At 41.0% G+C, this 144,179-nt stretch overlaps 3 protein-coding genes across 5 annotated transcripts; 2 read left to right on the plus strand and 1 right to left on the minus strand.

Moving 5' to 3' along the window:
- Positions 1-2,586: 2,586 nt before the first annotated feature.
- LOC311193398 (glutamate carboxypeptidase 2-like) lies at positions 2,587-29,842 on the plus strand (the record flags this gene model as incomplete). Of its 2 annotated transcripts, XM_084266214.1 has the most annotated exons (19): positions 2,587-2,704; positions 4,031-4,139; positions 6,933-7,119; positions 7,879-7,980; positions 10,674-10,799; positions 12,695-12,881; positions 14,207-14,300; positions 16,028-16,126; positions 18,224-18,309; positions 18,990-19,109; positions 20,471-20,553; positions 20,824-20,887; positions 22,380-22,447; positions 24,330-24,421; positions 25,191-25,281; positions 26,061-26,325; positions 27,020-27,101; positions 28,811-28,903; positions 29,563-29,842. In XM_084266214.1, the coding sequence occupies 19 exons, from the start codon at positions 2,587-2,589 to the stop codon at positions 29,750-29,752; spliced, it is 2,256 nt and encodes a 751-aa protein (XP_084122340.1). In that variant the 3' UTR covers positions 29,753-29,842. The 2 variants fall into 2 exon arrangements, with proteins under 2 accessions (XP_084122340.1, XP_084122341.1); XM_084266215.1 differs by lacking the exons at positions 2,587-2,704; positions 28,811-28,903 and having other exon boundaries at positions 4,084-4,139.
- Positions 29,843-37,433: 7,591 nt separating this feature from the next.
- LOC311192138 (N-acetylated-alpha-linked acidic dipeptidase 2-like) lies at positions 37,434-72,364 on the plus strand (the record flags this gene model as incomplete). Its single annotated transcript, XM_084264562.1, has 19 exons — positions 37,434-37,515; positions 39,039-39,150; positions 42,642-42,828; positions 44,137-44,238; positions 45,047-45,172; positions 45,822-46,008; positions 47,113-47,206; positions 47,485-47,583; positions 49,689-49,774; positions 50,371-50,490; positions 50,919-51,001; positions 53,787-53,850; positions 56,831-56,898; positions 61,897-61,988; positions 63,430-63,520; positions 64,180-64,444; positions 68,769-68,850; positions 69,827-69,919; positions 71,676-72,364. 19 exons carry the CDS (start codon positions 37,434-37,436, stop codon positions 71,863-71,865), a joined length of 2,223 nt encoding a protein of 740 aa, XP_084120688.1. The 3' UTR covers positions 71,866-72,364.
- Positions 72,365-83,069: 10,705 nt separating this feature from the next.
- CHORDC1 (cysteine and histidine rich domain containing 1) lies at positions 83,070-97,466 on the minus strand (the record flags this gene model as incomplete). Of its 2 annotated transcripts, XM_084278911.1 has the most annotated exons (11): positions 83,070-83,641; positions 84,156-84,218; positions 84,857-84,976; positions 86,402-86,507; positions 86,729-86,799; positions 88,436-88,494; positions 89,387-89,487; positions 90,035-90,195; positions 90,652-90,708; positions 92,483-92,532; positions 97,403-97,466. In XM_084278911.1, the coding sequence occupies 11 exons, from the start codon at positions 97,464-97,466 to the stop codon at positions 83,498-83,500; spliced, it is 996 nt and encodes a 331-aa protein (XP_084135037.1). In that variant the 3' UTR covers positions 83,070-83,497. The 2 variants fall into 2 exon arrangements, with proteins under 2 accessions (XP_084135037.1, XP_084135038.1); XM_084278912.1 differs by lacking the exon at positions 90,652-90,708.
- Positions 97,467-144,179: the final 46,713 nt, after the last annotated feature.

Below are 144,179 nucleotides of genomic sequence, written 5' to 3' on the forward strand. Positions count from 1 at the left end.
CCATTAGAATCACAGAAAAAATATTAGAAGGGGCCCAAGGAAGTCAGTGTAGACCAAATTCTGCTCAAAACAGAGATAATGTCCAAGTCAAATCATGTTCTACAGGGCTTTAGTTAGATGTTTTGAAAAGCTCCAAGAACTTAACATGCCACATCTTTGGGCAGACTGTTGTAGTCCTTAGCCATTCTATGCTGAAGGACTTGCAGTCATGAGAATTCTTCTAGTTGTTCAAAGAAGGCTTAATCTATTTTCTCCCCTTGAGAGAGCAGTCAGTATGATTATAATAATTTATATATTTTATATATACATATTTACATATATATAAAAAACCAGATATATACAAATGCAATTGCTCACCACATGCAGAAAGAAAAAAACCCTTGATGTTCAGTGTTTCTGAGCAGTGATCCACCTCCCAACGAGCCTCTAAGCACAGTGTTCTGTGGTGGGGAATATCCCTCTGGCCAGCCTGGATCAGTTGTCCTGGCTGTGCTCTCCCAGCTTCTGGTACACCTGACAGGTTGTGAGAGACTGAAAAGTTCTTGATTTAATGTAGAAGTGACAACTACCTAGCACAACTAAATCATGTTATCAATATCATTCTCATATTAAAGCCAAACACTATACCCACTACTAGAAAGAAAATTAACTCTATCTCAGTCAAAACCAGGACACCATTAAAAAAGCTGTCCTTAGACAGTAGTGTTATCTCCACAATGAACTGGCTGTTCCTCCAGTGGGTTTTAAGTGACATAACTGGTTTTACCTTCTTGACTTCATGCTCTAAGCAAAAATGTTTGGAAACTCCAAACTATCAAACTAGCTTTGAATGGAAGGCTACTGCAAAAACTATTACACAGATAACTTTTCTCCACCTTTCCCCAAACCCAAAATCAGGAATCCTCATAACAAAAATTTGTAAGCCTTATTTGCAGTAAATATATAGGGCATGTTGAAGGGTTTCACATGCTGAAGGGCTAGGAAGGAATAAAGTAGTAATCCTGCAGGTATGTCAAAAGAAAGTAGCAGGGAAATTGATCTTCCAGTACCTGTGTTCAAACAGCACGTCTTACTGCACCCATGTTTGAACAGCACCTTAAAGTACAACTAGGTTCTTCAGCACCTTAGTCACATGAAATTGGTTTCAATTTGGCCTAAGGAAAGCCATGTCATGATATGTAAAAGACTAATCCTAACAAAAGCATTTGCACCCCAAAAAACAATGTGTTCTTCAGCTGGATGAATTGAAATAATTTTTTTTTCATAAATTCCTGACAGCTCAGAGATAAGAAAACTAACTTACAGTACTTCAGTTAGTAGAACATTTTCCACTGAAGCATACAGAAAGGAGAACATTTATTTTTTTCTACTTTTGGTTTATTGAACTTTTTTTGGTTTTGTGAAATGGCGTTGCCTGCAAAGTGACCTATACAATCCTGTATAGGAACAAGCATAACATTTTATGCATTTACAATAACTGTAATTTGTTCCTGAATAATACTTTCCTATGCCCTTTGGCTGGTTCTATTGTGTATTTAAGGGTCATAATGTCCTGTCCAAGCTGCAGGCACAGTGGAAGACTATTTATAAAATGTCTCAAAGCAGTAATTCAGAGATTCTGAAGTGCTGTGGGCAGGTCAATTAGTTTCAGAGTACTGAAAAGCACCAAACTTTTGACAATATTCCCATCTCTGTTTCCTCACTTTTTCCTTCCAATTTACTTAAGTGTGGCTATAAACCACTGGGATTAATCAAATCCCTCTGGAATATTAATCAAGAGATAAAATACTCTTTCACTCAGCATCTAGTCCCATGTTGCTTCATTAACTTAATTTCCAAGTGCTTCAAACAGAAATTGGCTGATCCAGGAGCCTTTCCAAGTGCCCAAAGGTGCCCCTGACCATGCTAATCTTTTTAGGAATACCAAAAGACACATCAATTCTGCACCCCTATGAAGTCTTTACAGCCTGTCAGAGAGTGTTGGGTATTGGGGTGCAGTATTTCTTAAAAGAATCTCTTAATATAACGCCTTTTACTCATTTTTTTCCCCGTCACATTGGCCCTGCTGGCACTGCCAGCTCTGGCCTGTGCCCTATGGAAGAGGGCATGGCACAGCCCCTTGTGAAAACCAGGTGTGGAAATCAGCTCGTTACCCCCTCACGGCACTTCTTAGCAAGTTAAAACAAACACGAGGTGGCAGGGAATCTTGGACAAGCTGGGGGAAGGCAGGAGGGAGCTGGACTGACAGCCCTTAGGAAGAGTCTAGCATGCACCCGGGCAGCGGCTTCAGCCGGCCCCGACATCTCCAGCCTCACCCGAGGGCGGGCGGGCCTTATCCCTGGGCAGCGCGGGGACAGCGAAGCCCTCACGGGCAGCGCCGGGGGCGCTGTGAAGCGGCTTCTCCGAGGCGGCAGTGGCTGAAGCGGCCGCGACCGACAGCCGGCGCCCGCCCGCCCCCTGCCGCCTGCGGGGCGGGCCGGGCCGGGCCGGGCCGCGGCGGGACTTCGGCCGGCGGGGCGGAAGCTGCCGAGGGCGGCGTAGGAAGGTTGGGAGCGGGGCATCGAGGCTGGGAGAGGGCTGGTAGCCATGTGGACGTCGCTCGGCGCTGCCACGGAGCCGGTCGGTCCCAGGGCAGTCAGCGGCCGCTTCTGGGTTGTCGTCCTGGGAGCAGCGGCGGGACTCTTCCTCCTCGGGTTCCTCATCGGTACGGTGCAGACAAACACCCTTTGGTGGGGGGGGGATTGTCCCGGCCACCTCCGGCCCTTCCAGCCGGGGAAGGTGGGTCGGAACCAGCCCGAGGGAAGGCCGGGCGCGGGGAAGGCTTTAAGTGCCCAGAGCTTAGTGTCAGGGGAGCCCGAGGTAAGTCCGTGCTTGGCCCGGCCGACCCATCTCCCGCCCCTGAGGCCGGGCCAGTGCAGTCGCCGACCCTCCTGGGATTTCTGGCTCCTCCACGGGAGAAGGGATCTTTTGTCGGGAGTGTCCTTTTGACTTGTTTTCTGTTTCCTTTTAAATAAAGTAACTGCGCTGTGGGCAAGAGAAGAGGTGTGGGGTTTTGGCACCAGCTCAACCCAGAAAGGCAGGAACATAAATCAGGGGCTCGATGAGCCCTGCTGGGGTGGGGGGCGGGTGAACTGTCTTTAATTTCAGGACCCAGCTCCCCATCAGTTCAAGCAGGCAGGCCTGTGGGTTGTTGCCACAATGAATTTCGCCCTCCCTACCCCGTTTTTTGGTTCACAGATGAGTCAGGATCAGCTTGGAGGAGGAAGGAAAACATTTTGCAATGCCTTTTGGTATGTGCTTGGGGTTTGTGCCATTGGGAAGCCCTGACTATATTAGTCTGTCGTGGAAAAGCCCTTTGCTGTGCCACAACCAGTGCCCTGCTGTGACAGCTTGGTCTCTGCTTCCCACCAGTTCTCTGGTTTGCACTAACCATGTAACTGCTGCTGCATTTGCATTGAACATGTCCAGTCTCTGACTTAAAAATAAAAACAGATGTCAGAAACACTTTCTTTCTAGCCAGGTGTTCCTCTCATCACTTCCTCTGGTAATGCCTGCACAGTAAGGGAAGGATTCCAGAACAAGAGCCAGACAGACCAGAGAGTGAGAAAAGAGTTACATCTGTTCCTTACAAAGGGTGTCTGTGTTTCTGTGCTTTTTTGTAAAGCTGCTGGCTTGTTACTGAAGTGTCATTACGACTGACATGACTGACAGCACGATGCTCTGGTGCTAAAGGAAGACAGATAATTCTCCTTAGCATGTGCAGTAAAATAAATGTGATGAATAAATATAATATAGTATTTTATTGCTCTCTATATCTACCTGGGTAATTAAGTTCTCTTAATATGGGGGGGGGGGCTGCCATTGCCATCACCATGCAGCTGGCATGAGGTTGTGGCTGCTTGTTTGTGCTGGGATTAAAACAGTTGTAAAATACATAGTTAAAAAAGTGTGGTGATAACCAGAGAAATGGTGTGTGTCCTAGGAATATCGCTCTGGTGTTTTTAAAGTTGTGTTTTGGTATGTTCTACAGGCTGGTTTTCAAAACCTACAGAAAACAAGACATCTGTGAGTCCTCATGAGGAGATGAAGGCAGCGTTTATGGCTGAAATGAAAGCTGAAAACATCAAGCAGTTTCTTTAGTAAGCAATGTGTAGATTAATCAGTCCAAAAAAGAGAAAAATCCACGCAGGACCAAGCCCAGCGATGCCACTAGAACATGGTGTGCAGGTTCTCAGCCACGGGTTTTATCTAATGTGTCCTGGTGAACTGTCATTGACCAACCAGTTCATTTCGGCCCCTCTCATTCATGTTTGTGTTGGAATCAGTTCAGGAGTTTTCAAGAACCTCAGTACTTGAAGTTAAAAGTTGGCCAAGCCTATGGTGAATGCTTGTACAATGATGTAGAGGTTCAGCCTTTCTCTTAGGTGTCCTATTTCATCTACAGAGTTTATTTTACACTCTTTTATTTAATGGAAAAAATAATTCACTTCAAATTAGACTGTATGAATGAATTTAAATTAGGAGAGATCAAATGGAAAATAGACTGAATCAGTGTAAAACAAAAGAAAATCATACCAGTGGTCAAAACTTAAGTTCATCCTATATCTTAGGTTTTTATACCTTACTGCTGCTCTCCCATCACACTGTGTCATGCTTTGACCAAAGTTGTCTGTCACCATTCTGACCTGGTACTCAGTTTCATGAAGACAGACATGTTCCCAAGTGCTCTCCCTCTGGAATAGCTGGAACAAGCAGTAGATACCAGGTAGTCAGCTGACGGTACATTACACTGCTTATAATTAGTAGCCTTAAAGCTTTAGAGTCATTGTTAAGACCATGGTTTTTTCTAATATTTTCCTCTCATCTACACTCTAGTTGTAGTTCTTTCAATCACTTTCACTTAGTTGATTTTAAATGTACTCTTTTTTCTTCTATTAAATCCTAAAAGTAAAGCTGCTAACATTTGTTCCTGAAAAGCCAAACAATGGAAGATGAAAATACAGATTTTTAAAATCTATTGAAGTTTAATTACTGGAATTGATTTCTTAATTTCTGTAATTAGAAGCCTTCAGAGAAGCTTTCACAGAATTTAACTACAAGGAAGTTGATGCCCTATTATTTGTTTATTTTAGGGGTCTTGTAAGCAGATTATTTTTCTCTTAGAGGATAGTGTATTATTCATTAAAAGCTGTATTTATTCCAGTCAGTAATAGACCAGAAGTCTTGGTTTACTGATAGAAATTTACTTTCTGTCCAAAGAAAGTGTTAAATTATCAGTGATTTTATGAATAATCAAGAAATTCAGGTTTGCCTTAAATTCCAAGCGTGATTGAATAGCATGAAGTTGTATCTTGCTACAAAACTAAATTACTAAAAAAAACCATTGTTGCTTTATAAGACTGTGGCAATCCCACTCATTTAAGTGCACTTGCCACAGACTATTGCAAGTAAATTAGCTGGAAAGTAAGTTCCCTTTACTACACAACAGCAATGTCCTGCACTATGTAAACACTGAAAACTGAAGATTTAGGATTTTTTACTGTCTTAACCTGTTTTGGCTCCTACAAAGTCAACTGTTGTTAAACAGCTCTGTAAAGAGACTGCTTTCTGCCATCTAAACTCCCTGTCTCTATGCCAACAGGAAACATTGTACCTCATTTACTGTCATGCAGCCAGTTCTGTGGTGAAATATGGCAGCTATTTAGTCACTACTCAGAACTACCAGTGCAGGCAGTCAACAGATTGGAAGAGGAAATGAAGAAAAACACAATATTTAGTTAAATGGGAATATAAACCAGGAGAATATCATTGCATAAGTCAAATTTTAATGCAAACATGAAACTTGAACATTCCCAACTCTTATAGAAAACAGCCATTGGCTCTAAATGCTAACACATAGGTGTGCTCTTGGTTCAGTGGTAGTGTCACTGTAACAAGGACTTCTAGTACAGTGTTGGTACTAGATGTTAACCTCATCAGGAAGATGGTTTTATCTATCAGCATTTGGTACAAAAGCAGAAGTCTGTAGTTCTTTCAAAATGCATTGTTTGATAGCTTTTTTGTCGCTGGAGCTAAAGGACTATTTTTTCCCCAATCTTACACCCTCCCTTATCAAAAATCCAATTTCTTTCATTAACACCCACCAGCTGCTGTGACACATGCTTTTGTGGCATGTTGATGGCATGGTCATGTGACAGGATGAGGACATCGTGATGACAGCCTCATTCAGCTGGGAGTTTACTTCAGCTCCCTTCACCACTTTGCTTTCTTGATGGTCTGTGCATTTTTTAATTTATTTTTTCCAGAGAATGATTTGCTGACTATTGATGGTATCTTCACTGTTTGTTTTTCACACTGCATGACTTTTAAGCCACAAGCTGTTGAATTTTTCTGTTGTAAGCTGCTGTGAATTCACTTGCTCTTACTTGCCAGCTAGAAAGGTTCAAAATGAACTTTTGGATAAATTAGTGTTTGTGCCAAAATTATTTAAAATAGTGTGATCCAAGGAGAATATCCAGTTAATTAAATACAGGAATCTGAGTAATTATGCACATTTCTAAATTAAATACGTAGAATTAGCCTCAACTCTTTTATCACTTCCCAAGGAAGGTCAGTCTCATTATGCATAGGAGTGATTGGCTTAAGGTCACCCATAAGACAAAGACCCCCACATCTGATATCATCATTCCATTCTTGCTAAAACAGACTTTGAGGAAGATAAAAAAAATCTGTGATAATTCAGGGCAGATTAGAAGTATTTACCTCAATTTATGTATGATAGGCAAAAGCATAGACACAAAGGAGTCTGGGTCCATATTTAGCCTGGGTACATCTGGTCATCTCTAGGTGGTTTTTTTCCAGCTGGGGTAAGAGGAGTTTGGATTGTGAGATGCAGTACCTGATGATGACTCTTTGTTTTTTTTTTTCTTTAGCAATTTTACACAGCTTCCTCACCTAGCAGGAACAAAGGAGAATCTGCATCTGGCACAACAAGTCCAAGCTGAGTGGAAGGAGTTTGGTTTGGATTCTGTTCAGTTGGTTCATTATGATGTCTTGCTCTCTTACCCTGATGACACTAAGCCCAACTACATCTCAATAATTGATGAGCATGGAAATGAGGTACAGAAAACACCAGTTTTTGCAACTAGGGAACAGAGTCACCACTGTACATCTGAGAAGCCTGGGAAGGAAAGCTATCCTTTGTTAATGTTGTTGGGCCTGACCACAGAAATGAGGGAGTCCCATTTGCTTTTATTTTTTGTATCTTTGTTTCTTAACATATGTGCTAGGAGTACTAATAATTACCCTGATTCATATAGCATACATGGATTAAAGGGGAATTATGTGGGAGAATTACTTCATGTAATTTATTTTTTTAAAACTTATTCTGTTATTTAGATAGAGGAAAGCAATCATGATCAGCATCATTATTTGCATTGATTCATTATACAGTATTGGTTATGGTGCTAAATTCAGTTTCTTGAGGAGTAGAGTTTAGGCCTTGAGACACACTATCACCAGTAATATCAGTTCATGACAGCAGCTCTAGTGCTCACAGAAGCTCCTGGGATGAGCAGAATGCAGGTGGATTTTACCATTGTGATCTAACCTGCTCTTATCTGCTGTACTGAGACCACCATAAGGTGCCCTGTGTTCATTCAAGTAGGATTCTGTGTGAAGAGCGGAGATGATATTTGCAAGATCACACACTGAACCTACATACTGAAAAGGATGCCCAGTGCTTGCTAAAGTTTTGGCCACTTCTCACTAAGAGTCCTAAAACTAGAGTAGTTAAACTGCAAATGCATGTGAAATGTGCCTGAACAGAGAGTACTTCTTTTCCATATTCCACGATTTACTTTTCTTCTTTCCCACTAGATTTTCAACACATCATTGTCTGAGCCTCCTCCTCCAGGATATGAGACTGTTAGAGGTGTGGTGCCACCCTACAGTGCATTTTCAGCCCAAGGAATGCCTGAGGTAATATAGTAGAATAGTAAAAGAAATAGAAGTAGAAACAGAAACTGAAATAGCAGTAGAAACAGAAGTATGAATAGACATAGAGACAGAAATAGAAATAATAGAAATGATGGACAATGGTAGTGTAATATAGGATAGCATAGCACGGAATAACTTACAGTGATACAGAACAATGTGAAATTCCTGCAGCTTGGCCTTTAGTTCAATACCTAATTTATCACCAGATGGGGACATGTTCTAGCTCTGATGTTCTTGAGGGTTTTGTGACAGAGCAGTGTTGAAATTAAGCAGCCATACAAATATGTATTTATCTTTTTGAGTCAGAACTCGATTTTATTTTTACCTTTTCCTTAAAAATACGATGATAAATCTTTAACGTTGTCAGCTGCTATAATTTTCACCAAGTATTTCTGTGACTGTTGTTTCCCATCTTTCCCATCTTGGTGAATAGGTAAGACTGTTGAATTTGTGTAGAGAAATGTACAGTCCAATTTTCAAAATGTTGCTTGCCCAAGGCTCACACTGACAGGTATAACTGCACAGTGTACATTATGCTTGAAAATGGCTTTTGCTAGCATTTCTAGCTGGCGGTAAGAGTGTTGCTGTGATCTGAGCTTAACTCTAATCCTATCTTGTACAGATGGTACCAGCTGACAGGCTTTCTTTTATAAAGCTGGCCTGTGCAACAGGAGTTTTCTACCCTGTGATCATTAGTGGTTTCAATTAATATGCTGTAAGGCTAGGAATTTTTTGTTGTTGTTCTTAGTATCTTTCCTGCTTATACATAGAATGACATAGGTGAAGATCATCTGGTCCAGTATGTGCTTTAAAGTTGGATCTCACTTTGAAACCTGCTAACAGTGCATTTGCTCACACAGCCCAGTATTAGAGTCGTGTACGTTCTGGAATGTTTTAAAAAGCTGTCCAAGTCCAGAAAACAAAATGTATCCTGTATTCTTTTGCTTCACATATTCAAAGTAAGCTGGAGAACCAGGCACATAGTCTGTACCCTAGGATGTGAGAGCTTTTAGTGTTTCAAGAATTGCAGTGGGAATTTTGGAACATAATGTAAGGTAAAATTCATGGGTCCTGACTTTGTATGGTAACATAATATCCCCAAAGAAAGACAGAATAACCTCACTACTATATTTGGTTTGCAAAGAACTACGGTAAGTGATAGGATATAGGGAATAATAAAAATGAGTTTAAGAAGCTGCAGCTTCCTTCTTTAGAAAATTGTTTTATTTTAATTAAATATAAGAACTTGTATCTGAAAAAAACAATACCTAAAAGACAGATTGTCTTTTCAAAATATGATGCTTATGTTTACATAGTACTTTGACAAAAGCTCCAGGTACTTATTTAGCGCTATTAGCAATAGCATTCTCCACTGAGCAGTTCTCTGCACCTGTACTGCAAACAGCACAGGAGGGAGCATGTGTAGAGCTCAGCAGTGGGAATACTCAGTGAGTTCAGGGCTCTTCTGAGTTCTTCCAAGCCTGTTTATGTATTTTATGTTAAAAAACATTCTATTAAAACCCATAACTAAGCTGTTGAGAGAGATACTTGGAACTTGCCAAGCACAGTCATCAGTCGGAGGTTCTCTTTCTGCTCATGAATTTTGCCAATGATTCCTGCATAAAGCTCCAAGTTCAATGCAGGGAGAAGTCTGCAAAGTGCCTGCTTCCCAGGCTAACTATAGACTCACAGTTAGGCCCCCTTCATGAGAAATGGGAGAAACAGCCAAAGTTTTCATACCAAGAAAGGCCAAGAACACAGCTCACACATTTTCAGGGTGAGTGCTGTGATCAGGGAGTTGTTGAAATACAGTTTGGCACTGCTTGCACCATTACTTTTACCTGCAGCTGCTGATTTTCCTGCCTAATATTAGTTGTCTGGAATTGTAGGTATCTTCCCTAAACCAGCCTTCAAAGCTTTTTATAGGCTTTCATTTTGTAACAATCTTCAAAGTATAATCAATAAGAGGTATATCCAAAGAGCAATGTATTCCATCCTAAAGTAGGTGTTTAAAACAGATTTGGAGTGAATTCTCCTGGAAAGGGTAAATTCTCAGAGAAGTTCCCAGCTCTTTGCTGTCGATGGAGTGCATTACAGGTCCTTCTTAGACAATGCACACAACTTACAGGCAGCTGACCTTAAGGAAGGTGAATCATACACCAGTTATTGAATTACATGGTTAAAACAAAATCATGAAGAATGCTTTATTCGTGTGCAAGCTGTATTTATTTTGACAACCACCCACCTGTAGCTTCTGCCATACTGAATAAGAATTGAGTCCTGAGTATTTCATAGGATATTGGCATCATTCAGTCTACTGCGTAAAACCAAATTGATCCTTACTGTGGTGCTTGCATCCAAAATACCTCCAGCTGTCCCAGACTAAGTACAGCTTCAACAGACTACACAGAGAAGTAAATGCCATACTTTTAAGTTTCTTAATCAGTAGTTGTATCTCAACATTTTCCACTGTGGACAAAGTCTGGCAGCTTTGGGTGGTAGGAGTCTAAATTCATTGGAAGTCACTTGCCTACCTAATGGTTTCATGATCAAAGAATTCATGCCAGAGCCAGGCCTGGGGCTCATTGTTCCCAGCTTATTCTCTTACTAGATATCACCCTCCTTTTGACATTCTCATTGACATTCTTGTTTCAAATTCTACCTCTTTCTATCAGGGTGAGTTAGTGTATGTGAATTATGGCCGCACCGAGGACTTCTTTAAGCTAGAACGTGAAATGGGAATTAACTGTACAGGAAAGATTGCTATTGCCAGATATGGGAAGATCTTCAGAGGAAATAAGGTAATGTCTCTATATAAAAATGTCACTTATGCTGGCCTTCAGTTGGTTTCAAGAGACTGAAACACATACCTAAACCATTCTGGAGTTTCTAGAGTAACTGAGTTTTTGATGGAGCTGTGTTCAAAAGTGATTCTTTAGTAAAAGATACACAATATATATTTGATAGGTATGTAATACATCTATAGGATAAAAGTAAATAAGTTGAAAAATGTTAGATATTTTTATATACATTTGCATACTATAAATTGTTCCAAAATAATACATTCCTGGGCAATACACTCTAATTTTGAACTAGGTTGTTCTCTATTGGTTCAACTGTGCTTAGAGATGTCTATATTGTGTTTCTTTATTACGGTTTCTGTACACCAGACAAAGACTATAACTACATAGAGATTATTTTAAGTACTGTATTTGTTTATTCGGTGTTCCTACCATATAAATATTTTTAAACTTCAGATTTCTGCAGATTTCCATGGCCTGGCAGGAAAGGGCACGATTGTGCATGCTCCAGGCACACACTCAAGTTACTTCCTCAACAGGGATATAAGAAGACAGTCTATTTTAAGCATATTTGGCTCTTGTACAAACATTAGTTTGACCCTACTTTGGGCAGGACTTTCTTTGTATTTCTCAGTTACCTAAGGGTGTCAAACACTGGATCTCCTTGCTGCGATGCCAGCTCTTATTATATGTGATTGACTAATCTTTTGAGAACTTTCAAGGGCTAACTCTCTACCATTTTCACCAGTGACAAATGACATGTAACTCACATTCTGGGTCAGATAATATTTTGACTGAATTGTTTACCACTCTTAAAGATGCTATCTGAATGGAAGAGATTTAAAAATTGAAGAAGTTACTGCTGGCTACGAATATTTTCTTCAAATGAAATACAATCACCTCAGAGTTACTGATATCTAGCGGGGCAGTTGTCCTGCGGTTTGGAAATTACATGGCCTCTATGACACAAAGGGATGATATATTTAGTCTCATGGTAGTGTATCTAATGACTCTCTCTATACTGAAGAATTCAGTAGCCTATATAAAATCTGTAGAACTGTACTGTCATTTTCTGACTTCCTAATAGTGTGCAAGGATAGGATAGAGGATGAAGGCAAGTAACGTATTTCCCCAAAAAATTAATAAAAAACGTATGGTATTTCTGAATTGAAAAACCCAAATTTAAAACTGTTGAGGATTAGTTGTCACTCAGTCACTATACATAGTAGCAAAATGGATTGGGATGTCAGAAAGATAAAAGTTTTCTTCTCTCACTCTCTACCAACTGGTATTATACAATAATAAAGTTGCATGAGCACACTTCTATTATTCAAAACAACGTGCAGGTCAACCTTTCTGCCGTAATAAGTCTGAGATACCCACACTTCGGAGTTGGTCTTTGTCACAGCCAACAACAGTTTTAGGCTCTCCAATAATAATCTTCCTGTGTGGTCTACACCCTGAGATACATTCAGAAGCTCACTTAGGTAAATGAGGTAAATGCATGTCTAACTGAAAGGTAAGGTTGTATCAGCATGATGCAGTTTTTTCCATCCATGATGCGTACGTTTCAATAGTCAGTTGATTGTATTGATCTGTATGATAGAATACAAACTCAGCTTCTGTAGTAATACTGTGAAGGATGTTTTCCATGTCACTGCAGTTAACTCCTACCTAAAAATTCAGTGCAACAACAAATGTCTACATTCATATGAAACCTGGTATCTGCTGATATATTTTCAGGAAATTTTATTATATGAGACAGTTATGGGGCCTTTACTTAGCCTAAGCACTGTAAAGGGCCCTGAGTGTGATTCACAATAGTTTCCTTTGCACCTTGAACTCTGGTGTCAAGCTATAAAGGACTGGATAGGGACTGGAGCTATGCTTTGCAGGTAAAGAATGCTGAATTGGCAGGTGCTAAGGGAGTTATTCTGTACTCTGACCCTGCTGACTACTGCGCCTCAGGAGTAGATGCTTATCCAGATGGCTGGAACCTTCCAGGTGGAGGAGCCCAGCGTGGGAACGTGTTAAACCTGAATGGGGCAGGGGATCCCCTGACACCAGGTTATCCTGCAAAAGGTGAGTGAAACTAGAGAAGTCATGCTCTGTGAGTCTTGTTTCAGGAAAGGAGGGAGAAGACAATGGGTATGTTCTTTCCTTTGGAAGAAACCACATTTTTTCTTGGTCTTTCTGTTGCTCAAAAGAAGCAGCTTTGGGTTCCACGGTAGTAGGCCACTTCTATAAATGGTACATGAGAGAAAGTGAGGAGTTGCTAAGGGAGCCACAGCGTCCACTGCTGGACAGCTTGACATGCCCAAGTTAGCCCAGAGAACATGACACAACTATTAAACAGTTGAAGTTGTAGTTTTCTCTTGCTGCTTCTCATCAGTAAGTCAGCAAGGAGCCAGCTCACAGGTTTCTTTGCTTTTGCAGTTCTCCTTTCTGGAGGATTTGGGCTGCCTTCCCTCTAGCAGAGTCCTGACTGGCAGTGCTGAGATCTTTTCATTCTAGGACACATCCCCTGGCTGCAGCTGAGGCCTCTGAGAAGATGACCATTTCCTACTGGTTCATCACTTTCACCTCATGTTTCCTCAGCTACTTGTTTGAACTCTGCCTAAGTTGTGTTATTTAGCACCTAACCCAGATCATTTGGACTGAAATGCATTAAGAACCATTCATGCCAGCACTTGAGCCAGCATATCGGAGGGAGGCAGTCACCTCACGAAGAGTAGTCCCTAAGTGATGGGGAAAGCTGTCTCTAGTCAGCACCACTTGAGCTTGAAGAGCATAGACGTTCACAGCAACAGCATAGTAGAAGCAGACAATGAGGAAGTTTTCTGGCACCTGATGCTAGAACCAGTGATCTCCTAGATGAATCCCCATCTGCTTCCCTCAGTGAAGATCCCTGTGAATGTTGCATTAAGGAGGAAATTATTCTGTACCTGCTGGCTTGAAAACATCAAATTTTGGCCACTACATGACCTTTAAAGGTCCCTTCCAACTTTACACATTCAATGATTCTATGATTATATTTGCATCTTTCCTAGTTCCAAACTTCTGACTGCAGGCTCCCTCTTTGTTCTTTTTCATTATCTGTGGCTTAGTCTGAAGTTCTTTCCCATGGAGAGAAAGATTTTGATCTAGAAGCATATCAATACAATAAAATTAACAAATACTTTTAAAATTTCCAGCCAGCTCAAAATGCATGACTACAGACACTATGGGATAACCTTTGTTAGTGTCTCTCTGAAAACGTGAAGAATGAGATCACTGAAGAAGTCTCATTACGACTTTGAGGAAAATTAAATCATTATCCCTGACTCCAGTGTTAGGACTGTGCTGTGAACTGTGCAGATTCCTTCTGAGAGTTGTTAAGTATAAAAATATCTGTCTTTTGCTTTCAGAATACACCTACCGATTAGACAAAGCCAGTGGTGTAGGTCTTCCAAAAATTCCAGTTCATCCCATTGGCTATCACGATGCTGAGGTGTTACTGCGGTAAGTGTGTGAGGGATTTGAGGCAGGCTATTCTTTGAAAGTTATGAGAGTGTTTGAAAAGAAAGAGAAAAGGCTTTTGCACTGTGCTTCCGCTGTTGCCATGTTTGTTTGTCATTAGGAGGTGAACATGTATTATCTGTTCCTACGTAGGAGATAAGAGCAGGGTGATCCTGAAAGGATCACTGGTAATATGTCACGATCAGTCAGGCATACCGAAGTTATAATGTATCTCTCAGTTTGAAGAAAGGTGAAAATTACTGAAGATAATGTGATACCTGTCTCGTGAAAAAGACCACAGATGAAGTCAGTCATTTGTCCACGGAAGTACACACCGTAGCCAAGTGTGTTTGATGGGACAGTAGATGTACTACCCTCTGTTAAATGAAGGCCTGTTCTTTCTCTCACCATGTTGCACAAGAATAAAATTGCTCTAGCAAACTAACAGACATCCATGTGTAAGTAAGTGTGCTTGCTAAAAATGCAGGTGACATGAACACAGGCTACCAGGTTGCCAGAGAACAGCATTAAAATTCATCATTATCTTAACCAAGTAAGCTCTCTAAAAAATTAATATGTGATTGAGTTGGCAAGTGTATCATTCTCCTAAAACATGGTAGTAATTGTCTGTATCAGCTGTAGAGACACCAGGCAGGAAGTGCTGGGGTCTTTTCTTTAAAACTGTACAGTCACCACTGTTATGAGGATAACTGCTCATTAATGATAAAGGTGTAGGTTAAACCCTCTCTTTTTTCCACTGTCATTTAATAGTGGCAGAGGAGATTGATATCTGTAAATATGATGTAGCAAGATACTTCAATGTTGTAAATAATTCTATAACTTGTGTTTAATAATTATGAATGAAATCTAAATCTTCTAACAATACTGGGTCCTTGTTTTCACTTTTGGCTGGAGAAGTTGTAATTTCTAGTTATTCCTGCTGTTATACTTCTACATTACCAATATATCAAGGACTTGGAGACATGCTGAAGTGTTCTGTGGACTAAAGATTGACTGAAGTATGCATGCATAGTAAAGATGTTTTGATTTACAATAATATGTTTCACCTAATAAGAACTAGCACATCCACTATACTTTTTAATATTTTTTATGTTTCTTATAAGTTCATGTCAAAAATCTAAATCCTTTAGAATAGGTGAATAATTATGTAGTCCTCTGAATTACTGCATTTCCGGTTGTGTTTAACCTAGAAAAAACATCTCATCTTTGATAATGGAACAAGAAAAGGTGACTTGAACTAATCATGTTTCTCCTGTTTTAGACATCTTCAAAACACATCAACTCTATCTATGCTAACAGATTAAACAGTGTCCAAGGACAGGACATGCCCTGTTAGACTGGTCCAAGTTCCTCTGCTAATTCAAATGTCAATGTAGTTCAAGGTGGTAGAAAGTTCCAGAGACCATTTACAAGAGACAGTTTGTGTGCAAAACCTGTGGAGGCCAACACTGTTTTCCGGGATCGCTGTAGGCCATTCCAAGTTGATCTCAATGCCCAGAACTATGTCTCTATGTTAATTTACTAGTATTAATGTAGCTAAAAAGAGAGATTATTCCCATGTTGCAGTATGAATTTTCTGAGACCAAGACCATCAGTGTTTGTCTGTGTGTGCAAGGGACTTCACAAAGTGTGGTTCCTGGTTCCTCGTTTGCGTTTGATGCTGTTGTAAGATGTCTGTAACTAATAATGATTTTCTTTTTCCATAATAGAAACATGGGAGGATATGCACCACCACATAGTAGCTGGAAAGGAAATTTGAATGTATCTTACAATGTTGGTCCTGGTTTCACAGCAAATTATTCTACAAGGTCAGTTCTGTTTCTTAAGGAAAGGACGATTGGAATCGGAGAAAAACAGGTAGAATGATAGAATTTGACAAAAGGTAGAGTAGTTGGAGTTATTCACATCATTCCTTTATTGTGAACGTTTCCTAGGCTGACACATGCTCAGTGCAAAGCTTCAGTACTTTTACATCTTGACTGGATGTATGTCACAGAATTGCCGTAGTTTCCAGCTAGTCTTGAACCAGTTTCATTTGAAAAGCATCGAACCTTTCACAAACTATTTGATGAGACTGATTATTTTTTTTTTTTTGAGAACTGAATTTGTTTGTTGTCTTTCTTAAATTCAAGTGGTTCTTGCTTCTGGTCTTACCTATAGCCCTGTATAAAACAGTATTAACGTGCAAGTCAAGTTGTCCATCAAAAAAGATTTAATTACAATGTCATTGTTTCAGGTTGTTTTAAAACTGACTTAGTAATTAAAGTTTAGGGCTAAAGTCAAGGTGTTTCAATATTGGCTGAGCTATTGTACTGACTTCATATGAACTGTTTCACTTTATCTCTTTGTCATACCACTTGGAATCATAGAATCATAGAATGTGTAAGGTTGGAAGTAACCTTTAAAGATCATGCAGTCCAACTCCCCTGCAGTAAGCAGGGGCATCTTCACTAGATCAGGTTGCTCAGAGCCCCATCAGGCCTGACCTTGAATATTGCCAGGGATGCGGCCACCACCACCTGTCTGGGCAACCTGTTCCAGTGATCCACACCCTCATAGTGAAGAACTTTTTCCTAATACCTAACCTAAATCTCCCCTTTTCGAGTTTAAAACCATTACCCTTAGTAGTCTTGCTATAAATAGTTCTTCCCCAGATTTCTTACAGGTACCTTTCAGGTACTGCTGCTATAAGGTCCCCCCAGAGCCTTCTCTTCTCCAAGCTGAACAAGCCCAACTCTCTCAGTCTGTCTTCATAGGAGAGGTGATCCAGCCCTTTGATCGTTTTTGTGGCCCTCCTTTGGACATGATCCAACAGGTCCATGTCCTTCTTGTGTTGAGGGCTGCAAAGCTGGACACAGTATTCCAGGTGAGGTCTCACCAGAGCTCTTGATCGGCTGGCCTCACTTCTTTTGATGCAGCCCAGGCCTTCTGTGCAGATGCACAGTGGTGGCTCATATCCAGCTTCTCATCCACGAGTATTCCCTAGTCCTTTTCCCCAAGGCTGCTTTCAAGCACATCATCTCCTAACCTGTATGGATAACAGGGATTGTTCCGACTCAGGTGCAGGACCCTGCACTTGGCTTTGTTGAACCTCATGGGTTCACCTGGCCCCACTTCTCCAGCCTGTCCAGGTCCCTCTGGATGGCATCTCATTTCTCTGGCACATTAACCTCACCACCTCCCTGTTCTTCATGTGCCTCAGTGTAGCTTCAAGGAGTATCTTCCCAGGTACAGAGGTGAGGCTGACAGGGCAGTAGTTCCCAAGGTCCTCCTTCCTACCCTTTTTTAAAATGGCTGTGATGTTTCCTCTCTTCCAGTCACTAGGGACCACACCTAACCACCATGACTTTTTATGTATCCTGGAGAGTGGCTTGGCAATTACATCAGCCACTTCCCTGAGGATGAGTTGTTGCACCTCCATCCTTGTTGCAGATAAAAAAAACAAAGTCTTTTGATGCAGCTCAGGTTGTCTGATTCTATGCTGCCTGAGGTGTCACATCAATATTAACTGTGCTGGAGTTCTGATTTGCACCAACTTCTAAATAATCAGAACCATTTACGTTATTAACACTGGATGCTTTTCATCTTTCTTTCACTCTTCCAAATTTAAAAAGCAGCTGCTCGCAATAAAACATTCAATTTGGAGTTCTGAGCCTGTTATAAGTCTTACTGGTATCAATAAGAGTAAATAGTTTTCAAGGGCTAATTGCTGTTCTCAGTTGCACAAGTATAAATCCAGAAAAAATACATAGAAATCTTTTCAGATTTAGTTTGGCTTAATGAAGGGTAAATTTGGCCAAAGTGCTTTCCTTACAATTTATCTTGTAGACTTCTGAAAGGTGTCAAGATGTTTTATTATCTAATCTATTGGATTTTCTTTTTGGATTTTCTTCCCAACACACTAGAAAGGTGAAAATGCACATTCATAGCCAGAACGAAATAACAAGGATTTACAATGTGATCGGCACCATCAGGGGCACAGTGGAACCAGGTACAGTCATTTTTCTTCAGTGCCCTGTGAGTGTGCAGTGACCTCTGTGTGCACTTCATGGTTAGAAGGGGGAAACGAGGACTGTAGTGTTCTCTGAAATACTGCACTACATGATCGTTGGTGTTGAAATATTAACTGCACCAGCTTTCATATGGTTCAGGCCATGTTAATGCTTGGATTGTAAATGCTGATTTTCAAGGGGGAGTCATAACCAAGGCAGAAATATTTGTCTTTAGGCAAGCAGCTTGGCAATTGAAAGAATATTAAGTGGATATTCTTCCCTACTAAGGCAGGAATGGATTTTGCATTCCATCTGAAGTCGTCATATCCACCACTTGGGTTTTTGGCTGTCTTACGGTCTCTTGTAACCAGTGTCATTTTACACTCTAAAAAACCAAATACATAAACAACCCCATAACTCTAACTTGTAACCACAGCACTTCCCTGTTGCCCGAAACACAACTGTTAACCATCTTATAGTAGCCAAGAGATGTAGTCTGCAGAAAACATGTCTTTGGAGATTTAAAATATTGCTTGCTTTTTGCCTGTGTTTTGTATATTATAAACTATTAAGCTTTGTTTTCTGGTGCCTACATGGAAAATTAGAAGGGACTTTCAATTAACAAGTCCATGTCAGGAAAAAGATTTTCATAGTAAATTTCCATAATTAATTTATCTAGACAGATATGTCATCCTGGGAGGCCACCGCGATTCATGGGTGTTTGGTGGCATTGATCCTCAGAGTGGGGCGGCTGTGGTTCACGAGATTGTGAGAAGTTTTGGAAACCTGAAAAGGAAAGGTAATGCAATGAAAGAATAAAGCACACCAAAATCACAGCTCTCAGCGGGGACCATTGATTTCTCTGGGTTTTTAGAGTATGCTTAAAATTAAACACAAGTATCTCACTTATCTCTCGAATAAGCACACTGCGCTGCAGCTGTTAACTAGTTCCAGTTACGACCTTGGTATATGTGAGGCACTTCTACTCAAGAGAAAGTACACCTAAAGGAAAAGAAAACACTAAATGGGGGATACTGAAGTAAATATGACATTTAGTGATTACATTTCAGACTCATCAGACTAAATGTTTCAGTGGCTTTATAAAATTGGTAGATACTGGACTGATCAAGGCTTCATCAGGGCAACATGGAGAGCCTTCTCAGTACGTGACTGTGGTTTGGAGATGGACTGAAGAATAAAGAAAGCATGTCTATGTAATGCAGAGAATGAGCTGTGCAAACATCGTAGGAGGTAATGGTTAAAAATACCTCATGCCTAGTTACATTAGAATAGGAACAAATGTTAGCTGTACCAAGTTTCTGCTGCTGTCAGAGCAAATGCTAACTCCCTATCTGACATCCCATGGAAAGAAGCTCTGACATAAATAGCTGTGCTAGAGGAGCTTTCTTTGCCTACCCGTTACACTTAAAACCTATTGACATTTAGTAATTTAATTTTCGTTCCATTCCCTCCCAGTTATTGGATATCAGGGGAAATTTTGGAATACAAGCTGGGGGGGGGGGAGGAAAAAAGAAAAGGAACAAAAGATAAAAAGGTTCAAATAGCTTCAAAGAAAGCTGTGGGCACAGGTACATAGGCAGGGAAATACAGCCTGTTCCATTTGACTGGAGTTTAAGTTGAATGCAGGACTTCAAGTGAAAGGTCTTTGTTTTGAAGGTGATCTGCCAAAACTATAGAGAATGCCTTAGGTTTTGAAATCTGGCATTTGAGAGGCAGGTCAAAGAAATTCAATAATAGACACAAAACCACAGCAAACACTTTTCTGTCAAAATACACACTGGTATACAATGTGTACTAAATTGAACAGAGCAAAAAGAGTCAAAAAGCTTTAAAGAATTTGTGCACAAGCACATTCTTTTATTCTTGTTCAGATTTTTGAATTCAGATAATTTTCTTGCTGTTCAAGCTGAGAGAAAAAAAATAACATTATTTGGCACAATATTGAAGTAGAAGTGAGATTTGCTAATTTTGTAGCAAACCATTATTAGATTAGATTCATTGAAGGAGTTGGTTAAACACCTTTCCCCACAGATTGGGATGAAAGGCAAAGCCCCAAAAGTGACGTTTGTTTTCATGTTATTATCATGTAATAAGCAGTCTTTATTTCTGTAACACAACTTTCATGGTCTTTTATTGCAGGGTGGAGGCCAAGGAGAACAGTGATATTTGCAAGCTGGGATGCAGAGGAATTTGGCTTGTTGGGATCAACAGAGTGGGCTGAGGTAAACCAGTAGTGTTCAAACAGAAATGTGCACAGTGGCAGGTCTTTGAGAAATCTATACTAGAAAGTAACACTTCTTCCCTGCCTCCATCCTTCCCTCTCTCCTCCTTACGCACACACACTCTTAAATTGCCTTTTGACCAACCAAGAATATGTGGCTCCTTGTAGTGTATGATGTCTTTCCCTAAAACAGCTGTTAATCTATGTATGGGAAAAAGTTCTGATGAAAAAGATGTTCAGCAGCATTTTCTTCCTCTTTTCCTTCTCACAGGAAAATGCCAAAGTATTGCAGGCACGGGGAGTGGCTTATATCAATGCAGATTCCTCCATCGAAGGTACATAATTATGACTTGTATTTTACAGGAATAGCGATGATGTACATAGATGTCTGGGAGGCATTTTGGTTTGGGGATCAATGAAGGCTTCAGTGTAGTAATTTTGTTGCATTAATTCAAGAGTAGATATGGGAAGAAACTGTGACACAGAATCATAAAGTATGCTTCCTGTTGCCTCAAGGGAAGAAGTCCGTTGCAGTAGCTACTATTTGGGAAGTCACAAGGAGGAATAAGAAATCAGCAGTTCTATGGCAACTCTTTAGAGTCAACTTCTCTTACAACTTCCGTAATAAACACAGGACATAAGAAAAGCTGTAAAAAGGTTACTTCAAAAGCTGGGCTGTAATTCACAGAATCATAGAACAGAATCACCTGGGTTGGAACAGACCCTTTAGATCATCAAGTCCACCCATAGCCTAACCCTGACTAGTCCACTTCTAAATCATGCCTTTAAGCACTTCATCTATGCAACTTTTAAATAACTCCAGGGATGGTGACTCCACCACCTCCCTGGGCAGCCTGTTCCAATGTTTGACAACCCTTTCAATAAAGAAATTCTTTCTGATATCTGACCTAAATTTCCCCTGGTGCAATTTTAAGCCATTTCTTCTCATCCTCTCACTTGTCACTAGAGAGAAGGGACCATCCCTGACTTCTCTTCAACTGCCTTGCAGGTAGTTGTAGAGAGTGATAAGGTCTCCCCTCAGCCTCCTTTTCTCAAGACTAAAAAGCCCCAGTTCCATCAGCTGTTGCTCACAGGACTTGTGCTCCATCCCCTTCACCAGCTTCATCTCCCTCCTCTGGACACTCCAGCATTTCAACATCCTTCCTGTAGTGAGGGGCCCAAAACTGGACACAGTACTCAAGGTGCAGCCTCACTAGAGCTGGGTACAACAGAACTATCACTTCCCTACTCCTGCTGGTCACACTATTCCTGATACAAGCCAGGATGCTGTTGGCCTTGTTGGCCACCTGGGCACAGTGCTGGCTCATGTTCAGCCACTGTCAACCAACACCCACAGGTCCTTTTCCTCCAGGGAGCTCTCCAGCTGCTCTGCCCCAAGCCTGTAACGCTGCCTGGGGTTATTGTGACCGAAATGCAGGACCCGGACTTGTTGAACTCCATAAAGTTGGCTTCTGCCCATGGATCCAGCCTGTCCAGGTCTCTCTGCAGAGCCTTCCTGCCTTCCAGCAGATCGACATTCCCCCACAATTTGGTGTTATCTGCACACTTACTGAGGGTGCATTCAATCCCCTCATCCAGATCATTAATGAAGATGTTGAACAAGACTGGACTGACCCCAGCACCAAGCCCTGGGGAACACCAATACAAATATACTGACAAGGTCATGTGAGAACTATTCTACAGGCAGAATCAGCTTGTTCCTTGTAGAGAGTGTAGCTTTCTAGTCCCTTTCTTACTAACAATGGCACAGGTTTCAGCTGAGTAGAACTTGCTGCTTCAGATAAATCGTGTTTCCTCTCTTTGCAGGAAACTACACGCTACGAGTGGATTGCACACCACTGATGTACAGGCTGGTGTACAGTCTGACTAAAGAGGTAATGCTGCATGAAATTTTTAGACAGCATGTTCAGTGCTCACTTACTGCATGGGGCTCTTGTGTATGAAATGCAATGTCAGGGGTTTCTTTTCCAGCTGTAGTACCCCTTTGAAATCAATAGTTAAGTAACTGGATTTTTTTTCTAGGAGTGGCAAAGGGATTTAAAATTTAGACCTTTAAATTATTAGCTATTCAGGATTAGGGGATTTTTCCTCCTGTGACAGTATTCCTTCTAAGACCAAACACACACACACACACGAAAATGCCATAAACTAGAGGACAGAAACAAACACAAACCTGGCTGCCCAGATCAACTGCTAGGGCACCCACGGTAGTGGGAGACTGATCCCCTCTAGTCAGGGGAAGAAATTAGGCTTCATGCAGTATTGTTTTTAGCATGATGTGACAGGTCTGGTCAATGTGCTCAGCTTCAGTGCATTCTGTTAGATATCCATTGACTCTGACTGTGATTATCTTGTACAAATTTATGTGGGATGCAAAATTAAAAAGTAGGGACGTTACCTGAGGAAACAGCCTTACCATCTGAGGTGTAAGACACTCCTTGCTTTGAGAGTGGATCTTAGAGGCTGGCACCAAGGGTGCTTTGTTTCCTGATCATCTTTATTAAAGCAGGAACTTTTAATTAGTCTTTTTTGTGCGGCTTTTATACACATATATATACTGTATGTATATATACTGTATATATATACTGTATGTATTCTCCAAATCTACTATATATGTCTTCATCTGCTGTGTATGTTCAGTCAATAATTTGTTGTCTCCTGGAAGCTGGCATTGGACTGGTGCAAAAGTAAAGCAAGTGTAGAAATTCAGTATAATAATTTGCTGGCAATTGTAAGACACCAATTAGGTGCCCAGATAAAGATATTTCTGTGCTGAACTACAGAAGAGCTGATCACCTGCAGTTCCCATGGTAACCTGCACCAAGTGTTAAGTGTTCAGAACAGTCAGAAAATCAGGTCAGAAATGTCTCAGTTTGGTCACCAAGGGTCATTGTTAAAATGTTGACCTAAATACCAGTCAACATGGTTGTGTAACTCTTCCTCAAACAGCAACAAAGGCTGATGGATGCCGGTAACTGCAGCTTGTTGGTAGCTGATGTCTGAAGAGAATGCTGATCAGGAAGCAGGTCCCATCCAAAGTTAATCTGTGGCAAAAAGTATTAATGCCATTCTATCAGCAATTAGCTTCATGACCAAAAAAACAAATACATTACTTTTATGTTGATTAAAATTGTGGACTAATTCTTAGATAAAGGTATTAATAATACACTAGATCTTGATAATCTTTAATACATTAAAGATAATAAAATCTCAGCAGTCCTCTCAATAAAAACAAAAGATGTTTAACATTCTCAGTAATCCAGAAAGTAGTCAGAGTGATAGGAATGAACTTTAGGATGACCATGATTTCTATACCTCTGTAGTGGCTATGATGACAGAATCACCAATTATTGTACACATTGCACTTCTAAGGTTACTGCAGCATCCATCCATGAACTAAAACAAGGTAGAAACAGTTTTGATTTAAACTAAAACTTAACTGAAATTTCCTGCCAAAGTGAAACAGAAAGTTTTGGTTTTTAGAGGGATTTTTATGTGAATATTTGAATTAAATGGATAAATATCAAGAAATATAAAATTGTAAATATTATCTTGAAATGTTTTGCTTTCCATGTGTTTTCTTCCATCCAAAATTACTTATTTTTAGCAAATAAACTATTACTCTGGAAAATACTATGCATTTGAATATTCACAGCCCTAAACCACAGACTTTATGTGATGACAGCTTATGGATTTGTTGCTTGGTAACTTTTAAAATTTTACCCTTTGTCTTTTTTTATGATATCCTTTTTCTAGATACCAAGTCCTGACGAGGGCTTTGAAGGAAAATCTCTTTATGAGAGCTGGTATAAAAAAGATCCATCAAGAGAATATAAAGAAGTCCCCAGGTCAGTGACAAAAGAAAAGAAACGATGTACCAAAATTTATCATAACTTGCAGAGTGTGAGTTTTAAAGAAATACCCACTTGAAAAACAGTGCTTTAAAGAAATGGTGTGATTCTCAGCTGTATAAATTTCAGAGTTTTATTGATTGCATCTGGTACACTAGTGTACATATTTTGTGAACTTGCCTTTGTAGCCTGAACAGGAGGCTTTATATCTGAAAAGTGAAGTGTTTGTGGATTTTATATTTAGACAAATGAAGGTTGTATGCCCATGGTGCAAACCCAGTAGCTTTCCCATGCACTTGCTACCAGTCTCCTAGAAGGCCTCTGAGTTCGGGGGACTGGGGAGGACACCAGGCAGGATTTTACAACACTGTCCATCAAATTCATCAGGATTTCACTGCAGAATCTCAAAGACTGATTCTGTTTCATTGAGTCATGCTGGTACTGTTGGGATTTCTCTGAGTTGAGAGCTTGGGATAGTGGAAGTTTGGCAGGAGGAAGGTCATTGGGTCTTCTCAATGATTAAGGACAGTGAGTTGAATTATCTTCCTGAGAGTTTAATTTCTCTGACCCTGAGAATGATGACTCTGCTCCTCTGAGAATGAAACTGTGTAGGGGTCACAGGCAATTCATGGTATATTGACAGAAGGAGCACACTGGGGAAGACCAGTGACTGCAACTGCAGAATAAATAATTGCCACAGTACATGGAAGAAAGCTAAAATGATAAGTATTGTCACTCAAGGCATTTTCATCTTTCTTGTTAAAAGAATAAATAAACTGGGTTCTGGCAATGACTTTGAAGTCTTTTTTCAACGTCTTGGCATCTCTTCAGGCAGAGCACGTTACAGTAAAAATTGGGTAAGTTTATGTCTTTGTAATTTCATGTCCCCTGTAACTGCCTGAATAGTATCACCTGCAGTTGAGCCATTCAGACTGCCAGCTTTGTGGAGTAGCTCAGTTTAGTGTGACAAAGTGGAGTCCCAGTTCATTACTAGCACTCTGTGCTCTACTACAACACAAACATTTAACAAATAGAAATGGTGCACATGTGGCAGACAATAGGCCCTTTGCTCAGGGTAAATGGATGTGCTCAAAATTACCTATGGATTAAGGCTTATGAGTGGTTTATGATGATATTTGAATGATCTGTAGTAACTTGAGAAGCTTTGAATTCGAAGTGGTTCATGTTACATGGTAAATACGGGCTTGACTCTGGAGCATCCTGTGAGATGAGACTAATTCAGAAATGTTCAAGGAGCAATTTATTCAGTGTCATCTTTTTCTCTGAAAAGACACATCCAAAGTCCCAAACAGAAGTGACTGTTGAGATTCAAGCAAAGAGAAGAAGGGCATTCTAACCCTAATTTAGCCAACTAAAAGTTTAATTTCTGTTCTTGGCTACCTTCTTTAGGCTCTGTGTGTAGTTAGTGGAGAGACATCTCCAAATGACCATTCATTTCATCATAGGCTGATGTTTGAAGGTACCACTGAGCAGCTCTTCTCATTTGACTGTCAGTAGTGGCTACATAGGATTAGTGTGATCTGAAAACTTCACAATGCTTTGAATCTCACAGCAAAAGTTTCCAAGCAATGCTGAAATATCCACAGCTGAATGTTCTTGGGTTTGTTTTTTTCAGAACGTAGAAAAATATAGCAGCTATCCAGTTTACCACAGTGTGTATGAAACCTATGAAATTGTGGAGAGGTTTTATGATCCCACTTTCAAGAATCATCTGACGGTAGCTCAGGTACGGGGAGGGCTGGTGTTTGAATTGGCCAACTCCGTTGTGCTTCCTTTCGACTGTAGAGATTATGCATCAGCTGTGAGAAACTATGCTCACATCATCTATAATTTGTCAAGGAATCATGAAGAGGAACTGGCAACATACAATGTATCCTTTGGTAGGTACTGTCATGCATCACACTCTTCCTCTGTTAATGGTAGCAGTGCCTTATCTGAATGTATGTCTTAGTCATGCCCTGGTATTTACCTTGTGCGGTACGAACAGCAAATAAAACAAGAGCCACCCCTTCCATTAGTTTGAAATTTGAATATGTTGGCACTAATATGACTGTGCAGAGACTATGCCATTGCCAAGTAGAGCTGAAATTTACAATCTCACAAGTTCTTTGACCTGATTCTCTTTGGCATGGTTCACTGATGTTGGCAACAAGATATCTTTGTCTTGGTCCCTCAAAAAAAAATTAAAATATCACACTTCTTTGCAGTTTATGGTGTTGGGATAATTCTCTGCTCGACAGTGATCATAAGATACTTCAGGTTAGAACATTAGGAGGTCTCTAGGTCAACCTGCCAGGTTCTGGCAATCCGTGGCCTAGTTGTTGGTATTTCTGTATATTCTAATAATAAACAATATTCTCAAAAATGCTGATATCTATTGTCTCTAAGGCAAGGTTTCACACAGAATTACATAGTTTTAAATGTGGGAATATGGGGTCATCTGATTTTCATTCACTGAGGATTGACAGATCCATGATTACAGAGTGGAAGATAAAGCTTTAGTTTGAAGAATTTGATTTGTTAAATGATTCCTTCAGAATCTGAAGTTAAATACTTCCTTCCTGTTCTCCCCAGATGCTCTCTTTTCAGCTGTGAAGAATTTTACAGAAGTTGCTGCTAGCTTTCATGAAAGACTGCAACAAACAGATATCAATAAGTAAGTTTAACTCTCTTTTTTTTTTCTTTCTTTCTTTTTTTTTCTTGCTGTCAAATACTCTGTGTAGTTGTCTGGCCTCAGAGGGCATGGTTTTCATTTGCATTTAGTCCCCTGAATAACCTCGGTGACTAATGACTGTCAGTCATTTCTTTCATTTTAAGTCCCTATGGAGTCTTGTCTTTAAGGATCTGTTTACTCTAGGAAACAAAGAATAGAAATGTTGAATTAGTGGACATCAGAGACACTGCAGAGCCTGGGAATCTGGCCATGTTAGCTTTGAAAAGTGTCCAAGCTAGTTAGTGTCAATTCTTGACAGGTTTTAGTTGAGGAGCAGTGCCAGGTGATACATGGATATGACTAGAATGCTGCTTAATATGAGCAGAGCCAGCTCAGGTGTGAAGCTCCCTCTAAGTATGGCCACATCCTAAGATTTTATTACTGGATTATCTTTAAAGTGCAAATGTTGACACATGGTCTTGATTTGCCAGTGCTCTAGTCTTCAAGATCCTGCTACCACTTAATGAAAAAAGGAAAAAAAAGAAAAAACAAAAAAATTGTACCATGATTGTAGCTGTGGAAAGCCTTCTGACAAGCTATGCTCCACCTATGCCAAAATGCCTACTTTGCATTTGACTTAATTTATTCTTTTGTAGGCCATACTCAGAATGATAAACCAAACTTCCTTTTATATGTACATATGTGTATGTTATATTTCTTGGGAAGAATCTAATTTAGCCATATGCTTACCCTTATGGAAGACTAAAAATAAAAGCAATCTTTTTAGTGGCAGCAATTTTCAGTATAAATGAGTTAACGATAGTTTCTTATGTAACATACATTTATGACATATGTATATGACATATTCAAAATGGTTTCATTTATGGATGGCCTAAATTTAAGCATTAATTCAAACAACCAGTTTTGATTTCCATTTATACCCATCTAAACTTGAAAGAGTTTCATTGATGGTAGTAGAGTTACTCCAGGGTTACTGAGATATAAATTTTACCTTTTTTTTTTTTATTGGTGAATGACTTAGAAGCTCAACAATAAGTTACTTTGGATGTAAACTATCAAACCCACATATATTCAGTATAATCTTCTTCACAGTTCTTTTATTTGTTAAGCATCAGTAGTATGCTCAGAGCTATTCAGAGCACACAGACACAGATGGTCTCTGCTCTAGGGAATCTACAATCTGCCGTCAGAAAAACAGAATTCTTGGATGACTCAAAAGATGATTTTAACATCACAAGGTTACTGTTTCTCAGATGTTGTGCTTTTGTATAAAAATAAATGCGATTTTATTGAAGTAATTTGCAGCTGGCTGGCTTTTTGGAAAACAGGGTCTTTAGAAAACTGTCATACAAAAGAAAAGAATGGTCTGCCTAAGAATCCTAATGAAAAGGAGATAAAGGAATAAGATGCAACATGAGAGAAAATACCCAGAAATCTCTGTCTCCTTTGACACTATGCCTTGCCTTTACAAACACCTTTAAGAGACTTCCAAGTTATGAACCAAACTGTCTCACAGTACAGATCAACGTAATTTGGTTGTGCAGGTTAACTAACGTGGACTATCTTGTCAGCTAAACTTTTAAGTTCAACATCTTGGATTTTCTGTCTTTCCTAAATCCGGCATTGTGTACACTGGGACTTGAGAGAGGGAAAAACACTCTGTAGCTAACATATTCTTGTTTTCTTTTTAGCATACTTGCTGTCAGGTCACTAAATGACCAGCTCATGTTTCTAGAAAGGGCTTTCATTGATCCTCTTGGATTACCTGGCAGGCCATTCTATAGGTAAGAAGGTTATTTTTCAATTTCTTCCTGGAAAACCCTAAGAGAACTCCTGTAAAACTTAAAGGTCTCTGAATGGATTTGTAATTATTTTCTTCAACGTGGTAAAAGTAGATTTAACAGGACAAGTAAGAATGAAAAGGGAAAACAACATTAGGAAAACTTCAGTGAGATACACTGTAGAGAATAAGGAAAAGTCATTCAGATCACTAAACACATTTCTATTAATTTCTGTGGGCTTCTAAACAGATCTAAAAGTTGGGCCCTGGACTCAGTTCAAGTCATTTCAGTCTTAAAGGATCTTTAGGAAATTATTATGATTAGAAAGTGAAATAGAGTGTAATTGAAGTATCTGCAATTTGATTGCTTATTGTAGAACAGTCATGTAGAGTGTAGAGAGCAGTACTTCAGTGGGGAACGTAATGTAGTCAACTTTATCTCAGCTTTTCCTAGCCGCAAAGCTCTGGAATTCATATGTAGCTTATTTGATTTCCTTGTTTTGTAGTTTATAGGTGCTGTTGATGCAAAAATCTTATCTATTTACATCTTAAGTGTCAAGAATTTAACCTGATATAGTAAGAGATTAGTTTTATTCAGAAAATAATATGGTTTATTTTCCTAATGCAGAATATTGTTATTTTTTCCCCTTAACTTCCTTACAGACATGTTATCTTTGCTCCAAGCAGCCATAACAAGTATGCAGGAGAATCATTCCCAGGGATCTATGATGCCATGTTTGACATTAAAAACAAAGCTGATCAACGTGAAGCCTGGGAAGAAGTGAAGAGGCAGATTTCCATTGCAGCCTTCACCGTGCAGGCTGCAGCAGGGACACTGAAAGAAGTGGCATAAGTATCAACGACGTAATTAGCAACAAAGATTACGTTTGGCAGTTTCCAGAAGCCTCAAATCCTGAACATTTAAAAACACTAAGAGGATTATTACAAAGAACACAAAATAAAAAAAAAAATGTTGTTCTTTGCAAGTAATATACCCAAGTGGAATGCATTTAATGGTGTTAACAAGGTAATGTACTCCTATCAGAGAGCTCAGTCTTTAGGTATCTTCTGAAGTGAGAGTGAAAAAGTTTCATGCTCTCTCTCAGCTTCATATTTTAAGAATTGGTAACCACTGGGTTTCTCTTCAGAGCTTTGGATTTTTGTTACCTTGATGATTATAGCAGTCCTCAAGTGCATTGGGAAACCAGAATGCATTTTATGTTTCTGTAAGTTTCTAACTTTGTTGTTGGCTTATTATTTACCTTGGAGTTGCATAATTATACTCTAGGATAGTCCTTTCAGCTCTCCTTTTGCACAGATTCATGTATGAAGATGGGAAAACTGTCACATACCATGCAAGGGATGGATAATGATCATAACAAGTTTTGGGCAGTCTGCCCAGAATACTCATCCATGACGTTCTCTTCACATGCTGAGACTTGCAGCTGTTTGCAAATAAAATTAAGCAAGAAGCTGCCTAGTCACTGGAGTAAAAACAAGGCAATACATCTTGTCAGATGTATAATCATCTCACCAAACATGTCTTTCAAGATGAAGACCTACTTTTATTCTTTTATCCGAAGTCTGTCCCTGTTACGCCTTGTCCATGTCAAGGCATTTTCCATATGAAGACAATTAGAAGCAAAGAACATTCATTATGCCCCGAGTTTGAAAGGATACCAAATTATTACCATCTTTGTAGAGTCTCTATTTCTGATTTTGGTGTGCAGCTTACTCCTATGACAGTCTGCTCAAAGGACTGCAGTGGATGACTGAGATCAGACAGAGAAGACTCAGAAAATCAAATCCCTTTGCTTGCCACTCTGCTGTTAGAGGATTACTGACATTTTGCACAGCAACATTTTGCATAATGAGATCTGCCATTTCATCTGGGGCCTCCACCATGTCCTAGAAGAGTGTCCCATGATCTGAAGGATTTCAGTATCATGATAGTTTTCATGATATTTTTTTTCCTTTTCCATAAGCTCTCATTTATTCATAAATATTTCTTCTCTTCACATGAAAACCCTTTAGGCAAGTTACTATAATTAAATCATTATTTCACCTAACTGTTGGCCTTTCTCATAAAATATTCCAGTTTACCAGATAATGGGAAATGGCCTACAGACACAGCTATTGCTCAATTATTTTATTTTTATGAAAGTGGAGTAAAACCATGGAGACATGTCTTTTCCCAAATCTAGTTGTGCTAATGGGTAACATGGCTGTCTCTGACTGGCTGCTCCACTGCTCCTTTTGCCAGTGGAGAATTCATTAGGATGGTCTGTAATCCACCTCTGGCAAAATTAGCTCTGTTGGTTTAGATCATTGGTTAGGTTAACCTAGAGAATTTTGTCTGCAGCAGTCCAAGGAACAATAACACAAATAGACCATACAGAGCGGGGACAGCAATGAGTAGCTTCTGTTGATGAAATGGATTCTAAAAGAGTGGGTTTTTATTACTAAGGAGGATGAGCTGAAACATCAAACTCCGAAATTGCAGAGATCTCTCCCTAAATGACCTGTAAACTTCCTTAGTGACTTCTTCTCTCAGCACAGAAGACATAATTTTTTAATCTCTAGCCTAACCATTGCATTGTTTCATTTAAGTTTAATTAAGGCAGCAGTTATACACAAGAGCAAGTCCCAGGACCTCAGAAAATACAGACACAGTTACACTACTACACCACATCACCATCCCTTTAAAAAGTACTGTGGACTGTCCCCTAACCAGGGAATAGAATAAAGACACTGAAGTCCTCTCACTCCTTTCAACTGTGTTCCCCTGCACACAAGTAATTGAAGGTCCAGAGAGAGGAAGCACTTTTAAGGCTGTTTGTAACACAGTTGTTTATGTGATGTTGTGGTAAGGTCAAGACTCTAACTGTCTAGTGCTTTCTTCCAGATTCAGGTGTGTTTTTTGACCCACCTTTCTTTGGTGCAAACCACAACCTGTAGCAGGCTGAGTTTTAAAAGCAAGTGGAGCTTTGCTTAATGTTTTGAGAGAAGATCCTTAGATGGACTCAGTCCAGCTCTTTCCCCAAGCCATATCCCAGACATTTTCCAAAGGGATTTGTGGTCTAAGACACTAGGCTCCATGCTGTGTTTCCCTACTCACTTGTCTGCTTTTCTGATCTCCACTCATAGAAGCCTAATACTTGATGCTGACTTCTCTTGAGACAGCCACTTAATGAAACTACGTGATCTGTAGTCAGCTGTCCAAGCCATATGGCAAATTGCTTGCATGGATGCTTGTACAGCTGTCCATTTCCTGTATGTGTCACTAGGATTTTGAGTTCTAAAAAAAAAAAGCAAAAAAATGAGAAAGAAGTTGTGTATGCACTGAGAAATACCATGTCACAAGACTTTTTTGCTAGGATGATACAAATAAGCAAGGGTCTGATTGGATATTTATGAATAAAATCAGCCCAACTGACATATATCAGTGATGGTTCATATGGACATACGTCCAATTCCTACCAGACAAGTGGGGAGCAATGGTTAATGTGCATTAAGACCACTGACTGTTAGTACATTCTTGCAAACTTTGTAATTGCATTGAGAATTTCACTGCATTGAGTCTTAGAGCTCAGAATGAGACACATGTATGTGAGATGCATGGTATGAAGCAGTCTACTAAGGAAAGGCAGACAATGACAAGCCAGATACAGCAATAATGACTTTTTAAGCATCTGTGGGTTTTGTTAGATCTGTCAGGGTATCTCAGGGGCATAGCTATTAGCCCCAAGTGTGAAATCCTTTCTTATACAAGTCAAGACAAGGTTTACGTGCTAATTCTCCTTCAGCAAAGTAGAAGTTCAAGCAACATTAAAAAGTTTTTTTAGTCTAGATTTCTGCAGTGAGTTAAAATTCAGTCTTAACACTGCCAAGTGCTGTTGACCAGATCAGTGCTTTTAGCTCTGAAGTTTTGATACTATTCCATAGTAACTGGACAACAAAGACTGTTGAATTAAGTAAAAACCATAATTCAGTTGTTAACAGGAATAAAACCCAAAATCTACTAAGTATCCTGAACTCATAGTTTATTGATCTTCTAACACACTCCAGTTTTTCATGAAACTACAGATATTTTCAGCTAGATATGGTGATTAGCAGAGTTGTTTACTATAATAAACATCCTGTTCTTTTATTTTATAAACATGCTGTAATTAATACTTGGAAGAACTGACATCCTAATTTCAGACAGCTCCTTGCAAACATTCATTTAGCTTTTACAGTTACTGCAGGCAAACTCACCGTGTCACTGATCTATATACAGCAGTAGATGACTTAATTACAAGAGAAGAGCTTTAGAAGTATTTAGTAAGCAGAGAGAGGAACCTAGCTGGCACAGTGGCATTGCTGAGAGCATCCTTTCCAATTTGATTAATTACATTAAAGAATCTGGAGGTGAAGTGAAAAAGCCATGGTATTTTTTTAAGTGCTTCATATCATAAGGTCATGAATTGGATGTTGACAAAATTTTCCAGAGAACTGTAACACCTGTCCTATGTTCTATGACTCTAAATCAAATTAAATTCAAGGATACCCATATGTAGAAAAGGTAGAAATTATACTTGTATCCTCAGTTAATCCTTGCTGTCATGAAACCAGCAATGTCAGTGTCTCTTTTGCTGGAAAGCCCATTAACCTGGCAGCATCATTTCTAGAGACAGATGCTGTCGGCACAGACCTTACTTTAAGTGTTGGTTGAGCTGAGGCAGAGTAGTCACTGGTAGTGAAGATCTTTGAGATGGGATCTGGAAGATATTTGAGATGAGAACTGTAAGATATTTGAGATGGGACCTGTGCTCATCTCTGCTTGCATGAGCAGTTTGAAATGTGTTGCTGGACTACAGAGAGTGCCATGGTGGAGCACAGCAGCAACTCTCACAGCTGGAGTCAGAGTAAATTGTATTCTTTCACTCGATCAGCAAAAGCTCCACAGGGTAGGGGGTTGTAATGAATGAAGAATATACCACAATCATAGGTAAGAGAACTCAGCAGGTGTCTAGTCCAAAATCCTGCTCAAAGCAGAGGGAGCCTCCAGGTCAGACCAGGTTGCAGAGAGTTTTATCCAGTTCGTTCTTGAAAATCTTTATGGGTGGAATCGAAATAACCTCTTTGTGCAACATATTCCAGTGCTTTGCTGCCCTAATGATGAAAAAAGGTTTTCCTTATATCCAGACGGAACCCCTTGGTTTTGTTTTTGACTTGTTTCTCCTCCTCCTGTCATGCACCACTCAAGAGGCTGACTGTCTTCTTGAGAAGCTTCTTGTACATACTGGAAGATAGCATTTGGTTTATGTTCGGTGCACAGTCTTTTTACTCTCTCTGCCTCACTGGGTGCATTCCTCTTGTGGGAGAAAGGGTCAAAGTTTGTAAACTGAATTTGTTATCTGCCAGCAGTGTAAACTTGATTTTAGCTGGAGTCAGATAAGGGAGTTCTGAAGTTCGAGATAACAGAGACACCTACTCAAAACGTCAGAATCTACGACTCTGAATCTGGCAGTCAGGTAGACTGCAGAGGCTGCAGGGGATCTGTGGGGGGCTGTGCAACTGCTGGAGTCAGAAGGAAGCTGCAGATTTGAAGTTGCCTTTTCTCCTGCAAGAGCTGCTGTTCCCAGCACCAGGGCCCTCTGCTCTCTCAAGCCACAAGTTCAACCTTTAGTCAAACAAGAGGTCAAACAGTGCAACACAGTGCCTTTCTTACTGCAGGTGCCGGGCATCTACCACCTTGCTGGGCAACCTGTTCCAGTGCCTTACCACCCTCATCATTAAAAAAAATTATTTCTTACCTCTTGTCTGAATCTACTGTCTTTCAGTTTAAGCCATTATCTTGTCTGAATCTACTGTCTTTTAGTCTAAGCCATTACCACTTGTCCTATCACTCCCTGCCCTTGTAAATAGTCCCATCCCAGCTTTCCTGTAGCCCCTTCAGGTACTAGAAGGCTGCTCTAAGGTCTCCCCAGAGTCTTCTCCAGGCTGATAAGCCCAACTCTCCCAGACTGTCTTCACAGGAGAGGTGCTCCAGACCTCTGATCAGCTTTGTGGTTACAGAGAGTGGGTGTCATGGAGCTCCCCTTGTCCAGGGCTGTGGGGACATACCAGCTGCCCATGGGACCATGCATAGTGCAGGCTGGGGCTGTGTCTGCTTCCCTGTCCTCAGGACAAAGGCTTTGTGGAAAGCTACACACCTTTTTGATTCCAGTGGTGGTGCCTGGAACCCCACTGCTCCATCTGAGGACGGTCAACTCCTACCCGCTGCACAGAGCAGGATTCATTTGGCTGAGCATGGGCTCTGCAGTGTCCCTTCAGCAGTGCTGAGAACTGTCACCTGGCCGCAGCCCCTGTGCCAGAGCAGGGCAGGCCTGGTGTGAGGGCTACCTGGTGTGATTTGCTCTGCCCAGAGGTCTCAGACACTTCATGAGATCCCAAATGGCACTGGGTGGTTTTCTGCTGGGAACTGACTTCCCTGTACAGAATAATCCATGTGTTTGCAGGGAGGTGCCTGGCACACTCAGATGTCCCGGGGTATCTGCTTGGTCCCAAGAGACCTCCTCTGGCACAGAGGAGTCCGGAGTCAAGAAGTGAAACTGGAGAAATGGGGTGCAGTGTGGGAGAAGGAGTTGTTTTAATTTTTGCCTTTGTTTCTCCCCACCCAAGTCTACCTCAATTTACAATAAATTAAATTGTCTTTCCCTAAATCGAGTCTGTTTTGCCTATAGTGGTGATTGGCAAGTTATGTCCCTGTCTTTGTCTCAACCCATGAGCTTTACCATCTTATTTCCTGCCCCTGTCCTGTTGTGGAGGGGAGGGATTCAAGGCACAGATTTGTACTGTCTGTTATATTTGCATTTAAATTGAACATACTATACTCCATGGGTCACCAGTCCATGAAAACGAAGAACATGCCACAACTAATAACTAGCAGTACTAGGACTGTATTTTAAGTGGTAGAAATCACTCGGTTGCTGTTATTGCTCAACTTCAGCATTGCTGCTGCCCTTATCACTTTAAAAAGATGTAGGCATAGAAATAAATACATTTCATACTATCTCACTGTTGCTATTCTTACCTTCTTCCTCCACTGATGTTATCATCATGTGAGCTCTAATTTAGATATTAATCTCCAAAAGCCCTTGTCACTTTACTGTCTATTATGTGCTAGTCCCACACCTGTGGTGCTATATAAATGCTAATAATACATCAATATGCTCATTCTTTATAAGTTCTGTAGGTGGAATTCCATCTGGTTTGTATATGTCAAGTGAGATGTTGGTGTGAAAAGTCCTTGTGTTCAGAATTTGTGATGGCTTGTGAGCAGTTGGGAAATGACAGGAAAAAAAGATCACAAAACTGGACATGCTTATCATCCAAAGCCATCCAGACGTATGCTTAAAACAGTGGTGGTGACTGGTGCAGAATGCCCAATGCTTTAATTCTACTGCAATTTCTCCCTGAAAAGCCTTAGTGAAGTGATTAGGATATTAACCAGTCTTTTCAGCTCAACCCGCTCTATTTAAAAAAGTTTTGATACTTGGAGCACTGCCATTTATTTCATAAGATATATCTACTTTGGACTCTTTTGGGAGTGAGTGATAAGAACTCTGAACATGCCCAGTCTCTCCAATAAGCTTTGTTGTCTCCAGCCAGATAACTGGTCTTAGATGAGCAGGTCCTCTGTTCCAGAAAGATTAGTCTCGACCTCCATGTAGCTGTGCAGGAACTTGCCAGCTGGGAGTGATATGCAGGGCCAGGCCAAATTGACACAAAATAGGATGATTTTATAAAAATATCTTGACTACTTCCTTGGCTGAAGTTGTGTCGTTTCCCATGAGATACTGATGAATTTGGCTGAATTAGACTAAGAAAACTTGATCCCTGGAACCTGGTAACCCCAAATGTAAAAAGCTAGAGAATATAGGAAATAATTTTGCAACTTTTCCCACTTGCAGATTGCATGATGTCTGGATGTGTCCCCATTGGCTAATCTAAATTGTATTCTGAGCTGCTCTAAGTATTCATTGCTTGCCAAGGATTAATGTAACAAAGGGGAGCAATTCAGTGCTTCCTTGGTAAAGAGAAAACAAGTTTTCCCTTCCTCCATTTCACCTCTGGACCACTTCCACTGGTCAAATACTGATTGTGATTAAGCCTAAAGCAGGAATTTTCAAAAACAGAAAGTACTGATAATCAATATCAATTAGCTTTCAAAATAGTACTTAGGCATTTCTTGGTGCAGAGTCTGGATGACTGTTCGTCATACCATAAAGCTACACACAAACTGTCATGTGGGGGAAGACTTAAGAAATTGAAGTGTTCTACTGCAGCCAGAAAATCGTATCATCATCCAGGGATTAAGGCTCGTTAGGCAGGACGAGAGCTGAGGCTCACAGAAGCTGGGGGAACCCTGGGCTGAGGGTGGGAGGAGGAGGAGGAAGAGGAAGAGGAGGAGAAGGGGAGGGAGGAGGGAGGCAGCTGCTTGCCTGCCCTCCTTGCAGCCTGCAAAGCTGCCAGCCACCGGTGTCTGCATGGCCAGGAGCAAGGCCACCTCCTGTCCATGGCTCGGCTGCCTTGGGCTGCTGGGCTGTTTCTTGCTGGGCTTTCTTGCAGGTGAGTACAGACACACAGGGGCACAGCCTTTGCCCGCCACACTTACGTGCCACCCCCATTGTCATTAATTCCCCACCCGGGACTTTTTACTGCTTTTTGGGGACGTTATAAGACACTCGTCCTGCTGTTGTTTTAAGAGGCTGTTCTCTCTAGTGACTTCAGATTATAGGGAGCGAGAGGAAGATAGCAGCTGTGTGCTTCAGCCCAAGAGGAGCCCTGGTGAACTGACAGCTTCCCGTAACGGGCAGGCAGGCGTTCCAGGAGGAGACACAAACAGATGAGTTTGAGCCTTTCATGGTTACAAACCCTCCCAGGTTATTCTTTATTCGTGTTTCCTGATTTTTACTGAAGATCTATTAAATGCTCCTATTCGGTTGCTGTTTTAGGAGTTAAGGGCAGAATGTAGAGGAGGAGGAGGAGTTTTGACTGACGGCCAAGAGCGGGGTTGCTGAGTTTTCCATCATGCACAAAGAACTTCACTAGAACACTAGATTCTTTCCCACAGTCACTTGCAGCATTTGATGTTAAATCTAAACTTGCATGTTTGCATCTGTCCCTTCATTGTTCTAGCACACACTTAAGACTAAAGCAGGGAAAAAAATAATCCATGAGGGCTATTAAATATTAAAATCATCAGTTTGATTTAGGAGATCCCTCAGCAGCAAATTTCTGGTGCTTGTGCTGTTCTTACACATTTCCCTGAACATCATTTCTTGGCTGTGGCCCAAAACAGGATACTGGGCAAGTTGGACCTTTGGTCTGATCCAGTGTCACTGTTGTTGTCTTCAGAGTGTTACTACAATTGCATTTAAGTCTAACAGGTCACATATATTACTCATGTAACAGCACATATACTTGGCTTTATTATGACAATTTTCCCAGTTTGTGATTTTTTAGCTACAATAGTAAAAGAGCTTGGGTTTTCTTAAAAGACAAATACATAGAGTTGATATACGGTTTCCTTTCAGATCTGAAAAATCTTTAACTTTTAAAAACTGACTAGGGTCACAGTTAACTTTATTCCTTTAATTATTAAATAGACTAACCCCACCCTTCCCCAAATCTATAACTATTACAGTGCTGGCAGAGTGGCTTTTGAGTCCTAGACCTTCACTAGATACATGCTTATGCACATACTTGTAAATTTATGTATAAATAAAAATAGGGATTTTTATCATATGCATCAGGAGATCACTCCTCCCACTGCAGTTAATTGAGAATTTAAGCTATAGTTTAAAGTTAATGGGAGATGAATCTACCTTAAAAAGGGGACTGCATTTACCAGAGATTTAGGGTGTGCTCTCTCTATTATGTCACTTTTTTGGTAATTCAGTCAATGAAGTATATTTTACTTTTCTATTTCACTTCTATGTTTGAGCTTGCAAACGCTGACAGAGGGTGCTCTAAGCCTTGCTCATCCTCTTAGTTTTAATGAGACTTCAGTATTTCAGGTTGCACATGGGCTCAAAGATGTGAGCACTGAGGTTGCTGCTAAGTGGGAAGTTTTTTCAAATGTGTTTCAGGATGGTTTACAAAACCCACCGAAAAAAATGCTAGCCCTTCAGATGTCTATCAAAACGTGAGACAGAAACTTGTGGCTGAAATGAAAGCAGAAAACATCAAGCAATTCCTTCGGTAAGCCCTGTGCATCTTGGTTTTTGAATAATTTTATCAGTGACAAAAGCCAGAAAGTGATTAACATCAGCTCCAAGGAACAGCCTCTGAAAGCAGAGCTGTTAAGATGCTTTGGAAGTATTTGGTTTGTGCAGAATGTCTGGGGGAAGGGGGAGACTCACAACCCTTCTGTTCCCCTCTCCCCATTGCTGAAGTTACCTTTCTGGAGCACTTGTACTCTTAAGTGTAATTCCCTCAAGCTGAATTACTGCCAGTACCTATCATGCCTTTTTATTATGGCTTTCCATAGTTTTGATTTAACTCAGTACAAGTGTCTCTTTTTTCCTTGATAGTGTCTGAAGCTCTAACTGCGTTACAGTCTCAGACTGACATGATTTCACTGTATTTCGGATACACTTATTGCTATTAGTTATATTTAATTGATAATTGTCCTGTCTCCTTGAACTTTCCATTTGAACAGCTAATCTATATAAAAAATTAATAAATTAAAAGTGTGCTAAGAAGTTTGCATGGCACTGAGTTGCATGTATATAGTTACAACTGATCATTCCTTTAGTGTGGATGTGTTGGGTAATATGCTGTTAATCAGGTGCTCAAGATCCCATCATATAGAATAATAGAATCATAGAATGGCATGGGTTGGAAGGGACCCCAAGGATCATAGAGCTCCAACCCCCCTGCCACAGGCAGGGCCACCAACCTCAGGCCTGGATCTACACAAGGTTGCCCAGGGCTCCATCCAACCTGGCCTTGAATACTTCCAGGGATGGGGCATCCACCACCTATCTGGGCTGCCTTCTGCTTCAGAAGATGAAGGGCCCTGTCTGTGTGCAATATGTGTGTATGGTTGGCTAAGTCTTGCATGATGTAATTGTTATTAAATATACTTTTTTGCATCCTAGTGCATCCATGTGGTTCTTCCTAAAGCTCTAAAATGCTGCGGATATAGAAATACCCTCTTGGTTTGCTGTGTGTTCCACTAGAAATGAAAAAAAAATGCCCAAAATATTGTGCATATTTATATCTTCTGCAGAGGAACAAATATATTCACATAAAGAGTGAACAAATATAACCTCTGGTTAGTAAAATGTTGATCTTCAGCAAGGAAGTCAGCAGCTGCATCATAAACATCAAAGGGTTGCTGACAAATGTGATTTCTGTACATTTATTCTAAACCCAGAAGGCTTCATTTCTAGCATCAATTAGCTTCTTAAGTCTATAGGCCTTATATTTGTATTTCTTGGTCTCTGTAGGTCGGAATGTTCCTGAAGGTTATGTCTGAGTGAGAGTCTAGGCAACACTGAGATTGATGACAGCATTAAGTAGCTCTGCATTTATGCTGAAGTTTCTTGGCCATAGGGTATTAATAGTGTCTGGTTTGTCTGTTTGCTTTGATAATGGGCCAAATGTTTCATACTGGTTTTATTTTCCTAAATTCAAATAAAAAGCAGGAACTACAGAAAAAAATATTAATACACTCTCCAAAAAGTTTGTTGAAAGTACAGAAAATGGGAACTTGAGAATTTTTATCCATATTCTTATTTGTAAAATTACTAAATTTTCTTTTATCATGTGAGGAAAACAAACTGTGAGTCTCAGAAGATGCAGACACTTTGATCTCAGCAGTGAGTCATAGCTATGGAAAGGGTGAAACTGGAAGTGTAAAACTGAAGAAAGGCATCACATGCTATTCAGTCTATTTTGCCTAATGGCTCATATAGTATTTAAGCTAGAATACTTAAGGAATCAGAAGGTACTTAAAATACTTAGAGAATAAAAGTGCAAAAAGAAAAGTTTTGGCAAAGGTTGCTCTTGGACCTCGATGCATACCTGCACAGTTTAAAGAGAGGGAAAGACAACATCAGAGCAGAAGGTTGCTGTCTACACAGAGAATCTAGATGCATTCAAACCCAGGGGGCCAGGTGGGATTCATATGAAAGACCTGGATGTTCCGATTGCAAGGGTGCTGCCATTGAGAAGTTCTGGTGCTTGAAGGAGGTCTCTGGTGGCTGAATGTTGTAGTTTTGCATGGCTGAGTTCTGGTGCAGGAGAGGGCTGCAGGGGTGGCTTCTGCAAGAGACAGCCAGAAGCTCTCTGCAGGCCCGGCAGAGCAAACACCAGCCGGGTCAAAGATGGAGTCGCTGCTGACCAAGGCCGAGCCCATCAGCGATGGTCACAGCACCTCCGGGAATCACATTTAAGGGAAAAAATCCCCGCAAGTGGCTGCTTTTTGCCACCAGAGAAGGGAGTGAGAAGATGTAAGAAACTCTGCAGACACCAGGGTCAGTGAAGAAGGGCGTAGGGAGGAGGAGTTCCAGGCGCCACACTGAAGAAGGCGGAGGTTGTGCCCCAGGGAAAGACAATCTGGGGAGACAGCTTCACTACAGTCCATCCCTGGAAGGGTGACCTCATATCCTTCTGGAATACAGGAAGGACACAAAGATAAATTAGGAACAGTCAGCATTTTTTAATCTCATGTAACTAAATAAAAATAAAATAAAGATCAGTATTGATTAGGGTGATTGTCTTCTGAAAGAAAATGACTGGCTATGTCTATCAGTGAAGATGTCACAGTGGATGTAACATCCTTGACTAATGAGGCTTTGGACATCACCTCCAGCAGCAGCATTCTCATTTGGAAGCTGGGGGAGCACATACTAAAAGAACAAACTCTTACATGGCTTGAAAATGGACTGAACTGACAGGTCATGGTATTTGGCACCAGTAATTAATGGCAATTAATGTTATCTGACATCTTTGGGCAGCTATTAACAAATAGCCTGTTGGGATACAAAGCTGGTGCTTAGTACTCAGCTGACTCCACCCCCCGCCACCCCCTCTCCCTGCCCCCGTTCACCTTAATTCATTTGTTCAGCACAACAAACTCTAAACAGGTTTGTGTGGGGTAGCCCAGAGGGGCTGGATATTGTTTCTAATTACCACCATTATGTGTTATATCTGATCTGGATGGAAATATTATTAAGAAGGCTTTTATTATTCAGGGGGTTTTATTAAGAAAAAAAAAAGACAAATCTGCACAGATAATTTGACATAATGATTTTCAACTTAAACTTCTTAGTACATGTTATGCAACCAACATACAAACCTATCATCAGATACAAGAATTATCTGGGGGGCACATTTCTGAATGTGTAACTTTTCCATATCTATTTCTGCTCCTTGCATACTGTTCACATTCTTTTGCTGATATGACACTGATTTTCATCGCTTGTGTGTAGTTGTGGCTATTTGTGTTATGCAAAGAGAAAGCTTCAGCTGACTTATCTTAAAGCCTGAGGAAAGATCCTCTGCTCAGACTACATTTTGTGTTTATCCTGATGCAGACTCCGATAAACAAACATGTTAAACAGCTCAGACTTTAAGACCTCACTTTCCCCACATAAGGCTTGAAGGTAAATTTCTGCACGCTGATCTGACTTCTGTTGTGCCTCTCTGCATTTGCTTACTGGCGATTTTCTGTTTTGTTCTAGCTCATTTACCAAGTTGCCTCACCTCGCAGGAACTGAACAGAATCTTCTTCTTGCCAAACAAATTCAAGGCCAGTGGAAGGAATTTGGACTGGATTCAGCAGAACTCGTTCATTATGATGTGCTGCTTTCTTACCCCAATGAGGAGCAGCCAAACTACATCTCAGTAATTGATGATCAAGGGAATGAGGTGATTTTTTTAATGATTAAACTATATTTATGTAAGACTTCTTTAAAGGAACAGTGTCTTCCTCTGTTTTCCCACCAACTCATCTCAGCATGTGCTTTATTGTATGAGTGCAAAGGGAACTCATGTTTAGAAATGGCTTTCCAGCCTCTGCAGAACAGCAGTCGCTGAAATTTCAGTGCCTCAGGACAATGTGTGGAGAGGTGCAATTAACACCAGTAGACCATAAGGTTTAGGAGTGGCCATACTTCTTCAGGTTAAGAATACATCTAGGCCAATATCCTGTTTCCATAGCCACCCTTAAATGGATGCACAGGGATGTTAAAGAACAAAGAATTATATTTAAGGCATGCAATTCTTCCAGTGTCTCCCTGTTTTCAGTTCAGGGTTTCTCTGAGCATGGTGCAATTAGTCTCTTAATTCTCATTAGACCTCTTTTCCAAGTATCTGTCCAGTTTGTGGCCCTTGTTAGATCTCTCTTCCAAGTACCTATCCAATCTCTGCTTGAACTTCCATACAAATTTTCCTTTGACAACGTGCTGAGGTAAGGAATGATTTGCTCTGAACTTGATCCTTCCTGCTTCCTGTGGTGTCTCCTGAGTTCGTGTTGGAAGTAATAATGAACAGTCAGTCACCTTCTCCATTTTATGCACACACGGGAATAAAAAAGTAGATGTAAAATCTGAGCCTGAATGGGGAGAGGAGAAGGGTCTGCTAGAGAAGCGTCATAGCACACAGGTAGGGATGAAAAGCCCTGGTAGAAACTAATGCATGTGTGCTTGGGGATTACATGAGCTGAGGAGTGGAAGAATGGAGAAATGCTTCCAGAAACCCTGTAACAGTCTCTCAGCTGTAATCTCATGAAGTGACAAAGAGTGGATGTGAACCTTGAGCCAACGTGAGTGTTGCAACAGATAGTGATAAAAGACAGATCATCTAACTGGAGTGTTATTAGCAGAGGTGAAGAGTAACAATACAAGTGGGTGTAGTCACAACAAAGCCACCTGTGATGGGTGGATGTACTAGTCTTTTTATTGTCACCACCATTTGTCAGCTTTCAGATGCTTCTTTGCTTAGTTGAGGTAGTGACTGATGAGCATCTCCTAGCAAGTGATCTATCTGTTATAAAAATTCATCTATGTGTGCTGTATCACTGGATTTTTGTTTGAACTTGAGCGTACTAGTTAGAATTGTACTTTTTGCTAACAATCTATGGACACTAGTGTATCTTTTGCCATAACCAAGCTTAGTGTACAAGCTTGCCCCTGGAGATAGAGTGTTTGACCAAAGACTTCTGTTATTTATTGATAGATTTTCAATACTTCATTATTTGAACCACCTCCACCAGGGTATGAGAACGTTACTGATGTGCTGCCACCATATAATGCTTTTTCGGCACAAGGAGTGCCAGAGGTAAGAAACAAATTGTTTAAGAGTATTACAAACTGAAGTAATATTTTCTGAAACTCTTACTGAGATAGATTGTTCCAAGTGCTCAAAAATATTTCTTGTAGTAGTTTTAATTAACCATTAGTATAAGAGAACACAGGAACAGATTGGCCATGTGTTGTGTGAAGGTTAGAAGTTTCCTATAACAGAAAAAAGTTTACCAAAAAGTGCTGGACATCTGAATCACATAATAAGTGAAAAGCTTTTATCTTTACAAAAATGTTGGATACATGTCAGGTTATTCCACACTGCTCAATGATATAGAGAGGACTTGCTTAAGTCTTATGTAGAAATAGTAATATATAAATCAATTTGGAAAACATTTTGAATTAAATTAATGTCTCCAAAGGCTACAAAAGTCCCTCACTTAATCTGGTAATTCATTATGGAGGAACAAGTCAGGGACAACATTGCACTGCGTAGATGAATGAAAGTGTCTAGTAGCAAGTGTTTGTGTGTGCAAGGAATGCCACTGGTTTTCCATGGCCACAGAACTTTGTCCCTTTAGCAAAGTACATTGGGACAGTTTCCAGCCTCAGTTTAAAGGGCTGCTGTTAAGTGCAGGTTAATACAGAAAGGTCAGCTGTTTGAACCAAGACCTCCTATAGAATATTATGGAAATCTTTGGTTTTATGGGTACAGGTTCTGATTTGTAGAAATGCAAAAAAATAACCATATCATACCTAGTGAATAAAACTCTGTATTTCTGAAAACAGGTGTTTTGTTTGTTGAATGACCTGTTGTTATGCAACTGCTTTTCTTTCCTGTGCAGGCAGAGCTGGTGTATGTGAATTATGGCCGCACTGAAGATTTTTTCAAGCTGGAACGTGAAATGGGAATTAACTGTACAGGAAAGATTGTCATTGCCAGATATGGGAAGATCTTCAGAGGAAACAAAGTAAGGGTTGTGTTTTATTCTTTCCTCTGTGAGTTGAGTGCTGCTCATGGTAGAGCTGGTGGGAGATGTGAGGGCTGAAAGTTGGAACGTAGGAGCAGAAGGAAGCCTGCGATGTATCCATTGTGACTGTGCTCTAAGAATAATTCCCTGAACAATAAAAACAGATGAATGTATTAATCTCCTGAGACTGAGATGACTGCAAATTCCTTAGGCAGTTCTTGCAAGAGATAAGTTTAGGGAACTGAGTAGTTTGTTGAGCCAAGGCTTTTAATACTTTTCATCCACAGAATTGCAACAATTTGAAGATGTAAATATTTGATAAGGAGTCTGATTCATGGGGATTGAATAGCTAACTCTTCTGCCTTTAAATTCTGACAAAGGTGGTGATAGTGTGACAGTGGGGATAGTGATGAGTTTCCATGCCCCAGTTTTATGTCCTGTGCTTTATTTCATAGCCTTGAGCTATGACTAGAAGTATGACATAATGACGTACTGTATTTGGCTGTGGTTTGTTCTGCTGAGCCTGTGGTCATTTTCACTCTTCCACATGTACAACTTCTAAAGCTATGTCCCTATGGAAGTGAATTCAGATGTATTACTGCATTTTTTTTTTTAAAAAGGCATTTCTTAAAAGCAATTAATTTCACAGGTCAAAAATGCTATATTATCAGGAGCCCAAGGGATCATACTTTATTCAGACCCTGCTGACTACTGCGCCCCAGGAGTAGATGCTTATCCAGATGGCTGGAACCTTCCAGGTGGAGGAGCCCAGCGTGGGAATGTATTAAACCTGAATGGGGCAGGGGATCCCCTGACACCAGGTTATCCTGCAAAAGGTGGGTGAAAGATCTGTACCCTGGGCCATCAGGTACTTTATAAGCTGGTGCTGGAACTTATCATGGCACTCAAAATTCATCTATTCTCAGTACAGATGTAAAAAAAGAAAAATTGAGCTGCTTAAAATTACTTTCAGCAATAGTTAATTCCCCTATTGCAGAATAAATTCTACCTGCATCATTTCAACTGGTTGTTATTGAGTTAGGCAGGGAAAGTAAGTCTTCAGGAACATTTCTTTGTATGATCCCAGCTTTTTAACTCTTAGAAAAGCAGGATGTGTAGGTTTACAGACAGCAAAGCAGTAGAAAATGGCTGAGGATTTATAGCCATTTTTAAATATCTGTGTTTCTCAAGAGGACCAGTTTAAACTAGATTATAGTCTCCCATCAAAGAGGAGTAATAGCTTTGCTTGGAGGTATGTTTCCTTGCCGATCCTAAATTCCAAGGAGAAAAACAGTTTGAAGTCCTCTTTACAGGGAGTAAAATTTCTTATGTAAAATAACAGTAGCCTGGAGTCTTTCGAAACTTGGCACCATGTGCTTGTCTTGTCCTTGTAGGCATCCTGAACTCAGTCTGAACGAAGGTGCTTACTAGCCCACTCTGCTGATGGGATGGGAAAACAGGGGTGCTTCTGGAAGGCTCACTGGCTTGTGTGACCCATGTTGGGGGCATAAGACAACACCATATGGTATAGATTGTGTGTGCTGGGAACACCAGGTTCAGAGAGACATTGAGTGCCTGCAGCATAGGTGAATGCATCTGTGGATGTCTTCTGCAGCTTGTCAATAGGCTGCACAGGAGCCAGCTTCACCTCACACACCAGCTTGGTCATCCCACCATCAGTTTTGGATGGAGAGCAAATCTATCCATCCATCAAATGTGGGGACTTCTCTTGCACAGTTGTGCAGGTGCACTATGGGGTTTGTGGTTATGTCATTTTTATTTTGGTTTCCTGGAATCAGTGTCAAAGAAATGATTTAAGAATTTAAAAAAAATGATGCATACTTGTGGCTACTGTGTGGCTACACTGTTCAAAAGTATTTCCAGTTTGGTGAAAGTTGTTAAGAACACTATAAACTTGACATTTTGTTCTGGTTTCTCAGAGTACACTTTCAGGTATGAAGTTAATGAAGGTGTAGGGATACCCAAAATCCCAGTTCATCCCATTGGATATCATGATGCAGAAGTATTATTACGGTGAGTATACATCAGTCCACACCAGAAGTCAGTATTAACAATTGTACAGCAAATTTTATTATTCTAGGATGATAAAATCTGTGCTGTTACTTGTACTCATAGCTCTTTTATAGTAGTGTGTGCTTTGGGAAATATGAGAAGTTTAAAGCAATCGCTTTCTGGCATCAGGATTTTAAGAATTTTGTAAACCCATCTCGGTTTAGATGCAGAAATCAGTAAGGGAATGTAAGGTTTTAGCCTACTGGTCAACTACATTTGTCTTGGTTTTCACCTAACAGTGCAATGGGAGGACCTGCACCTCCAGACAGCAGCTGGAAGGGAAGTCTCAACGTGTCTTACAACATAGGGCCAGGATTTGCAGACAACCTTTCTACAAGGTCTGTTTTAACACTTTCCCATTTATAAAATATTTTTTGGGAAAAAAAAATCTCAACAACAGAAAGACTATGAAACACTACATCTAGAGATATTCTGGAGGAAGTTACTTCTTTTTGTTTGGGTAACACTTGGTAATAATGATGAGAATTTGAAAATCAATTTTCAAAACTACAGTTTTTCTCTGTCCCCCCAGTGTCAGTGGATAGACTCATTCAGAGGGTATAGGTCCAGCCCCATCATTTCAACATTGGTCCTTTAATGTTCAGACATTGTTTCACTGGTCCTTTTAACAATGGTTATATAGTTGTAAGTAACCTCTTTTTTTTAATACCCTTGAATTAACCCTAAACTTCCTCCTTACTTCAAGCTTTGGTCTTTCCTGTTTCTGGTGACACAGAGGACAATAGGACAGGCAGCATACAGTGGTCCAACGAGGAAGCACTGACCATTCAGTAGTTCTCATTTGTGCATTTTCCCCTTCTCCACTGTAATCCTCCCCAGGTTTCTGTAAACTTAAATCTGTGAGGTGTGGAAATTGTTTGGGAATCCAACAACTGTGCCACAAAGCTGGCAGACCCTGTGGTTGAAAGCCCTGAAGAATAACAGGACAGAAGGGTCCAAAGCACATATACCTTACTTGCTTGGGAGGAATTGGTCTTTGACCAGTTGTATTAGCAATAACATGTTTGTGATTTACATATTTTCAGCTCTGAGAGAGAAATACAACAGTCCAGGTCTCTGGCACTAATACTCTCTAACAGATTGAACAATTGCATTTGGTGGTCAGGGATTTGACTGTCAGGGACTGTCATAGCATTCCTTCTTGTTTATAACTGAAAAACTGCGATGGACAAAGATAAAGGTCACGTTATAGTTCCAGTTTACATGAGTTTTTATGCTGTGAGGACTGGTAGCAGACAATGTGTGAAAATGATGTATCATTATCTCTGTTCCACCTCCTGCAAAACAAGAGTGTGTCTGAATACATAATTTTGTAATGGCTGCTCTGCTTTAACACTAGCTGAAAATGAACAAAGGAGGAAAATGAAGGAGGCATATTTGACATAATTTAGGTGCTGTTTGGAATGTCTTGAAGAGCAACAGTAAGAAAAGAATATGATTCATCCACAAAACATACATGCCAAATATTTTGAATGCACTTTTTTTATATATCCCTTCTTGATAGCAACAGAGGCTTCTTAAAGATGGGCTAATGCTATGTACACTTCTCTCTCAGTCTAGCTCCAGACCAAAAGGAACCTCTTGGGTCTAGGTAGAAAGTCACTTGCGCACGGCAAGTATGCGAGTATATGTATGCTCAAGGCACTGGTGTCAGTTATTTTCTGGGCAAAGGTCCAGTAGCTATCCTGAAGTAGGTTTTGATTTTGACATCTGTGCAGATTTGCTGCTGAAAGATAACTTCAAATGTGAAACTCTTGGGGTTCTGCCAGGCACAAAACAAAACATTGTTTGATGCTTTGTTTCTTCGGCAGGTTAAGAGGGGGTGAATACTGCATTATTTTTAGCTCTCCCAACTCCTGAATTCCTTCCTTTTTATAAAGTTTCATGAATGGATTTTACTGAGAGGTGAGGGATGGAGGATTGACAAATCTTGATGGTCATTTGGATCTGCTGTCATAAACAGATAATTCAGTTTATTCCTGGCTGAATATTTCTGATGACCTTCTCTCCAAGTTCTATCTTACTACACAGAATTGTGCTAGAAAACCAAAGTGTAGTCTTTATAAAAATATGTAATACCCATAATTATAATTTTGTCCCAAATGTAAAATTATTTTTAATTACTGTAAGGGCTTTTCAGTTTACTCCTTTAACACGTCTATCCAATTGGCTCCCATAAATAACAATTTCATAAACTCTGTAAGTGTTTGAGTTTATTTATTGTTCCACTTCATAGAGTTGTTTCTAAGGAATCTTTGTTTAAGCAGACTCACTTGAAATACAAAATGGGACACTGATAGAGCATGGTGAGTTAGATCAATGCTGAACACAAAGCACAAACTTTCTAGCTTCCAAACTATTACACTGACTTTTTATTTCCTTCTTGGTCAGAAATGGTTACTCCATACTGTTTCTGTTTCAGGAAAGTCAGAATGCATGTTCATACAAACAATAAAATAACACGAATTTACAATGTCATTGGCATCCTCAGAGGAGCTGTGGAACCAGGTGAGCACTGGGTGCTTGAGGATTTTCATTCCTTCTTTATTTTGTGTTTTTTGAAAATGTTCTGTTGTTGCAAGAAACTTCATGGGTTCTAGATAGCCAGATAATATGGAATCTGAGAAACTCTTAATAGTTGTCCAGTCCCTCCCATCACACTGCTTTTTATTGGCATTCTGAGTATATACTTGAATGGCAATGCTAGGATAATAGATGTCAGAGAATTGTATTTAAATGCCTGCCATTTTACATTAGGGTTCCTCTTACATCAAGACATCATTCATGCTTTCTGCCTTTGCAAAAATTAACACAATGCAAAGTACAGAAATCTAGTCATGATTTGGGACCTCTGCATACTATTGTTACTTAACACAGTAGCAAGCCATATACATGAAATAATTTTAAATGGGAAAAAAGAGTATAAATATTTCTTGGCTTCATTTATCTACTTCAGTAGAATAAGTTAATGATGGCAGATTACCTTGAAAAATGTGTGGCACTGGTATTAAACTTCATATTTGATGCAAGTAGGGATGCAAAGGAAATACACGTAACCTAAATGCATTTTTAATTAAGTATTGATATTGTGTGTTTGTTTCCAGACAGATATATTATTTTAGGAGGTCACAGAGACTCTTGGGTATTTGGTGGTATCGATCCAACTACAGGTGCAGCTGTTCTGCAGGAGGTTGTACGGAGTTTTGGTAAAATGAAGATGGAAGGTAACTTATTTCTTAAAGACATAAAATGAAGATATGGAAAACAGCAACTTTGAGGACATGTGTTGAATGTTCTTATAAGTAGTTGTGTTGATTTAACTTTTCACCTTCACAGAAAGCTGTGTCTCTCATTATGAAAGATGCAAAATTCATTGAGATGCATATGTAGCACTGCATCTTAGTTGGCAGAATTTATTCCTTCGTGTGCCTTATCAGTGTAATATTACCCTCTTAGTAGTGTGGAATGAAAATATTGCATAAAGATGAAATGCCTCTGCAATATTATGTTCCTCTAGGGAATTTAAAGATGATTTTTTAACTGCTCTATCAATTAAGGATTATTTTTTAAAGATTTCAATTGACTCCAGTAATCTTTTACTAGGTTTTGTGACTTTTAAGTTGAATTTTCAGGTTTAACTATGTGATTGCAGGTTGGAGACCTAAGCGAACTATTATTTTTGCTAGCTGGGACGCGGAAGAATTTGGATTGTTGGGTTCCACAGAATGGGCTGAGGTAAATAAAAAAAATGTGGATAGAAAGCAAAACTTGAAAGTCTGTTTCTAGCAGCTGCAGTACCCAGTGGTATCTATTCCTAGACTGCAATCAATAACTTCAAGGTAAAATTGGAGCACAACAGACTCCTTCTGTGAGGCTGTGAAGCTCTCATATATTTATACAACTTACTTACTGAACTCTTTAGGACATTAGTGCACTAACTCTTCTAAGATTCAAAAATATGTTTTGATTTAAAGGTAATGTCCCTCAGTGGTCTCTATGTGGGACTCTGTCCCTTCATTTAGCAGAATTACAGCATTTTATATAGCCAAATTGGTTTATTTTCTAACTTCCTGTTGGAGAAAGTCCTTTATTTCTATAAATCAAAGTCTAGGTCATGGACCTGTGATCCATAAACACAGAAAACCCTTTGTGAGGAAAACAATCCTCCTGGGCAAATGGAAGGGCTGGTAATCTATGAATTAGTAGTTCTAAATTCCTGTGAAAATTCCAATGTTGTAGAGTCTCAGGGGCAAGACAATTGATTAATTCTGTAGTAGGACCCCTGACTCAATTCCTGACTGATAGAAAGACATTGGGAAATTCAGAAGTGATTTTCTGAAAGTTTTTATCTCCTTTTCCTTGTTGTGTATGTTCAGTTTTTAACCCTGTAAATGGATTTGATCAATCCTGATTAGAAATACAGGTCTTTCCAGAGTTTTCATTTCTTTGTAAAATCCAAATTAGAAATAGAGAAAGCAGAAAATTATCTGATGAAACATATTTCTGCTGAACTATGTTAATATCAATACTGAAACGGTTAACAGAAATGTGTTCCTTGTTCTTCTGTTAGCTTTTTATATATAAGTTTATGGTTAGATCTGTGGATAAAACTAAAATATTTTAATTTTTTCCCTTCATTTTAGTTTATTGTTATGTATTTCAGTAAAGCACAAACTGACATGTTACTGAGGAGGGAACAAAAGCAGAAACATGCTCCCAAACACCAACAGGATTCAATAATAGTTTTGCTAACAAAGCTGAGATTTCTGTTCCTTTGGATCTACACTACTTGTTTCTCCCATGAAGTGTTTTGGTTTCCAGACATAATAGATTCTCTGCATCTTATTGTTGGTTTTTGGGAGAATAGATGAAGGGAGTATAATTTCAATTGTAATTTAGTGAGAGATTTTAAAGAGTTGGCATTAAGCTTTCATCCCACCTGAAATCCATGGTATTTAAAACTTTGGGAATTTTTGTCTACATACCTGTGCATATATCTAGCTGCTGTCAAGAAAAAACACACAATTGCTTTAACTGAGAAATATGAAACAATTACACTTATAAGATCATAGAAACAGAATGATTTGAGTGGGAAGGGACCCCAAAGCCCATCTAGTCCCAACCACCTGCCATGGGCAAGGACACCCTCCACTAGCCCAGGGTGCCCAAAGCCCCATCCAACCTGGCCTTGAACTCTGCCAGGGATCTAGGGGCAGCCACAGCTTCTCTGGGTAAACTGTGCCAGGGCCTCACCAATCAATTTATCTTGAGCAAGTCATGAATAAATTTGGAGTTCTTTTTATGTTTGTTCACATATTGCTGCTGCTGTTCTGTAATGTTTTTTGTTTAATAATATCTGGTGATCTATCATCTATTATTTCACTAAGTGACCACTGTACCAGGTTAGAAATCCATGAGCACAATTCATATCAGAACATCAATGCTTTTATATTATTGTTTTCTTGCTTTATCTTGGTGGTGTGTGCTCCTCTTTGACACCAGTTTCAGTTCAGTTTCTCTAGACACATTCCTCATAGCTTACATTCGTGTTTTCTGCAGCTGCCAGATCTGCCTTCTACTAAATCTTGAGGAAAATTAACCCATTATTTTCACGGTCTGTGTGTAACAAAAAGCTACTGCAACTGGGGCAGCATCCTTTTGTTACATAGACAATCTCTATTGCTCATAAATGGTGTTCTTTATGTTGCAAATATGCTTTTGCACATATGCAAGGCCTCATGCCTGCATATACAGGCTTGCTTCCTCCCATCATATTCTTTTGCAGAATGTCCTCTGCTGCTTGTTTTAAAGATATCAATTTGGTTTTGGATTTATAAATTAGCAATCCAATTTTTATTACAAATGATTAGTTGGGTTATAAATTGAATGAATCAAATAACAATTACTAACCTAATTAGAATATCTCTCACAAAGCCAAGACTTTGCAAAATGCCACTTACTGATTAGAATGTCAATTTCAAACATAATTACAAGTTTGCAAAAATTTAAACGTGTGTGTATATATTTAGCATGAAAGCAATTCTTGGTTGACTCAAAACAGTCAGTCAAATTCATTTTAATAGGAAATGTCAGTGCTTTGACTCATCCCATTTTTGAAATGGAAGAGTGTGGAAATCACAGCAATACCCAGTTTATCAGTGTTGCATTCAGTGCATGTTCTAAAAGCACTTCGAGTGCAAAGTTAAAACACGTCTATAATTTTAATTTACACTGTTATGATGCTGTTCACTAACTTTCCTGTTCCATCTTACTCTTCTGTGACGCAGTGGACAGCACCTAGACTTTGTGGCTGTTTCCCAAATTAAGTCTCAGAAATCAGGATTGAATTTCAGATGCCCAGATCATTGACCCATGCTCAAAGTTTAAGATAATTAGTAAGGTACATAGTGATACTTATCCTGGTCGGGTTCTTAAAGGTAACGCTTTAAACAATGCACTTAACATGCTCTTGTCTAAATGTGACTAATTTAAAGTAATAATTACACTTTTACAACCCCAGGAAAATGCCAGAGTCCTCCAGGAGCGGGCAGTTGCTTACATCAACACAGATTCTTCTATAGAAGGTGTGTCTTTTATTTTTAAACTCACCTTGCTTCACAGATGTCAATTTCAGAAGTTCACTGCATATTACTTATTGCATCCAGAGCTGGGAAACATAAGACAGATAAGGTGATGTTCAGAATATGTGTAGCAAATATAGAATCAAGTGGAGAGAGAGCAATTTAAATGCACGTGTTGCTTTCTCGTTGCAAATAACACCAGCCAAGAGCTGCAGCCCACGTGTCTGGAGTCCAGAATGTCTCCTCTAGAGGAGTTTAGTATTCTGTGCTAGTGAACTGAGTGCTCTGGACGATAAACTCTGTTTTAACTGCATTAGCTTTAATTTACAATTGCAGTCTTAATTTATGTGAGAGTGCTCCTTCTTCTGCTTGCAGCTCCAGTTTCTCCTCCTGTGGAATTATAATATTTTGGGGCACTCTAATTTATTACAATCTCAAGGCAATTTGTGCCAAGATCTTAGCCTTACATTTCGAGGGGATGGGAATTGGTTTTGGTGCTTTAGGCCTGTGTGGTTACCTTTGTTTATTGCTATGAACGCAGACAATATGCAGGCAGTAGCTTGCAGGGCTCTCCTAGCAAAATAAGCACAAAAAACTGATCCAACATTCACAGAATCACAAAATTGTAGGGGTTGGAAGGGACCTGAAGAGATCATCTGGTCCAACCTCCCTGCCAAAGCAGGTTCCCTAGGACAGGTCACACAGGTAGGTGTCCAGATAGGTCTTGAGTATCTCCAGAGAAGGAGACTCCACAACCACCCTGGGGAGCCTGTCCCAGGGCTCTGTCACCCTCACTGTGAAAAAGTTCTTCCCCAGATTGGTGTGGAACTTCGTGTGCTCTGACTTGAAGTCACTGCCCCTTGTACTGTCCCCACAGACCACTGAGAAGAGGCTGGCCATTTCCCCCTGTGTCCCACAGTTGAGATATTTATAAACATTGATCAGATCCCCTCTTAGCCTTCTTTTCTCAAGGCTGAACAGCCCCAGTTCTTTCAGCCCATCAAACATTGTCTGATTTACTATGCCCTTCAGATTCTGAGAAGAATCTGCCATACAGGAATGCCACTTAAAACTGGACTTGAAATTCCGGGCCCAAGACTGTGACCTAAATCACAAAATTCTTCTGAAATTATACTGAGCTTCCTCTGCTGCTGTCTGTGCTGATATAATAGCCAGTGAAGCCCTGTGAAGCTGCCCTGCGTCGTAACCTCAGTGATCTGGGGCATTGCTCTTCCCATGTTATATCCAACTTGGGCTTGCTGTGAGTGAATGAAACAGTTATCGACAAGCATATTTAGGAACTCACTTTATTCCTCGCGGCTGAAAATTTTGTCTGTCACAAAAGGATTGGAAGAAGAGGCAAACCCAGTTTCTAAATGCTCAGTTGGAATTGGGGTATAGGATGGGTTAGAGCTGTTCCTTCAATTATGCAGCCTACATGCTGTGTAAAAAGTAGAGCAGAATTTCACGCCTAGGAGATCTCACAAATGAAAGAATAGCTTTACAGCTGCTTCATATTCTCAGCATGGATTGTAACACATATTTTTTAGTTGTTTTGCAGCCAACATGCTGCTGCCTTAAGAATTTTCTTCTAAATCTCGATTAATTGAACATGTCTCATGCTTTATGCATTAATGAAAATGTGAAAGTAAAACCACTGGAAAAGAAAGATGTAATAATAAAAAAAATCATATTCAGTGTGCTGTTTTAACTATATTGGACATCTTTCACCTGACCAAGCATTAAAGTTCCCTGTAGAACCATAGCATCCATGTTCTTTGCCAGTTACTTTGGTTCCCATCATACGTTCTCCTCAACACTTCTTATGCCACTGTTTGGACAGCAAATTATTTCTATTCATTGTCTCAGAATAGTGGGTCAGTCTTTTGATGGCCTTTTGAGCATTTGTGTGACTTTAATTTCCACTTCTCAAACACAGGCTCTCCTTGGAAATATTGTTAACTTTATCTAGTATTTTTTTCCATCATCATGGGGTTTTCTGTAGTTGTCAGTCTAGTCCTCTTATAAGTACACACTGTGTGAAGGATGACCCAAAGGTCTAAAGCCATATTAAAACCTGGTAACAGTGTTATCTCAGAGCTTATGTTTCATTATACCCAAGCCTTCTCACTCATCCTCTCTTTGTTGTTGTCTGTATTTGAGGGCAGAGGTGTTTGCCCAGCTGCTGTCCAGTGGCTGTAGTCTATAGAGAAGCCTGCTTTACACCCTCACTCAAAAGTGGGGATAGTTTCTTTTCGGTGGGGGTCTTGCTGCTGTAGCTGACAGCTTCAGTATGAGATACTTAGCCAGCTCAACATAGCCCACCAGCAGCACAGAAGCCTCATGTGTGTAAAGTGTAGAAGCCACAGAGAGGTAGTAATAGGGGAGGTTTAGGAAACAGTAGATGGAAATATTACTCTGCATCTTTGTTGCCTCCTATTTGGGTGAGACTTAGTTCTGAAATACAAAATGCCAAATGTCTGAGTCTCGTACTCAGGTGACGGCCTGTCTTTCCAAAACAGTCTGCAAAAACATTGGAAAAGTCCCGTTTATGATAAAAGTAGGTGCATTGAAGGATTTTTTACATCTTCCAGGGAGTATTTCTTTCTTTCTGCACAGTTCCTGAATGCAGTAACTTTATTTTAACATCTTATGCTTTGTTACCATTGCCTTCTTTTTAACACAAGTGTAGGAGTGACAACGGCTTGTAGCTAGTGAGGGGTAGCTGGGAATATTTTGGAACTATGGGAAGGCCTAGTTACCTTACCGTGTATGTATTATAACCAATGCATCATTGTCATGCAGTAGGAGTCACTTACACAATGTGACCACACAGTCTATTTCTGTGTATAGGCAACATCTAAATTCTTGTCTTTGAGTCAAGAAGTTTGCCTAAGAAAGGACTGCAGGGCTTAATTCACTAAGAAGAAAATGCCACCCGTATGTGAAGGGGAAAATTTCCATGTCTTTGTTTCATTTTCAGGTAACTACACATTAAGAGTTGACTGCACCCCTCTTCTCTACAAACTGGTGTATAACCTGACAAAAGAGGTACAGAGTAAGAGTGACTGTCTTAGAATGTAAACCTGCAGATTTACTTGATAAAGTCAGTTAGTTGAATAATACTGAATTTATCTTATTCTTGTACTGGAAAAATCTTGCTCCCACCAGAATCCATAGCAAAACATCCCTTCGCTGGTACATAGTCCAGACTCATAGTTCCTCAGTGTCCTTAAAAGGTTGAAATGTGCCACTGGCAGAAGTGGAATATTATATGTAACATATAGTAAAAATAATAATAATAAAAATAAGATAATAATACACTTGAAATAAGTTCTCCAAAGTGATAACCATTCAAAGAAATAAATTGCATTTTAAATTTGCATTTCATGCACCAAAGAGAATCTGTTCATTTTCACATTGGCTAGCTACCACTTTCTCTCTCTCTGTTCTCCTGAATCTCCTTGAGAGCCTCTGAAATACTGAAGGACTGAGTGGGTTTTGTAACAGGCCAGATGTATGGATTTGCATGATTACAAGTGGTCTAATCATGTCTGCTTTGCTTTCAGCTCTCAGGATGAATTATCATAAGGCTGAAAGATTCTGATCCATTAAGGCGTGAAAGATCATTGCCCATATGAGGAGTTAACCAGATTAGGCTCCTAGTGTGAGCCAATGTCACTATCCTCAGATCTGTATTCATCTCAGTTAACAGAAGACACCTCTATCTGGCCTAAGCAATATAGGGTCCCTTTAAAGGCAACGTGTCTTCCCTTGTACATACTAAGAGAACGCAAGTGACTCGATCCAGTGTAAAGTACTGTGACACCACTTGGCAGGATGACTCCAGCCATCAGTCTCCCATCCCATTAGATGCATATATCCTGAGTTATTTTCAAATGCAATACACTTTCTTTTAACACTGGAAAAATCATAGAATCATAGGATACCTGGCCTGGAAGACACACTTTACATCGAGTCCAACCATAGCCTAACCCTGCCTAGTCCACCTCTAAATCATGTCCTTAAGCACTTCATCTACACAACTTTTAAATACCTCCAGGGATGGTGACTCCACCACCTCCCTGGGCAGCCTGTTCCAATGTTTGACAACCCTTTCAATAAAGAAATTCTTCCTGATATCTGACCTAAATCTCCCCTGGTACAATTTGAAATAATTTCCTCTCATCCTCTCGCTTGTCACTAGAGAGAAGGGACCAGTCCCGACATCTCTTCAACCGCCTTGCAGGCAGTTGTAGAGAGTGATACGGTCTCCCCTCAGCCTCCTTTTCTCAAGACTAAAAACCCCCAGCTCCCTCAGCTGTTCCTCATAGGACTTGTGCTCCAGTCGTGGTTTGAATTTGGGGAAGTTATCTAAGCTATCCCCATGTTTTTCTTTTCTAGGGTTTCTTTTATTTTTCTTGTCAAGTCTTCCTATATTAGTCTGTCTTCCGTGCAGGGAAAGCAGCTGTGCTTGTTCCAACAGTGGCTGTGACACTTCGCACACTGAAAGGCATTCCGTTTCGCCTATAAAAATCTCCATGTCCCGAGCGCTGCAGGGCCCTGGATAAAATAATTTACTTTCTGTCTGCAGCAAGTCACTTACCCAGGGATACTCTTTTTTAAACAAAGTAAAAAAATGCTCTGGGCTAAAAATAGTGCCTCACTCGTGATCTTAAGTCAAGTGTTCAACCAATGCTGGGTTTGAATAGAAAAATTCCATTGAAGTACCACACAAAGTACTTGAGATTGGCTTTTTTTAAATTTTTCTTATTCGGTAGTTATTTAATATAAACAATAGAAAGCCTTACAGCTATTCCAGAATTCCATGCTGTTTCCTTCCTTAAAAGCTCATAAAATTACATTGTGTGCATCTATATTCTTTGTAGCTTCATTCGTAAGGTAGATTATTTTACAGTAGAGAGTTTTTCAGTGAAAAGTCAGACTATTCCCTGAGCTCCTTAAAGTCACTGCTGGTACAACAAAGATAATTTATTTTCTTGTTAGTTTGTTATAGACAAAATCCACAAATATTTTTTCTTTTCTATTGTTCTACAGAGCAGGATTCTTCAACATTCTGATTCTCTGCTGTTCTCTTCTTTCTGTACAAAGTCATGTTGTGCTTTCCCCCAGATTTCTTTTATCCTATTATCTCTGTCCAACGAATATCATCTACAATCCTTTATTTAACTTTTTGCTCTATTTCCCCCCACACACACTGTTTTGCTAAATAAATTTGCAACACTCCTTTCCACATTTCTCTAGAGTATTGGTTTCCTCTTTTTTACTGCTAAACCTGGGACCACCTCTCGTCTTCTTGAAAAAGAAAAACTTGGTCTTTTTGCAGGAATTCTACATTGTAGTTTTCATTTCCAAACAGTCTTTAATTGGTGTGCCAGCAGTGACCTCCATAAATCACAGGCTGTGAAACCTTATTCTAGAACATTTACACTCTTTTGAACTTTCCTGTAAGAACATTCACAGAGATTGTTGGAATTTTCCCAAGGAAAAAGATGTTTTGATGGACTCTTGGAGAGAAGTCAGGGATACCAAAGGCCATTTACTGAAGGACCACTTCTAGCTAGGACACCATTTTTGTTGGCATTGAAACATATCTACAGGTGACTGATAGACCCTGTACAAATGTGGCATATCTTTTATTTGGCTCATTGCTCCTAACATCGCAGAATAAAATTCATGTAAGGATTAAAACATGTTTATTCTCCAGGTCCCTACAAATTTCAGTGGATTGCATTAGCAAAAGAGGGAGAGAAATTAAAGCAACAGCCAGAACTGGGAAAATCTGTTTTGCAGAGGGATATGATTAATTTTCTATATTTTTTTCTTCACTTGCGTTTCAGTAGCCTCTCACAAAGATAACCAAAGACTACAATCTGTACCTTTGCTAATCAGTTGTGTCTTAACTTTAACTTCTGTAAAGACTAAAAAGACAAAGGCAGAGTGATTATATTCTTAGTTTTGCTATTTTAATTGCAATGCTTTTGGTTTTGGATGACATTGGGAAGCCATATGCTATATGTACACATCAAAGCCACAACCCGTTAAATCTTTTCATATCCTGATTGTTACTTTCTTGAATAGGAATAATGAAAGTCCTGTGCACCTCAGGAGTCCAAGTTAATTATTGGAAACAGCATAAATGGGGCTGAAAGATTCCCTATGTTTTGCATTAGGCTTTTGCATGGGATTGAATTTCATTCAGAAAGCCCAGTAAGTGAAAGAACATTAGTGCAGATGTGAGTGATTATGTATGTCCAAAAGAAAGTTATTTTTATATCTAATAAAGAGTCAAACATACAAGTATCCAACATCCCAAGATCTCTTTGCTCTTCTTGGCTTTTAATGATCCACTTCTCATCAAAATAATGTAGTGTACCCATAATGTGGTTTCTTTCAAAGTGTTCTGTATGGAAGTGTGATTCTCAGGATACAGTTGGGACATTTCACTGTTGAAAGCCTTTTTTAGCCATGCTTTACTGCTAGGCTTTAAAAATTTGTAGCCACCAGCCAGTGTCTGCAATATTTCAGCTCCCCTGCTCTGATCATCATTTTTTTATTTGTATTTGTAAAAAAGCCTCTGCATTTTCACTTGAGGAAGCAGTAAGCTTATGTTGATTCTAGATTTGGATCTAAGTCAAGGCAAATACTGTGTTTTGTTAGTCTCAGCATTGTTTGAAAAAAACTGGGCACTGTTTTTTACATGACCAGATCTGTCAGAAATAACATCTCTGCCAGAGCATGGGGTACTTTTACTCCCATATGTTAGAGTTCAGCTTACTCTTATTAATGTGCCATTTTCAGTTTAGCCCTAGAATTTAACCAAAGTGCCCTGAAAATGACAGCAGCTGAGCAGTTACTTCACAAGGTTGTTATTTTTCTGATGGCTGCTGACATAATCTCAGAGGTCAGAACTCTTTTGACTTTCAATTTGAAGTCTGGATATTTCTCAATGCAGAATTGAAGTCTCAACAATACCGTGGGACTATGTATGTAGCCATGAACATGTGTTGTATTTTGGAGAAAAAAAAATACAACCCAAACCCTCACATCATAACTAATCTTACATTTAAAGGACTATGTCTAGTAAAGATTGTTTAAGTCGAGATGCAGAGCAGGGCTGGAGTTTTTATTTATTTTTACCTCTACCACAGATTTTCTAAGAGTTTTGGTTGACTAAATTTATACTCTTTCATAGTCTTCCTGGTGGTATGATGGCTGTACTAACCTTTTCCATCCTGGTTATACAGGTTTTTGATTTTGCTGAAAAATCCTTCACTTAAATGTAGACACTTCTTAGCAATGGCTAAACAACAACGTGTTATCAACATTAGTCTCATCAGAAACCCAAAACACATCTGCTAGGAAGGAAATTTACTCTGTCCCAGCGAAAACCTGGACAGTGGGACTTAAATTTGTACAAACAGTGTCCTGCACAATGGTGCTTCAGTCTTGGTTGAGTCCCCTTAGCACTGCTGCAATATAGTCAATGCTTTTGACCTTTCCTCCTAGCATAACTATTTCATAGTTTTCCTGTGGAAAAAGCAATCAAATTTCAAGCTCAGCCTGTTGAGAGCATATTGCTGCTGTGCTGGGCAAACCTCCACGGGGTTAAGGCTGTTACATCCCCTTGTCTGCTCACAGCAGCTGGGGCATCCTGTCTGCTGGAGGTGCTCCATGGAGCTATATATGCTGTTGAGTGTGTACATACACAGTGCTATAATAAGGTGGTAAGAAGTCCTAGAAATCCCCAAGATCCACTTCCCCCAGTATTGAGTGAGCTCCAGCTGATGTCCTTGAGCTTTTAACCTGCTCTTTCCCACTATCTGTGGTTGATTCCAAGTGCCTGTGAGATGCTTTTCATGGCTGGGATCCATAAATGCATGTAACAAATGTAAACTGTGTATGTGTACTTCCCCACAGGAGGCAATGCTGTTAACTAAGAATGATGCAGATAGCTGTAAAGGTCTCATTTGACAATGAAATGAGTTAGAGGTACTTTCAATGATATTATATTATTTTCCTCTCCAGATTTTAAGCCCTGACGAGGGTTATGAAAATAAGTCTCTTTATGAGAGTTGGCTTGAGAAAGATCCTGCAACTGAAAATAGTAGCTACCCCAGGTAAGTTCTTAATCTGTATTTTCATTCTCAGTATTTTCACCGTCGTGGTATGGCTACTCTCCAGCATTTTTCAAGATGTGCTATTGATAACAGCAATACAAAACCTTTTAGTGCAAGGTGACTCACTAGCAATATCTTTTAAAGTAAAATAAAGTAAAATTTTATGACTTCTTTTTTAATGAAGGTGACATCTATGCCTGTTGTAAAATGAAACACATTTTAAAGGCCTTTTATTAGTAGAAAAGCAATTTGGAAAGCAGTCAAAAAAGAGCAGGGCAGGGAAAGAGTTCAAACTACAATTTAGTCACCCTACTAGACAAGATAGTATCAAAATTGTTAGGATAAGCAAATGCTCAGGGGAAAGAAACATCCTACAGTGGTAATTAAAAAGCTCTCATGATGCTTCTTCTTTGTTTATACAATAGATGTAAGCACAGTGCATTACAAATCTATATCTGAAGGTATTAAAACTTCATAGTTGAAGTTACTGAAACTCCTAAACTGTCTTGGAACCTGTGACTCATGGGGCTAAATCTTATTCACAGGGTGATGTGTAAGGCATGTTAATTTTACACCTTACTCATGTAAGGTAAATAAAACTTCCCCTTTTTGTGATTTTACCAAAAAGTTCTGCTTATATTACCTAGTCTTTCAGCCCTGGTTAGAGGACTGTCTAGATTTGTTAGGCTCACTGAGGTTTCTTCCTTTTGAAAAGGGTACCAGATCTGCCCTTTTCCAGTTAAAACAAATAGCTCCTTGCAGAAATTTATACTAATCCAAGAACTTTAGCTGGGTTATTTTTCTTTTTTTTAGCCAAGAAACACCAATTATCCATCAGACTAGATATATAAACCTAACACTCAATATAAAACTTAAATATTTGAAAATCTCTAGAATATTACGTCTTTAGAATTTTCTTTTCCTCTGCCTTGCCACACCTACCCAGCAGATGGCAATATCTACTTGTAAGTAACAAATGCTAATTGCATCTTCTGCAGTGGAAGTTATTTATCGCTCTGATTCTACTGCGGACTATTGTAAATATAGAAACTCATCTTTCTTTACATGTATTGCTGCTGTATTCATGTTAGTTTGGAAAGAAATGGTTAATGTTTTAGGATCGCAGAGATGCATCTGATATAATCTTACAGCTCTTGTGTATAATGTGTTGGGTTTTTTTTTTAAATGTGGACAGTGTCATAAGGAGAATTGACCTTTAAAAGATCTTCCAAGTAATATAAGATGCTGAAGTAGGTAACTGATTCAATTAGAGTAATTAATCTTGCCATTCATATTGTCCCTGATCTTAGTCACATCCCTGATGTGACCTCCAGAAGAAGTTACCTTAATTTATTTGAAAAAAAATCTGTATTTTGCATTAATTACTACCATTCTATGATGTAAGTGCTCTCACTAAGATGTTGTCTTTTTCTATATGTAGAATAAACAAACTGGGATCAGGCAGTGATTTTGAAGCATACTTTCAGCGACTGGGAATTGCATCAGGCAGAGTCCGTTATACCAAGAATAGGGTAAGTCTTCCAGATTGCTTGAAGAAGTTTGATAGCACTGAGCACTCATCTTTTAAAAGCATTCATTCTTAATTAATAAAAGCACATTCAAGGAATCTTTGATTGGTTTGTATCTCAGTGCCATTTCTTAATTTAGAAAGAAACCTAAATGTTTGGAGAATAAAGCCTGTTTCAGTGATGTGTATATTCTGTAGGCTGTCAAGTTCACAGAGGGTTTTTATAGAGTGTGATTGGAGGTGTATATGTCATTCCACCATACTGTTATTATGCCCCTTCACATACAAATCTTCCTTGATTGCAGTCACAAATAACTACACAAGATGGAAAGGAGATATGATTGAGGGCTTTGGCCATCCAGAGCCCGAAATTATTTTCACTTTTGGTGAAGGCAATCTCTGTACAATAGAGCTGAAGGGAGGTCCATGCAGGTAGAGAGAAGGAAGCCTGCTTGCTTAATTTGTGCAACAGTCCATGGATTCAGGTTGGTTTAATTTCTTAAAATGAACAGAAAAAATGTGAGGTTAGTAAATAGTGTTTTGTAGCAAATGGCATTTTTGATTTGGGAACAGCGCACAACATCATAGGTGCTAAGTGATCAATACATCCCTTAACTGCAGCTGGAATGCAGGGCACTGACATATCTGCTTGCTCTTTTTCAGAAAGCAGACAAATTCAGCAATTATCCTGTTTATCACACTGTGTATGAGACGTTTGAGTTAGTGGAAAAATTTTATGACCCCACTTTCAAGAAACAGCTAACAATTGCCCAGTTACGAGGCAAGCTGGTTTATGAACTTGCAGATTCCCAGGTCATTCCATTCGACTGTAGAGATTATGGAGAAGCCTTAAAAGGATACAGTAATAGAATTTATAAATTGGCCAAGAAGCATGAAGAACAGCTGAAAACTTACGGAGTATCATTTGGTGAGTAATAACTGCAACAGCATTTGTTAAGTGAGTTAGAATTATCCAAGGACAATATATATATGTTATAGCTCTGAAATTGAATTTCTTATTTTTGTGTTTCAACTCTGTCATCATAATAATGAGCTCTTTTTTTTCCTAGCCATAATACAAGTTTAATACATTATAGATGTGAGGGTTATAGATGAGAGTGTTATAATAATTTCCCTGCATATTACTAATTTGGGGCATTATTGCAGTGCTCACAAGCAGTCAGGGACCACAATAAAATGCAGAGCAAAGAGGTGGGATCAGCCTGCTTCTCACTTTCATGCTTAAAAAAGAAGACAAGTTAAATATCAGTTTATGGCAACTGACTGAACTTGGGAGACACAGGTGCCCATTTGTCCTCAGACTTTATCTGACCCCAGGACACTTTCTTACCGTCTGTCTCAGTGCCTGGATACCACTTTTAGGCAACAGAATAATTTCTCTAACTCTTCTGCTTAAATACATCCATTTGCTGAGCACTTAACCACATTGCAATGAAGAACATAAACCAGGTAGAAAGCAGGAGAGTGCTCTGCATCCCAAGGTAGGCTATCTTCCATGGTAATCTTCTTTCAGTCTGTCTGTCTTTCATGTTGTCTCCTTCACCTTTTGTGCTCCTGTAACAATTTTTTAATCAGTCCAGATTAACTTGGCACCTGATGGTTTAGAGGCATAAAGGAGCTTTTTGGAGCTGCAATGCTCTTCTGTGTTGCATGAAACCTTAGAAGAAACTCAAACCCTTATTTAGGGGAAATTAAAAATTACATTTGAAACTTCACTTAATGGCTTAGATAAAAAAGATTCTCACCTATTTCTGAAAGACACACTTTTTTGTAAAAGAGCCACTCAAGTCAGAGGACACCGTGTGTGATGGATCATCTAGTCTGAGATTTTGCATAACACAAGTATTTAATTCAATATGTTCTTGTGTTTAATGCAGCGTATCTTGTAAAGAAACATCAAATCCAGAATTTCTCTTTGTTCTAGTAGCACATCTACCAAAATTTAAGTCAGTAATTTCTTTTCATTGTTTAAGTTTCTTTCTCATTTCAGATTAGAAGTTGCCCAAGATACCTTCTCACCAATGTATCCATTTTTGTTTCTATATTCTAGAAGCAATCTTCCATTTTTTTTTGTTTTGTTTTTAGCTTTTTCCCTCTGAATGTCACTTAACACTCTCCCCTTAATAATTTTATAGACATGTCACTTTGACCATTTCTTGCAAGGCACGTTTTCCAGTCTTTTCATTATTTTCACACCTATTCTCAGATCTCTGATCAGTTTTAAATTATTTATTAAATAAATCTATAATTTTTAATTTTTAATTATTCTATTGTAGCAGAGCACACTAAAATATATAGACAGTTCTTACAGTACTGTGAAAATGAAAATTCATTTCACCTGGCTTTTTCATAGCATTTCCTATTGACAGCACAGAATGTCAGAAAATTGTTAATTAAGCCTGAATAAATCACATAATTGTCCTTCAAAATAACACATTACAGGTTTTATTTGCCATTGGATTCACATTTCAGCTGTTCCTCTACAACAACGAAGGCTGGAAGCCTTCTTTCATGAGCTATATACTTGTAGTCATATGCTATCAGAAACTAAGGATTGCCAGGGAAAACATAAAACAAAGAAATTGAATATTTTCTGAAATAACCAACACTGACAGCACTGAATAGCTAGGAAACATGGGCACAAATTCTCTTACATATTTGCAGATGACCTTTCTTTTTTTTCTCTTAAATCCCCTCCTACTGCCTCTGAAATATAATCTGCTGCTACGATATAGCCATGATGTCATCAGGGCAGACCTCCGTCCTCTGGCAAACATGTAAGTTTTGCCAGGGGTGTGGAAAAGTGTCAGTTCTCACCCTCACAAGGTGACATGGGTCTGCCTGTGCTGCAGTAGATAAACAAGTTGCACACATAAAACCTGTGCCTCTAATTATGTAAACTAAACAAAAATATTAATACAAAACCAGGCAAGCGTAGGCTGGTGATAAATAAGTTTGCTAGAAATAGAAGAGCAAACGAGACTGCAGAACAGCTTTCAGTGAGTCATGGGAACAGAAAGCCTGTCACACTGAATAGTGCGATAAATCTCTCTGCAGAAAGCCTATCACACGAAAATAGCCTGATAAAGATATAAACAGTGGAGGGACATAGTTGCCAACAAAGGACCTGATTTAGGAGATGACTTAATCTCATGCCCTGTATTCCTGTACAATAAAGAGGGGATGCTCTGGTTTATCTAAAGTTTTCTGAAACTTGTGGGCAAAATGCACAAGCTAAATCTTCTGTCTTTGTTAACTGGATTGATTTTTTGTAAGGTCAGACGTTCTCCTCCTCGTAACATCCACTGTTTACTTGTTCTAGAAAAATTGCTTGTATAAATTGATACTTTTACCAGGGCTGTATTAAATAGACCCTGTCACATGTAAATTACAACAGCTGATATTGTCATTAAAAGAGAGGCCTGGTGCTTCTTTCCTAAGTTATTCCACAGGGTTTGGACATTCTGCCAGGGACAGAGCAGGAGAAAGCAACTCATCCACCAGTCCACCCACACGTAATCAGTCATAACAGGCAAAATCCTGGGGCTTGAGTGGCATTGCTGTGGGGTGGGGTGGTGGGTTGAACCAGGCTGAGGCCAGGTGCCCCCCAAAGCTGCTCTATCCTTGCCCTCCTCAACTGGATAGGGGAGAGGAGATATAATGAAAGGCTGATGGGTTGAAATAAGGACAGGGAGAGATCACTCACCAGTTACTGTCATGGGCCAGACCCAACAACAACAACAAAATCATCTAATTACATAATCAAAACAGTAGGATAATGAGAAATGAAACCAAGTCTTAAAACACCTCCCCCGCCACCCCTTCCTTCTTCCCAAGCTCAATGCCACTCCCCATTTCGGTCCCTCCTCCCCCCAGCAGCACAGGGGGAAGGGGAATGGGGGTTGGGGTCAGTTCATCACACCTTGTCTCTGCTGCTTCTTCCTCCGCAGTGGGAGGACTCCTCACACTCTGCCCCTGCTCCAGCCTGGGGTCCCTCCCACAGGAGACAGTCCTTCATGAACTTCTCCAAAGTGAGTCCTTCCCACAGGCTGCAGTTCTTCATGAACTGCTCCAGAGTGGGTGCCTCACAGGGGACACAAGTTCTGGAAGAAACTTCCAGAGTCTAGTGTGGGCTCCTCTCTCCGTGAGGCCACAGGTCCTGGCAGGAGCCTGCTCCTGTACAGGCTTCCCATGGGGTAACATGGGGGTGAATCCACCTGATCCAGCATAGGGTCCTCCTTGGGCTGCAAGTGGATGACTGTGCCACCATCATCCTCCATGGGTTTCAGGGCAATCTCTGCTCCAGTGCCTGGAGCATCCCCTTCCCGTCCTGTACTGACCTTGGTGTCTGCAGAGTTGTTCCTTTCCCATCTTCTCACGCCTCTTTCTGGCTGCAGTTTCTCCTGTTATTTTTTTTCCTCTTCTTAACTGTTATCCCAGAGGCACTACCACCATCGCTGATGGGCTCAGCCTTGGCCAGCAGTGGGTCCATTTCGGGGCCAGCTGGTGTTGGCTCTGTCTGACTTAGGTGAAGCTTCTAGCAGTTTCTCACAGAAGCCACCCCTGCAGCCCTCCACCACCAAAACTCTGCCACACACACAAACCCAATGCAGATGGCATGCAGGGTCATGCTGGGGACACCTCCTATGCTGTAACTGTAGCGCACATGTGGAGCAAGCACAGGACTGCGCTGCTTCAACCTTCCTTCTCTATCACTGTGCTTTATGTGAGCTCTGTCTTTTCTGCTTCACCTAACACTATTCAACATACCTATCACACTTCTGCTGTGATATGAATAGGACATAATGTTCCAAGAGGGAAATCCTGCTGTCCTTCCACAGCCTGCTGGAACAGCTGGTATTTTTGATGTAAGTCAGGCTTTTGATACCTGAACGCTGCAGTGCACCCCTTGGTTAAAAAGGAAGCTGCAGAGATCTCCATTTGTGATGCCAGCCAGCCTCTTCCTTGCCAGGCAGAGGGAAAACAAAACCTTGTGAAACCTTTATCGAGGCTTCTGCTCTGTGGTTGGCCTCATTGCACAAGGTCTTTGTTACTCCTAGTAGTGCAGGTCTTACAAGTCCACACAAGGGAAACTAATGAATTATGGAAGGATAAAATTAATGCAACTATTTCAGTAAAACTAATGTAGTTTTTTTCCCACTGGGCAACTGAAAGGTATATTGGGATCAGCAGATATGCTGAAGTTTTTTGTAAGGTCCTTCCTTTTCTAGATCCTCTTTTTTCTGCTGTGGTGAACTTCTCAAAGGCTGCTGCTGAATTTCATGGGAGACTTGAACAAGTTGACAAGAAAGAGTAAGTCTGAAAAAAACTAATTATATGTATATATGTGTGTATATCTGTCTTACTACCAGGGTGGCAGTTCTTTGTTTTCAGTGACTACACAAGGAGTCTTCCTGATCAGTGTAGAATAGTCTACCTTGAACCCAGTCAGGCAGTATCTGCTAAAATGAATTCTGCTTCCTGTGATGAATAGTGTCAGCTGTAGAGCTTATTGCTAGTATCAAGTTGTCATAGGGTTGGACCCGATGATCTCTTGAGGTCCCTTCCCACCCCTATGATTCTGTGATTAAAATTATGGTAATATGTGGAAAGGCTGGTAGCAATGAAAGTTAAAGTTGGCCTGAGCTCTGTGTTTAGACACCTACATTTGAGGGCTGTAGGTGATGCCAGAATTTGTACTTCCAGCACACCTGGAGGGGACAGAATGACGCTTCAGAGTATCTAAGGTATCCACATGATGCTTGCAAACCGAAGGGACCTACAGGATTCCTATGCCCACTGAGTGAACTGGCTAGAGACTGGGTGCTCCCAAGCACCCAGTACAGTACCAGTTGTGTTTAAGCAACTGAATCCCATTCTTACTGTGTTACTGTATAGATTAGACCAGGAGCTTGGACACTTTGCTTATGGGTGGACACCAAAATCTAGGTCTCTTCATCTTGATCTAAATCTCAGCCTTCCTCTCCCCTCTGTCAAGTGCAATCCTTCTAGTGCCCTTTAATACTAAGCAAGTATCTGACACTGTCAAAAAGACTGCCATTTATTTTGCATAATGTGAAATCTTGTAGTTGAATTTTCTGACACAGATATCCTAATGCATTAATATACCAAGTATGTAGTATCTCCATTGGCAAAATCGCATCTTTTTGCAAAATTTAGACAATCCTTGTCATTTTTTTCTGTATGAAGAAGAGGTGAAGTGTTAAAATCAAACTGGGAAGTCGTGTTTCCTCACTATGTGAATTGTCTCTGTCTCTGTTCTCTGCAGTCCAGTCGCAGTGCGAATCATGAATGATCAGCTGATGTTTATGGAAAGGGCTTTCATTGATCCTCTTGGCTTACCAGGAAGGAAGTTTTACAGGTGAGGCAAAAAGTTTCTTGGCCAACTATGTAAGGTACTGCTTTTTTCCAGGTGAACCCCACCCTAACACATCAGTTATCTGCTGTGTAGGTCTCATATAGGAATGATAGCTCAACAGCTTCTGTTTTAGGTACAATCCAGTGACGAGCAGCCTTTGTTTACAACCTTCAAAGAGAATTCTTTGGCTGCACCAGTCTTGTGCTGCTTAATTCTTCTTCTTGGATCTGGCACTCTGTTTTTATTATCTGTCATACTCTGACGTTTATTTGGAGATGTGTAGTAACTACTTCTGTTCCCACTTGCACTTTTAAATCTGTACAAAGTGAGGACTGAGTGGAGAATTAACTGTATAGAAAGAAAGGAGAAACAAGGAAAGAGTAAAAGGGAGAAGAGAAAGAGAACAGATATGAAGTGAGGGTCGGGTGAAGAGAGAAGTCCAGAAGAGAGTTTGTGGAAAGGGTAGATAAAGGTCCAGAAGAGAGCTTGGAGAGAGTGAAATTTGAGCAAAGGGTAGATAAAGGCCCATGAGCTGCAGAGAACCACCTGTCCCTGCACTGTCTGCTTCTATAGATGCCCCATCTAGCTTAAATCATTAACTAGCTATTCTTGAAGTTTTCTCTCTAAAGCACGTGGGCCTGGGGAAGGACAATGTTTGGTGCATCGCAATACCCTTTAGAGAAACCCAGTGTGTTTATTAGAAACTCTTGACAAGAGGGTGGCTTCCAGCATCAGGTGTGTGATACTTCACTCCCAGTGTCCCCCTTTTCCTATGACTGGACACATGTGGCTCACTGAGTGATGGCTGTCACACCAAGCCAGACGCTCCTCAGGCAGGTACAATGGGAATCACACTTCCAGCCTCCTAAGGTGAACTCCTGTTCAGGCTTTTGAAAAAAATGAAGTGGTTGTTTTCTGCAATCCTTCTTGCTGGGTGTCAGGTATCATTTAGAGCTGTGTGGAGGTTTGGTTTGGGTTTGGTTTTGTTTTTTTTTTAACTTGCTGGCATTTATTTATGTAGTTTTAGTCTTTACTTTGGGAAGCCTCTTTCATGTGTGCTTTGATACTTCACATACTGTTGGACTTGGCAGTGCTAGGTTTACAGTTGGACTCGATCTTAAAGGTCTTTTCCAATCTAAATGATTGAATTGATTTTATGATTCATGTGAACAAAATCAATTTAAAAGCAATTCTGCAACTATTATTTAAGGAAAAAAAAGACAAATAAAATTTTGCCCAGTTCTGTTCCAATATAATCACTTTTCTGAAGGATTCCTGCTGTTCTCAAGAATTCTTCCATAGATTCCCCCCCTCTTTTCACATTCCTTTCCCAGATCTTCTGATCATCATTCAATTGCTCAGTTATTTTTTGAGGTTTATATTCCACATCTTCTCATTGTACATCCTTAACTAGTTTTATTCCCTGTTCCAGACTGCCACATTAGTTCAACAGGTTTGTTGAGCTCCCATTTTTAAAAATTTCAACATAGGTTCAGTCCTAGTTAAGTAAAGGCATCACCTTTTCCCAAGGAGAAGGCTACCTTTCCTATATCTGTGCCCTTTCCCATGGATTTTGCCCTTGGGGCTGCTTCCCCCTCTCCATATAAAGATAGGTATTTAGTAACATTTGATCTGCATGGAATTCATAGCTGGTTTTTGGAGCACACATACAGTTCCCTATGAGGAACACGCACACGGTTAATGGTTATTTTATTTATTTAGTATAGTTACATTATTTTCTTTTCTTCTTTCCCCACAGACATGTCATCTTTGCTCCCAGCAGTCACAACAAGTATGCTGGAGAGTCCTTCCCAGGGATCTATGATGCCATGTTTGATATTGAAAGCAAAGCTGATCAACGTGAAGCCTGGGAAGAAGTGAAGAGGCAGATTTCCATTGCAGCCTTCACTGTGCAGGCTGCAGCAGGGACACTGAAAGACGTAGCATAGGATGATGGTTTTGAAGAGCTTAGTAAACAGCACAGCCTGAAATGTTCTGTAATCCAGCTACCAGAGTGACCAAGTCTCCCCTGACTGCCTGCTGTAGCTGGATTTCTAGCCTCCTGAATGCATGCAAGTGTACTGGTAGGGTGAGTAGGAGCTCTGTGCATCAAAGAGCTCCTGAGCTAGAAATCACTGCTTCTCCCATACTGACAAAACTGTAGCTATAAGAACAGACCTAGATGGAAGCAAATTTTGGGGTGGGGAGAAGGAAGAGTCAGTTCCCAATTAGAGTTTTCTGAAAGATCTGTCAGTTTTGAAGACAAGATATTTTGGATGTACAAGTTGTAAATCTTGTCCGTAGCGGTGATCAATGGCACACATTTCAAGAGATCTAATATAACACTCCACAGGATGTGCATTTTTCTTGTTCTGATAATGACTTTTATTAGACACCAAAAGCAGCTCTGTATTTTAGCATTTATTCTGCAGGACTGGTTAGCACTCATTATACTGATTTGTTTTCTTGTCCTGAAGAAATAAAGTACTGGCTGCCGTCCTGGTTGCCAAAGTGGTACTACCCATGCTTGATAGCCAGAGAAAAGAGCATCTTATATGCAGAAATCAATCAAAAAGTATTTCCTGGGGGAGTGAGTGTCCACCCATCCCTCTGAAAGACATTCAGCACCTCCCTCCTTTATTTACACTTTGGGATTTACATTATGTATGTTCCAAAATTCCATCAATATTCCATACTGTAAATCACCATGACCTCCCTGCTCCTTTTGGTGCTTTGCTTAGTCCCAATCTCATTTTGTTTGGCAGCTTTTGTTCCTTTTTTTTACCCTGGGTGTTATCTTTCATGTAGGTGTCTTCTTCCAGTTGAGGGAGCTGGAGGACATTGCCACTATTGGCATGGGGCTTGAGGTTATTCTATATTCAAATTAAGACCTGAAGGAAGCTTTCCATCAGGAGCTGCTTCAGAGAGAAACTGAAATGCATGAGAAGGGCAATTGTACAACACTTTAATTTGTAAAAAAATTGATTCTTGCTTCATTTGATCTTTAAATGTACTTCTCATCTACATGCTTTACAACTAATACAATTGCTAGAGTTTTATTAAATCACATTGCAGATAGTGGGTGCTGATAATAACCTATTTCTTGGGTTATGTAAAATATAGTGCAGGTTTTCTCACAACCATAAATTGCAGCAGGTTGTGGGAATGAAATCTTCTTTTTTTCCTTTTTTCTTTTTTCCAATGGGAACTAGAACAGATGTGATACTAAAAAAAGAGAAACAGGACAACTACGAGGCTAGAGAAGGAGTTGTTCTCACCTAACGTGCCTTGAATTCAGACAAGGGAACCAGAAATTACTATAGTTCAGTCATTTGGGAAGGTGCTTTGAGGTATATGTCACCAAGAAGAGAGGCTTTCATTGACATAACTTCCCATAAGCCTCTCTGAAAGTCAAAGGACTGTGCACCTCTGGATGTTGTGCTCATAATTTACTGTTAAATTTCTTTTCACAAACCAACCCTTAGGCACATGAGGGGGAAATTACACGTCCACAGTCCACACTTTACCTCTCCCGTTGTAAAAGTGGTGCCTAACTGGGCTTGTCAGCACACTGCTACAGGAGGTGAGCAGTCAGCTGTGACCACATTCTGTTGTTCCCTTCACTTCTGCCTAACTGGGACCACTCACACTTAAGCTATTCATCTCCCTATCTGTAGTTTAAGGATGTGATAAGGTGCCTGGTATGTGACTGCACTGGTTTCTCTTCCCTTTTCCTGCATCAACCGCCCTTCCCGCTCCATCAGAGCTTGATGTCAGCTGGAGCACACAGGGACTGAATGCGCCCCCAGGGAAGGGTCAGGGCAGCTGGATGGAGGAAAAAAGCCACTAGTGCTTCTTCCTTGTGAAGAGCAGCCAGCTGTGGAGCAATCAATGGTCACTGCCATCGGATCCTCAGAGGATAAGGCAAAGAAGGAATTTCCACATAAAAAGAAGATACCTGAGGACGTATGCTTGCTCCTTCATTTACAGGTACCTCCTCAGTAGTGCACAAGAGTTTCACCAGCAAACCTACCTTGTCGGTGCCTGTTAGCCTTTGAAGTTCTGTGCCGGTACCTTGCTGCTGAAAAAGAACATCCTCTTCATTCCTCTTTGTGCAGTTTGAAGCTGTAAGAAGACATTACACTCACACCAGACTGAGTGCATGGCTGGAGTGTAATCATGTTGTTCTTCTCAAGTTAACTGGTAACTCGCTATCAATGTGTGATGCATCAGAGCCTGAGAAGTATACAAACCAGCTTAAACCTACTTCCAGTCCTCTCTGTGAAGTCCTACTGACTTTAAATTCCTCTACTATCATTCCTGGGGTTTTGGCACACAGCTAGGAGTGCCATCAGGAGAGCTGAATGGTGGTGAATGTCATGGATGTCCCCGTGGCAAGGCAGAGAAGACAACAGTAATTAAATGAAACACAGAAATCTTGCTTCTGCCACATATCCTCTTCCGAGCTGAACCAAAGTGCTGCATTCCCCTCTGAGCAGCACCTGCCCCACAGAAACTGTCCCTAGAGAAACAAGCAAGAGCTGAACTTGGTGAACCACTTTTTTTAAGGCCAAACTGAGACTAAAAGTAGCTCTGGCAAAGTGAAGGTGGCTACTGGTTAACCCTGTAGATTAAACTGAGCAGTTACTTCTAGTAGTCAGCGTCAGCAGGAGGAACTTCAGAAGCCTAAATGGCTTAGAAGCTGTCTGTCCTGGGGATTGCTTCTGTCCTTGCTTGAGCCAGTTACAATCTGTGAAGTGAAGGCAGCAACTGTCTGTCAACATGGTGTCTGTCCTGATGGATCCTACACCTTTAAACATCATCTTCCTCAGCCAGGAAAACCTACGAGCTGTTCTTCATCCCCACCTGTAAGGTGCATCCAGTTTTTGGATGAGTTTGGGGGGGAGGAGGAGGGCTGGTTTGTTGGGCAATGCATGCAGGAGGGGCTGGACCCAGTTCAAGTGAACTGCAAACAAGTTACAACCTTCCATAAAGGGACAGGAGAGGCGATAGAGGGGGAAGCGCTTCACGGGAGGTATCAGATAAGAATAGACGTGCTATATTTACACAGCACCTTCCCCAGATGTGCTTTGCTCGCTTGCTGACAGTAAGCTGCTGATGCATTCCTGATGCTCCCATCTACATTACCTCCAAACTTGGTTGTATTTTTAGATGGAAACTGTAGCCATGGTTGCTGGCCACAGTGACTGTTGTGACAACAGGGTCTTATGTAACCCTTACGCAGCAGGACGTCAGGCTGGGGAAACATGGTCAGGGCTGAACACTGGAAAATTCAGCTCCCTCTCAGATCACTCGCCCCTTCAGATATTCCTGGAACCAACACCCCCTTCCTGAAGCACAGTGTTTTCTTCCTCAGCTTTTCCCATCTCCCAAGCCATGTTCCCATACTCTTTCCCTCTGGCTTGTTCTAACCCACTAGCTCAGACAGGATGACCCGGACACCCAGCCTTGCACACCTCTGGCACTTCTGTAGCACTGCCCTTTGCTCAGCAGATGAGTTAACCACAAGAATCCCACCTTACTACAGGCAGAAACAAACACACTTCGAAGGTAAAGACAAGCTCATTGTGTCTACACTGGAAGTCTCCACTGTGTGATCAAGGAATACTTAATGTCTATTTCAGAAAAAACCCTAAAGAATACTATTACAGCCAAACTTTTTAATAAGAAAGTAGCTGCAATGGTTTGACACCCAGTTCCTTGTATCTACCCCTCACGCCTGCCCCCTGAGTTGGCTTCAGCCCAGAGAGGGACAGCAGCAGCCAGCAATCAGCAACGCAGGTGCAATCTGGAAAGATTCGTAGCTTTGGACATCTGCAGTGGGAGCTGTTGCATCATATTACTCCTCAGACTGAGTATAAAACATAGAATCATAGAATGGCTGCAGTTGGAAAAGACCTTCAAGATCATCAAGTCCAACCATCTGTCCAGCCCTACTAGGTCCAACACTAGACCATGTCACCAAGAATAACATCTATTCTTCTTTTAAACACTTTCAAGGATGGTGACTCAATCACCTCCCTGGGCAGCCTGTGCCAATATCTGACAACCCTTTCAGTAAAGACATTTTTCCTAATATCTGATCTAAACTTCCCCTGACGCAACTTCAGACCGTTTCCTCTTATCCTGTCACTAGCTACCAGGGAGAAGAGGCCGAGCTCCACCTCACTACAACCACCTTTTAGGTAGTTGTACAGAGTGATGAGGTCTCTCCTCAGTCTCCTCCAGACTAAATAGTCCCAACTCCTTCAGCCACTCCACATAAGATTTGTCTTCCAAACCCTTCACCAGCCTTGGAGCTCTTCTCTGAACATGCTCGAGCATCTTGATGTCCTTCTTGTAGTGAGGATGTCATGGATGGAGAGATGAGGGATGCACTTCACTCTTCAGAGAGGCAACAATATGTTTATTGATATAAAACAAAAGGTGCAATAAAGATGACAGTGATTAAGGTTTGATAGAAAGGTTATCTTGATTATTTAGTGCACAGAAAACAGGCTCAGGCAAAGCTGCCAGGGAGACCCTCCCGTTGAGTCATGAGGTTCAGAAAGGAACCCCTTGCTTTCTAAACTCAGAGAGGAGCCGAGGGGCGGCTGGATCCAGTCTTAGCCCCAGACTTGGTCAACAGTTTATGTCCAAAGGATTCTATGTGCACAATCAATCCTTTATATTTCTTAGCTAAGATCACAAGGGTAAGTGCACTTATTCCCAATTCACTTCCTGAGGATCTGTTGCAGCAAGGATGCTCTCAACCTCAAGGCGTCACCTTGAGAGGTGTCCCTTTCGAGGGGACATCCTGACGTGCAGCCCGCTGTCATCTCAGGAGACTTCAAAGGGCTCTTGGGCTGCTCACTATTTATGGAGTAAGATGATTGGCTCATATTTACACTGCAGGTGCCAGTGGGCACTGCCCAGTGCTCTGTCCAGGTGGGCACATTAGCATAGATAGTCCTTGGCTACTGTGTTGTTACCTGTCTTCCTGGAATCACTGTGAGGCAGATGCAGACATCACGACCATCATCAACAGTTATCAATTAATCCAGATTTATGGGGAAAAGTCAGGCAAAGGTGGGGGCAGTGGGGTAAGCACACTGTCTCAGGGCCCAAAAGGGAACACAAACATGTGAAAACCTGTCTCTTTAAAAATTCATTTTCAACTACTTTTCAATATCCTCCCTTCATTTTTATCTTCTTTATAGCTGTTAACTTTCTGGGAAACCATAAGCATCCCATTTAATATATAAATCCACTGAAGTAAAAATTTTGTACCCAAGGTGCCAATAGGCTCCTGATTTGCAGAGCTGCAAATAGAGCTGAATTCTGAACCGAACGCTTTCGTCAGAAGGTCTGTCCATAGGTAGACAATCCACATGTTAACTGCTTTGGGAGGTGAAGGCAGAGCATTTGAAGTTTGGGCTTATGTTTATGCATACAGCAAAATAACCTGATTACAAGACAGAAAAAATGACATCCCTTGGGGTCCAGAAGCGCAAGGATCAGCTCTGCCTCTTAAGCACGAGTCTGCAGAACAAATCAGGTTAGGCATCTTAGGCTAGAAGCACATTAGGTTAGTTTTCTCCCAAGCACCAAATTCAGCAATAAAACTGCAGTGTCAATATTTATCATAAAACATATTCCACAGAACAAGGTATTTGGACTAAAAATAGCTCGTCGATGGCTGTAAGGGAACAGCCTCAGCTTTGAACAACTGCTGTGAAAACACAGCTTTTATTAATATTCAACAGGAACTAACTTTCCAAACACTTGTTTCCAGAAGGCAACAAAAACATTCAAGAGGATCATGGAATCAGGGAATCATAGAGTACCAGCTTGGAAGGGACCTCCAGGACCTGATGTCCCTGCTTACTGCAGGGGGGTTGGACCAGATGACCTCTAAATGTCCCTTCCAACCCAACACATTCTATGACTGCCTGGTCCAAACTTTCTTGGCAAAAGCAGAGTCTAGACCAGATGGCCCAGTCCCCTGTCCAGATCAGTCTTACAAGTGGCCAATACTGGGGAATCTATCACTTCCCTGGGGAGGTTGTTCCAGTGGCTGACTTATCGTTGTGAAACATGTTCCTCTTGTGTCCAATCAGAATCTCCCCAGAGTAATTTTACCCATCACCCCTCCTCTTTTCTATGCGACTCCTTGATGGAGACTCCTTTCTACATCTTTGTAGGCACCCATGGACATGGAACATGGTTATAGGGTCTCCCCTAAGCCTCCTTTTCTCAAGGCAGAACAAACCCAGCTCTCAGCCTTTCCCTATATGGCAGTTTTCCCAGTCCTTACATCACCTTTGTGACACATCTTTGAACCCTCTCCAGGCTCCGTATCAGGAACCAAAACTGAACACAGTGTTCCAGGTGTGGCCTGAAAGGTGTGGAGTAGTTTCCTCTTCACACAGAACCACGCTGGCTGCAATAATCCCTGCACGCTTTCTCCACAGCCACAATCAGTCATCACTGATGGATTAAGCTGATGGAAATCTCACTGACACACTTCACGTACCTCTGGATCACAGGTACCTGTTCCTAGAGTCCCTTTCCTTTGAGGCTGACGGGACTGGCTATGCCGGTGCAGTTCACAGTGGCCACATACATTTGTTCTTCATTCTCATCCATGCCAACGTTGTGTTGGTGAAGCAAAATGTTTGGAACAGAAACTTATGAACAACTTGGAACTTATGTCAACTTGGAACAGTTGACTTGTGAAGAGGGGTTGAAACCTGTGCTGCCTACGGGAGATGTAAAGACCATGCTCTTTACAGCCCGCTCTCCTCCCTGCTAACTCCTTCCACCCCAGCACCACCCTCCATTTGCAGATGCTCTCAGAGGAACTCAATTTGACTAACAACTATTCATGCAGCAACCCTGGGTTAGCTTACAGCAGCTGTGACAGTATCTTGGCTATCTTTGGTTAAAGCATGCAACCAGCTTTGAGAAAACACCAAGGTTTTATCACCAGTTTCAGGCCCTGAGCAGTGAGCCCTTTTCCTCTGCACTGTGGGAACACCAGTGGTTTTGACAGGCACCTTCTTCCTCTTCCCAATAGGAGAAAAAGAAACCAAACAAAAAGCAGCTGAGCTATTCATATCCCCCCAGCATTCTCGGGAACAGCCCAAACACTGCATTTGGAATTATTCCAGTTCCACTAAGCTTGTGACAGCTCAGAATTTTTGGGCAGAACAATTCCCAGGAATGAGACAGGTCTCCGTCCAGAAAACCTTACTCGGGTGCTGCAACATGTCTGCATCCTGACCCAGCTGTTGTGCCAGAAACCAAGCAAGGGGTGGGAAAACCCTTTTCCCAGTTTTCCTCATACACAGCTTGTCCTGTCGAAAATCCTCACTTATATTTCCACAACCGTGTTGCAAATCCAAAGGGAAGTTCTTTCCCACAGATTCACAGAAGGGTAGGGGCTGGAAGGGACCTCTGGAGATTATCTAGTCCAATGCCCCAGCCAGAGCAGGATCACCTAGACTAAGTAACACAGGAACACATCCAGGTGGGTTCTGAATGTCTCCAGAGACATCACAACCTCTCTGGGGAGCCTGTCCCAGGGCTTTGTCACACTCGGAGTGAAAAAGTTTTTCCTTAAGTTCCCATGGAAGCTCCTGTGCTCCAGCTCACACCCATTGCCCCTTGTCCTGTCGCTGGACATCACTATCTTTTTATTAAATGTCAACATAGAAAATGGTATCGGTCATCCAAACTCAGGGGTATTTTCAATGGAATCGTGATGCATCCTCAGGAATTCAATGAGGCATCTGTCTATCTGCAACTAGCAAACTGACCTCTGTTCTCCTGTGGAAACACCCAATACTGCAAAAAAACCCTCAAACGCAACCAGTGTGTAATAAGAATTTTATTGAATACATTTAGAAAAAACCTCTAGCATGAAGACATGGGAGTAATTCCTGTACGTAAATTTTAGGGATGTGCAGAGTTAAACAGCCATGCAAAAGGCATCTCCCCCTTCAACTGTAACTCGTGAAATTGAGAATGGCAAAATCATTACTGCCTTAACAGTGTTCCAGACACGGAATTCATCACTTTACAAAGGATCTGGGTCCTCAACAGAGATTAATAAAAAAAAAAATTAAAAAAATCAGTAGCGATTGGGAAAGATCGATGGTTACCAGGTACAGTATTTAACCAACGCTCATGCCAGGTTTCAAGAGTGCAAGCAAAAACTGCATCGTTATGGAGAGTAAGTAGATTTATCTCAAGGCAAAATTCCTATTAAAACTAGTCCCTAAACTACTGAAATGGTGACTTGATAGTGTATGTATTCCAGGAGAACATCTGAGTCAAGAGTTTTTTGTCAAGTAACGCCACATAAAACATGAAAGTCAGAGTAGCTGAAGAGCCCAGTGCTTAACAGTATCTTAACATCAAAAATAAATGCCAGCTCCTGCAAGAAACGTTGGTATGGACATAATACATAAGGCTATGTGGGGAAATGGGCTTATACCCAAGGGAGAAGATAAGTATTTCTGTCACAAATTTGTATACCCACCCATATGTTCAGATTATAAAGGGACTGTGAGGGAAGTGTTTTATACACACCAGGACGGTCAGTTCTAAGACACATAAACCCACACTGAAACACACTACAGCTTTTGAAGATTCATTAATGATAAAAACATAGCTAGAATGTTGCGAGTTAACGGACTCAAATGCAGCACAACTTGGGAAAACATGGGAAAGGCAAGTTTAACTGCAAGAATCCCAGTACATACTCATTATCCAACACCAGGGCGCAGGAGCCTGTTCTGGGGAACTGCTTGAAATGCTCAGACCAGTGACTCGGCTTTTCCAGCTCAACAATGGAGCAGGCACACGGCTACAAAAGCCTGGTAACAATCAGTGCAGTTAAATGAGAGACTTACAGCAGTCTGGAAAGCTTTCCTTCTGTTTTGAAAAACAAGACATGCCACAGAAAACTGGGCTGTTATTTGTAAAACCTGCGCCTTCCTGCCTGATCAAAGATGGGGTTCTCTGCTGGCTGGTTTGCTTACTTTATTAAACAGGTGAGTATTAAAAGTGGGTTTATTGTCCCCAATGGGGGAAGTCGTAAGGGAACTCCTAAAGTATCTTCAATTTTCTGCTGAAAGAATGGAAAGAAAAGAGGAATGAGTAAAAACTAGACCTGAGGACAGTATTTACAGGAGCTTGCTTCCACTTGTGACCAAGACGACCAAGCTACCAGCAGAACATCCTTTAAACGTGTGTAACCAACCACTACCAGGTCCCAAAGCCCACAGCACTAACAGCAGGTCAGTCATGCGCCATTTTCCCAGTTTAGCCATCAGGGTACTAAGGAAGCAGATGCATTTCTTAAAAACAGGAATACTGTTTTCCTATGAAATTCCATTTCCCTCATAGTTCTTTACAATGGATTTTACGTGACGGAAACCCACTGCGTGCGAGGATGCAAATAAACTGAAAGTATATGGAAAACAAGATGTTCAGGGTATTTTATACACCCATGTGCATAGATGCACACCAGAACGGGCTTGTCAAACAGGGACTTTACCCTGGCAGTTGAACCCTGCTTGTTTTGCTGTCCCAGGGCAGAGCTCTGGACACCAAACCGCAGACAACAGTGCTACTATACGAGCTACAGCCACCTCGAGCTCCTCATCTGCTGAAGTGAGCACCCTCACTGTTATACTGGTAAGAGCTGCGTGGGGTTCAGGGAACACCCATTCCATTCTGAGAGGACCATTTGCAGGCATACATTTTTGTAAGCTCCTAGCCTGTGACTTCACAGCACCTGACATTTTCAAATTTATTTATTTATATATATATATATATATATAAAAAAATAATCCCACCTTTTTCTTAACAAAAATCTTTTAGGCAGAGCTTTTAATAGGAGCCCAAGGGAGTAACAAACCACACTCCCTCCAAGTCAGTGAGGAAACAGGATCCTGAAATGAAGATAAAGAAGCACCAAGACAAATTTCTTCTCTACAGCACTGGTGTTATGCTCTTGGTGTTTGGGGATGGTTTCTTTGGTAATGCGTCTCCTACCACTTTAAGCATGAAGTAGGATTTCAAGTACTGCCAGAGAGGGCTACTTGAGCTACTGCTCAAGTCAAATTACACTTGTGAGAGAACAGTAAGATTTCACTTCAGAATGCCTTTACTGCCTTCTGCGATTCTCCTGGTGTTATTTCAGGAATGTCAAGGTAGGTAGATGAGCATCCACAGATTTTGACAGTCCAGAGGACAGCTTGTTTACATGTGTAAGTTTTGGCACAATAAATAAAGATGTGTATTTTGCATGACTTACATGAAAACATTGTTTTTCTTTCAGCTGCAATGCAAAGTTAAGAAACTACTTCAAGCAGACACAGAAAACGTTACTGCACAAGTTGCTGCTTGGACAAAAGCCTCATCTTTAAACTATCCTGCTACCAGCCACACATCTTTACTGATGGAGAACCGAGGTCTTGATTTCTAATTTCTGAGATCAAAAGATACACATTTTTTTAAAATATTTCAATTCAAAGCTACGATTATTATTTGAGACAGACACTTTAAAGCTTGCTGTTTGATTTTCCTATTTGTACTGTAGATAAACTCAGTTCTTAAACTGCCATCCTCAGAAAAAAAATAGAGCTGTGCATATCTACAGGAAAAAAAAACTTTCCTGAGACACCTACAGTGCGCAGTCTTCTACACATCCACCTACTCTGAAGAAAGATCCCTAACTTCAAGTGTTGTAGGACAGAATATACATTTTAAAAGACTGTCAAATATATACAGCACACTGTGGTAATTTTACAACAGCCTGCTGTTTGTATACTCTCCACAGCTGAGTTATTCAGTCATTTCACTGTCCATTCACTTTTGTATTTCACAATTCAAACACCAAAGGTACAGGAGATAAAAAAAAAGAATCTCCTTTTGCCAGCTGCTTTATTTTAATCTAATCTTCTGGTTTTGTGTGTGAAACACAGCAAAAGAGTCAGCAAGTACTGAAATCCTTAGCAGAACACCTTTTATTCCATCCCTCCACAGCCAGCAGGTACTGAAACAAACCTTAGCCTCAGAAGATAAACATGCAAGGCTACAAGCGTTCTTTCGCTTTTACCTTTATGTACCTTCTTATTCTAGGTACAGAATTGCATGTTAACTGCTTTATAAACTCAGATCTGTTTTACTGGATCCTTCATAATGCACACTGGTGGATTTAACTCGTGCTACCTCGTAGACGCAGTCTAAACCAAACACTTGAAAAACTGCCACACACAGTAGACTTGTATAGTCAGAAGAGAAGGTGGTAAGCAATGGGCAGTAGCTCTTCTACTCTAAATCCCCAACTAGAGACACTCCAACTAGAATATACTCATGAGGGCAAGAGTAGAACTAGCTATTACCCTTCAAGTTTACACTCCCATTTACTGTGCATCAAATTCCTCTCATAAAATGGAACACATGATGTAACATTAAAAAAAATGAATCGATATATAAAAGTTAAATATTTGATTACAGTAGCAAGTCACCACTTCGTAATGGGAAATAACTTGTCTTTTGGAATCATTATTGATCTGAATTCTCTTTTTTCTGTTGTGCGTTGGGTACTGGTAATTCAAGACTTGCCCATAATAGGGGCTCTGCTTTTCTCATAGTAAGTTCAATCTTTGTAGCCGTCATGTTCACATAACTCCTCTTTACATCGATTACCTAGAACAGACAATGTATTTCACATTTCAGTTTAAGAAACAGACTTCTAGGTATTAGGGAATTAAGTTAGCAAGAGTACCTTATCACTAAACTTCAGCAGATATTTAGGTAGACAGAGCACGCTCTGTTACCTGGAAACCTCAACACTCTCTGATTCCCAAGCTATAAGCATATGCCTGGGTATACAAAATATATGTGTCAGTCTAACACAGACATGAACATCCAATTACAGAGTGTCAAGGGTTTTCTGCCAAACCACTACCACGGTGCTAGGACCTGAGGTCAGACTGGGACAGAAAGGGCCTCAGAAAGTCACCTTCTGCTCAAAGCAGCATCAACTATGATGTCATACCTGATCACTTGGGGCAGCAGATTCAGATTTTAATGTACATTACTGAGTACAATGCAACTGAATTTCTTAAAACTTGCAGAGAAAAGAGGAAAAGCAGTTTTGAAAGAGAAAAAACTGAGGGTCTGTGTTTTGGTTTTAAAACAGAATTATTCTTATACTTACGCCCCATAATTTCACACTGCGATGAAATTCCTTTTCTCCTTCAAATACAATATGGATATTTAACTAAACAGGACAAAAACCAGAAAATTCTGTCAGGCAAATAAAACACTTGAAACCTCAAGTATGCCTAACCAAAATATATATAACCTACCGTACGTCAAGTGATCAAATTTTCCCTCAGACACAGAAGTGAACAATCCATTGTAACAGACTAACACAGCCTCACAGGCAATGGTGGCCATATACACAGCCTGGACGCTCTATCATTTTCTCCAACTGTGCGATTAAGAAATCGGAGAAGCATTTTAACACTTGTTTAATATTAGGAGCTGTGAAACCGCATACCGTAAAGAACAGTATTAAATTACATTAAGCCAAATATAATTAAATGATGAATCTGTAATTATTTACACATATGGTGATGCAAATCCATCACACTTGGGCTTTAACTGTGGAAATCAAATTAAAGCCTTTTTTTTTTTAACATATCACAGTTGTAAAAAAAAAAATTAATATTAAAGTACAGATGTCCAGACAGAAGGGAAAAAAATGCTATACATAAAAGTTAAGCAAAAGCCATTACTCAGAACAGATTATTATGCTACCTCTGCATTGTAAGAAAGACAGAAGCTGGGTTTTCCTAACTTGAAGATGCTGTAAAAATAAAAAAAAGAGCATTAAAACTTAAGGTGGATACTCACCATTGTGCTATTTGCTTCTACGTAGCTCAGATCAGGAACAGAGTTTTTAGCATATACAGAAATAGTCACTTCTCCTCCAGTCTGGTGCCAATCATGCCTGCATGGAACTACTTTCTTTCCCTATATAAGGAAAAAGTTACGAAAAAAGATTTAAAATTGTATTGAGGAGTATTTTTACAAGATTCATTAGGATAAAAGCTCAGGACTATTTTAATAGCCAATAAGCACAGCTAATAAAGGACTACAGTTCATGTTCACAGGAGACTGCAAGGCTCCACTTACATCTTTTTTTAACTAAGTATTTTTGCTGCTAGTCCTTGACAAATGTTAGAAGTGAGAAAAACCAATGCTTGTGACAGAGACTGCAGTAGGAAACTGGGACAGAAAATGTAAACAAAAATACCCATACAAAGAAATTAAAAAAGTGTCACTTGTTCAAATACCTTCCTCTCCAAGACTAGTTATCCAGTCCATAATAGAAAGGAACCAAAGAAAAGGAAAGCCATGACTCCAAGAAATGTTGATGTTACTGCACTGAGCTATTGAGTATTACCCTCTGTTCTTTGATGCAGAAGAAATAGACAGGGAAAAAAACAACCCAGAATGACACAAAAAAAGGAAAAGTCAACCCCACACCCTGTTAGCTCAATACACACACATTTAATATACATACAGTTCTAAGCATCTGGGTCAACTTTTTACAAGAATACTCTCCTGCTCAGAGAATGAGGAAACTGAACTACACTTTCTATAATATGCCTTGATCTTCTGTTTAATGTTCTAGATGTTTGCAGTATCAAACCCATTGTGCCACAGCAACTGACATTACATTTGTAACAAGAATTCTTTGTTCACCTGCATCCAACAAGTGACTAGCTAATGTTTTTGAAGTAAGTGTTCAGTTCTATGATTACATTCCATAATGTTCTCTAAGAATCTTTTTAAACCTTGAAGAATTTCAAGGTGAAAAATACTTCCAAAGAAATACGTACAAACCAGACCGAGGTGCTCGTTATTTGTCATACTGGTAGCCAAACCAAAACATTGATTTAGATTCAGATGAGAAGAATATTCACTTGTGTAAATAGAATTTAAATTCGACAGAAAGGGACCCTTCCATCCCCACCCATGAAACCTCATCAGCCTTACCTTCCTTGCCATCCCTAAACAACTCAACTACTCAGAGCAAAACTGGAAGTAGTTACTTTGTTACAGAACACCTATGGCTGCTCTCTTCATGGTTTTGGGGGGAAGAAAAGCTTCTAAAAAAAGCAAATTTTAAACTAATGTATTTATATAGAAAACCATAGACCTTCTTAACTAACAAAGCGGAAGTGCTGAATTTGCCAAAAGTGCTTTTAGGATAAAATAGTGATACTTCTACTATAAATTACTTCACTTCTCTGTTGTCATGCAGTGCATAACATCCTCCATGCTATTTCAGAGGCAGCGATCTCTAACAGCTCAACTTCAGTAATAACTCACTCCAGCTACTAATTCCATTTCAGTATTCCAGAATCAGAACGCAACCTTCATGTTACTTACCGCATCCTTTTTAGTCCATACGTGTGTTCCTGTTGTGCAGCCTTCTTGAGCTAAAAAGGTATTGAAGTCAGATGTTTTTCTTTTGCAACAGCTCCAATACTTCATCCTTGAAAGTTTTCAAAGTAATTAAGAAACAATATTTAGGACACCATTTATTGCAAGTCCTTAAGAACTTTCCATTATGCGATATTACTGTTAATTTACTGCACCTTCTTCAAGCATTGCCATTTTTGACTGAAGATATAACACAGAGGGATAAGGCAATATCTACAAAGAAAGCAGGAATAGAGGAATTGAAAAAAAAATTAAAGTTAACTGAATACTAACCCTTCATGGAATATAGGTACACCAGAATGGTATATACATACTTCTTCTGAACTGTGTGGTCCTTCGTATGTCTAGTAAAACAAAGCATTTAAGGCACATTACTATTACAGGGTGTGGACCAAAGGAAAAACCAAACCAAAACATAAACCACAACACAAACAATGAACAAAGTATTACAAAGGTTTTGAGTAAATAATCTAAATCTAATGGCTTGCCCTAGCTTTTCAAAATAACCATTTACCCTTTATGCACAAAGGCTCCTTGGCATTCCTTCTAACAATCTATACTTTATATTACTTCAATGGAGTACTTCAGTGGTGACATCATCTATGCTCACAAAGGTCACTTCAGATCCTCACAGATACCTAATGTTAAAAATACTCTGAATATTTAGAGAAAGCAAGTAGCAGACTGGAAAAAAATCATACATATGGATTTTCAAATAAGTAAATTAAACAATATAGAACTCTGAGTATCACAGCAGTTCTTCCAAACACAAGTAAGAGGGCAGGCATGAGCAGAAGGATGTGGGGGTGTGGGTGGATGTAAAGCTCAACATGAGCCAGCAATCTGCACTTGCAGCCCAGAAACCCAACCTTGTGCTGCATAGCATCTAAAGCAGCATGACCAGCAGGTCAAGAGAGGGGATTCTGCCCCTCTGCTCTGGTCTGGTGAGAGAGACCCCATCGGCAGTGCTGCGTCCAGCTCTGGGGTGCTCTGTACAGGAAAGACATGGAGCTGTTGGGAGTCCAGAAGAGGACCACAAAAATGATCAGAGGGCTGGAACACCTCCCCTACAAGGACAGGCCGAGATAGTTGGGCTTGTTCAGCCTGGAGAATGCTCTGAGGAGACCTTACAGAAGCCTTCCAGTACCTGAAGGGGCTACTGGAAAGATGGAGAGGGGCTGTTTGCAAGGGCAGGGAGTGAGAGGACAAGGGGGAATGGCCTCAAGATGAAAGTGGGTAGACTGAGATATTAGGAAGAAATTCTTCCCCGTGAGCATGGTGAGGCCCTGGTACAGGGTGCTCAAATAAGCTGTGTCTGCCCCTGGATCCTGGCAGGGTTCAAGGACAGGTTGGATGAGGCTTTGGGTACCCTGGGCTAGTGGAGGATGTCCCTGCCCATGGCAGGGGGTTGGAACTAGATGATCTCTGAGGTCCCGTTGATCCCAAAACATGCTATAATTCTATGAAATACCTATTTAAATTCTACTGTTCTGTACCACACAAGGATGTCAGTCTAAGAAACCATTCACTTTAAATGACTATGATATATAAAGTCTAATTTTGGTACTTTAAGAGTTAAAATATTTTTTAATAGATTCTTCTGGCACGAAGCATTAACTAGTAGTATCTGCAGATACTTCTGACCTATACACACAGATTATGAAGAGCAATTCAAGTCTTATCAGTAAGCCACTTCTCACCAATATTTTATTTTACATGTTAATTTGAAACACATCAGTGTATGGGCTTGGCAGGGTTACTCATTAGAAGTTTAGGACAGGCTTAAAAAAAAAAAGTAATGTCAAGCTTACTGCATCCATAGTACAGAACAGCTCACAACCATTCATATCGAGTGTGTTATCAAACGTGCATTTGTTAAGCGTGATGGACTTTGTTCCATTTCCAATCAATCTGTAGCAAACAAAACACACCCAATAAAGGAAAACAAAAAACTGTGCATGAGCGAACTGGGCCACTTACTTTTGAACAGCCTGCATTTTTACATGTTGTCCCAATCTTGATTTCATCACTGTCTTCCTCTATAAACAGAGTAATATTATAGAAAAAAGAAACTGTATTGTATAATGTACTAAATATTCTGCTTTTACTGAGAATTAAAACAAGCTAAGGAGCAAAAGCAACCAAACACCCCCAAACCCTCTCCAGGTATCTATTCTCTGCCTGGCACTGAAGTCTGCCCAAAAAGTACAAAGAAAGAGAAATTATGGAAATATTTGAAAAGGTTTATCACGTGTGCATCACGTTCTTGGTTCTACCCCTTTACATCAGTTTAAGAGGAGAAAAAGAATTGAAGAAAAGGATTATTACAATCATAGGGGCAGAGAACAATCACTCATCTTGTTCAGTTCTGTAAAACAAAGAAAGCAAAAGGCTCCAACTGCTGCCTATAAATACACAGAAGGAAGGGATTTGGATACCACGTAGAAAGAAGAGCTAAATGACATTTTGGAATGGGAACAAAAAGAGTGTAAAATAGCCACTAATGTGGTTTGAAACTGGAAAGAGTTTCTTGAGGAGCAGTGCAGTTCTGGAACCAAATTCCAAAAAAAACATTACCAGTTTCTGCAAGGTTTTATATGGCACTGTATCTGCAATAACGTAGGAGTATAGCTCATTTTTTGGGAAACTCTTTCAGTTATACATTCAGAAATGGGTGTTCTCATGATGTTGATTCTACCAGGAAACATGACAAAATTATTTGAACTGCCTATTTTAATGGGAACATACTGCTCCCAACACCCAAATCTTCACATTGTTCCCATTTAATCTTTATCATTACCTAGACCAGAATATATTTTGCAGATTATTCAGAACAAGAGCATTACTGCAGAAACAACAACAAAAACAGTATGTAATTTCTTTGTGTGGTAATTAGTATCATGTACCTACTTCACCTCCTTAAATGCTTACCTTTTTTTTCTTCGTTTTCTGATGACAGTTTCAGTTTATCTAGTGCTTGCTTCAAAGAAGCTGACACTTTCAGCTGCAAATTTATCATTGGCTCATCTGGGCTAAAAAAAAAATCAAACAAAACCCAGACCTATGTATTCATGTCAGCTTCATGAAAAATAATTTACAGAAGACAATAAAATTGTAACTTTTAATCTTGCCATAAGGCTCTTCCTTACAGCAGCAAACAAACTAGATTTGTAAATGACGATTCTTAATGTTTATTGAAAAACACACTAGAAGTTTAGAAGGCAGTCTTGGCTTTCAACAGTTAATTCTGAACAATCTCCAACAACAGAAATAAAACAGAAACATTAAGGGATCTAGATACAAGTACCCTATAATTCTTTTTACAAATATTTAAAACACTGATGACAATTGCTAGTGGCATTTTAAGCTCTGAGGCTTTAGACTGCAATTTCTGTTTCCTACACTGAGAAATCCGGTGCTACCTTGTCCTAACCAGAAGTCTATTATCTCACTGCTATCAAACACGAACTTTTTGAAGTTAATTTTGTAATTTTTGCACTATGTGTAATAATGAATAACCAAACGCACTCTTTACTTGGTCAACCAACCACAAATTTGGCAAAGTTTCATATACCACACCTTGGTCTTTTAATTGTTTCCAGCGGTTTTGGTGCCTGAATTATGTGTTCTTGAAATTTGGGTTTCAGTTCAGCTAGCTCCTTTCGTTCAGAGGTAGTTTTGACTTCAGGTTTGACAGGCTCGGGAGGTTTCTCACTGTTATGGAGACCCTTTGTACAGCCCTACAATGGAAAGCATATGTTTAAATATACATACAGTGTAGTTTCAAATTATCAAGATTTGCAAAAAGTTTTTCTTAATTTATTTCTTCAGTCCCATCTTCTCTTTTAACCCACTTGAAACATGAGCTGCAAAGGAAATCCTACAACTAAACTGGAAAATAATTTGGACATACATGAAAAGGAAAATGCATACTTTCTGTAATCAAGAAACATAAAAATATTGACCTTCCTTCTTGTTAACAAGCATCAAAATAGGTTTGATAGAACTGATTACAACCATTAAAGCTTGAAAATGAGATTCAATTTCAACATTACATCAAGAAAAACAGTGCATGCAAGATTTAAGGCAGTTTATCAGAAGCATGCAGATATTAAATATGTAAGTACATATAGCATTTAGTATTTATCACTGTCATTTGATAAGCATAAAAGCATTATCTCATCATGGGTACATACCGCAATGCTTAAGAAGTCAGAAAAGTCTGTTGTTCTTCTCTTACAACATGACCAGCCCTATAAACATTTTGGAATAAAAACAAAACAAACATGACTACTTTTACTTGGCAACACCTTATAAAAAGCAGAACATTAATTATATTCCTTTACAATATAACTAGAGATCATTTCCTTCCCTTCTTTGGACAATATTATCATCTATATTTTTAAAAGCCAGAGAAACCAGTTAGAGCTGCTGTCTCTAGTTCACTCCTGCTGCCTTAATCAGAAAGTTTGGTAAACAGGAGGCAGCATTTCCATGACAAGTTAGGTGCCAACTCTGTTCAACCGGAAACAGAAATTTTATTTGCTCTCAAAGAAATTCAGTTTTAGAGAGAATTATCTTGCCACTATGAATAATGTATCTTACACCTCAAAAGAACCTTAGTGAAGGACACAGTTTGACTAATAAATGCATCATTGCTTTGAAAGTTTAAGCAGAGCAACATAATGTGGTTTAGGTAGGTGGTTGTGAAACATCTCAGAATATCAACTATTTCAACGGTTGAGCAGACAAAAAGTTCACCCTGCCCACTTAGATTATGTGGAATTCATGGCAGGAAGAAAGCTGCTCATACAAAATTACGACAAAATTTTTAATTAGACCAAGAGACAAGATTGGGGCAGGGGAGGGAGGGGGCAGGGCAGGGAGGGGGAGTAGTAATTGTTTTAAAAATGGCATGTGTATAGAAGAAAGAGGGAGTAAACACAAGCTTTTGATGTAACTGTACAACTTCTGGTTTTATTAGGTAAAGTTTTATGTACTGTGTTTTGAGTACAACTATAATTTTGTATAAAACTAAGCACCATAGTCTAAGAAACCGTATCCTATTTGATCTAACAGCCAGTCAAGTGCTTCTGCAGTAAGAGCAATAGCTTATAGAAAATTCATTAGGCAGCACATATGCACCAGCTTCCACGAGCTCAAAAGACATCACATTATGGGACAGGGACGAGATACACTGCCAGTAGAAGCAGTTCCTAAGTACCTAGAAACGATGCTTGCCCCAAAGTACAGCAGTTATGCGTTCTAAGAAAGGTAATTTGGGTTGCATCTGCATTAATACAATTATCAGTGCCAGGGTCTGTTTCTGGACACCACATTTCTGGCCATTATATTGTCAGAATGATTTCCAGTACTGTTTTGGTAGTTTTGCCTCATGTAATTCCCTGTGGGTGCTTTAGATGCATCCAGTAGATCCTGAAGTAGCAAAAAAGTGTAATATAAGGAATATGGGCTAAGTAGTTGGCCTGAGCACTGGACACCAGTCACAGGTATATTTAATTCACTACTGAAGATACAGCTCAAGAATCCTGGACAGCTGCATCAGAGGCATGTACAACCAGTCCTAACTTCATCAACATACTCACTTGTCAGATCAGCAGAACACAATTATTTTTTACAGGAGGCAAATGTCACATACACATTGTACATACTAAGACCACAAACAGCTTGTTTGAATTCCAGGCAGGTTAATTAACTGAAAGAGTATGATATCTCTCAATGCCTCCAAAGACCTATTCAAATGACCTAACTAAAGCATTGAGTCATCTAAAGGCAATCAATAGGAAACGTGTGTCATACCGACTTGCACGGCATTTAGACCATGAGTAGAGCTTTTAATTTCTTTTGAAGTTTTGGGTAAATGTGCTTTTCTAATTTCATGGAGTTGCTCAAACATCATAGGCTGGACATCAACTTACATACCACTGAAACATTTGGCATGAAAAAGGAAAAGTTTTACACATACAGAAAAAAAGATATGACTTAAAAAGATAGTTGCATACTTACTTTGAGAGCATCATGAAAGACTGGCACACCTGGATGATATGTGCATGAATCTAAAAGAAAATTACTATTATTAATACCCAGGGATACCAACAATGCTTATTAATATGATTCACAAACCCAGCAAAAATTTCGTGCTTGCAATCCATGTATGTCATGAGCTGCCTGACTTCCCCAAATGCACATAATTATGAAAGAAAATACAGACTCCACAGAAGAGCTTTCTGAGTGAATACAGCAAGCCTAAATAATCAAGATTTCTTTTTTTTTTCACCTGTATTATACCCCACAAGCCAGAAAGCAGTCACCTAAGACAAACATATTTCCATATGGAACAAGTAAACTTTCTATGGACCACCCCTTACCCTCATCAATAACTAGTCTTCACTGGTAATTCAGTAGAACAAAAAAAGGGGGCCCTACAGCCACCCAACAGACATAAAATACTACTTTACAGCATCAAATACACTTATTCGCACCTGATCAAGGCCTTCTCTAAAAAAACAGTTAAATTCTCTTGAGAAATCTTCAGTTCATTATTTTATCCATTATAATTAGCTTGTTCTTTTAGTTGTATCCTAGGTCACTTAAGGACTTGAACCCAAAGGCCAGTATCCCATATATACAATTTAGACATGTCAATGCTGTTAATTATTAAAAGGTTCTGTACAAACAGCATGCTAAAACACAACTTCCATTACCTGAACTGTATACATTCCCAGATATTTATCAACACTACAGCTTTTTTTATGTAGCAACTGTTCCCTTTTTATGTAACATAATGTATTTTTGAAGTGTACTATAAATATCCTGATTATATAACTTCTTTGACATATACTGCATAGATAATATTTTAATGACTTGACTCTAAAAGTGATGGGAAACACCAGCTATCTTTTAGCCTTTAAAGCTCAATTTTTGTTGAAACAGCTAAAATTAAAAGTGACATAAACTGAAACAATTTTAATAATAAGCCTTCATAAAAGTATCACAATTCACACAATATGGGGCAAAAGAGAAAATTGATAAGCAACTTTATTAGTAATGTGCTTACAGATATTAAATGATCTTAAAGACAGATAACTTTGTTTTCATTTCTATAAATATGCAGCTTTTAGAGAAATCTTAATCTAATTTTGTTTAATTTCATATTCAGGGCCTAAATCTAAGGCACTAATACTGCGTGACAGACACGTTGCTTTAAGGTGACAGCTCCTACCTTAACTCAAAAGGCATGTATTTAGGGACATTAGTTTCAGCAGGACTTAAAATACGTATTCAGGAACTTCTACCAATTCTTTCAGCTTCAGGGTGAAAAACTAATGCTTTTGTAAATGTAAACCTCACAAGAAAGTAATTTTTTAAAAGTGCTTATTTGGTATAAAGAGCCCAGGACTTCAGCACTAAAACAAAGAGAAGTAAAACCAGGAGTTTCTCTTTTCCAGAAGTATAGAAGCATGTCATCATAAGCATCACAGCAGTAAACCTAAACTCAGTTTGCAGCAAAGATTATTTCTGAGGCAGAAGACTTAAATTAATATTTCTAATCCCTCACAAGCACATGGGTTTAAATAAGATAAGTGGCATTAATCAGTGCAGCATTTCTAGGGACCAACACCATCTTAGGATCAATTAACTCAGGGGCAGCTATCCTCCAGTTCACAAATCGGACACAGAGGAGCATCTGTTTGTCCATCTGGCCAAGGCCAATCCTTTTTCCCTGGCCCCTAAAGCCGTCTCTGCAGGAGGTAGATCACAGAGCAAATAACTGCTACCTCACCAGGGCCATGCATATTCCACAACAGAAGACAGTATAAGAAGTCCTTCAGTACCTCAAAGAGAGGCACTGGGACTTACCCAGTAATAAGCTGTCTGACCATTCAGCATACCAGAGTGCAGGAAAACGTCCCTCATTTTCTCTCATACTGAGCCAAACAACTCTTACCTGATTAAAGACTATATCCATAAAAATATGCCATCTCAGACTAGGTGGGGAAAACTGGGAATTTAAAACACATCAACAGTCACCTGAGTAGTTAGAACCCTGTCTATTTCTTATTTGTCAGAGTTCAATTTTCACATTTTGGTTCCTATTGTGCATTTTTTGGCGGGGGGGTGGAAGAATGGGAATCCAAGTCATGTTTCCACTGCTTTTATTACCTTTCCTTAACCAGGACAAAGTTAAATTTTTCAAAGAAGGCATTTTCTCTCACTCAGATAATTTTTGGAGATGTAAGTACCTCAAATTTTCAGGCTGCTTGGTGGGCTCATTTTTTTTATTAAATGCCGATTCCTTAAGTTCCCATGGAAGCTCCTGTGCTCCAGCTTGCACCCACTGCCTCTTGTCCTGTCACTGGACATCACTGTCTTTTTGTTAAACGTCAACATAGAAAATGGTATCGGTCATCCAAACTCAGAGGTATTCTCAATGGAATCATGTTGCATCCTCAGACTTGAAAAATCTAGGCTACTGTTTCTTGCTAAAATCAGTTTTCATCAGGTCCACGATCATGAGGTTTATCCTGCAGGTGTAACATCACAGATCCTCCAATCTAAGGAGAAAGTATGTGCTACTGTTCTAGCAGTGGACCAAATTAAACCCCATTAAGAAAGATCTGAATTACAGCCTATAACAAAAATTGTTGCATTACAATAAAGAAATTGGGACAAACACATACATAAACTTTCCACCTGTTCAAATTCTACCTTCTGTGACAAATGCTGTGCAAGTCTTCAATAGCATGGACTAACTAGTAGTTAACATATCTGAAATGCATCTGAAATTTGTACCTTCTCACGTGTGCCAGATGAAATCCTTACTGTGCACTCCATCACAATTGTGTAGGCACACCTTTAATGACTTCCCTCATGCCTGTTTTTCTGCCTAAGAGGCATACAGTCCCTCACGTCAGCCAGCTGCCACTTGCTCATAGTTTGAAAACAATTAGTTTTTACAGAAAATACATGCATGTATTATTTCAGCCACCTGGTTCTAAGGAGAAGATTAATGGCCTCTTCCATCAATCATCACTGTGTGAATAAGCTATACTGCAGGGTGAATGTAGACAAAAACCTCCTGAAAGCTCCAATAGTGCTTTGAGGCTGTATCCATTTTCATTTAAGAAAATTTCCTATAGATACATTGATCCTAAGCTTATCTATTAATTATATCAATGCAAAACTTAATAAAGGGGTAAGTATTATGATGTTTAACACATATACTAGCCTTAATTCCCACAATATTTTAGAACTAAATCCAAATATAGTTCTGAACAAAACCATTTGAAGTTGACAGTCATATACAGCTAAGTATGCATTTAGATGCCTAAACAGGAATCATCCCAATGACCCTGGTGAAGTTTACGGATGCCAGAAGTTACAATCACTCTATTTCCGCTGGAAACGTAAAACCTGGTTTCCTGAAGTGGTGCCTGAATAACTATGTTTACCTTAAGGCTTGTTTAGTTTAGGACACTAATTCCAGCCAGTGTTCCAGCCATTTACAAAAACAAACTTCACTGCAAGAAGTTATTTTCCCCAATCCAAGCACCACACAACTAACATAAGGCCATGCTAAATAGATCGGGTCTATTCTAACTTTCATCATGAACACAGGATAAAGAACTGTTATTTTAATAACAAATCCAGTTTTTGAAGTCGTAGTGATAATTCTTAATATAAACATCCCTATCTGCTTTGTCTTTTGGGGCAACAGGGTATGAGGGGTGGTAGTGAAGGAAGAAATCACTTAATAGAAGTGCCTGGTTTATCTGTTGCTAACATTAGTTAGCCCTACGCAAAATGCTGCCCCTCTTTGGAAGTACTTAGCACAAATAAACTAAACACACTTTATGCCATGGATCTGAATCACAGAATATGCACATGCTAGAACCTGTTAGCCTACTTATAGTCTTATGGGTCACTAAAACTTAAGCTAACACAAAGAGGCCATTCTAGAAATTTAGCCAAGAGAGTTACATTGCAAACTAGCTGAGGGCAAACCTCCTGAAAACTCAGATCAGTCTTTTGCAGTCTTTTGTGGAATTAGGAAACCTGAAATAATAGTGCTTTAAAGATGTTCCGCCAGGTACTGGATTCCCAGCATGCACAGGAGAAGCACTGCCAAGAGCCCAAAGCACTTGGCAGAGCAGACACACATATCGTAAGATACATTTAATTACCTGCAGCAAGCCCACATATTACAATTTAAAAAAAAAGAAAAAGTACCTGGTACCTGCTACATATGCAACATCCACAGAGGCCCTCAAAAGAAAAAAACCTCTCCTTAAGGCCTCCAGTTTCCACCTTCAGAACAAATGACAGCAATGTAAAGAACCACTTCTCATTGCCTCTTCTCCCTCATACTGCTATGACAGTACTTTTATTACTTTACTGCTACAAAGGAGCGCCAGAGCCAGCCCCACACCTCTGCCGTGACGGGACAATTCCCGGCCCGGGCTCGATTCGCTGTCCAGCCACCGCGAAGCTGGCAATGGAGCCATGGGCAGCACCGGTTTTCCACGCCGGGCCGCCCCTCCATCCCTCAAGCGACAGACCGCACCAGCGGAAAACACGGGATTTGCGGGGAGAAGCGAGCCGGGCCCAGCACCGTGCAGTACCGGACGGGCGCGGGCGGGAGAGCCACACACAGGGGGCCTGCCCCCCGCTCAGGCCAGAGCTTTCCCTGCCCTCAGTGCTGAGCGAGCCCGCGGCCTGCCTGACAGCTCCGCAGAGCGCGGCTCCAGCAACCGGGAAGGACACCGCAGCAGGCGGGAATCCTGAGCGCCTCAGAGCTCCCCTGCAGAACCCCCGCAGCCTCCCCCAAGGCCCTCCTCCACTTCCCCCACACTGAAAGCGGGGTGGGGGGAGCAATGAGGGAAGCACCCCGCGCTACCCTTCCCCCTCCGCCCCCGCCGCTCTCACCCTCCGTGTTAGTTTCGGGGTCGAAGCGCTGACCGCAGCCCCGGTTGTAACAGAGCAAGGACATGGCGGCGGAGCGGTCCGCTGCTCTTCCTGCCCCACCGCGGGAGAGCGGAGGCCAGGGGAGCCCGGCGCTGCGGCAGGCGGAAGCCGGGTAGTGCCGGAGGAGGGGGCGGGGCCGCTCCCTCAGCGGAAAGAGCCGGCCGGAGCCTTCCGGAATCTTCACGAAGCTTCGGGGGAAGGAGAGAGCGGGCAGCGCGGGCAGCCGCGACTGCGCAGGTACCGCCAGCCCGGCGCGGAAACCTCTGCCACAGCGAAAGGAGGGAGCAGGACTTCAGGGCGCATGCGTACGGTGGGGCGGGCATTGGAGTGAGCCGATGGTGGGGCGCATGCGCGTTGGGCTCGGGAGGGGAAGTGGGGGTGCTGGTGTGCCTTGTCCTGGTCTGCCTGCGAGCTGCCGTCCGGGTAAAGCATCCCTGTAAAGCTCTCCAGATGTAGCGGGAGGTGAATTCCCGCCGGGATGCAGCGGTGCTCCCCGTCCCAGGGTGCTGTCGCGGTGGGCTGATCTCCTCACGGCCCCGTCCGGCGGCGGGGCCCGGGAGGCGCGGAGGGAAGCCCGGAGGGAGGCCGGCCGGCCGCGGCCAGCCTGACTCCCGGAGCGCCGTTGATCGGCTTAGTGGTCTGGAGTCGGCATGAGCCGGCGAGCAGCCCAGCCCGGGAGCGGTGCCGTGGCGGGGGGGATGCGCAGCCGCGGCGGGTTTGTAACGTATGTGAGTGCAGGTTGTCCTGAGTCGCCTCAGAAGTATTTGGCTTAATAAAACGACAGTGATCAGAGTGAACGCTTACTCGCAAAATATTTGCAGTATGTGTGAGATTAATTGAATAAATCTGTTGTGTTTGTATTAAAGAATTGTTTCATTTGCACAGAACCAAAGACCATAACATCGATTATTATGAAAAAGATTGTTTTGTTTGTTCACTAGAAGTTACCCTGAATGCTACAGTCAGCTTGACCAGATTCTGTGTCCTCTGTGCTGTGCCAGCTTCTTTGATGTATTATAATACCCGTCTACACTTCTGGAGGCAAATGCAAACAGATTTCCCATTAATTACATACCTAAAGCACAGTTTTTAACATAGAATTGCATAGGCATTCATAAGGCACATGACAAATCCTGAACCAGATGTGTAGAATGCAATTAAGAAGTGATTCCCACAACTGAATATGTTGAAAGGAGAGAGCTTCAGCTGACCTCTATGCTGTAAGATGTGCTTCACTTGCTTCTTCACATGTTCTTGGTCAAGAACCACCTTTGCTTAAGCCAAGGGGGTGCTTCTGGTTGGATGGTCCAGCTGAGGCCTGGTGTAAGACAGAGGATAAGCTGCACTGCTTCTGGCAGAAAACAGTATTTTGTTTGCAAGGAGCATTTTAAAGTTATAAAATGTGGTAATAATTTGGACAAAAAAGGAGGGAAGCAAGAATATAAATTTTATGCTGCCCTTTTTATATACACATCATTTAAGATGTTTCTTTTGGTTGGATACCTTGCTTTATAAGATTCATGTAAGCATTGCATAACTGAAGTAGGTGTATTTACAGTATCACAAGACCAAGAACTGTTCCTAAAAAGTGTGATTCACCTGTTTTTTGGTGCAAGTACGACATACAAGTAGAAGGCTAATTTATATTCACAAAATAATTTTTGTGACTAGTTGTATTTCATCCATAGTGATCAAGTGTACTTCTGTTGTAAGAGGAGCCACAGTGTTTCAGCTTTGTGCAGTGTAAAAAAAGTCACTGTTTTGCAGAGACAGCAATGTTCTCAGAGTATTTCTATGAAAAATATACAGGGACACCCCCCACTGGCCCAGGGTGCCCAAAGCCCCATCCAACCTGGCCTTGAGCACTGCCAGGGATCCGGGGCAGCCACAGCTTCTCTGGGCAACCTGTGCCAGGGCCTCACCACCCTTACAGGAAAGAATTTATTCCTTATATCTCATCTAAACCTACCCACTTTCAGTTTAAACCCATTACCCCTTGTTCTGTCAGTACTTGTCCTTGTGAACAGTCCCTCTCCATCTTTCTTGTAGCGCCTTAAGGTACTGGAAGGCTGTTCTACAGTCTCCCTGGAGCCTTCTCTTCTCTACGCTGAACAAGCCCAACTCTCTCAGTCTGTCTTCACAGGAGAGGTTCTCCAACCCTTGGATCATCTTCATGGCCTCCTCTGGACTTGCTCCAACATGTCTATGCATCTCTTGTATTGGGGACCCCAGAGCTAGGTGCAATACTGCAGGTGGGGTCTCACTAGAGCAGAGCAGAGGGGCAGAAACCCCTCCCTTGACCTGCTGGTCACGCAGCTTTTGATGCAGCCCGGGATATGGTTGGCTTTCTGAGCTGCATGCGCACATTGCTGGATCCTGTTGATCTTTGCATCCACCAACACCCCCAAGCCCTTCTCAGGGCTGTTCTCCATCTAGTCTCTACCCACCCTGTAGTTGGGGTATGCAGATAATCTGTATATAAGTCTGTATGCAGTTCATCTCTGTATGCCTGTCAGGGTCCTCGTGTATGGCATTCCTTCCCTCCAGCATGTCAAACGCACCACATAGCTTGGTGTTGCCTGCAAACTTGCTGAGGGTGTAAGTCATCCCACTGTCCATATTGCTTAGAAAGATGTTGAACAGTGCCAGTCTCAGTACTGTCCCCTGAGGACTGCACTCGTCTCTATTTGGACACTGACCAGTTGACCAGAACTCTTTCACTGAGACCATCCAGCCAATTCTTTATCCACCAAGTGGTCCATCAGTCAAACTTCCTAAAGAAGGATTTGTCTCCAATTTAGGGACAAGTGTATTGTGTGGGACAGTGTCACACCCTTTGCACAAGTCCATGTAAGTAACATCTCTCAATTCCTTTAACCACCAGCACTGTAACCATGTTACAGAAGGCCACCACATTTGTCAGGCATGATTTGCCCTCAGTGAAACCATACTGGCTGTCACCAATCACCTCTATACTTTCTATGTACCTGAGCATATTTTACAGGAGGATCTGCTTTGTGATCTTGCCAAGCACAGAGGTGAGAGAGACTGGTCTGTAGTTCCCCAGGTCTTCCTTTTTTCCCCTTCTTAAAACTGGAGCCGATGTTTATTGGACCTGGTGTGTTTCAGTAATGCTATCCTTGAAACTTAAAGGGATTCTGGGGGCTCATGGAGAGTCAGAGCAGGTAACTCATTTTCAGATCTGGAAATATCAAAATGTGAATTAATTAAACAAATCCTTTATTTAGGAAGCTTATCTGAGGTTTAAAATGGAAATGTAAATCCTGGGAAAGCTACGAGAGTCAAAAGCTGGCAGAGCTTGCAAGAAACTGTCCAGCTCAACTGAATATGCGCAGATTTGACGGGCAGAACATCTGAAAACATCAAATCTTGTGGAGAAGCTGAATGGCTGGAGAGAACCCTTCTCTCCCTCTTCTGCGATCGCTGTTGCTAACGTTTTGTAAATGCCAGGGTTTTTTCCCCAGGAGGTGAGAGAGATTAAACAGCACCCGTTTCTAATAATCCACTGGAGTGCTTGCTGCTAAAACATGGCCTGAATTTGAGTAGATGCTTCATTAAGGCTCACCACCTGCCTTTGATATCTGGCTTTAGCGTAGGCTTGCTGTGTGAGCGTAAGATTTCATTTAAGGCAGAATTTTCAAAGGTGTCATCTAAGTAACCTGGGTGCCTGCATTTCATTTTGAGAGAGGCTTAGTCACTTACGGCTGGGTTCTCAAGGGGCTTTTCAAACCTAGAAAACATAATTTTTTAATCAGTTTTCAAAAGTCTGCTTTCAGGAGACTGGAAATTTTGTTATTGAGTTCAATAGGATATGGGTTAGGTCCAAATAATACATCCATGCCTCCCCATTTAAATCTTTCTATGCCTTTGACCTAGCTGCAGAGTGAAACCTCTTTGATGCGATCTGTAAAGCCGGTCTGTAGAGAGGTACTTTGTAATAACTTGCAGTGATGTGTTTATTATAATGATCTTTTTCATCCTTCCTGCAGCTGAAACGAGGATGAAATGCAACAGAATCTGTGAATAATTAAGTGCTGTGATGAAGTTAAAAAAATTTGGCTCCTTAGATGAGAGAAAATACTCAGATAATTCATGTAGGTACGCGTGGTGCACTAACGCTGTGACCCAAAGGAATTTGAAAAGTCCATAGACTACATGAATCCTGTTGGGAGAAGAACAAAACCTAGATATATATTGGTTACTTAAAATTACAGTGCAGTTATATAATCTCTGTAATCTGTTGGATGTTTTTGCTACCACCAAACTGGGTGTTTGAGCTTTCCTTTGCCCCATGTCCAGCCTTTTGTCTTTTTACCTTCTTTTATCCTGGAGGGAACTAGCACAAGTAAATCTGGTTTTGTGTATGGGGAGAGGGAGTTCTGACCACCTATTCCAGCAACAGCAGCCACTTATATTAGAAGTAAGGTGGCATTCGTAATGGAAAATAATAATAGAATCTTTTAAGGTTGGAAAAGACCATTAAGGTCATGAAATCCAACCATCTGTCCAGTACCCCCATGTCAACTAATCCATGTTCTGGAGTGCCACATTTACACATTTTTTGAACAGGGATGGTGACTCCAGCACCTCTCTGGGCAGCCTGTTCTAGTGTTTAACCACTCTTTCAGTGATGAAGTTTTTCCTAATATCCAATCTAAACCTCCCCTGACTCGAGACAATTTCCTCTTGTCCTGTTGCTTGTTACTTGGCAAAAGAAACCAACACCCACCTCACTACAACCTCCTTTCAGGCAGCTGTAGAGAGCAATAAGGTCTCCCCTGAGCCTCCTCTTCTCCAGACTAAACAGCCCCAGCTCCCACATTAGACATATACTCCAGACCCTTCACCACCTTTGTTGCCCTTCTCTGGACCTGCTCCAGCACTTCAATGTCCTTCTTGTGAGGGGCCCAAAACTGAACACAGCACTCGAGGTGTGGTGTCACCAGAGCTGAGAACAGGGGTACAATCCCCGCCCTGGTCCTGATGGCCACATTATTTCTGATACAAGCCAGGATGCTTCTGGCCTTCTTGGCCACCTGGGCACACTGCTGGCTCGTGTTCAGCTGGCTGCCAACCAACATCCCGATAATCTTGACTTTCCTCCTGTACTCTTTGCTGACATGATTCCTCCCACTTGATCAGCATTATCAAACTCATTCAAGTTGTTCTCTTGGACAGTTCCCCAAATCAGACTGTTTTAAAAATGGTTTTGTTTTTTTTTTTTAGATATGAAGGTTTTTTTGTTTATGATTATATTTCTGAACCTTCAATCTTCCACCTTCAGGCTTTTCTTCATCACAAGGCTGGATAGTTACTTGATAAAAGAGCAAAAGAAGGAAGTGCTGATTTTATTACATAACTCCAGAAATTTTAAGAATAAATTGTGGTAGTTGCAGAAAAGGTCATAACATGGCTAACAAGACTGATGTGGGTTACACTCCTTTTTCATTCGATTTACTGAAAGCAATTGTGTTGGAGTAGAAGCAGCCATGCAGCATACCGATCGTCTTTGTTTGAATCGCAACACTTTGTTTTGCATGGATAAGAAGTGGAAAAAATCCCACTGAGTTTTATGTTGAGAAGTTTAATTTCAATTATGTTCAATTTGATCTTAATCACAAAGCATTTTCAAATCCTTAAAAACTGTTAATATTTAGGCTTCATTGCAATTTTTTGTTTGGTTGGTTGTTTTGGTATTTTATCAAAAGTGTTTACAAAATAGTGAATTTTTTTTGTGTTTGTAAATCCTGTGTCTGTGTGGAAGAAAATGGGGCAGTATCATGTGAAGAGTGCAGACTGCAAAAATGGCAAACACATTATGATCTCAGGGTACGCTGGTTTAAATAAGTGCTGAGAATTTCTGTCAGCCAGAAGGTGGTAGCAGAATTCTCCCGCAACAGCTCCGAATCGTGTTCCAGCAGGCATTCTCAATACAAAGTGATTTTGAAATGCAGTTCAGAGAACATATTTTTTTGGTAGCAGGAACAAATATCATTGACTTTTTTTTTTTTTTTTTCATTTGGCAGCATCTTTGAGTAGAAAAGTGTCTGCACTTATGCCTGAGATGTCATGCGTCGGGAATGCGTGTGGGATCTGTTACTTGGGTTTTGTCTCTGTTTTTTTGCAATTGTAATTATGGTTTTTACAGACTTTTTAATGCCAAAGGGAGCCATTTATGGGCTGAAATGACAAGAGATTTGTTTTGCTCATAGTATCGCAAGACTGGAAGATGTCAGTACCATGAGAAGGCCAGATAACACATTATTTCCATCCAGAGGAATCCTGTCACTCTTTCACAGACACGAACACAAATGACGAGAGCATTCTTCATTGTCCGGGGCTGAAGCAGCACCCCAGTCATACTCCTAACATGTATATCAACTTGAAGATGGGAAGGGATAAGTTTTATTACTCTGTTTCATTCTTTTGTGATGGGCTTGTGATGCTCATGTGACCCACTGATAAGTCAGTTCACAGGAAACAGCCATTCCCATTTCACTCTTCATCACTGAGAGAAGCTTGTGGGAAACTCAGGCTCTGGAGCACAGCCCATCTTCCATTTTCTTCTGAACCACTGTATCACAGCTCTGATGATACTGGGTGCTCTTCTGCAGGCTTCTTTAAGAAATTGTTCTGTATCTTAGAGATAGTTTCTATGGTAACTATAGTTGTGGGTATTTTGTTGTTTTAGTTTTTTTTTTTTAATTTAGTGGACAGTTTGGAAATGGATGGAGTGGAGTTTTAATGTGACATTAGGAAGAGTCACTGTGATAAAGTTAGAAAAATAAAGCATTCTGTGCTTGATCTGTTTATCAGTAAACTGAAGTAACAGTTCAAGAGAGCATCAGTCTCACTGCCTGGCTTACAAGCCAAGCAGGCCAGCACTGCTGGAACTATGCAGGAAAACAAAGGAAAAAGGAAGAGCCCCAGAGCAAGCTCTGCCACTCTTCCAATTTTGCAGCAGGCAGTCTTTATAAAATTAGCAGCTTTTTAGAGTGACTACAGCTTTTATTATCTCCTCTTGCTGAAGTTTTGACAGAGAAAAGCATTCACCCAAGGTTACGACAATAGAGGGTTATTTCCTGTGCGCCTCTCTCCCTGTTTCTGGTTTTTCACAGTACAAATATAAAAATGTTTGGGCAGTATGTGTAGGGCAGTGTCTGTGGAACTGGTAGCGGAGCCACAACATTTACAGTGACAAAGATGCTGAATGAGCTCACAGACTCACAGAATGTGTTAGGTTGGAAGGAACTTTAAAGCTGATTTAGAACACAGGAAAAGTAGCAGGAAATACATAAGGGAAGATATAGACATCAGTACAGTTATAGAATATAGATGTTAGAATACAGATACAGAAAACATAGTTAAAAAGACCCAATACGTATGTACTATGTGGAAAACATGCCAAGAAATTGAGATAATCACAAAGGTCAGACAATAGTATTGCACCTATGTGGGGAAAGCCTATTCTCACATAAGGCATTGGTGGCTTTTAGGCAAAAAATTAAGTATTACAAAGATGTCAGAGGTAAAGTTGACTGAATTATGACGTAACACCTGGGCATTTGCAAAGCACCACAGCAGTTCTGCCAACAGCCATGGTTCTTTCTGTGGAGGTGGAAGCTAGTAGGGGGTTAAATGAACTTAATGAAAACGAGCTTGTGAATCTGTGAATCTGCGTAAAATACAGGTTTTTATGTAATAACAACCCTAGGAATTTTATGTTTAGAGATCATTACCGTAATGCTTACCAATTCTCTGTTTTTAACTGTTTCATCTCAACAAAAGAAGAAAAAAATTATTGTGTTGGAGGACAAAAAGAGTGATAAGTAATCAAATGCAGCTGATGAAGGATGATACAAAGGAAAAGTTGCTATTAGTGGAGTGCTTTGGTGTTTTGTCAGTACCATTACAAATACATTATCTTTCTGTTTCTTTGCAAAATAGAGGAAAAAAATATATACTAAAAAATGCTTTTCAAATATGGGGTTCATATCAGGCATACTGAACGTGTGTCAATATCAGATCAGTGTGCTGAAGTGCATGGTGACTTGACTTTCAGATGTACAGGGTACAAAAGCATAATTTCTATATAGACAAGGGAATGTTAGAAACAGTATAAAATTCATCTCTAAGTCTGTGAGAAGTCCTAGTGAAACCCAAAGATGTTCTCATTTGGTTTAAATTGGCAGATGACATCTCCTTTGAGGTTATTGAATGTTATTTTATCTTCGTATAATGCTTGAATGACTATTTGCTGGAAAATTGAGGTTCTTTTATGAAGCCTTATTTTGGACACCAAATTAATTGGGGTATCTGAACTCTATTAGTCATCTGAAGCATCTTGGTCTATATTTCCTGCTCTTACTGACTTATTAATGTGGCTGTGGCAGGAGAGTAAGAGGGCAGAGAAGAAAATGTCAGTGCAGTTATTTGCGGGTGATGCTTCCATCTGGAGAGCAATGAACACTGCTGTACTTGAGAAGAGGCCAGAGTGTACAAACCTTCTGTACAGTCACTTTCCTAGAAAGGAAGTGAAAAACCTACTGCAGTAAAAAGTGGGTAAAACCTCCCCACATTCCTATGCTGAACCCTTTGTAATTTCCCTCCATTGCAGGCAGTGATAGACAAGCAAGGAATGAAGACACTCAACCGCTGCTTGTCCTCCACACGGCTTCTATTTCCCTTTATCCATAGCACTGACGGAGCTGGGACCTGTACCTGCGTCCACCTGTAAGTTAATGGATGTGTCAGTCAGGGAGAGATTTTAAAAAGGAGGAAAGCTGTGCCATTGATCATGTGTTGCCACCTTGAGAAACTAAGCACTGAAACTGCTGACACGCATCATGTTGTCAGACATGAGTAATTAGAAGGACTGGCAAAACCAGGGTACTTGTAATTTAAACTGCCTGGCTGAACTCACCGTTCTCCAAAGCAGCATGAAATAGTTGTATGACTAGCTGTTTAAGCCTAAGTCCATGATAAAAATAATAAGTTATTGCATGAAATATATGAGCAGGCAATCAAAACCAGAGGTCTAAACTAAATTGCTAATATTTTTATGTAAAGGGGTGCCAGAGATCCTTCTCTTCAGAAACTTGTGGTTGGAGAATAAGCCCCATTGGGTGCATGTGAACTTGTGTTGGCAGTAGAAGACCAGAGGAACTTTGGAACAGCTTTTCTGAGTGGATGCTGAGCTGGAGAACAAGTGGTATGATGGCTACGTCTGCTTTAGGATGCTCTCTTAAAGGTTGAATCCTAAACAGGACAGGGTCATACAGTAGTACATAGTGGTGGATCTGCTTCTGAGCAATGGGGATGTATGAACTACACAGCTTAGTCTGAGCACAACAGCACCTGCCTGAGGATGATTTCATGGTCTAGGAAGACTGACACACTTAATGCAAAAGGTGAAGGCGTTACATGAGATTAGTTTAACATGAATTTTTCTTAATTTTATTTAGTGAAATTGCCTGGTTTTGGTGTGGGTTTTTTTAATTTGACTTTGTTTTTTTTCCACCCAGATTGTTGCTCAGATGTCTACAGTTGATGGCAGTTTCTTTCCATGTCATTTGCCTTTATTACAGTGTGCCGTAATCCCTGCTTAACATCCCCATAGAAAACTATGCAGTGAGCAAAATATTTATAAGCACACCACAGCCTGAGCTTAAGGTGATGAGATGTGTATTTTCCTTACAATCTTTTAGTAATTTGATTTACTGTTCCACATTGGAAAAACAATCTCATCAGTAAGAGCTCTGAGATTTCCCTGTTTTCACAGTTATGTGAATGCCACCCTTCCTGAAGTAATAATCACTCGTTAACCTTACATTTGCTGCTCTTTCAGATTTCACAGCCAGAACTGACACTGCTGACAGCTTGATAAACTGTTTGCCACTTACGATGGCTTTGCCTCTTCCAGGAGCACTCTTTTCTGTGTATACTCACTTTCAAGAACCACCCTGATTTTAATCTAAAGCTTCCTTGCAAATTAGGCAGCTTGTGCTGCTGCAAAATTACCGAGGGTAAAAAAATGTGAAATTCTGGCTCAAGAAAATGTTGCCTATAATAGAAGATGGTTCATGTGGAAGAACAGTTCTTCAGCAAAAATAATGTGGCTATGCCTTGAGGTAGGCCCTGGTTTCACTTACGGGTCTTGGCAGTAAGGTGATACAAACAAAGATATAGTTTGAGGGTTGTATCTAAGCTTCTCATTTCATGGTATCTCTGATAATTTTCTGTTTGATTTGTGGACAACTTGGCGACAAGTTTTCTGACAGGTGATGCTGCCGCACTGAACCGTGCACGTTCTGTCTTGATTTGGGAAAGGAATGCTGGCACTCGTATTTCTACATCCTGTCAATTTCTCAGGCTCCAAAGAAAACTATTATGAAATATTACTTGGGTATAATCTCTTCCATGTATTCCTAGGAAGATAATTGCAATAATGAATCAGGATCTTTTATTATAACAATGTTACTGAGCTTGTATATAGCATCTCTCGCAACTGTTAGACTCATGCCACACGGGAAAGATCTTGGACTGTAACTCTTCTTGCCATAATCTCTTGTAATATGCAACAAACATTTTCTTAATTTTCTTAATGCATGCTGAAGTAACTATTTCCATATGTAATGCTTGGGAACAGAGACACAGAAGAATGACTTGTCTGAGTCATGTGGGAAGTCTTCATCAAGGCAAGGAATTAAATCCAGGTAACTGGTGTCATACCTAATTTGCTCACTGTTGGTTAGGCACTCCTTCCTTTGGAAGTGATTTGGGAAAGGATGTCTGTCTGTCTGGCAGTGACAGAAACATCAGCTTAACAAGAGTGAGCAGGAATGCGGTTGTGCTTCCTCCGTCCTCTTTTCCAGAAGCAATGAGGCATAGGTATTTTATGATGTTTGTTGTCGTTAGTCAGGGCTACTGCTTGTTTGTCCGAGGCTACCAATAAACCCAATGTGATTCATGCACAACTGCTGGAGGGATGGCTCGACTCCAAAAGCACAGTTTAGCCTTTATTTGGCAGTTGTTTGCTTAATGCAGAAAAATGTCTATGGAAGCAATGAAAAATGAATCTGTGCTGTTACACACAGCTTATAAAATCCACTTGATTTCTCCTGCAGAAGATATTACAGTATAAAGGAATAATGAAGACAATGCCTACCTTCATTTTCTTTTATTTTTCAGTTATGCTGTCATCTTCCATATTACCGTAACAGATTCTGGCCTACATGGAGTCATCATAACTAAGAAAATGTCTTTATAATCAAAGATGATCTGTGATGCTGAGCTTTGAAAAGGACATTTTTTAAATCTAATTGTAACATATGTGGAATTTTCTTTCCCTTGTCTGATTACTCTGATTTAATCCTGAACTGTATGGCAGTGGCACAGAGTAGTAGAGCATTTGCAAAGGCATAGCTACCTCTCCAGAAGTAGGGCATTGTCTGTAAGTACTCTGTTACTGTCCTAGGCTGATTATTGGCTCTGTCGTTTGTTCCATGGGTAATCTAAAGCAGTGGTTTCCTTCCTGGGGCCTCTCAGTCTCTAGAGATTTTCAGACCCCTTCCTGGGCTTTGGAGACGGTGTCAGAGAAAGGCAAGCTGATTGTTTAAATGTGATATACATGGACTGGCATTTCCAATGGAAAAAAATAAATCTATTTGTGTTCTACGAAGTAGCAAAGTTTAAAAATCACTGATGGAAACCATGCTCCCTGCAGAACCTAAAAGTGTGAGGGTGAATAAATGTAAAAATACAGAAACAAAAGAGCTTCATGCTGGGAAGGAAGCCCAGTTTTTTGTGACTTAGCTGAAAAAGGCTAAGAAGACAATACCTGGAAATTCTGAAATGGCAGTGCAGACAATTGGACTAGTTTGCATTAGTGTTTTATTTTGGATCAAGACTCTCACAACCACCTTCAATTTCTGTGCTTGGGTTCAGAGTGGTCTCAGAGCACTTAAACTAGAATCATCTCAGGCTGGAAGAGGTACTCTAGGAGAGCATGTAGCTCGTTTTAATTGGTAGTGAGTGTGCAGAAGGGATTGGACTAGAAGTAGTCTGAAGGAATGCCTCCCTAATGCATGTGGTGTGGGCATCATGTCCTTGGTGCCTGGGCTTTTGGTTTGCTGATCTACTACTACTTGTTAACAGAGGTGCAGCTTAGCAGGCAGTGTGCAATGGGGTTCCACCACAGACTGTGGTGAGGCTGTGGTCCAGGTTTCATGTGGAGATGTGTGACAGCCTTTGTCCTTCCAAAGCAGCCTTCACTGAAGTAGGTGGGCTGTCACAGATGTTTCTGTTATAGTCAAGACCTAATTAACCCTATTATTGCCAGGGAGAGAACAGCACTGTGCTCAACTGAGCTTCAACAAGCAAAGCTGATGAACGTGGGTGGCAGGGGACTGTAGCAGGTAGGCCAGCCATTGAGAAGGGAGACAGCTGAAGGGCCAGGGCACAACTGTTTGTCCAGCAAGAGAGAAAAGACCTCAAGAAGCTTGAGGAGTGTGGTGTTCATATTGCCTCACCCAAATATTTTCTTTTTTAAAATTTTCAGGTCCTGATAAACACACAGGTTAGCTTAGCTCTCCTACATAGTGTGAATAATTTTCTTCATTGCTTGGTATTACTTCCTTCTGGGCATTTAAACTGGTTTATCATTTCCCTTCAGGCTCCTTTTATCTGACAGTATATATTATACTTCTGTTTTCTCTATTTTTATGTCACCGTCTCCAATCTTGCTTTCATTTATTTGCCTATCTCTGTCTTTAAATATGTGGGATAAGCTAGCACACTGATAGGGCATTTTTCTTAGAGGTAACAGAAAATTCCATATAATTCCACATACATCATTACTGCATCATGTAATGAGATTCAAGTTGGACTGTTTTGAAGGCACCGGTTGCTCCAGATTCTTTCACAGCCTCTGTTTTGTTAAATTAATGGAGGAGGTTTTGTGTGGTTTCATTTCAGCAAATGATATCTAGAGGAAATGTGTTTAAGTGGCAAGTTGAAATTGTCTGATATATATATATACATTATTTTTTTTTTCACTTGGTATATGTTCTCCTTTGCTTACAGAGAGAGTCTGCCAAGTCTGCAGTCCTGCAGCAGGACAGGTACAGATGCCCTTGCACTTGGGAATAATCTTATTAGTATCATCAAGGTTTCTTACAGGCATTAAGGTGCACCAATATAAATCCAATTTAGGGATTAAGACATATCTACGACAACACACAAACCAACAGAAAAGCCTTAGCTAAGGAAGTGATGAATGGTGGGAGGATGAGAGACAGCAGGAGCAGGCAGGAACAGGCGAGGTTCACAGGTTGCTCAGAGAGGTTGTGCAGCCTCTGTGTCTGCAGGTTTCCAAGATGAGACTGGATAAAGCCCAGTGCAACCTGACGTGACCTTGGACCTGACCTTGCTTTGGGCAGAAGGTTGGAACAGAGACCTCCGAAGGTCCCTTCCAACCCAATTTCCCTACTATCCTGTGAAGAATGGGTACAAATCTACATGGTGATGTATGGATAAATATTAATAGCCCAAATGAGTAAATCATTGTTTACTGAGCTTCCTTCCGTAATCATTATTATATTAGTTTTATCCAACCTTATGAAAGGAGAGATTTTCATTTTAACAGTTGGAATGAAACAATTGTTCCCATAATACCTACTACAGGATATTTTTCTGGTCATATCTTCCAGGTGGCAGAACTAAATTTACAAACATCTATAGATGTTTATGGTTGAAAACAGATCCTGATTTGGGAACCATAGTGTATTTTATAGATAGCTTGCTGAGGCAAATACCCCTTTATATGACCATTTGAATCAGCCAGGATTTATGACTGTGAAGGGGCCAAGGCCATAAAACATAACAAGGCGTTGACTCCCTCCTAGAGAATCTTCTGTAATCACACAGCATTTTATAATCTTATAGCAAGTCCTACAGCACCTTTCTGTAAATGTGGACTGCCTATTCACAGAGAATAACCTTATACTCTGAACTACTAAGACTACTGTTTTGGGGGGGGGGGTTGTATAACTGTATTTTTCAGAAGATTTTCCATCTAAGTGTAAATTTAGGCCAAGGTTGCTTGACATATGAAGTCAGAAGAGATCATGACACTAAGCAGCACAGAACAGACTCAGGTGAGGTATTCTAAATGTGTTTTAAATCGAGAAGGAGTGAGGGGTCAGCTATATTACACCACGGTAGAATGATATTAAGGAGGTTTATATATTCAGGATGAAGCCACTGAAAAAACAAGGATAAACAAATAGAAATTAAGCACAGATTCATCAGAGAGAAAAAAATTTTAGATGCAAACATGTTTTATCCACAAGGGTTTCCGTAGAGGAGAACTGACTGATAACCACCTCTTGTGCTTTGATCTACAGTTCACCTGGCTCTATTTTGCAGTGCAATCAGATGTGTTGATTCCTCCAGCCATGGGTAGCTGCCCATTTTCCTTCTTCCTCTCATTTTCATAGGAAGAAAAAATCCTCCCTCCCTCCCTCCCTCCCTCCCTTCCTTCCTCCCTCCCTCCCTTCCTCCCTTCCTCCCTCCCTCCCTCCCTCCCTCCCTCCCTCCCTCCCTTCCTTCCTTCCTTCCTTCCTTCCTTCCTTCCTTCCTTCCTTCCTTCCTTCCTTCCTTCCTTCCTTCCTTCCTTCCTTCCTTCCTTCCTTCCTTCCTTCCTTCCTTCCTTCCTTCCTTCCTTCCTTCCTTCCTTCCTTCCTTCCTTCCTTCCTTCCTTCCTTCCTTCCTTCCTTCCTTCCTTCCTTCCTTCCTTCCTTCCTTCCTTCCTTCCTTCCTTCCTTCCTTCCCCTCACACATCTGGAGAATAATAACCTACAGACACAACTTTCCCAAACATCCAGTATGTTGCTACTACATTAATACAGAAGCAAAGCGAATGAGCCATAAAATCCTTGACAGATCAAGAAAAAAGCTGGCATGTGTCACATGGGACCACAGTACTCAGAACAACGTGGCGGGTTTTATTTCTAAAGAAGAATTATAATGATATGTAAATTAAAGGCAGGAGTAATGGAAGAACAGAGACCCAGACAGTTACATGAATAATACTTCTGTAACTCTGAACAATGAATTTCAGAGTTTTTCAGATGGCTTGTTCAGCCACCTCCATGCCAGTCATATAGGAAACTGTATCCTACATATCCAGACTTTTAAAGTATCTATTTAGGACTTTCTGTTTAGGAAGCATTCCTGGTGATCTCACACACTGGTGAGAGGAACATCAGAAAACTTCAACGCAGACAACCCTGGACGGGTGTAGAAGATGTACTTGCTCACCTTTCATAGCCAAGTCAACTGAGAATGTCAAATCTAATGTTCTTTAAATTATGAAAATTGTCGTATGGCTGGAGAGGATGGCATATTCAGTGACAGGGCCCTTTGTTTTCTTTTCATGTATGGTGCTGAAAATAATTGAGCAATGAAAAATCCTGTTTAGGACTGTAATAGCAATTAATCAAAACTGGGCATATTATAAAATATGGCTTGGATGTTCATCCGATGCAAATCAGCTCTTGTTTGAAATCAATAGAGCTTTGGCAATTTATGCCAGCAAAGGGCTTGGCTCTTTTTCTTTGAATGAATAATACACCCAAACTACTCATTTTTCTTCCTTATAATAAATGCCAGATTTCAACCTGTTCATTCTCGAAGCTGTGGAACACAAGCCTCCCATAATTTGGTCCTTTCTGGGATGGGGTTTGTCACTGTCCATTTTTCTCTTCAGCGTCACCCAGGTGAAGTAATGTAATTGTGAGTTTGGTCATGCTGCCAGTCTGAAATTAAAAGTTAAACAGGACTGGAATCTATTCTTATCTACGCCTCCAAAAGGCTGGTGTAATGCTTGTGATGTCTGGAGTGTTACAGCAGTGTGAAATAATTCCTGCCTTTGGACATGGAAGAAAACAGCGGATCGGGGCTGATGGGGAGCTGGTTTTTGACAGAGGTGGAGAAGTTTTTTGTTGGAAATTGTGCTGCAGCATTGTAGCAGCAGCCATAGCAGATCCCAGCAGGGGACCCTCGAGAGTGGAAGGTGATTATATTGTAGAACAAAGCTGGCTTCATTCATTCATGCACATATTCCCACAAGTGTGCACAAGCACCAAGAAATAAGTGTCCAGATCATCTGTCTGCCCTTGAAGCACCAAGATGCTGGTGTGTGGGCAGCCAGAAGGAGATTCCCTGAGGTCACACAGAGGACAAGAGGAACAGGTCAGTTCCTCCTATCATCTTCACACATCTCCTCAAATCTTCTGGGTTCATCTTAAGTTGATGATTTTGGATATGCTTTTTTTTAGTCCTCACAAACTGGTGGGAATTAGTCTCTGCATCCTGTCCTACTTGTGAGGCATCAGGATTTGCTCATTATCTTTTGTTTCCCAGCCTGGGTATCCTGAGAAAAAAAAATAGAGATGTGCTAGGATCTTGATGAAATCCTGATCTAAGTGACATCAACACATGTCATTCTTCTAGCCCTTCTCCTGCCATTTGATCCTTCTGGTGCTCCCACACCCATACAGTTTTCTTCACACCAATCTAAAGATCTCTACTGTAATTCTCTAAAACATGGGACTGATGATATTCTCCTATTATTTGCTGTAGACTTTTATAATGAACAGTAATGTCGAAAAATGTGTTAACATGGATGTTACAGAACTGATACGCAACTCTCTTAATAAATTGCAATTTTAAATGTCACATCATCACTGGTGTGCTGCTTCCCACTAGGAGGAATGTTGCAATAGTAGGACTATTATGGGCTTGAAGACAAAGGTACATTAAGCTTGTTTCTTGCTTAATCCACGGTTCAGTATACCTCATAGCTTAGGTAATTGCTTTTAAGAAGCATTAACATAATCTGCATCTCCTTTTGTTCTTGGGACTGAATTAATCTCATCTAACTATAGACATCTGCAGTGCTGACATTTACTTTTGAGCTACCCAGCCAAAGTTTTAGGTTGCTAGTGAAGAGAAATGGACACTTCTAAGATGCAGTTCTTTTGACCTATTTTAGATGCCTGCTTTAGCACAAGAATAATAACTGAAAATGTTTATTTTTTCCCCACTGATTCTAAAGGAAGCCTATAGAGAGTAGCTCAAATATAGAAGGCCACATTTGGTTAGTAAATACCACCCTGAATGTCGTCTTTGTATAATAATGCCTACACAACTATCATTGTGACCACGTGTGAACAAAATAAGATTTTCCTGCTGCCCCAGAAGAGTCACATCAGTGACGGCAACATTTCTGGAATATAAAGAATTTGAATTGAAGTGTCTTTTCCATATGTGCAGGATGGAAGGATTGACTTCCTTTGGGGTGTAATTAAATGTATTTCCATTTAGTGTGGGAGGACAAAATCCATTTATGTAAGGGGAGGATTTGATACTCAGTTGATATTCAGTTTGCTTCTTAATGATCATTAAACTGATCCCTCGTTTAGCTCTTCCAGCAGCCGGAGATCAGCACCCATCGCAGCTATTGGTGGCAGTTGCATTGTAGTTGCTCTGTCTTTAGTGTTTCGGTTTTCAGTGGTGAATGCCAGAGTTTTGAACTACTGATGCTCTTGCTAGTCTAAAGGCTCAGATTTTAACTTTTCCAAATGACCGATGTCCACCTTTGCCATCACTGCTGGCAAGTTGTAATGGCTGTGAAACTCCTGTTCGGGCACTGCAGCCAAGAATTACAGACACGGCTACTGACATACGCAAGTGCAGCCAGAATGGTGTGGGTCTTCTTAATGATGCATCTGACAGCTCCATACTGATTGAATATCCTAGGGGATCCAAAATAGTGCTGTATCCCTAAGGTTAGAAAATTGTATGCTGTTCCAGCTGCTTTTGAAATGTATAGATGAAAATACCAGATGGGTTGGGTTTTGTTGGGTTTTGTTGGATGGGTTGGGTTTTTTTTGAGATCTGTTTCAGTAAGGTAAAGGAGAAAGTAAATAATTTGTCATGAATGGGATTCCCTTTGAATGACTCAAGGCTCATTCCTCTACTGAAAGCCACCTTCCCCTCACCCAAAACCCCAAACCCCAAGCTCTTTTCAACATGTGTAATTGCTATTAAATCTGATCCAGATGTTAAGCAATAACAATCTGGTGTTAAAAGCTCAGTGGAAACATTTCAGCAAAATGTAGTGAAGATGGTCACAAAGTTATATTGTCCAATGTTGCACAGTGAGTGCTGAAGCATTATTCAGTTTTTGACTGTAGCCCACACATTAACAAACCAAGCCTGAATCTTTCTTTCTTCTGTTTTTTAAATGTTAGTTTCTTCTTACAAAAGACCTTAGGAAGTCATCCGCTTACGATGTTTAAAGAGCTTGGCTACAGGAAGGACTGAGCTCTTTGAAAAAGCATGTAGGATCAGGAATGCTGGTGAATGTTTACTGGCTTACAACAGCAGATGCAAAATAATAATCAGTTGCACAGCAACACAAAAGTAAAAATACTGCATAAAACTGTAATTAGGCCTTGAAATGTACTGTTCATAACAGGTTTTGCCAAAGCAGATAGAGAGGGCATAAGAAACAAGTGCTCCTTCAGAATAAGAGTTGACAGCAAAAGGAGAAATTCTGCCATGTGCCATTTGAGGTAGGGACAATCTGAGTAAGACGAGTTAAACTTATCCATAGGAAAAAGCTCCTGGAAGCATCTCAGACCCAAAACTGCTGCAGAATGAACTATGAACTGAAAGCACACAGCCACACAGGGTTTCAAGGGCAGTGTCCTGTGCTGGTGGCAATGTGAACAGTGCATTTGAGAGGCAAGCCTAGCAAAGACTGCTCAGTTTCTGGGGGAAGCTCTTTTTATTAAAAAAGCTGCTAATATCACTGCATGAAATAGGTTTGAGAACTGCTGATACAGCCTTTATGAAAAAGGATGAGAAAATGCTCCCCATAAATCCTATCATCCCAAGTCAGTTTCATGCAAAGATGCTGTATGTAGATGAAAACAACATGGTTTGACTTCCTTGTCAGGAAGGTCTCCTGGATTTTTTAATTCCTCTCTCTTCAGAGAAGAACGTGCTACATGTGCTGAGTGGGAGCCTTGGCAAAGACTGGGGAGGAGGAGGTCCTTGAGCTAACATTCTCAATAATGCTTCCCATCATGTTGATTCTATTGGTCTAGTTTGCACCAAGCCTGACAAAACACACATTTTCTTGGTGCTGACTTAGGTCCCTGTTCAGCATCATTACTATGCTGAAAGCTATGGTTTGAGCTGTACCCGAGAATGCTGATTGCAGGTTCTGTTACATTATGTCAATACTCCTGTGTCACCAGTGCTACACTTTCACACTGCTTATCATAATGGTCTCCCACCTACTGTGGTCCACGCTGAAGCTTTGCACACCTATGGTCAGGTCTTACTCTCCTTACGTACACAGTGCATTAAAGACAGTGGCTCAGCAGCAGTGGGTAGCAAGATCAAGCCCTTAAGTTTGAAATAACCTCTGCCAAACCCCTAGTCAATGAAATCAATGTTATTAATACTATGGTTTTTACCATCTCTAACCAGAGGTCTGAAGAGCACACGTAGGGTAATGCAATACTTAATGAAATCTGAATTCTGTCTGTGATGGATACTGCCCCAGAATGAATAAGGCAGAACTTACTCAGTATTCTCAGGCAGAAAATGTAATTGAAGCTAAGGACAAATGTTCCTTGACTTCAAGACATCTCTTCTAGAAGCTGTATCACGGCCTCCCTTATGAACCCCTATCATTCTTAATTAGATCACAGTGAATATTGATGGAGAACAGTATGAATATCTACATGGTGGTGCTTTATCAGAACCTCTCTGGATTTGTGTCTTCATTGCACTCAGATGCTTTCATGGGCTTGTGTGCAGAAAGAAAATGCATAGATTGTGTTTTGCTGCACATTTCATGTCAGAAATGCTGGGAAATTAGGCAGGGGCCTCCGGAGGGGGAATTCTTCACTCTGCAAATGGCCAATACAAGCTGCGTATATGATGTAAACTCTGTCCCACGCAGCAGCGTGACTTCAATAGATGAATGCCCTTTACTGACTGTGCTCACAGGATTCACAGGCTTTACCAGCCTCATTCAAACAAGGGCTGAGCAGCGTGGACAGGGACTTAAAAGATGGCAGTGGAGCTCCCACTCCAAAATGCACACAGCCCTGAACCTCTGGCAATGGGGTGATTTACCTGCCCTACCTCAAGCAGCTGCAAGGTCCAAGACCAAATATGAATGAATCATCACAGGCTCCTTCTACAGTGAGGGTGTGATTCATCTCATGCTAGCTTAAACTAGCTTCCAGGACTCCAAAGTTTCGTCATTCACCTGCCTGCAGTGCTGCCTATTTCCAGGGGCCTGTTAGTCCATTCATTTGCAGGTTTTTTAACAATTTATTTCAAATGCTTAAAGATAGTTGTCCCATAATATTACTGAGCAGACTTTAACTGCTGACAGATGTGGTAGTGATTCAAAATTACTGCCAAGGCTCCTGAATGCTCAGGAAGTTGTAGACCCCAAAGAAAAGGTATTTCCAGATATGAATAGGCAACCTTGTGTAGATCCAGGCCTGAGGTTGGTGGCCCTGCCTATGGCAGGGGCGGTGGAGCTCTATGATCCTTGGGGTCCCTTCCAACCCATGCCATTCTGATTCTATGATTCTATGATTTACACAAAGATATTAGGTAATAGAGGAGCCAGTAAAAGTCCAATGTGACTTTCATTCAGTGAGTCTAGTGATGCTGCACCTATTACCTGAAAGGAGGTTGTAGAGAGGTGGGCGATGGTCTCTTCAGCCAGGTGACAGGAGATAGGACAAAGGGAAATGGCACAAAGCTGCACCAGGGCAGGGTCAGATTAGATGTTAGAAAAAGTTTTTCACTGAAAGAGTTGTCAGGGCCTGGAGAGGCTGCCCAGGGAGGGGGTTGAGTCACCTTCCCTGGATGTGATTAAAACATGAGTAGATGAGGTACTTAGGGATATGGCTTACCTTAGGACAGGAACAGTTTGACTCGATGATCTTAAAGGTCTTTTCCAAACTTGTGATTCTGTGATTCTATCACAACTGGGTGCAGTTGCAAGAGGCAGGTGTTTACCAGACACCTCCCATTTCACTTCAACAAAGTGTCTTGGGACTGTATTGTGGCTGCTCCCCGGTTGCCCAAGCAGTCTGTTGCATGGGTAATTCCTGCATTTGGTGCTTTGTCTCAAAGGCACTGAGAGCATTTTTCTGTCTCTGCTGTGTATGAAGCCAGGACCTAGAAGTTGTAGACAATAAGATAGGTTAGCCGTCTGCTAGACTTCCACTGTGTCACCTGCTTTTTGGCACTGTAGCAGTTACAATGGTGAATTCACCACCTCTATTAGGTGGATTCAGTGTAACCCGGAGTGCTTTTTCACTTGAAAATCAATTAACAATAACAAAATGGCCTTCCTCTGAGGATTTAAACACTCTCAATTAGAAAGCTGGTTTAATGGTTTAGCTGGTAATTATTACTCTTTTTCCTCACAGTGTGGTTTAGATCAACATTTCATTCCACAGTAGATCAACATTTCATCTCACCCGTGAGCAGATGCTGTTGAGCACCGCAGCCTTCCCACACAGCAACAGTACCGCCAACTGCCTTTTGGGGGATCAAGTAACCGAGAAATGTTTACACAACAAATGAACATCAGAGCTATATATTATTTCCTAGTAAACAGAGACACAGTAACCTCACAACACTATAAATTGGTTTCTTAATAGCAAATAAACCAATCTCTCACTTTGTCAGTCAGCGGTGGAATCTGATATTCCCTGCACTCCGTCTCTGATAATATTGTTTGTTATATACCCCCAGAGGCTGTTTCCATGCTGATTTAACAGGCATTAACATCAACTAAACTACTTGGTAAATGGCTCTGGAGATGCTTTATTGCCCAGCTCCCTGGTACTCTACTTAGGTACTAACACCAGCCACTTTTAACCTTCTAATGACAGAGGGAATAACTTGTGGAAAGTCTCTTTCCTAAAACAGGGAAGAGCTGTCATAATTTTGTTCCTTTTGGAGAAGAATGACCAGACGTTTGATGCCCAGGAATGTTGGTGGTGGCAGCTGAGGGTTGGTGCTTGTGTAGGTCTATGCTGTGAGAACTCTTAACAGATGCAAAGGAGTGATACTGGCCTCTGCCCACCATCGCGATAGCCCAGAGCTCAGGGGACAGGAATCATAGAATCATAGAATCATAGAATCATAGAATCATAGAATCATAGAATGGTCTGGGTTGGAAGGGACCCCAAGGATCATAGAGCTCCAACCCCCCTGCCACAGGCAGGGCCACCAACCTCCAGGCCTCGATCTACATAAGGCTGCCCAGGGCCCCATCCAACCTGGCCTTGAACACCTCCAGGGACGGGGCATCCACTATTTCTCTGGGCAGAATATGGAATATGATGGGCTGTAGCACTTCTTCTGTGTGATCAGATCAATGCTGGTGGCAGCTGCTTTCAGAAAAGAGCTTCCTCTGGCCTTCTCTTTTCACGCTGGCCTTGCTGAGAACACAGACAAAAAAAGAGGTCGGGCAGACCTTAGTTTGGTGGATGACAGATTGGCCATGAGCCAGCAGTGTGCCTTGGTAGCCAAGAAGGCCAATGGGACCCTGGGGTCCATCAAAAGGATCCTCCCACTCTACTCTGCCACGGTCAGGCCTTACTTGGAGTAGTGTGTCCAGTTCTGGGCTCCCTGGTATAAAAGGGATTGGGATCTCCTGGAGAGAGTCCAGCGGAGGGAAGATAATTAAGGGCCTGGAGCATTTTCTCTACGAGGAAAGGCTGGATGAACTGGGGCTGTTCAGCCTTGAGAAAAGAAGACTGATTGGGAATCTGATCTGTGTTTATAAATATCTGAAGTGTGGGACACAGAGGGAAATGGCCAGCCTCTTCTCAGTGGCCTGTGGGGACAGGATGAGGGGCAATGGCCTCGAGCATAGGAAGCATAGGGAGCTTGAAGACCTTTTTCACAGTGAGGGTGACAGAGCACTGGGACAGGCTGCCCAAGGTGTTGTAGAGTCTCCTTCTCTGGAGATATTCAAGACCCATCTAGAAGCCTACCTGTGTGACCTGTCCTAGGGAACCTGCTTTGGCAGGGGGGTTGGACTCGATCTCTGGAGCTCCCTTCCAGCCCCTATGATTCTGTGATTCCATGAATCTGTAATAGGGTTTGCAGTGTGAATCCGTTCCAGAGCACATTTCCTAAGGCACCAGGAGACTGTGGCCCTCCAGCTCCCACACATCAGCAGTGCTGAGTGGAAAAATACTCTGTGTCATGGGAAGAAGGGGGTATTATGTCAAGGTGTCATGGCTGTTTAAGAGGAAGACCGAAACCTGACCTAAAGGCACATGGAGGCTTATGGATAGAAGGAGGAGAGAAGATTTCAGTACAGGGCTTGATTACACATCCCTTTCATGATCGAGGAAAAGAAACAAAGATGTCTTTGATATATTATAAAATGAAAAAGGGGAACTGTTGCCTCACAGAAACCTGAAATAAAGCTCCAATCTGTGCTAAGAACCATTTCTGTGAGTGTACAGATGGAAAGGGCCTTTGCCATTAATGCCAGAGCATGTGTCCTCCTGAGGACCCAGCTGTGATGGGAGGAGATTACCTCCACTATCATTCCACTTGCTGGTGACTGTTGTTCCTGTAGTTCTGCTTTTGTGAAATGATTGCTGTGAAGCACAAGGAGCTGGGTTAGAATAAACTGTGAAATATCCACAGTCGGTGCTGCCATGAAGGAAATTGGAAAATGCCATATAAACTGCTCAAGTAAGGGTTGGAGAGTGTAACATCCAGAGGGTCTGTGGCAATATGCAGCCAAGGTGGTGGCATCATCTGTGGGGAAGCTTGTCTGTCCTTCACTTTGGGAGTCAATGAAATTGGAAGATTAGCTGGGAAATACCAACTCCATGGTGGAAAGGCTGGTGGAGGGGACAACTGGCTAAAAATATGGAGTATCCATGTTGTTTGGTCTCCTCACCTCTTCCCCCATGTTCTCTCTGTGATTTCTTCCCTACCCCTCTCTCTGTTATAACCTCTCCTCTGCCTGCTTATCAATACATGTCTCTGTGCTTTGAAACCCCTACATTAATTTTCTTTCTTTACTCCTTCCTCTCTCTGAGGAAGGTAATCTCTTGTGTCTTCCCAAGTTACCTAAATTTCCTTTGCTAAAAGGAGCTATTACAAGCAAGACCTTTATTTTTTAATTACTTATAATTTGTTTTGCAAAGTCAGGGTGCAGCTCTATAAATAACAGCAGAGTACAAGACAATGACTGCATTCAAAACTAACCTGGCTGGAGAATCCGGGTGTAGTGCTTGGGGAAAAAAGGGAGAAAAAGAGGGAAATCTGGTTTTGTCTAGATATGTCCTTTAATTAAATTAAGTTTTAAGTCTATCACAGACAGCTCCAGCAAGTGGTACATATGGGGACTTCTAGAATTTTGGAAATCAAGTGCTTGATTTGACCAGGAAATTTTCCCTCATGGTATTCCTTCATCACACCAGTAGATGGCAATCCGTCTTCACGTCCTTTCGCTTCTTCAGAAGTGAACTAAAAGGTGAGAAGGAAAGGGAGAAAACAATTTTTCTCAAATGCTTTTTCCCTTTTATGTGTCAGAGTTTCAAAGCTAAATGTTCAAATGCCCTGGAAATGAGAAATTATCTGAAAACTAGTACACTGCACGCTACCACAGCACAAATTACCCCATGCTGTCCTGTCAGATTTAATCTGCCTGAATCATTTTTGGAAGGGATGATATGGGATTTAGTTACCATGTGAGCTAGTAAACTGAGATTAGCGCTGTTCGTGATACTATTGCATATTTTAATCTATGATTGAGTTTATTACCTGACTTCTACATTGTGAAATTTTCAATAGATACCAAAAAGATTAGGAAAAAAAAAAAAAAAAAGAAAAGAAGGAGAAATCTCAAGTCATACAAAAGATCCTCGATCTTCTCATCTGATTCTGCTCTGTGCTACAGTACTGTAATTCAGCAGTAACACCAAGAAAATACCTCAGTGTCAGGTTAGCAGATGTGATGGTAAAATTAAATCCTGGCTGCTTTGCCTGATCATTCTTTTCTGATTGTGGGAACACTTGTGGAGTTTGGAGCTAGTTTTTCTGGTTTTGATGGCTGCAGCTTTGCTTAGAGCATCGGACTGCTGAATTAATTTAACCTTTGTACTCCATTTATTTACTCAGACCCCACCACTGCATCCACAGAGCCTGGGGGCATACGGGATTTTTTTTTAGGAGGTATTTCCTACAAAAGCTAATCTCAGTGCTTCAGATTTGGTTAAAAAAAAAAACAAAATGGTTGTCTTTGCCCTGACTGTGCCATTCTCTCCACCCAGGAGGGAGCTGCAGGCAGCAAGTTCAGTACTTACAGAAAATAATATTTATTTCATCCACACACCCTTTATGCAGAAAACAGCTAAATTGGGGTAGCAGTTGCTCTCTCTGGTCTGACGGCTGTTGCTCTTCACCCACCGACCTCTGGTTCATCCACAGCCCTTCTCCTATCCTTCCCTCACGGCACACGTCTTCACATCACCTGCTTCCCTCCTGCAGCATTTGCACCAGGCTCTGGCTTTCTGAAGATGTGGGGCCATCTCTCATTTGGTCTGGCACCATCCGGAAACCCAAGGCTACTTGAAAAGGAATCATGCGTTCCAACACTATGTACTTGTTTCTGTTGAGTTCTTGGCATCCTGTAATTTATTCTGTCCTTCCTTTAGCTGGCAACTGGAACACTGCAAGTCAGTAAACAGGCTTTAATTGGAGCCATTGTCAACTAGAGAATACAGGTAGTGCTGAAAATAAATTGCACAGTGTGAAACCAGAGGTTTCTTATGCGGCCCTCCTCTTTAGCAAAAATGGTGCCTTGTGTATAAAGAATAGCTACCATTTAGTATGCAAGTATTTGGGTTTTTAGGGTGCTCGTAGCTGTTGAATAGAGGAGAGGGCATTGGGGATGTGAATGGCAGCGTTGAGGAAGGTAGAACAGTGAGCTGAAAGAAAATGAAGTTTCACTCACAGTTTACCCATTCTTCAGGTTTCCCAGTGTCAACACGTTGTCCTTCCTGGGGACAGGATGACCTTGACCCTTTGGGGCACATAAAACAGAGTAAAGCACTTGCACCGTTCCCTACCTTTCCTAGTGTTTCTGCTCTGAATGTGGGCTGCCATTTTATGTAGGTGTTTAGTGTATTGCCTGCCTGTCAGAGGTTAGGTGGTTTGTAGTAGGACATCCATTCACATCCAGAAGGAATATTATTCTGCCTCTTTGCCTTTTATGAAGCTTTTCCCTCTAATTAAAAAGCAACACCCCCCCCCCCAAAAAAAAAAAAAAAAACCCAACCACAGTTAAGGATTATGTGAAGTGGGGAGAGAACACACAAAACCTGGCCTTCAGCTTCAGAGACGAATCGCCATAATCCGAAGCCGATGCCAGATGAACTGCTGAAGGGTTGTTATTTAAGCCTTGACACCATTACCTTTCATCTTTGACCTGAAGGGATTGATTACCTACTTCTGGAGTATTAATGAATTTGCTGAGCTTCTCTGCAGCAAAACTGTGGGCATGAGCTTCCTCTTGCCTGGAAGAATAGAGGAGAAATCTCTGAGCATGTTTTCAAGGCTCAGGTTTAAGTGCTGATACGGGGAATTTTGGCATCTCTGCAGCAAACAGGGACAGGGTCTGTGCTCAGTACATTTCCTCCCCCAAAAATGAGGGGTGGGTTGTGTGCCTGTGTGCATGTGTGTGTGTGTGTGTGTGTGTGAAATGCAAGGAGGGAATGAGAAGTAGGGGAAAACATGCTAATCTTACGTTCCTGCTTTCAGAAACACATTTGTTAACATAGTTAATAAATATTAACAAGACACAAGCCTCCCCGCAGCCCCCAGCCAGGTCCCGAGTAGATCTGTAGCACTCTGATCTGTGCAGAGGAGCGTCAGCTTCATTAATGGCAGCATTCTCCCAATGCACACAAATTAATCAAGCATGTTACGGAAGTTAATGGGTATAAAATTAATAGGGTATTTTTGCTACCTTTGGTAGATATTTCTGGATAAACTGGAATGCTTATTCCTGGAGCTAGAAACAAAGTCCAAAGACTGACAAGTCAGTAGTTGTCTTTTTATTCATTTCAGTGAGCACAGCAGAGAAAGGTGGCTCTGGGTGCAGTCACAAGACTCAGATTTAAAGTCATGCTGCTCATCTGTGTATGGGTTACTTCACCCGTTGTGCCTCGGTTTCCCCCAGCAGCTACTTCCTTCTCACTTCAGGGTGGGATTGGCTCTTACCAGTAGGGATTTGCTGAATCCCAGTCATGAGCAGGATGTGGACATTCTGTGAGAGCATCAGGGATACTGTAACGCAGAATGTCAGGCTCTGACTTGTAATCACAGGTTAGGAAGTTCCTGGGCAGCACTCAGAGCCCAGTGAGCATTTCTAACATTCACGGTCCCTGTTCTGACTCACTGTGGACCTTTGGCATTTCCTCTGCTTCAGTTCTGGATCTTTTCTGATCACCGATTGTCAGTCATAACAAACAACAGTGAAGAGACTAGATAAAAGCAGTTTTCAAAATGAATGCCAAAAGCATCAGTTCATGCAATGTTACCTTCACTGTATGAGTGTACTTGGCATTGGTGAGCCTGCACCTCGAGTACTGTGCCCAGTTCTGGGCTCCTCACCATGAGAAGGACATCGAGGTTCTTGAGCAAGTCCAGAGAAAGGCAACCAGGCTGGTGAAAGGGCTGGAGGACAAATCCTATGAGGAGTGGCTGAGGGAGCTGGGGATGTTTAGTCTGGAGAAGAGGAAGCTGAGGGGAGACCTTATCACCACCTACAACTACCTGAAAGGAGGTTGTAGAGAGGTGGGCGATGGTCTCTTCAGCCAGGTGACAGGAGACAGGACAAAGGGAAGTGGCATAAAGCTGCACCAGGGCAGGGTCAGATTAGATACTAGGAAAAAAACTGTCACTGAAAGAGTTGTCAGGGCCTGGAACAGACAACCCAGGGAGGGGGCTGAGTCACCATCCCTGGATGTGTTTTTAAAAAGGGTAAATGAGGTACTTAGGGATATGGTTTAGCATAGGACAGGAACAGTTGGACTTAATGATCTTTAAAGGTCTTTTCCAACCTTGTGATTCTGTGGTTCTGTGAGTGCTCTCCATGTGCTGCTAGCTCAGCCACGCTGCGTGTCCTGTTTACTTCATAGTGTGCTTGCACATTTAGTGAATCATTATGAAAAGGCAAAGCTAGCTTAAGGCATGTAACATCACCGGTCATCTGGGGAAAGTTACCTTGCTAAGTTTCTGCTGTTTGGCAGTCTGAGCTCTTGAGGAAAAGCATCCGGAGATTTATCTCTGCCAAAGGATATGGCCTTTGGTGAACTGAGAAACACAGCATGCAGTTTGTGTCTTAAACTGGCTGTTGCATCTCTTGTTATCTTTATGCAAATGTTCTCTGGCGTAGTGTGAGAAACCAGGGAGGCTCACACACAAACTCACCAGGATTGTATCCGTTCATCCCCTAAAGAAATGCATACTTCCACACAAGCACAGATTTTCCCATTATGGAGGAACAGGAAGAATTCCTATATCATATTGGAATGACTTAGCACTAGTTGGAAGCTACATCTTCTACTGGCAGGCGTGATAGAGGCCATGATTGGTCCCAAAAGTGGAAAGGGGATTTATTCAGTGTCATCCCTCCTATCGTCACGTCTCGGTTTAGCCAAAGGTCTGTACACAGGGGCACAGGTAAAGCAGAATCACATTAGTTCTGTCCTTAGTCGAAGCTGAGACCACCAACGTTAAAATGTCACAGCATTTTTTCTGCAGCATCGCCCTGGGCAGAGCTGTTTCTGTGCATCCCCCAGATGTAGGTTTCCATAACACAGCATGTTGCGATGTCTTTAACATGTTGCCTTTCATTCTTCTGGGTTTATAGTATTCCTGGGCTTGGGTAAGAAAAGTCCCTTGAAGGAAGAAAGCTCTATAAAGAAGACATAAAGTAATGATCCCCTAGGAACCAGCAGGGAAATACAGGATCCATTGCAAGCCCTAAGAAGAGATTATGCAAATCAAACTCTTTTTTTTTTTTTTTTCTGGGAAGGAGAGAGGGAGCAATTCAAGGGAGCTGATACAAGAGCTTCTGAGAAAGGAAACATCCTCCTGTCATGACGAGGGCAAGCACCTTTATTTCATACTGTCCCTTCAATGCTCTTCCCAACTGCCTGGGACCTCTAGTGTCAGCAGTAGATTAAAATTTATTGAGGGTTTGGACACACTGAGTATGCCTTCACTTTCCCTGGTGTTTTCATGGCTCGGTACAGTACATTCTTCCTCTTCAGCCTTTAAATCCACTTCTGCTCCCCTTCAGGAAACCTCTGGTACTTTCACAGAATCTCTGGTGGTTTTTCCCAATCTACTTTGGCTGTTTTTCTCGGAAAGACTGCCTCTTGCATTAGTAGCTCTCTCCCCAGGCTCCAGTGAGTAAACTTAAGATGGCAGTTTATGTCCAGATAATTTTGCAAAAGGGTCTAATTTACATAAACCTCTTCTGCCTGAGCAGCAGGACTCTCAAGCATTCCAGCAAGGCGGGAAATATTTCAGTAATGGAGATGGGATGCACAATTTATTGTTGGTTCATATTTTTATTTTACTGAGAGTATCTGATACTTCCTGTAATAAACTTTGTAAGATTTGCCTGTAAGTGTAGCACTTGGGGACAGACGTGTTTCCAGACCTGAAAACAGTGAATGTGTCCTTTTATTCTTCTTAGTGCCCTGTGTCTTAGCGGCCCTCGGGTTCCCACAGATCTGGACTGTGATATGGAGAGTGGACATAGAGGGAGCAGAATTACTTGGTCTGGGCAAGGAAATGATGGAGAATAAGTGAACATAGAACCCAAAGTTATGGATTTGAATTAGAGGGCAAAGAGCAGGTCTCTAGTGCACTGGAGGTGAGGTGGGAATGCCTTGGACAAGGATGCAATTGGGAAGGACCTGGAATGACTGGAGAAAGAAACCTGGAGCAGGAGAAGGAGCAGGGAGTTGAACTGGACATGGATGATGACTGATGTCTGGGATTGGGATGAGAAGCCTGAATGGAAACTGGTGTGGCATGAGTGAGGAGAAGGAATGAGAATGAACCACGTGGAATGGGATGGAGAGCAAAATGAGAGAGGGGTAATGTGAGTCAGGCTCTGGGCAGGCGAAGGGAAAGGCAGACACTCTGCGTTCACTAACTGCTTGCCTTCCCGCACTGGGCAGGAGCACAGGCTGGGGTTTCCAACCCGTGTTTCCTTGTTCTTTGCACATGTGAAGGCTTCCAGCAAAGCATCTTCTTCCCTATCCATGCTGATCCACATCAAGGATAACAATTAGCTGTTGCTATCACCTAGTCCATGTTGTGGTTGGAGTCGTGTGCTTCCCTTGGAAGAGAGACGCAACAATATATTTTATTGATACAAGACAGTGAGTTAGCAAAGTTAAATGGCAAATGTGACAGTGGTTTGACAAGATTTGATGGCTAGGTACACTTGTTTATTTACTGCATAGAGGACAGGGTCAGACAAAACTGTCAGAGAGATCCTTCTTTTTGGTCATGAAGTTCAGAGAGGAGCCCCTTGCTTTCTAAACTCCTTCTCAGACATTGTGTTTAGGCGTGGCTGGATCCAACCCTAGTTTCAGACTTGGCCAATGGTTTATGTCTAAAGGATTATATGTGCACAATCAATGCTTTATATCACTTAGCTAAGATTTTTCAAAACATAGCATGCTATTAGTGACTTATCTGTTGCAGCAAGGAATCTCTCAACCTGGAGGAGTAATCTTGAGGGGTGTTCATACTTAATGGGAGATCCTGACAGGCAGTCCACTGCTGTGCAGGAGAGCTCCAAGGGCTCTTGGCTGCTCACTGTTTATGGGCCTAAGATGATTGACTCATAGACATGTTTGCATACTGACCACCAATGTCAATCTCTTACAAATTTGGCTTGAGTTGACCAGCACCGTGGTTAGGTGAGCATATTGCCCAAATTAGCCATTGGCTTTGATACAGATGTAGCCATCATGATCAGATGCCTCCATTACCACCACCACTGCTGGTGATCGCTTGAGTGGGGCTACAGGAAATAAAGGTCAGGTTGGGGAGCAGGGGAGCACACTGTCGCACCCCATTAGTTTGAATTGGTTGAAAGCTATTTGGTATACCTACAGGATGCAGCCTGGCTTGAGCTCTATAACTGACACTGTGTGATAGAAAAGCATCTGGCTTTTCTGATTGTGCTGTTTGCCTGCATGTTGCAGCAAGAAATACTTTCCCCAGACTCCGTTCCTTCATTTGCACATTTCACATTAATCTCTTGGCCATTCTTACAAGCTGAATCTATTCTGTTTATTTAGCTGGATAAACGTCTGATAGAAAATCTCATTAACCCAACAATTACCTTTGACACTAGAGATGAAAAAGGTCTCTTTGCTCTGTAAATTGGGAAATCATACAAAGTAACTTCCTGTTCTGAGAGAGCACAGTTTTGAATGGCATTCAAAATGCAGAGCATCAGTTAATGTCAGGTGGAGTATGGCTTGAGAGCAGCCCTGAGGAGAAGGATTTTGGGGTGTCCATTCATGAGAAACTCAGCATGAACCAGCAATGTGCGCTTGCAGCCCAAAAGGCCGACTAGATCTTGGGTTGCATCAAGAGAAGAATGACCAACAAGTCAAGAGAGGTGATTTTGCCCTTCTACTCTGTTCTTGTGAGACCCCTCCTGGAGTACTGTGTCCAGTTCTGGAGTCCCCAACACAAGAAAGATAAGAATCTGTTGGAGTGGGTTCAGAGGAGAGCCACAAAGATGATCAGAGGGCTGGACCACCTTCCTGACAAGGACAGGCCGAGAGAGTTGGGCTGGTTCAGCTTAGAGAAGAGAAGGCTCCGGGGAGACCTTAGAGCAGCTTTCAGTACCTGAAGAAGCCTACAGAAAAGCTGGGGAGGGACTGTTTTCAAGGGCATGGAGTGATAGGATGAGGGGGAATGGCCTTAAACTGAAGAAGGGGAGATTTTGATTAGCTATAAGGAAGAAATTCTTCCCTGTGAGTGTGATGAGGCCCTGGCTCAGGTTGCCCAGAGAAGCTCTGGCTGCCCATGGATTCCTGGCTGTGTTCAAGGCCAGGTTGGATGGGACTTTGGGCACCCTGGAGTAGTGGAGGGTTTCTTTGGAAAACAGCAAAAAGAACAAGAAGAACATGGACTGATCTTCATAGGAATGGAAACTAGGAAGGTGAGTTCATTACTTGCAGCACACCCATCTGGGTACTTTTTGTTTTCAATCCCCATTATTAATCAGTACTAAGCACTATTACTGTAAAAAACTATTCATGGTGCCAGAAGTTTAGATTTGGCTTTTGATTCCCCCCTCTGCTTTTTCCTGTATTTCCTCTGATGTGGTGAAAAGACTTTGTGTTTAGTGAGTGTGCTTGAAGCTCAGGATCATAAAGAAGCCCAAGCCCTTTTCATAGCCAGCGCTCATCAGGTGCTTTTGCTGTTTGGAAACTTTTGCCAGAACCTTTCTGAAGCAACAGGCATCGACATCTTCAGTGTTTGGTTTCCCAGTCCCTCAGGTCCTTTCACAAGTATTATCCAAACAGAGTATTGCTTGGAAGTGGGAACCTTTTCATTGGGCTGTGTTTGTTCAGAGAACCTGTGTAAGCTAACATGAAAGTGTGTGTGTACAGAAGAAAGAGTGTGATTTTTTTCCATTCATGTAGCTGTGTTGTGGCATTCTTTCTTCATAAATGGAGATATGCAGTTTTTCCCAAACAGTAGGGAAAAGAAGGAAGGAAAAAAAAAAAAAGACTTCAAACAGAAATGCCAGGGTCTTTTTCACCCAGATGTACTTCTTTTATGGTGCAGCATCTCTTCTAATTCTACTGGGCTGTTCTGGCCATCCAGGTCACCAGCAGCTTCATTAAAGTGCACAGGTATAGTATGCTCAGAGTGAAAACTATAAATGGTAGAAAGAACACATTGTAATTAACTGTAGCATGCATCTCAATCTGGATACATGTGGTTTTTTTAATATTTAAATTACAGTTAAACACTCCAGCAAAGATGAGAAGAAAGCAGAAGTAGAGAGAAGCAAAATAATGATGTGATTAATATTCACACTATAAAGAATTCACTCTTCCCATCTGTCAGAGATCACTGCATTTTCCATACCTATCTGTCCATAAATCAACAGCAGACTGACATTTTGTAAAAAAAATTAGTCTTTTATTCAGAGAACTGCACTTCTCTTCATGTTTTAGCTTGTCTGCTATTTTTGTTTTACAAATGTGTCTATTGTCCATAACTCTTTCCTGACTTCCTTTGTACAAATGTATTTTCAGCCTCGGCCAGCAAGTGTTTGTGCAAGACTGTCCTATTAAGTACAGTAGATCTTGACTGTTAAGTGCACATCTAATTTCTGCTGAAAGCAGAGGGATTTACAGCAATGAGCTCTAAAGATGTTTCTCCTGCTAGCCCCGGATCACTCGCTTAATCTCTACAAACTATATGGCTTTTGCTAGAGTAATTTCTTTGATCACTACACAAATCTTTTTGATTAAACAAATGTGTTCTGAGCCCAGAAGCCCTTTATTGCAAACATTTATACTGTTGTCCCCCTGACCTGAGCAGTTAGCATTTGGGGCCCAGCCAGGTTGTTTCCATTAAGAGAAGAAATTGATGACAGGAATTGGACTTTTTTTTTTTTTTTTTTTTTGGTGCTGTCCGGCTTATTTACAACAAATATGCACAAAGTTATGCTGCCCTGAGCCTGGCAGAAACCACTAGAGGCAGCTTTTGAACACAGTTTAGAAACCCAATACCTCAGGTGCCTTTAATTTTGTCCCTCTCTTAGGACCATGCGCACAAAACCATTTCATTTGTATTTTATCATAGATTCACAGAATCCCCAAATGGTTTGGGTTGGAAGGGACCTCAAAGCCCAGCTAGTTCCAAACCCCTGCCATGGGCAGGGACACCCTCCACTAGTCCAGGGTGCCCAAAGCCCCATCCAACCTGGTCTTGAACCCTGCCAGGGATCCATGGGCAGCCAGAGCTTCTCTGGGCAACCTGTGCCAGGGCCTCATCATACTCAGAGGGAAGAATTTCTTCCTTATACATAGTCTAAATCTATTCTTTTCCAAGTCGTAGCCGTTACCCCTCATCCTATTGTCACATGCCCTTCTAAACCATCCCTTCCCATCTTTCCCGTAGCCCCTTCAGGCACTGGAAGCTGCTCTAAGGTCTCCCCAGAGCCTTCTCTTCTCCAGGCTAAACAAGCCCAACTCTCTCACAGTGTCCATTGCTGTGCATGGTTGGATTTTGTCTACCTCCTTAGTTACCAAGATGTGTATCTGCAACCACTGTCCTGCTGTCTTTGGGGCCAGTCAGCCTGCACACATCAGCCATGCTGAAGTTCTCTCTCGCTTTGCTTGGCTCTCTGCTACTGCTGCCACCAGCTACTTTCTTCCATAAAGGAAAGTGATTTCCTCCCCCGTAGGTGAAAGAACAGTATTTAACTAATGCTGTGGTAATTGGCAGCTGCTGCTAACCCTGTACTGACATAACATAAATTGGCTATCACTCACACAAAGTTATTTCATGCATAAAAATCAATGCCAAACGAAGACAGAAGCTGTGAATCGAGACTGATGTTTTTTGCTTCTGTTCGAATTTGCAGGTAAAGGTAATTGCAATTATTTTTAGTTTAAAGATGCTGTTTATACAATGACAAAATGTTATGCTTTTTAAAAATAAATCTGTTTTAGAAAACAAACTCTTTCCCTGGGTAGGATCTGGTAGGATTATTTTGGTTTGGGTTGGTTCAGCCCAGGTAAAATTGTTTTATTCTGTTGTGCTGCCTCAGAAGATTTAGCTTGCTCTGTTTAGCAAATCGTTATACAGCATTCCCACTTTGTGCATTGGTCCATGAGACTGCAGTTTGGGATGTTATCACCCCTGATGATCTAGAGGTCTCCGAAGAATGGTTTTCTTCTTTCACAAGACAAAATGTATTTCCTTTGGAGTATGCTCTATGTTTCAAGATAGAAATAATCTGACTCTGGCGCATCGTAAAAGATGATAAAACAATCCAAGTTGTGAAAGGGAATGTGGGCATCACTCTCCTGAGATATAATGCCTGTGCAGTGAGGTGTTATAATGAAAAAGTCCTACGGGTGTATTAAACTAATTCCAAACTAAGCATATGAGATCACATCAGTAATCAACGGTGAACCTGTTGAACTGAACTTCAGACAAAATATTTTATTCCAGATGACAATGTCAAAAGAAAAAAAATGTATAAAAATGTTCTTAATTCAATCGTTTTGCCAGCATTCAGCTCAAAAAACTGCTGGAATGCCTGTTTCTCCTTCAACATGAATTCCAAATTTTGTTCACCTCTGAGTGTAATCCATTATTGGCAGAAATACCCCCTTGACTGTCTATATTGCAGCTTATTTTTATATTTAATGTTGACCTAAAGTGCTGATAAAATACAGGTTTCGGAGGAGTCTATGAGCTGCTACCTCATTTTTCCCTAACCTGTAATTTCTCAATTTGGACCCCATCTTTCAGGAAGTTTGTATGGACACTAGTTTCTCTTTAAGACTTCTGGATATTAACAATTTTATAACTTACATTATGATGTATCCCATATCTCTTTCTCTTTTATGTGTCTCTCCACTCTTGTGGCTTTCAACTTCTTTCAGTTTTGAACTCCTAAGATTTTTTTTTCTGTGGAAGTGTAGACCTCTGTATACCATATTCCAGACTTCTGACAAAAGCCTTTTTTTCCTTATTTACCCTCTACAGATCCCTTAGAAATTTTCCAGGGGCTGCCAGACTGAAAAAACACAGATCCGCTGTCATACCCACACCCATCGGAATGTCCTTTTCTCTTTCCCTATTGCATATGCACACTTTTACTTATAGTATGTAATCTTGACAAATGCAAAGTTTGTCTCTGACCAAGGGATTCTAAAAGAAAAGCCTTTGCCACGATTACCCTTTTCAGCTTTTATTGACTTTTAGTCTTGAGAGATTTCCTGCTAAAGACTACTGAGGTCTTGTGCTAGTTAGAAAAAGAAGCAGCAGAAGAAAAAGCTCCTTTTTTTAAATCAAAAGAAAAAGCAAACTTTCAGCAGTCAAAGTTTCCAAGGCAGTCTGAACACCAGGAGACTAGACATTGCTCAGAACCAGTAGGCTCGGTTTCCAATTCTCCTTTACACTATTGTCATCAGTCCCAACACTCTTCCAGTACCCCAGTTGTTTTTGACACAGCTACAAGGTCTCTACACTTTCATTAATATTAAAAGACATTCTTGAGCTCTTGAACCCTATGTCATACTGTGAGGACTCTGCCTAGACACCTGTCTGAATCAAGACCACACTGAAGAAATATTGACCTCTCCTTTGTGTCCATGTCAGGTATCTCAGCAGTAGAACTTCAAAGTGCTTGCGAGACCTCTGATGGTGCACATGGTGCTATGTATTACAGAAATAACCAGAAATCAGACAGGAGAGATTGAAAATATACAGTTAGGAATGGTACGTTTGTGTATTTGTTGTAAAAAGTTATATAGCTATGACTGTGCCCTTGTGTCTCCTTTGCCTTGATTTTTTACTGTGTGAACAGCAAAAGATCCCAAAGGCCACAAATAACCTGGTTTTGTGCACCTGTTTTATGGAGAATCCTTTGAAATGGTGCAGTATATGATGTGCAGGCTGGTTTTGTGGGCTTGTAAGGAGTTCTGTTATCTCTTTTGGGTCTCTCCTCACAGAAGGGTACTGCCATACTGGTTGACAAGGAAAGCACTTGAAACAAACTCCATATACCTGTTCCACTTATTTTACTATAGCAGAGGGTATTCTCCTATCTTTAATTCCAGGCTCTGCCTGGACCCTCGGTATTCTTCATTCAGTCTATTGATGTTCTCCGTAGAAAGAGCTTATTGCTGATCACAATGCTCTTTCTTTCTAAATATAAGAAAGACATTAACTCCAAACTGGCTTCCCAAACAATGGCAAGAAGCTTCAAGGCAATGTCTGCCATTCATTGTAGCCATCAGGAGTAGTCCAACTGGCCAAAAGAGAACTTTAGGAAGGTATGCAGCTCCCCAGATGAGACAGTATCACAAGGTACCGTATGAGCTCTGCTGCTTATCCACTTTGCCTAAGATTAAAGGAGCAGTTTAGGACAAGATGGTGCCTGCAGACTTTTAAAAAGCAGGAGGAATCAAGACTTGGGCATGTGTGATTTATGGTGGCTGTGAGTCCTTGACTTGGCTCTTTGAATCAGGGGTGTTGCATGGAGTAGTCTTCAGACCCCACAGACAGTGGCTACAAGACAAGTTCTGATCCCTGAGAGTACAGACTGTCTTTGCATTGGCTCGGGAATCTTCAATTTTGCAAAATGGAAATATGAAAAATTGAATGGGAAGAAATCCAGATTTGAAGCTCTCAGGAGGGAATTGCTAAAGAACTGATCTGTTTTTAAAAGCCTTAAATCCCCTGAAGCTTCTGATTAATTTATTGAAAAAGTGTTCATAAAAGATGTAACTGAACCCGAATCTGTTGCTTTGGTAAAGAACGTATTCAGGTTGAAAAGCCCAGGGCTCTGCCCTGCCAGCATGGAGAGAGCATTTCAGCTGTCATACGAGTAGGCACCTGTCACTCCCATTAGGGCAGGAGCAGTGTGATTTCTGGCCTAATTTCTAGAGCATTGGTGATACTGAATGGAGATCTGGGTGTGCAGACACTCTGCAAACCAGGACCCAAAACTACAAACGCTGCTTCTTTTTTTTCTGCCCCTGTGAAAGCCTCAAGGAACTTGAAGTCATGCCAAAGTCTATCTCTGTTCCCCAGGCTTTTTTTGCACAGCGACGGGCTGATCCTCGCACATTTGCATGATGGTCTGACCCACTTTGAACAAAGTTATATGCTGATCAGTGAAAACCAAAATACTCCTCCCTGGGTTTTGGATTATTATTCAAAAGGAAAGGAGTCCCAGAGCAGCATGCTATGTTCACTGCTTGCATGACAACACCTGTGAACAGCCAAGCTGTAGTAAAGCAGACATGGAGAAAAAGGAGTCTGCCTTATGTTACAAAGACTTTCTCCAGACATCCAGTTTAGTACAGCCCAGTACACCGCTGTGGCAGGAGCTGTGGGATATCAGTTCTATGTATGAAAAGGAAGTTTACTCTTCAGTTATAACTGCTTTAGCTGGGTGTCAGGGCTGTGCAGCCCCAGCACACTTAAGACATTGATTCCTTGGGCAGTCCAACAGCTCTTCCTAGCTTGTCACCTGCAGGGATGAGACAATGAACTGATTTGAGATAATGGAAAATGTGAGGTAACAAGTTCAAACGCGGTGATTGAATCTTCACCGTTAGGTGTTTGGCTGTCACAGGAGCTCTCCAGGACAAATCTAGACATTCCCCAGCTCATGTCCTGCATTATCTAGTCCACTTTGTACACCTAAAGGGGTTAACTATCATCCTGAATGCAGTATCCCAGAGAATCCCCTAGATGTTTCTGCTCTAGGAGTGATGAAATTTTACAACTGAAACTATTCCTGCAGAAACTGTTAAAGAGGAATGCAGTCTAAATGGATTACATGTGGGGCTGGTCACATAGGCATGTGGCCAGCTTGGTTATAAGAACTGATCAGAACAGTGATTTGGGTGCCTCTCTCAGTCCAGCTGAAGATGCTACTACAGACACCATGTACTCTTGCAATGGTAACTACTGTCACCACTGGTCAGAAACCTGCTGTGGCATTGGGGGATTTTATTTCCTATGTAAGCATCGTCATGTTCCAAGATTCCCCCAGATTATTGTTTTCTTTTAACAAAGACTGTCATCTGTGTGACACCTTGCCCCTTGTACTGTGGCATGGGGGAGGGGAGGGGTGCCAGCGTGAGCCTGGGGCCACTTTGATAATGATAACTGTGCAGACAAGCCTCCGACTGGCACTGCAGCTGGTGGGATCTCCCCCTTATAACCGGTCTGCTCAGGGGTCATTTACCTTATGGGCACCTGTTCTGCTTACTGACCACTTTACCCACTTTACTTATGTGCAGGGACTGATCCAAGCCTGAGAACCTAAAGCTGCTCACAGACGAAGCAATTTCCCAGCTGGGAAACCAGTACCAGGAAATCAGTTTGCTTCAGCACTAAGCTTCTGGCTTGGGGCAGCAGCTATGACTGTGGAGGTGAGGGCTTTTTGGACACCTTTCTTCTCTCCTGCCACACAACTATGATGCTGTGGTTGGTGTCAGGCTGTGCTACTGGAAGAAACTCGAGCTCCTTCTTCTCATGGTAATCAGTAAATTCACCCTGGATACCCTAATAGCAGAGTTAGAGGAAAATGGTTTTTACTTTCCATATAAAACAGAGATGAAATATCCGTGGGAAGCTTTGGGCATCTCAATATAACTGAATATTAAGAACCTGAATACATTGACGATTTAGGGATTTTGATTTTTTTTACTCCCACATAAAAATAATTTTCTTATTAGGGAAATCAGATGCATTCCACAAACTTGTTCGTTCACGCAAACCTACTCAGTTTCCTACTGAAAAGAGAACAAATTTTGATGGAGATATTTTTGCTACCCCTTCTACGTATGCATTTGGAGGTTTAATGTTAGGTGAGCAAATGAAAAAATAAAACAAACCAAAAAAGGTAATGTTTTTATCCTTGGCATTCCATCTCTGGAATTACAGTTCCATTTAATCAAAGGATATTCCACCTTCCTTATTACCCTACATGATGAAAGTAACAGCTACATCAAGAAATCACATAATATGATGAGTGGCATTGCTGCAAACTACCAGATACAGCATCCAGGTAACCCTGCCCACCCACTACAGCATGGTTCTGTACTAAATATCTCTTCCTAGCGACCGAGTCCAAACATGCTGCTTGCACTGTGATGTCTTGCTGTTGTGTGCTGTTCTTTATTCATACCAGTTCTGGTTCGGGATTTAATACCTGTTTATCAAGTCTGTAAAGATTAAAGTAAAATTTAATTCAGAAGAAGCATTTTATCTTATCCAAAATTTGATTTAACTGCAAAATGAACAGGGTTCAATAAATGTTTTTATGTTGTTTTTATTTTTTTTCCCCTGGACAGTGCTTAATATAGATTTAAAAGCATTATTCATAAATTACTAGGCTCTTTAATGTTTCAGGCAGATGATTTTGTGATATGTTTATGTAGTTGCTCTTGTTACTTTATTAATTGCAGGGACTACACAGCATTTAATACCGAACCAATACATGTGATGGACCTGTAGTTCACCAGATCCAGTGCAAGGCTCCTTTTGATTGCAAATTTAAAGTAAAAGTAGAGGTGCTTGATATAATGTATATAAAAAGGAGATGATCAACTCTGTCTGAAATGTCCAGTCCTTCAAGAATTTCCCCCACCTTTCCTCCCAAAGACTTTTTGTGTCAAAGGCTCCCTCAGACATATTTCCTGACATTCAGAGATCTTTGGAGAAACAGATACTTGTTGTCTTTATGGGACCCAGTCATATATATAATAATAGAAGCACAGTGACAACTGCAATGTGCTAAAATCCTGTCAAATCTTTGGAAAAGCTGTCTCTATTGGTGCCTTAACTAAACCAGCACCCCTTACTGATGGCAGAAAACCCCAGAAAAGACAACATTAAATAAAACTTACTTTTGTGAGATTATCCCAAACTAGTTTAACTTGCTAAAGGTACCTTATTACTTTTGAAACAACCTATTCTGTATAGGTTACAGCTTCTGTAAATGAAGAATATCATGAAGAGTTACCAGGATCAGACCAAATACTTCTGTCAGTCCAGAAAAAGGGATGTATGGGGGTGGGGGGAAGCAGTCCCATGGGCCCTAATGTAACAAAACTCTTGAAGATGTGCATACATTTAAGTCTGGGTATATTTTTGCAATTGCCAATATGGACAGAGTAGAATAATGGAAAATATATTTATAAATAAAATATGTGTTTTGCCAAATAAAAGTTGGAAAACCATAAGCAAACTACTAAATTTATTTTTTGGGTCATGCTGCTCAGGTTCAGTATCCCCAACCACATCCTTTTAGGTTGCTGCATATCTGCCCCATATTTTGGTTAATAACGTTGGTTAAGAAAGATCTCCCTTTTTCATTTACATGTGTCTGTCACTGTAAACTCTGCAGCCAGCATAGTTCCTGAGAAATGGACTTGTGGAGGCTGTGGTACCATCCTGAATGAGCATAAATGCGTGGGGGTGAACAGTAAAGCAGGGAAGAGGTGCACAAGCAACCTCCTTGTCCTCTCTCTTTCTGATAATTACAACCTTAGCCTTTATCAGCTCTGTATCTTACTGGGTGTTCATTTTGTGCCTAAATGTGGCAGGTTTTTAAGTTGCCAAGAGCTAAATAGGTTGAAATGGCATTTCCTCCTCTTGCTGTGTTTTTGAGCCCAAGTATGGTGGTTAACATGCCTCCTGCTGCAGCCAGGGCTGCCAGCATGTGTGAGCATGACCCGAGCACACCCACCCATCAGATCTCTCAGGTGATTTTGTACAAAGAGACACCAAGAATTCGAATCCCAAATGGCCCTAAGGTAGCAATGTGCTTGACATACAGCATCACAGCTTTAGCGCTTGAGTCTAGGCAGGCAAAGCAGGGCTGGGGGGTTTCTTAGCTGAAAGAACATGTCAACAGCCTAACTGCATCTTTGGCTCTTGTTCCACGTGCCCAGAAATGAAGAGTTTTCAATATGTTTGCAAGAGGGTAGGATTTAGCCTTGTGCCTGGTCGTCTCTGGCAATACTTCCTGGCCAAGCTGTGGTTACTGGCAAACATCAGTGACAACAGCTTCTTGTCATTGATACATGGGTAATGTCTTGTATGTTCAGGTTGTCACAGCTGTGCAGATCTTTTATGTTTTAGATTTAAAAATGTACAAATTAACCACTTTGCATGAAATTTCATTTCAAAGATTTGTTAAGATTAGAAGCGAAAATGACCAAGTAATATTCTTAATAGTTATTAATTCATATGAATGGCATCAATAAATAACGTTGCAAAACCAAATATGTTAACAATAAATTGATTTTTGTTGTAGTTTCTGCAAAGACTAAGTACTTATTTGATTGCAACACTGCTGCTGTGACATAGGCAAATATTTATAGCCTCATTTATAATGTGCAACATGTAGTGCAGAGATGATGTGTTCTTCTCCAAGGTCAAGGAATACGTAGGGAAGGAGGAAGTTGCCTGTAGGACCAGACATCCTGACACCCATATGAGACCACTTGTGACTTCCCTGTGGTTTGGTCACTGCGGTGATTTGAGAATGAGAATTTCAAGTTTCCTTGAGACGTTAGTTGTAACTAGAACTATGCCTCCCATTTCCTTTTGTCCACTTAGAAAGCCTAAGGTGCTTTAACTTTATTGGCATTGCGGTGTCTCCAGTTATAGGCTGGGGGGGAACTATGTCAAAATAATCCCCAAACAAGTCACCAAAAAAACCCCAGAAAAAAATTATAAAAAATTCCTGCTTCCAGCAGAAGCACAGAGCTAATCCCCACAGTGTGTATTTGTCCTGGCCAGTTTTAAATAGCCAGAACAGCGAGGGCTTACACATCTTTTAAAACTATTTCACGACCTTTGCTGATTTCTAATGGGAATGAATTAGTGCCTTATTTATTTATTTTCTAGGGGCTGTGCCTTAGCATCAGGGTGGTTGGAGAGTAGGTGAGGCTGAAATCATGTAGCTGTGCGCGGGGAGAGGAGCAGCCTGCAGAGCTGCGCATGCCTGGATGGAGTTCACAGAGCATAAGCCAATTTTTGCGCCCACAGAGCAGTTAATTTCTTGGCAGCTGAATCAGAATAAAGCTCCAAAGCTACAGCGGCCCACAACCTGCTGTGACTCGGTGACCACAGAACCTAATTTGTGCTGGATAAAGCCCTAAAGAGATTAACTGACTCATAACATATGCTACTTTACCTTCTACAAATGAACCTCAGATACAGTGCCATGTTCCTGATCCCTCTCTAAATTTTACAAACACTCCACCACTTAGTCACAGAAATGGGGAACCTGAAGAAAAAAAAAACACCTCATCCCCTTTTAGTTTATCATTCCTACATTTTTTGAGAGCACTTCAAAAGACTCAATGTGTTTTCCTGCCTGGAATGTGACATTTCACATCAAGGAATCTATAAAAAATGCAGACATTCATTTTAGGGAACCTCTGAGAAACAACAGTGCAGGTGCGTTACCTGCGGCACAGTCATGTAGGAGAGGCTGGTGTATCCAAAGTGGAGTTTAGCAAGGGATGGGCCACATAAACAGCTATAAAAGTCACTGCATCTCTTCAGTCTCCCCAGGAACATAAAAAACGCATTGGAAAGGGTCAGCAGCTTTAGAAAGGGGCTATCAGGAACAGGAGTGTCAGCCAACAGGGTCAGGATGTTCTGAAAACACCATGATGAGTGTCTGAGCTGTGAGGCAAATGGCACTTGGTGGTTCAGTGGGTCCTGACTCCATACTATGGAGCTGAGCAAGAGTTGTTCTTCCCTGGTAGCACACATGTGACGGTATTACGTGGAGGATGATGTGCTGATATTTGCGCTGATCTCAGTCCAACATGGAATTTAAATGTGGGTCCAGTGAAAGGCAGTATATATAATGCATGCAAGACAGTGATGCTCCATTAATTTCCATGTCATAAAACTCTGCCTTCCCAAAGGATTCAGAGAAAGGCAGACAGGATGGTCTCAAATACAGGTCATCTTCCACAAAAGCAATGACCTGACATCATTGGTCTTCTGTTTCATAAATCTTTTTGAAAACCCAATGCTGTTCTACACTGCTGAAGTGAAAGACATTTATTATCAGTGATTTCAAATACAGCTAACTTAATTAAATTCAAGGCATTACATCCGAACAAGATAAAAACAAATATCAGCAAAAGTACCCATTATAAATAAGCTAATAAATACTGAATCAGATGAATGATGTTGCTGATTAACACCTTTACATTTTTAGCCTACTTCACTGTCATAACTTAAAGCCAAATATATCTACAGACCTCAGGAGCAGCATCCAGATGAGGCTTAAACAGGAACTATTCCAAATTAAATGACATGTTAGAAAAGAATTTGACTCTTCTAAGGCAATACAGACCTCATACACTAAAACTCTATCTGTCTGCTCAGAAGTGGAAACTTTATGGATTTAAAGTTACCAGTTAGAATCCTTCCTGGTGGCCTTTTTTTCGTGAGATTTTCCAAAGGTCCTTAAAAATCAGGCATCCAAATCCAAGGGGGAACTGAAACCCTAACTGCTTTACTGTCTTTTGAAAAGCAGTCTTATACTGCTGTTCTCAGTGGATATATGTCAAGGAACAGAATTATTGCAGCTTACCTTCCAGGCATAGGCTCCAAAGACTGAGCAAAGTGTGTCAGCTGCCATGATGCAATTGCACTCACTTTGCTGTTCTGATCACGGTCAGTGGCTGTGGGCGAGCTGATGAGCAGGACCTTGTGCCACAGCAGGTCAGTTGCCAGCATTGTCTGAAGACAGTCTAAAATCCAGCTTAGTGAAGTTCCCAGTATCAACGCATGCAGGGCGCCAAATTCTACACTGCACCCTGCCAGTGTGCCTTTAGGCTGATCCAAACCCACAGCTAGTGTTCTCTCATAGATCAAGCTTAGTTTTCAGCTCAAAGAGCCTGCACAGGCTGCACATTTTTATGCTTACAAAACTGTTTGATTTTCATGTCTGGAATCCTCTTATTCATTGATCTCCTAAAATAGGTAGTGGGCTGGGCAGATCAAACACTTACTGTGGCTGATTGACTGGAGATCTTCTTCCTTTCTCTTTTCCTGCCAGTCTTCTCCTAGCAATGAAGTTAGGTCTTACAGCCACCCGAAAAAGAAAGCTCAGAAGGTGACAAGCTGGTAAGATGTGAAAAACAGTGTTATTTCTGCAAGTGAAGCAATCTCAGAAGTGAATCAAGCTCAGAAGTTTCACCACCTGAGCATAGACCCTGAGCTCCCCAGCCTGTTAAATGCATGTACTGGGTCTAGGCTCAGGTGAGCAAGTCAATTCCTTAAAGACCATAAAATTGGCATAGCCCTGTTGGACTCAGTGGAACTATGCAGCCAAGGATCCTTATTTAGCTCAAGGGGACCAGTATGATTTTAATCTAGGAGGATTTGAGTGTTACAACCTCTCCAGTAAAAACCTGTGGGAAAGGAAAAGAAAAAAATAAAGAAGATAAAAAAATGAGAGTAATACAGAAAGGGAGAGAGATTGTAAATATCATTGGCAGCAAGCAGACTTGAAGCAGCTGTCTCTGGCAGACGTGTTTCATTCTGATCAAACAGAGCTGTGGATGTTTGGAAAAAACCCACATTTACCATATATTTAACTACAAGCTTTCCGTTTGTTTGGAGGCAATCAGGGATTTATGCTCAAACAAGAACTTTTCTCACCCAGGTTTTGTTCAGAGAGCACTGTTTTCCTGCGGCACCGGTGCATGAGTGCCAGGATGCCACATGGAACATATGAAACCTGCAGTGGGAGGAGGGCTCCTGATCTCACAGCTGTTGGTCACACAGTCCCAGAGGTAAATGGAGCTGTTTTCAGGAGGTGCCTTTCTCCAGGAGCCTAAAAGCTTTCATTAGCAGGGGGAAAAGGTGAATATGACCTTGTGCTTTGGGTGTGGTGGTTGTTAAACCATGGCATCTGACAGCCATTACCACTGCTAACTCCTCAGGACTCCTGTGCACAGCCTTTCCTGTGAGGGACTCCACTGTCCTACCTTTACTCAGAGGGATGGTAGCTGGTCTGGGAGCTCAGAGCCCATCCTCCATCATCTGCAGAGATCCACTGTCCTCCTTAAAAAGAACACTTAAAGCCTGTAATTTTTGCCTTACCAGCTCTGTCACATTTCCTCCCTATTCAATTTCTTTTCTTTTCAATTCTTCCCTGTGTAAACACTTATTTTTGGCTTTATGCATATGTTCTTCAGCATTTTAATTCTAGTGTTTAAAGCCTTAAATAATACAGTAGTGTTACTGTCTACTTGCAGGGCTGTTTGTGGGCTCTTGTCACATCATGGCTATTAAGATCAATTGCAAGGAGAATGTAAGATGATAGAATGTAATTACCTGTGTTGGAGACTCCCAGACTGCCAACACCTACACTTCCTTAAAAAAAAAAAAAAGCCTCAAATAACCCCCCTGGAGATAATATCTTTGGAAAGTCTAAGTGTCACCAGACAATATACCTTGGTTTGGACAGTGCTCTTTGCTAGTGCTCTTGAGGCAGATCTTGAACTTGCATTAGGAATTCAACTGGCAAGCCATGAGGCTGCTTCCAAGATGTTCCTGATAGTCTCAGGTCTCGCTGGAAGGAGATTATGTGCACTACAGGTAACAGTTGTCTGTGGGACCTCACGGTGAGATGAGGAGAAAGTTGTGAATCCTTGTGATGGTTAAGTGGGGAAAAGTGGGGTCTGCTCATTAGGAAAAACAGCGCTAGTAGAGATTGTACAAACCTGTTTTGGGTACAGACTTTTTAGTAGGGTCTGTAGCA

The sequence above is a fragment of the Gallinula chloropus genome (genome assembly GCF_964237585.1).
Source record: "Gallinula chloropus genome assembly, chromosome: 1".
Classification (NCBI taxonomy): Eukaryota; Metazoa; Chordata; class Aves; order Gruiformes; family Rallidae; genus Gallinula; species Gallinula chloropus.